Raw genomic sequence first — 132,223 nt, 5'->3', positions numbered from 1 at the left:
ACATTTTCTAAATCTTCACATTTTGCCTCCTCGGTTCGTCCGTCAATAGGCAACATCGGAGTTTTTTTTTGTTATAAGCCCCTTTCAGTAGAGGCCGGCAACTTAATCTCAGGCCAATGCAATATGGTAGCCACCATGCATTGCCTAGCCGTGGACTGACTTCTAAGGATCTCTTTAACCTAGCCCTCAGACGGGTATTTCACCTTTTGGTGCAGAGCAGAAGAGACAGCTCCCAGGGTCTGGCTACAATAGCCGTGTAGGGGGAATAAACGTCCACCACCTCTGAACCAGTCTGCACAGGTAGTCTAATCTGACCCCTTGGAATGACGACCTTCCCATCAAAACTTACCAGAGGAGAATCGTAGGTGGTTAAGTCTCCGGGTCTTAAGTTCAGCCCCTTGTTGTTGGTCTTCCTCCACTCTCTTAAACTTATCAATTCGGTTCATAAGTTGCCGCACATTGGTGACGGGTTTGTCGGTCAGAGATTTTCTTAAACCATGCTCGGTTGGGAGGCCAACCTTGAAAGTACTGATGGCCACATCATCAAAGTCACCATCTATTTCGTTGAACATCTCCCAATATCTGTCTGAGTATGTCTTCAGGGTCTCTCCTTCTCACATGGATAAGGACAGTAAGGAATCCAAGGGCTGAGGAACCCTGCTGCATATAATAAAACGAGAGCCAAACGCCCGGGTGAACCCATTGAAGGAATCTATAGAATCTGCCCTTAAGCAGTCGAACCACCTCATTGCCACAGGTCCCAGATTGGATGAGAACATCTTACACATCAAGGCTTCATCCTTGGAATGGACAACCATTCTTTGATTAAAGTGGCTCACATGTTCCACGGGATCCGTTCGACCATTGTAGATGGTGAACGTTGGCTGATGGAAACGCCGAGGAAGTATTGCCACTTCAATCTTGCGCATGAAGGGTGACCTAGAAATCTAGTTCAAAGCTTTGCTCATAGCGTCATTTCCCAAACCTGTGCGCAACGGGCTCTTATATCTATGCCTGTGATGGTGTTCTTCATCGTAGGAAAATGACTCGCTGGATGGAGTTCTTGACCTTCGCCTGTAACTTGCATTCGCTTTACCCTTAGAAGAAACATCAGAGTTGGAGGGGGTTCGTTCTCGCCATGCGTAGCGCAACTTCCTCTTTAACCGGTCAATCTCCAATTGCATGGCTCTATTATGTTGCTCTTGAGAGACGTGAATTCCAATTCAAGAGTGGCTTCTGCTTGTGTGCATAGTATGCACGCTGCCCTTTCAATCTCTCCCACATTCAAGATTAAGGAAATTGTCCTGTCGTTGGGACCCCACAGGCTCTGGCTGAAGAGGACCTGATCCTACCATGCTTCACCGTTGCACTCACTATTATACAAGTTCTCCCCACAAACGACGCCAATTGTAAGGACTAGATTTCAGACTCAGTCAAGGATGAATGGACTTAGGCCTAAAAAGCCCAAAACAATGAATTTGTAGATAGTGGATTAAAGAACTAGACCCTAATGAATTTGACAACGGCTAGTATGGATGTAAAAGATGATTAAGTAAGAACAAAGAACATAGAGCTGAATGAATTCACCGTCCGAGGAGGTAAGTTTTTATATAAATCAATTAAATAGAGTACAAGTGCAATTTAGATTGCTACAGTGCATTTTCTCTATTTCCCCCCTACTATTAATGGAGGACCTCTTACATTATATAGGTCTCTCAGGATGATCTCGATCCTACATCTGTTAATTATTTGAGCAACTACTCGAGTGTCTGTCCTATTAAATACCCCCTCTGGCCTTCTGTTAGTTGTGGTAGCCAAGATAATACTGTTCAGAGGTCTTCTCTACATAAATGAGGCCAGAAAGTTAGCTACAGGGCATTAAATGTGGTGGCAACAGCTTTCCTTTAGATATTTCCTAACTCCTATCCTACTTGTACGTTCATGAGGCATGTCCCTATCACTGGAGCTTCCTCGAAGGTCAGCTTGAATTTTTAGGAGACATATTTGAGTTGTGCTTAGTCTATCCAAGGAGACATTCCTCCTCGAACTACCCTCCCTTTCGTATTTCACTTATTAGATTCTAAACTTAACTCTGCTACCTCCATTTATTTGTTTTCGGATCACCATGCTCTCGGCTAGAGCCCAAGGCCCAATATGTGGGCTGGGCCCTTGACCCTACATGTATAATTTTTTAAAATCTTATTTCCTTTAAGGGAAATGTTTAGGAGCTATTTTTAGAAATATTTTATTGGAAAAATGATAAAATAATAAATGTTGTTAACTGTTTTTTATATTTTCCATGAAAGTGGTATTGAAAATTTCTTATTATGGTTTATTAACAATTGTTTTAAGAGTATTCGTTAACCTAACCTTTATTTAAATACAATTATACCTTGACCTACTTTTAACAGATGTTTTTTTTTTTTTTTTTTTTTTTTTTTTTTTTTTTTTTTTTATCAAAATTTAACAAATCTGTTATTCTAGGGAGATGTACGTGCGCCAATTGACTTGCTGCATATTAAAATAATAAAACATAATCTCGATTAAAACAATTCATCCATAGCATTCACATTCATTATTCTTTTTGGTTTCCAAAATAATTGCTGCCTTTTACTGTTCATTGTTCACGAAAGTTCCGATAATATGTACCTGGATCATGTATGAAGGGAGTGCTATAGTCCCGGATTGAGAATTGCTTATTTCAATTTCTAGTTTATTTGTATGTTACAAGACAAAAACCTAAAAACTAGCGTATTTTGAAAAAGATAAAAGTTAAAATATTTGAAATAATTATGTTTATTAATCATTTCAATCTATGGTGTTTATTTTTTATAATTGCTTTTTATTATCAGACTAAAACATAGTGACGGAGCCAGGAATTTAGGTCAGGAGGGGCAAAATTAAAAGACAAGATTGAAAGTAAAAAATTAATCAATATTAATAACAAAATAAATGAACTACTATATGATAATGTAATTGTCATACAGAATTTAACATAAAATGTAAACTTTAATTTATTTTTTTACACCTAGCTTATTTTACTCAATCGCCTTCGACGATTTTTCATATTTTGAAACCACTACATGATTTCTTCACACTCAATAGTCTTGAATATATCTTTCTCAACATATGTGACTAAATAATCATTCATCCACTGATCTCCTATTCAATTGCGTAATCGATTTTTAATTATGTTCATTGCCGAAAAAACTCTTTCAACAATAGCTATTGTAACTAGTAAGATCATTGTCAAAGTCACTAATGGATATGAAACATCTTATTTTTTTTTTTAATCACTACCAAGTGAGACCCCATGGTTTTATATTATAGTTATATGTTTTTTTTTTTTTTTTTTTTTTTTTTTTTTTTTAAGTCTATCAAGCTACTGTGTAATGTGTTTAGATTCCTATCCTATTCAATGTTGAGATTTTTTTTTTTAATCATTACTAAGTGGGACCCATTGGTTTTATTATATATTAGAATGGTAGTAGGAGGAGAAGTCTCTTGAGCAAAGGTACGGTGAATTGATAATTTTTTTTTTTTTTTTTGTCTTTTGTGTCAAGGGGGGCAAATAAGGCATTTTAGGTCCTTATAATATTATTAGTAAAAAAAATTCAAAGTTCAGAGGGGGGCAAATGCCCCCCCCCCCCCCTCGCCCCTGCTAAAACACCAATTGATTTTGGTGTAGATGAATATTAAACCTTAAATATCTTATTTGATGATAGGATATTTTACCAATTAAGCTGACAAGAACCTACAAAATTGATATAAAAAGTAATAAAGTACTCACAAATAGGGTCCTAATTAGCTTAATTGGTAAAATTTTTAATGGTTGAATAAGAGATCTATAATTTAATCTCCACCTATACCAAAAATCAATTGATATCTTGATTTGTTGATAATTAGTATCTTGATATGATAATAAATAGCACAATTATCAAAAACAGATTTCATAGATTAAAACTCTATAAAATAAAAAAATAAAAAAAGAACCCACAAATAATAGATAGTTTAAACAAAAAAAGCTAGCCAATTGATTGTCAGAGCACACTAAATTCAATGACATAGAAAAGAGAATGCATAAATAGAGCAAAATTGCGTAGTAGTCCTACTGATGACAAATTCAAGTTTTCAAATATAATTGACCCTTTGTCTTGTTTGGTTTATCACTTGTGACTTGTGAGAACAAAGAAGTAAGAGTACAAATACATTATATCTCTAGTTGCCCTATTTTGGACCCGTTATAAGTAACAAAATACAAGTTGCACACTTGCACATATTCAAATCTTTCTCTTTTCCCTAGGATGTTGAGGTTGAAGTCTCGCTCATTAAAAAACAAAATCTGGCCAATCACACTGTGGTAAGGGGCTGCGCTAAAGCAATTTCAGGGGGTTCATAATTCAGGGGGTTCAAATGAACCCCCTGAATTCAAAATAAAAATCTCTATATATAAAATATATTTTTTTAGCTTAATACTTTAATTTATTTTTAAAAATATTTTTTTTTGTAAGTGTAATTTTTTTTTAATAAATTCATATTATATGTGTGTGAGTATGTTTAATATTAATTGTGTACCTTACTTTTTGTTATAATGTTACGTATTTGTGTAAATTATGATATGTGTGGATGTTTGTTTGTACAGTATAAATATAATATAACTTTATATAATTTAATAATTAAGAAATAGAGATTTTTAAATTTTTTTTTATATGTGTTGTATTGTTATCATATTATAATAACTTTTTGTAATAAAGTAGTAAAATTCAAGAAAACAATTGTAAAGTTAATTATTGTTCAAGCATTACCACTGCACACCCTTGGTGCGATGGTCACTCCGTAACTATAAGTGTTTGTGAGGTGTAGGGGGTAAGGGCCGGGGTTCAAGTTTCTAGGAGAGAGTTTCGCACATAGTATAATTTATGTATAAATAAGTGTGATTGTGTGCATTAATAATTAATACGGAGCCAATGAGTTGAAATTAGTCATTTAGTCTAAAATATTTTTATGAAAACAAAGTCAAATAGATAATAACAACTGTATAAAGATAAAAATGTTAGACAAACTTAACAAAATAAAATGATCATAGACTCATAGCTACCCACATTAGCATTAGATATTCATAATGAACTATCATGTAATATTCAAAATTTGAAAACTTGTAGAATAAAATTGTAAAACTTTATGTATTATTATTATTTTTTTCGATAATTTAATACATTCAAGTTTTCTTTTTATTAAAATTTTGTAGTGACCCTCCTAAACAAAATTTTTGGAGCCGCCACTAATTGTGGTGGTTTTTTTGCACCAATCAGTTCGGGTTTAAGTGTTTAACATGTCAAAACTCAAAAACCTTATTAATTCCTTATCAACTCCTGGTTGGTGGTGTTTCATATCTTCGATTTAAAGATCACTATTATTTGGGATAAATATTATTCCTAATTTTATTGCTCCATACTGGTTTTATTGGAAAAAAATTTTAAGTACTTTCCAAACATGAATAAATGATATTTTCTCCATTTACAGTTATGATAAATTCATCATGAATTTAATAAATAGACCCCATTATAAATGTGAGAGAATTCAAAATAAAGCATCATTATCTATATTCTAAAAGTACTTACGAATTAATTCGAGACTAGAAGGGTTAATCAAGTTAAGCACAAATATAGTTTTGGTTCAGAATTTCTAATTTAAGGAAGCTGAGCTAATTACCAGCTTAGCCGATGGCCAGATCAGCTTAATTTGTGGACACCTCACAACTGACCAGCCTCCTTTTGTTGTGGTTACTCGTAGACTCGTTTCTGACGTTTTAGTACATCTATGTGGAAGCAAACAAATGTAGTTACTTTTGCTATTTTAGGAACTTCCAGTAGTAAACTTTTTTTGCGTGTATATTGGACTTACTCAACACACTATATTGAACTTCCATTTTAAGAAATCTTCTATAAAAATTTGAAAAAGTTGTAAAAAACAGTTAGTCTTTTTTATATATAAAAAGTTTCTTAATATTGGTAAAATTCTAAGGATACACATTAATCAAATCCTTCTAATATATAATTTATTATAATATTTTTTTATAATTATTATAAAATTATATATATTGAAAAAAAAAAAAAAACAAACAAACAAAAAAATCAGTCATAAAACTGGTTTAGGCCCTTTAGGGTTGGTGAGGAATATTTGGGATGCATCATCGTTCACGCCCTTCAAGTCGCGTGGCAGGAAATCGTTCCAACAACAACATAAATTTCAGCACTGGTACCGCATAGTATGACTAATCAAGTGTTAGTACTTTGTGGGACCCATATGGCATGGCATATGCTTTGGGTTGGTGAGAGGATTTTTAAAAAAAATAAAAATCATTTTCGATTGGACTAATAAAAGGAGATGAGTAATTGGATTCGTATACTATTTGTTCACTTTCAAATTATGAAGAAAATTTATTTTGACTATGAGAGCCGACATCTAATGATAATTAATTTTCTTTTTTTACGAATTAATGATAATTAATTAGTTTGGCTTTACCCATTTATTTTATTACATTATGGCCCTCAAAAAAAAAAAAAAAAAAGTAAATTACAAATTACATCCTTAAAATTTAAGATGATTAGATTTTACACCCTGAAATTTCAGAATTTATATTTTACCTTCTAGAATTTGGTAATGTTTGGATTTTGCACCTTAACATTTTAGAAATTGGATTTTACCTCATATATTTTAGAAGTGTTTGAATTTTACTCCCTGAAATTTTGGGGTGTTGAATTTTGCACCCTAAAGTTTCAGAATTTAAGGGCATAAAATCCAAACAACTCTAAATTTTAGGGGGTAAAATCCAAGTTCTGAAACGTTAAGGTGTAAAATCCAAACACCTCAAATTTCAGGAGGATAAAATCCAAATGTTGAAATTTTAAAGTGTAAAATTCAATCACCTCCAAACTTTAGGGGTGTAATTTGCAATTTACCAAAAAAAAATTACATTACTAGAAGTGTAGAATCTTTAGGGACAAAATTGTTATTTGATTAATTAATTATTTTTTGCACTAAAAAATATTAATTAATTAGTTGGGGTAATTACAGTAAACTATAAACCTACTTATGATTAGGTTTGAATTCATTTTACCTACTCGTGATTTGAAAAGTATCACTTTACCCACCTAAGATTTGCTCAATTTGTTTTTTATAACCCACCTCTATTAAAAAACAGAAATAAATAAATAAATAAATAAATATATATATATATATATATATATATTCCTCCTCTTTTATGTTTCTCTCCTCCCAAAACAAAACAAAAAACATACAAAACCAAGAGAAAATAAGATATAAAAAAATAAGGGTTTTGCAAAAATCAAAAACATCCAACCAATTCTAACCCAATAAAAACTCTTCAAACAAAGAAACCCAACATCAAAACCCACTGTCTGAAATCCACTATCAAAGAAACTCACCATCAAAACAGGGAAACCTACCATCAAAATCCAATAAAAAAGAAACTCATTGTCTGAAATAAAAAATCCACCATCAAAGAAACCAAAAAACAAGCTCCAATCTCCTCCCCCAATACTTTTCAAACCCATCAAACCCATTTACTCACAGGACATTAAAAGCTTAGAGCAACCAACCTATTGTGTGGTTGGTCCTCTCTTACATACAACCAATGTTTAATACAAGTGTTGCTACAATTTCGAACCTAATAAATGGTATTGTTTTTCTTCTAAAGTTTTGTACTGATCTTGGTTTCTAATTTATCGCCATAAGTATTTTGACCAACAGCTTTTTAGGAAGAGGGTTTAAATTGTTAATCTGAACTGTATTTGATAACTCATTTAAGATTGTGAATAGATGTCTCTTCTACTACAAAAAGGATGTTAATTAAACAGCTTGAAGCAAGTCATTTTCGTCTCCTTTGTCTTTTGTACAAAAGTCATTCCTACTCTATTTGATGTAGGAGCTCAAACATACAAAAACCAACACAACCACACACATCCAAAACCATGATCCATTTAGGAGCCATGCCCTAAACTCCATTTTTTCAAATCCTAACAACTAAAAGAAACCCAATCCCCAAATCAAACAAACAACGACTTAGACAGGGGGTCTGGGGTTTGGTTTTTGAGCGAAGAAAGAGAGCCACCAACAGTAACACCAATGACTCACCACAGCCACGACAACACTGCAACCAAGATGTGACCATCCCAACAACCCAAAATCTCAGATCGACCACAACAACCCCTATGTCACACTTCTCCTTCAAATCCAGACCCAAGGCAACTATGCTCCTCCTCTACAAATCAAAACCCAAACCCATACAGCCACTCTTGTGCTCCTCCATTGTCCCCACTGTGACCCAAAGCTACCACCAATATGAACCAAAGTTAGATATGAGAGAGACAAAGACAAAACAAAGAGATAAAGAGACAAAGAGAAGGAGAGAAGAAACAGAGAGAGCCTGAGAAATAAATAAAATCAAGTAAGAAGAAACGATGGATAGAGTTAAGATTTAGTATTTTTTTTCCTTTTGTGCTGTTTTCTTCTTAGTGTTGCAATGACATTTTGTGATGTATTAGAGTTCTTGAGTCAAGTTTCTATTTTTTTTTGTTGGAAGAAGAGAGACATAAAAGGAGTGCAAAAATACATATTCACCCTTATTTTTAACGGAGGTGGGCTACGGAAAACAAACGGAGTAAATCCTAAGTGGGTAAAGTGATACTTTTCAAACCACGGGTAGGCAAAGTGAATTTGAGTCTAAGCACAGGTGGGTTTACTGTAATTACCCCTGATTAGTTTGTTCCCAATCAGACCAACAACATTCATTTCAACCTTCAAAGACATTTTAGTAAGAAAACTTTACAAATCATTTTCTTTTTTTTCTTTTTTTTTTTTCTTTCTTTTTTAGAAGAAGAAAACATTACAAATCAATTATGTATTTTGGCCAAATAAACTAAAAAAAAAAAAAAAAAAAAAAAAAAAACTTTCTTTAGACTTATTATAAAATGCAAGGTAGAGTGAATAAAAAATAAAAGGGAGAGGATTTGTTGCAAATGCTGCATACGGGGTAAAGTGGCAGCTCAAGAGAAGTGACACTAAATCATGGTTTAAGCTAGTCATGTGCAATGCACATGACCCTTAGACACTAGTTACTTCTCTTAGGCTGCCACCTTACCTATATGCAACAATTTCTACATACAAGATTGCAGCAAATTCTCTCCCAAAATAAAATAAGTGAATCAATAATCCAACTAATAAGTCTAGCACATAACACATGGTCTATACTAAGATACTTGCTTCGGCCTTTTAGCATGCTTTGGCCAAATCTAGAGATCTAGACCCTAAATGATCAAATATTAGCCAAATTTTTTTAATTTGGTAAAACCGCTTTGAACAATCCAAAGTTGATAGAAATTAAAAATTGTTTGAATTGAATGGAAAAAATGTTTGCTAAATTTATTTGTGATTTAAGAATTATGCTTTTGCATGTGAATATGCTATTTATGAATCTATTTTGAAAATTGGTTTATTATAACTTAAAATACTTTGTACTTGAAGGATTACTAAATACAACCTTTTTTTTTTTTTAATGTCTGTCCATGATTTTATAATCTTCTATTTTATAAAAAAAAAAGTTGAAAAAATTCATTTGAAAGTTGTTTAAATTTCTTTAGATATTTTTTAGTCTATTTTGCTAATTTTTACAAATGAAATATTTAGTTAATTATTAAATAATTATAACATTATCACGATTTGATAGAGACCGACTTCAAAACCTTTAATCAACTATTTTTTAGTTCTTTTGGAAATACTAGGAGGTGTCTACTAATTAAGTTACAAGACTCTTGACACTTAGAAATAATATATAATATTTGTGTTTAATCTAATATTTATGCATTATTGTTCAGATTGTACTCACTGTACTCACTACTTGATTTAGTTAATGGATCAATCAAACTATCAAGAAGATTTTATTCTTCAAACTCAAAATTATACTTTATAATATATAATTTTATTAAATATTAAATAAATACTTTTTTAACATTTAAATACAAAAAAATGCTTCAATTTAGTTGTTCTCTTAGCCCTCAGAATGTGTAGAGTCGACCCTGCTCCTTTTATGAGATCTTCTATTATGGTAGTTGCTATACCAAAAAAAAAAAAAAAAAAAAAAGTTTTTTTTTTTTGTTTATGAGATAGAATTCTACTCTAGCTAAATTTAAGTGTATATGTATGTGAAGCTTTCTCTTAGAGCCTTGAACCCCAGCCTTTGTTCTCCACACTCCACAAATACTTATACTTGTGGAGTGACTATTGTGTCAAGGGTGCGCAATGGTAGAAAAGATTGTTACTTGTTCAAAGTTCTTTAAACATATTGGAGTTTGGTCCTGCAACAGGGACGGAGCTAGAACTTTGAGTTAAGGGGGGCGACTTTGACCTCTAGTTCGACAGCTTCTTAGCCGAAGATGTTTTTTTTTTTTTTTTTTTGAGTTTTTGATGTGTGTTTGCTAGGTAAAGAAAAAATTATTCTATTCAAAACTTTTTAAAGGTCTAGTTGTTTGTTTGAGTAAAATTGGCTAATTGGACTTAATTTTTTTAGCTTTACTATTGGTAATTTTTGTTGTTGCACAAATGTTTTTGGGCTAGTATATGTTATTTTAGATTTTAGATCTATAAATTATTTTAACGGTCTTTCAAATGAGGAAAGTGCCAGAGGTATATTGCTAATATAGTGAGTGATTATTGGTAAGTAAAAAAGTGATGTAAGTGATAGACCCAGATACGAACCAATAAAAATTTGTACCTCAACAATTTATAAAAATATTGTAGATAAGTTTGTAACTATAACGTTACTCTAAAAAGAATAAATAATATTATTAAGGGGACAAAATGTAATTTTATAGAACAAAATTGTTAAAATTAATGCATATATATATATATACACACACTAGTATATATACTTTTTTTAAATTGGCACCCCACCACCCCCCCCCCCCCCCCCCCCCCCTTACTTTTCGGTCAATTAATGCCTCCGTCCCTGTCCTGCGAGTTATTCTGTTATTGCATTCCATTGTTGTAGCTCTAGTCTAGGCTTTTCACTTAGATGGTCAGGGATTATTCCCCAACATACTTTTTTTTAATTCTTTGCCGTGCAACATTTTAGGATTTTCTGAATGGGTTTATGGAGATGTGCATTCTCTACTCAATGTACTGGATGATGCATATGCTGCAGTCTTTTACCTTGGTTTGGTATTAGTCTATTAGAGCAGGTCTTCCTTTCCCTTTCATGCGATTTGTACCAGTTTGTAAGGGAGTGTTCTTTGGTTTACTATGTTTTGGCCTTATAATATGAATCCTTTTCAGCTCCCAACAACCCATATAAATTAGCGATCCCAACTTATAGCCTTTTCAACCAATATGAATTGCCATATACAAGGACTACGATGTTATACTAGAAGACTTCTTTGGTGTGTGTGTGTTTCTAAAGTCCATAGAATGCTGGAAAATTTTCACTTCTTTCTGATGTAAACACCAAGGCCCATCAATCACTTTGTTTTTGGGCAAGTGCCCACCAAACCAAAATAAATGCTACATTGTTAGGCCCAATATACCCGCACAAAGCTCAAAAAATCCAAAATTCGACATATTTAGTACAATAATGATAACTTTTTTTAAGAATAAGTACCATAATGATACAAACACAATAAACTTCACAATTTGTTAAAATGGTAGATTGGGATCAATACAACATCACTTCTATTGTATGCCAATCACAATTTACCTCTCAATTGTTGTGAACAATATTGTGAAATTTTTAGAGAAGCAGATTATGCAAACAAAACAAGCCGATGGTCATGACACTTAAAAGCTCATCAAAGGCCAAACCAATTGCAAAACCTGAAAGGAGAGGAGAGGATGGATTCCCAATTGTTTGAAGTCAAGGATGAGGAGAAAGAATTTGTGGTGGAGCAAAATTGGTGAGATATGCGTCAGCCAGCATGTGGCCCAACTTAACCTGGGCCTCTGTGGTAAGATGAAGATTATCTTCCTTGAGTGGAAGACCCTTGGCATCAATGCATACAACATTTGGGAGACTGATTTTGAACTGTGCTTCCCTAACTTTCTCCATGTACTTTCCATCCCCTGATGCAATTGCAACCTGTATAACATATTCCATTCCATTGCAATCAGTGCAAAATATGATGAACCAAATTTACTATCCCCTAATAATGAAATTTTAGGTGCGACCTAAACAGGTCCATAATGATCCCAGGCTAGCAACCGTGGGTGCCACAAAAGCTAACTTATTCCATCCTTTTTTTTTTCCTTGTCTTAGTCTGTAAGTATATACACTTCTGGAACATTGGACTGCTTTTAAAATTTGGGAAATTTTGAATCTTGGTTTTCCAAGTATGGAGGAGCAATCAATGTCACTTAGTTACAAGTCTCATAAAAAGTTACAAGCCTCTAAAGAAGAGAAGTTAATGATGTTGGTATATATTTCCACGAAAAATTCTTAGTTTACATTATACTAACAATGTAAATTAATATTATAGACACACAAAATATGTACAATGTTATACACATTTGCAATAAGTGTATAATATTTTTATCATGCATCAATCAAAACTTGACACATTAGTTAAGTAAGTGTGAAATTGTCTGTGTCAATTTATTGTTTTTCATATTAAACTTTGAGTGTGAAATGAATTTATTATTTTCACATTGAACTAACCAAATGCCAATACGCTGCTAATCCTTCTACTCGAATCCCTCCTTCCTAAACTCCATAACACTTGGTGTCAATTGAGTTAAAAGTCTATGGGAACATTAACATGTCAATAAAGAAAAGAGTCAATTAGCTTTGAATTGAGGTCAAAGTAAATCTTAAAACATGTAAGGCTAACCTGGATAATTGGAAGAGAAGGCAAACCAAGATCCTCACGTACATTGCTGATGAGCTTCTCCATGTTCCCCTGATACGCCTCAGCATCATGCTGATGCGACGTGTCACTCTCTCCTTGGTACCAAAGCAAACCCATGATTTCTCCACCACCTTTCACGCTCTCTTTACCTCTCATCACCATGCTCTCGTACAAGTGCTTCCCACGCGCCCACTCCTTTATGGCGGTCCCACCCACAGCGCAAGGGACCAGCCCCACGACCCCCACGCGCTCCCTCACAGCGTTGGCGAACGACATCCCGGGCCCCACCCCGCAGACCTTCTTGGTGTCGATGTCGGAGTGGAGCGGCTCACGCGCCGGCTCCCAGTGGCGCGTGGCGCTGAATCGGAGGATTGTGGTGGGGTTGGGTTGGCACTCTTGTGGAACGACGCCGTCCCATTTGTGGTGTTTGGTTACGCCGCCGCGGCCGGCCATGTTGCTCTGACCTGACAGGATGAAGATCTGTTTGGTTTGTGATGATTCCATTTCTGGGTTTTGTTTTGAACTGGGAATTGGAGTTTCCATTTCCATGGATTCACAATTCAGTATTATCACAATTTGGGTCTGGCAGACAGGCAGTCAAGTTTGTTTCAAAGAGCTTCAACTTCAAGCAACGTTAAAACTAAAAAAGGAATGAATACAAGGTAGGTAGCCTTTTTAGTTCATAAAAAGGGGCACATGTACATGGGCGTGTCATGAGAGTCATGAGTCTTGACTATTGAATCAGAGTGGTCCTAAGCTTTTGCTTCTTAAACTTTGGTGTTTGGGCTAAGCACTCTAGAGTCTAGACTAGAGGCCTGTTTGTACCAATGGAGATTATGGGAAAGATTTAGGCCTGGTGAGAATTGGGTTTCTGATGAAAAACTTAAGATCCATTGGGCTACAACATTATAAAGTTTTTTTCCTTTTGTCTTTTTAAGCTTGTTGTATTAAGAGTTCAGAGCCGGTGAATTGATATCAATTGGTTCCCTCTAAAATAGAGTGAGTATCTTGTTGGAAGCAAAAAGTTTGACATATGTGATTTAATGATTTTTGGTACACCAATGAAGGAATAATGTTGCAGAACATAATAGATAATACACAAATGTGTGCTCTTGAAAGTATACATAGGCTAGCAAGTGTTATATCTTCAGCATTTCCACTGTTCACAAAAAATATCCCTACATTTGGTTAGACATTTTGCAAAATTTTTACAACTTTGCTATAATATTTATGTGAATATACATAAAGCACTGTACTGTTATGTAAAACTTATTTTTGAGTATTTTATTCTTCTTCTCTTGTTTCTCTTGCCATTCTCTCTCCTCTATGCTCTTTCACTTTTGATTATAATAAAATGAAGAATGAGATTTAGGATGTATTGTTAAGTAATAATGTAAAGTAGAAAATAACTTTTTGGTGATGCAAAATAAATGAATTTTGTATAATTAGATGAGAATTTTCTAATAATTAAGCAATTAATTCTTGCAATCTTGACATTTCAAGAAAACAAAAATTACAATCTTTGAATTTCTTTTAACTTGAATCCAAACATAAGCCATGAATCTCAATTTTGTCAATGTTAGTGGATTCCAATTAGTTCAATTAGATTTGGAATTCAAACTTCACTTACACCAAAAATTAATCAGTATATTGACCTAATAGTAAATAGTAGTTTTGCTCTCTCTCTCTCTCTCTCTCCCTTCTTTTTTTTTTTTTTCCTCTAGCCATTTTATCTTTCTACTTCACCTTTCTTCTTTCTTCTTCAACGAATCCAGCCCTTCTCTTCTCCCCTTCATTTTTTATTTCTTTCTTCCTCCAATTCCTCACCACACATTAGCCTCTGCTCGCCAAGCCACCGCCGACCCAAGCTTGGTGGTGGTGGTTTTTTTTTTTTTTTTTTTTTTTTTTTTTTTTTTTTTTTTTTTTTTTTTTTTTAATCAGAGTGTGGGTGGTGGTTGTTGAGGTGGGTTTGTGGTGGTGGTGGTGGGTTGTTGATTGGGTTGTGTTCGTGGGTCTGTGTTTGTGGTCGAGGTTAGGATTGGGATGATGTTGAGGTGTGTTTGTGTTCGTGGTTGTGTTTGTGTTCATGGGTCTGTGTTTTGTGATTGGGTTGTGAGGCTGATGATTTTTTAAATCTTTCTCTTTCAATTGTCTCACTGGGTTTTTTTGTTGGAGGATTTGTGGGTTTGTTGAATTTTGTTTGTTTTTATGTGTGATTTTGGTTGGTTTTGAGATGATTTTGTTGCAAATTTGGTGGATATGGGCAGTAGAGGTAGCTGTGGGTTGTGGGTGGCAGTGTGGTAATGATGGCTTATGGGCAGTGGAGGTGGCTGTGGGTTGTGGGTGGCAATGGAGGTGGCTGGGTTTTTGGGTTTGCTAGTTCTTAAAAATCTTCAGATGTGAGAGAGTGAGAGACAAATAAAGTGAGTTGTAAAAGAAATAATAAAAAATTAATAAAGAAATAATATTTAAATGAAGAGGCAAAAAATAAAAAATAAAACCACTGATGTTGGATGTTTTGTAAAGTGAAAAAGTAAAATAGTTAAAACAGTTTTTTGTGGTGCTAAATAGCTAAAAAAAATAGCTCCACCAATATGAATGCTCTTATAGAGCGGACAATAGTAGAGCATTCTCATCTAGTTATAAAATAAAAAACAATTTTCATTTTGCATCACCAAAAGCTGCTTTATTTATTATACTTACAATATATGCTGCATCTCATTTTTTATTTTGCATTCTATCATATTAATTATATTTTCCACCCATAATCCTACACCACAAAGAGAGAGAAGGGTAAAAAGATAAGAGGGAAAATAAAATTAAAAACAATAAATTGGGTAAAGAATGATGCTACAGAATTATGCAAACATACATAATACTATAGCAAGCATACAAATTCAGATGCAAAATGCATCATCTATTGGAGCTGGTTTTTTTATGCATTTTGCATTCTCAAGTCACCCAATGTGAATGATCATAAAATTCTATATGACTTGTAAAAAAAAGCTGTCAATGTTGAAGCACATAATTCTATATGACTAGTTATGTCTTTTTCGAACATACTTGTCCAACTCACATTCTAAGAATAATATATATTTTTCTTCTAAAAACAAAAATGTCTATTGAAATTTGAAAGAGAACTCCAATAAAGGTGTTTCATAAGTCAGGAGGGGTATCATTGTGCTGGAAACAGACCCAAGAAGAATTTGTTATGTTTAATAATAATATTAAACAAAGTAGTATTGGGAAATTAAATATATAAAAGGCTCATTGGTAACGTTAAGCACGGTTTCAGAGTAGGTCGGATAGATTTATTGAATAATAAAAAAGGTCTAAAGAAATGTTTTTCCCTTAATTAAAATAAGCATAAACAAAATAAATAAAAACGTTATTTTATTTTATTTTGTTAATTAAAATCATAATAAATTTATGAAATTGTTTCAATATTTTGAATCCATTGTTCATCTCCATTATTCATTTTTCAACATTCAGGATAGTCATGAAATAAAGAAAATGAGAAACCATTAATAAAAATTTGTGTTTGGCTACCCAAGTAACCAATTTTGAGCTTCCTCTCTCTATTCACTTTATTATGCCAAATTTTTTTATAAGTAAATTATAAATAAAACATAAAAGTTCAATCAATAATTTTTGGCTTTTCTTTGTTCTGTTATTGTTTAGAATAATAGAAATGTACAATCATTTCAAATTGAAATGATTTTTTTATGAGTCTTGTTGCTCAACTAGAGTCTAACATTTTTAGAATTCTACCTAACATTTTATAAATATGATCAGCAGATTGGAAGGTCTTTTTTTTTTTTTTTTTTTTTTTTTTTTTTTTTTTTTAATAAAGATAAAATTTGGCTATAAAATTGGTTGCAACCTAAGGTTACAACCCTACTCAATATCATTAACATTACTACAAATTTTGAAAATCTAACCATTGGATTGCATGTTTTTTACACTCTTAACACATATGTCAAATTTTGTGTCAATCGGATACTATTTTCTATATAATTTATAAGATTATATTTTATACATAATTTTAAACTACAAAAACTTGCAATTTAAATAATTATTGATAATATAGCTATTGATATTTTATTTTCTAAAAATTTTATAAGTATGGAGGATATAAAAAAAAAAAAATTTAATCCAATGGTGGATTTGTCAAAATTCACTTCCAATAAAAAGATATTGAGTAAGGTTATAATCTAAGATTACAATCAATTTTTTAGTATTTTTAATAATTTTAAGTCAATTAAATTATCATTTAATAATTGATCTCCTACTCCACTTTATTTATGGTTACCCGTTGGAGCAGGTCAATATTAATAAAGAACCAACTAATCCATTATGATCCAACAAGACACCAAACTCATCAATGATCACACTGTAAATTAAAGAACCTGCAGGGTGCTTAATTAATTAGGGCCATGCATGATAACATCAAAGGCAGAGATGCAGATTACACATGACATACCCAACCCCACAATTAAAACAGGTTCTCTAGCTAGCCAATACTCACTCTTTTTTATAGAACCTCTTTTTCTTGCAAATTGTCATCAACTACAATCACCACCAAAAGTATCTTATACATACTAAAAATTTGATTAATCAGTCAAACATACTTCACTTTTCTTTTTATCACGTCGGTTATTCACATTCCTAATGCACTTTATGCAACATTAAAGTCAAAAAAAGATGAAAAAGAACACAAAGTGGGACCCAAACACATCATTGGCACAAGGAATTTGAGATCTTCTCTAGGGCTTGAAGGACTTCTTTCATGGACGGTCTCTTTTGTGGTAAAAAAGAAGCACAACTTAGTCCTACTTTAAAGCAAGCCAGCAATGCATCCTCTTTGCCTTCCACTTCAGCTTTGATTGACACATCAACCAACCTCAAAACCCGGTTCTTTTCCTCGGCCGCTGAACCCCCGGTCCATTGGCTCAATTCCCTGTCTGAAAACACTTTCCCAGTTAAAAGTTCAAGTAAAACTATCCCATAAGAGTACACATCATACTTGGGGTTGGTCTTGATGTTCTTTAAGGACTCAGGTGCTTGATATGGTGATGATGCATTTCCCATCGAGGAGCCAACTTGTGCATAAGAATTGGGACCAGGATTAGACAATTCTTCACGAGTGGTTGTGGATCTTTGAATTCCCAAGAACCGGGCTGAAGTGTTTGTTTTTTGGCTAGTATTGCCTAAGACAAGCCGGTCCAGACCAAAATCACTGATTATGGGTTCCATATCAGAGTTTAAGAGAATGTTGCTTGGTTTAATGCTGCCATGCACGTGTTTCTTGTCATGGATGTAAGCTAGTCCACGAGCTACTCCTTTTGCTATCTTGACCCGGACCTCAAGAGGAAGATGACTTGGTAATGAGCCTGCTTTTTCTGGATTCAACAAAAACATTGATAATCATAAATTAAAGGTTCATATAAATAGGGTCTTAGTGAGTTGGGGCAATTGTTAATTAACCATATTAGAAAAATTTTGATATAATTTTTATGAGAAATATAAAAAACTGTCAACAATATTAATTGTTTTATCATTTTGCTATATTTCTCAAAAAGAGAGATGCTACGTCTACAACATTTTTACAACATTTTTACAACAAATCATGGGTGGTTAGTTGTTATTGGTTCAAATTTAAAACTAACACTAAGATTACTTTTTTGCCCCAACAAAAACAACCAGTAACAATTTGCCACTTAGGATTTGTTGTAAAAATGTTGTAGAAATGTTGTAGACATAGCATTTCTCAAAAACATTTTTAAAAATAATTCATAAACCAACGCTTTTAAGGCATTCATTAACATTTTGCTAAATTAAATAGTTCGTTTGTTAAAGAAACTATATAGATATAGATAAAAAGTGAGTGTATAATTAATATAACAACAAAAGTTTGATAAGGGTCTCAACTGTCAAATTTGTGTGGGGCCTTTGTAAACCCAAATTTTTATTTCGAACAAACCATGAATTTCAGTAAATTACACAATGTAATTTTTATTTTGGAAGGCACTATGTAGTTGAATATATTAGTTACTACGGTTGGCATTTAAACCTATTATTAAATGCTATCTAAAAAAAAACCTATTATTAAATGGATTCCACATGCCTTGAGCAAAGTATATAAAAATATTAGCTCCAGACCATATATGTTTTGAAATTCGTGTAGCAATTAGCAAAGTACTATGTTTTGCTAAACTATTTATATCCTATAATACATCCACATTAAAAAAAATTAAAAAATTAAAAACAATTGGAAAGTTGTTTACGCAAAAGTTATTAACTGGAACCCATCATAATTTCGAAGGGGGAATACAAATTTGAAAAGTAACAATAGCCTAGAACAGTTAGCTCTATTCATCTAATGTCTAAATCATAATGTACCGAACCAAAAGGAAAATGGTAAAATTATTTATTAATTTTATTATAAAAAGTTTTAATTGTCATGATTGATGTTTGATAACAATTAACAACCATGGTATATAAAATAAATACATAAATAAAAAAGAGATAACAGCTATATATGATTAGTAAACCATCAATAACATCGGGTCCAGATAGTGGGGTATTTACATTACATTCTGGGTCTTCACTGTTTTTCTCTCACCAAAGCCACACAAGGATCGAGGAGGGAATCATAATATTCCTAAGTTTTCAATCATTAACTTACACAAACAATAAAAAATGCACAAACAAACACATTAATGCGTGGTCTCTCACTGTTCAGTGACTCAATGTCACCACTAGCACCAGTTAGATTTGCCTAAAATTACAAAGAATGAAAGAAAGAGATTGAGACAGTTCACAGTTAGCTATCGTCTTTTTTCGAAAATGACACATGCATTGGCATGGGTTAGGTTAACAAGTCAGGATAAAAGTAGAGGATCCTCTTCCATTATTTGTAGACTATTCTCTATAATTCATGTCAATCAAATCCTATTTATGTTGGAGGTAATATATTAGGTGAGATTATTAACTATGTCTACACCATTTTCTGTAATTTTACAATGTGGAACAACTCTAAATATCAGGATCTTCATGTACAACAAGATTATTCAAATCGAATACCAAACACACACAATGCTATGTTAATGCATGTAATTCACTTTATGCAATGAGGTGAGCCTATGGCTATGTGTCAGTTTCATGCATGGTATACATATTTTTGGGACTGACTGAGCTGAACCTGTGTGTCGGTGTCCATGGATATTTCTTCCATCTCAAATCTCAAAGATATATAGATTTACTCATGGTGGATAAATGCACATATTAGTGAAAAAGTTAAAAAAAATATTGCTAACATGCGCAAGAGGGAGGACCCATTTTAGTTTAAAACTAACAATACTACCAACCCACCTAATTTTACCTCAAATTTTACATAATGCTAATGTGATTAATTGCGAGTAGTCACCCAAAAGTGTCATACGTGTAAACATGAGTTGGCAAAGAGTGTTGTTGTGAGTGGTCCATCAAAAATAGTAAGTGCATGTAAATAGAAGTTGGCAAAAAGTGTCACAACTCCTAATCAAAGCCACCAATAATGTGTGAAATGAAGTGTAAAATTGGATGGGTAAAAAAGAATAATACAAGGGATTTTGCTAAAATGCGCTAGAGAAATGAAGAGAGAGCTTACTGTGAGTGGTGCTAGCAAGGCTGCCATTGCTGACAAAGTCATAGATAACAAGCTTCTCATCCTCTCCCCAGTAAAACCCACGAACCCGAACCAAATTGGGGTGGCGGAGCTTTGCCATAACCCTGACCTGGTTCTCAAAATCCCTCATCCTCTCAACTCCACTCTCTCCTATCCTCCTCACTGCCAATGCTGTCCCATCATCAAGCACTGCTCTGTACAAAATGCTAGGTCCACTTGCTTCCAATATATAAGCTGAAGCTTTCAGCAATGTTTCTAGCTCTAGCTCTGTCTCTCCGTCCACAGTCACAAGCTTACCTTTCTGATCAAGTTGATCCTCATTTGGGTTCACTTCATCTGCAACTTCGATTTTATTATCGTCTTGGTCACCATCAGAACTTGTTGCTTCTGAAATCTCTTCCCCTAAGCAAGACCACGCCATTGGCTTTTTAGCAACAGCTGGGTCTTGTTTCACACTCACTTCTGGTTTCTTTTCCGAAGTATTTGCTGCATTGGTTTGATTGAGAGTATTCTTTCTCTTTCTCAAGTGGTAGAGATACACAATGACCATGACAAGGAGGCTTAGACCAGCCAAGTCTCCCACAGCTATTGCAGCTATTGTACCAGGTTTTAGACCACCTTGTGCTTGGTCCTGAGTCCCATTAGAACTTGTTACTGGGGTTGAGTCAATGGTTTTGGGAATAGCTGCAATTGCTGGAGAAGATTCGGTTGTGTCATTAGGTGGAGTAGACATAGTGGAAGGAATCGAACAAAGATTTGTCAAAGGTTTGCCACATAGGTCCGCATTTCCAGCAAAGAGTTCTTTTTTTTGGTTGAGCAAAGCTAGAGACTCAGGAATAGGTCCACTAAGGCTGTTGAATGAGAGATCAATAGTAGCATTTTGAGGTATTTGCTTTGCAAACTCTGGTGGTATATCTCCTGAAATCTTATTGTAAGATAGGTTCATGTAACGCAAACTATCTCCACCAAAATCCAAAGGCAAAGACCCATTAAACAGATTCGAAGACAGATCTAATACTTCAACAGAATCAAACCCACTTGGAACAAAACCAGAAAAATAATTACCCCTCAAAGAAACAACAGTAAGATTCTGTAAAGCAGTGAGATTTTCTGGTACTTTCCCAGCCAATGCATTATCAGAAAGATTGAGTAACTGTAAGCTAACTAACTTACCTATAAACTCAGGTAGCTCACCAGAGATGACATTGTTTGAAAGTGAAAAAACCTGAAGCTCCGAGGCATTGAAGATTGAAATAGGCAAAGACCCATTGAAGAAGTTGTTGGAGAGATCAAGATGGCGAAGGTGTGTGATCATTCCAAGGTCGGAAGTGATTGAACCCAGAAGCTGACTGTTGGGGAGGACTAAGCTGGTGACTCTGAACATGTCTGGTGTGCCAGGGTTTCCCATTTCTGTGCAAGTGACTCCGGTCCATGAGCATGGTGTTTGGTCGTTGTAGTTCCAGTTGTTTAGGACTGAAAGTGGGTCGCTCAGGATTAAGTACTTGAAGTTAAGCAAAGAGACCCCATCTGAGTTGAGAGAAAGTGAAGGAAGTAGAAGCAGAACAAAGGAAGTGATTCTGCACCAGAAATGGAGGCTCTTGGTGTTGGATTTGGCCATCATGGTTTCTTGAACTGGTTGTGCATGTTTGCTACAAGTTCATTGTGAAGAAATAAGAGCAATAGTAGTAGTCTAGGAATGAGAGGGTGAACAACTACAGGTATGGTTGTTTTGGTGACCAAATCTATAAACTTTGGTGTGAGATGCAACAAGTAAGTGACTGTGGAGAGCAGTGAGCAAAATGAGAGGTAATAAAAGATTGATATTAAGAAAATGGAAGACAAGTTGGTGTGAGTTTACAGAGAGAAGCAGTGAAAGTAGAAGAGAAAGCAGAGGGATGGTCTAACTCTCTGCAGTTGAGTAGTAGTAAATGGTACTTTAGCTGAACATGGAAAAAATGAAAATGGGCTCCCTCTTGTACTGCCTCTGCCAATTCCAGCTCTTTCTGAATTACTCTTTAGTAAACTTGGGCGTCTAGGGAAAGCAGAGAGGAATCTCTTTTATGCTATAGGACACCCAAGTCAGTTGGAGCCCATATCATGTTGCAGAGGAACCAAGTCCAACCTGCAATTGAGTGACTGACTCAAAATTTTATTTTTTGATTTTGTTAAAATGGTTTCCAATTTTTACTGAGTGAAAGTTTAGACAACACAAAATGATCTTAACGAACCTACTTTTTGGATGTCTTCATTAGCAAAAATTTATTTTTAAAGAAAAAGATTAGGGGTTATATTGAGCTTTTTAGTGCTTCCTACTTTTGTTGACCCCCTTGCTTAGTTAGATCATCTTATGGTTATTAATATAAACACTTGGTTTGAATCATGGTTATCAGTTTAATTCATATAACAATTAGTTGTTTTTACTACTTTCTTACCCGTATTATTAAAATGAACTTTAAGATTTTCAATTGCCATGAGTTTTAACTCAAGATAAAAGAATATAAATGATGCATGTATAAGACATAGAACTACAATTCTTAAAAAGAAATTGTTAAGTTCTTTTATATAATACCTTCTATATTTAAGTCACATTTGGTTAAATATAGTGACAAATGAACGGCCACCGTCCCATTGTAATGCCTGCAAGTCAAATTAGTCAGTAAAGCCTATGCTTGTTAACTACACCCAACTTGCAAGGGGGTCTCTCAACCACCATTTTATTACTGATTTTAGGTAGCAAAGCTGTAGACCCCACTAATTCCACTTCTAACTAATGTTTTATGGGTTAAAAAAAAATTAATGTTTTAGGGGTTTGGTTAATATATGTACTTAGGGCATACATTAATCAACCATTTTAAGAAATTTTTCATGAAAATTGAATAACAGGGGATGTAGAAGCACTAATTCTGATCTTTGTAATGACAAGATTAACTGAGACAGTTTTGATGGATTTTCAATTTTTCAGCAGATGAAGCATGTGGTGGATTACAAGTGGCTAAACGCAATTTGGCTGAACCATTGGCTTTAGCAAACATTTCTTCCGTAATTTTTTTTTTTTTTTTGAAAGACACATTGCTTTCAAACTTTATATGAACATCATATGGAAAAGCAGAGATATCAGCATTTCTTTTAGCATCTAGCTCTTCCTTGGTCCTGTTTTTTTTTTTTTTGGTAAATTCCTTGGTCCTGTTTTGTGTATTTATGTTTTGTACCACATTTTGTTTTTGTATTTATTTAACTCAAATGAACTGTCAAACAATAGTGGGGGCAATTTTGCAAGGACATGTATGTTAATATGTACCCCACATCAGAAGAGTCAAGTTAAAAAGAAGAGGAAAGTGGGGCAAAAGAGATTAAACTGTCTCACACAGTGACATGAAAATAGTCAAGAATTAAAAGGACTCCACCCAACTTCACTATTGGAAATGGGCCATCACCTACTAATCTATTATAGTAACTACTCTACCTTTTATCAAGCCACAGCAAGCAGCAACCACCCTTGGACACACCTGAAAATTTTAACATCCCAAGCTAATCCTCTTCTCTTTCTCTACCTTCCTCTTTTTATAATACTGGCAGCTGATCATATCCTATGATTGTAATTATATATATTCATACTTGAGATAGCAAGTCATGGGTAATCCTAATATTAAACAGCATTATACCATTTTGTGATGCTTTTATTGATTGGTGGGCCATTTACTTTTCATCCATGCGTATTTGAAATTAAGAAAAAAGTCACACAACTCCATCAACAAGGATATAAAAAAATCCAGCGCCATTGATACTTTTGGTCATGGTCATGAGTTCATATTTTTGGATATTAAAAAAATGCATACGTAATGTCCAAACTTTTTATATATGCTTAAATATTTTAGAAAAGAGACAAAACTTAATAGAATGGAGCTTTTGAAGAAACGCAACTTCGGTAGGATGAAAGATGAGGTTATTGGGGTCTTTTTAATCACCATCAAATTTTGATTGGCTTTGTAATGACCCGAGTGAAGCACTAGTCGCATATGCACTTATATTTTAAAAAAGCCAAAATGACTAGTCAAGTTAGAATGTGGGGCTTAGCGCACGTTTGCTCAACTCATGCTCATGCATCTAATTCAATTAAATCCACACAATGTGAGGTATCACAATTTTTACCACTTAAATTTTTTCAAATTTTTAAAAATGACACTTATTGTCTTATGTTTTTCTTCTAATCTTATCTTTTTTTTAAAAAAAAAAATTGTATCATAAAACCAAATCTTCTTAGCAATCACTGTTTTGAGATTAATCTGGATAAGAATTTTATTTAAGAAATATGTAATTTGACTTAATTTGTAATGGAAATTAATATTAAGCGGTTATTTGTCTTTTTAAAAATAAGAAGGGTATCTAATATTTTCCCAAAGCTTAAGAGAGAATATTGTAATTTCTCTTATAAAAAAATTATGGACTAACTCTATTCAAATTATACTAGGACAAGGTTACTTGTCATGCAAGTACAGCCATGAGCCTTACACTAACCTTGGGCTCTAATAATCTAACAAAATAAATAACTAATAGTAAATTTAGTAAGGATATATTTTTGTTTCAAAAAAAAAAAAAAGTAAGGATATATTTTCCCCTTTATAAACTAAAGCTTGGGCTCTAATAAATATAACCAAAAAAAAAAAAAACTATAGTAAGTTTATGTACTTTAGACTTATTTTGGTATAATATAAATTAGGACTTGGGACTTGGGACTTGGGCACTAGAATCTAGATCATCTTCTTAAATTTATTTGAGTTCTAGCGTACACCGGACATATGTTGTGGTAGTGTCACAATGATCCAAAGCGAAAATTCAACAAATGGGAGTTATTAAAATGAGATGTTTAACAACTGTACCGAGTTGTTATAAACATTTCATTTTCAATTTTTAAACAATATTACACATATTTTCATACACATTTTCATATACTTTTTTATTCACAAGTATTTCAAAAAACTATAAACAACATTACTCAAACTTCTCTACCAAACGGGCAAGTTTGGAAGTTATTACTTTGGTAAATGGAGTCGACCCTGTGATGCTGTGGACAATACTATATATTTTGTTTTTGTTTTTTTTTTTTTTTGTTTTTGTTTTTGTTTTTTTTTGTGTTTTGAGAAAGGACAATACTCTATATTAGTTCTCAAAAAGCACATATAATTAAGACAAAACAATATACTTTTTTAAATTATGTATTTCTATATGATTACCTCTTTGTCTTATAGTTGTTACTATTAGTAAACAAAAAAATTTAGTACCACCAAAAAAATGTGCAATTTTTTGCCACAATTCTTCGTGTGACTAAGGTTGCATTTGGAATTTGAGAAAAAAGTTAACTTATTTTTGTTCTTAAAGTGAAAAAAGTATTTTGTATCAAATGATACCACATCATCTGTATAAAAATCAAATAAACGAGAGATATATATGCAAAAGTAACTACTCACTAACAAATGTATTTCAATTGTTAGTGGGTTAGTTATTTTTTTGCTAACATGTCTTAAACTTATTGGATTTTAATATTGCTGATATAATATTATTTGATATCAAATACCTTCTCCCTAAAGTGGGTCCTATTACTCCAAAAGTTCAACTTTTAGTTTTTTTTCTACACATTTTCATCAAAAAATTTTAATTTTAACAAAATAAACCATTTTCAAATGAACCCTAATTGTGATTTGAAATGTGGCATGTTTCTATAAAAGTCATAAAAAACTTATCAGAGTCTATCATGAGCGTAAGAGACCAAGTAAGACCAGTTTGTTTGATAATGATTTATGCCAGTTCAAATTATGACAATGATTTGTAATAATATTCTTTTCAAAATTGCTTCAAGTTAGGTTGTTTTGGCACGGCGGTTTGTACATATTTTTCTTTTCTTGATTGGCAAACAGAGTCATCAATTTGAGTTTGAACTGAATTTTGGTACTACAAGCTGTAGTAATCAGTAAACAAGACAAGACCCGTGAAAGAGGGCCAATAATTTTCAACTTCTTTTCATCCTTACACTTAACTTTTTTGAGTGTCACGGACGTAACAAGCGGGTCGATAGCCATCCTTGTAAGTTTACTTTTCAGATATTGGGCCAGCAATTTTATTTTATTTTAATTTTTTTTTTTTTTTTGGATTTTAGTATATGTTTCTCAATTTATTTTTACTATTATTGATGAGTCTCATTATATTTTTTGATACTATTTATGGGTCCTATTGTGTTATTTCAATTAACTTTTATTTTTATTTATAGTACTTTCAGCAAAAAATTTTCAATTTCAATAAGATAAGCAGATCCTAAACGAATCCTTCCTAGCACAAATTATTTGATGTAACATTTTTCGAGTGAAAAATATTATGTAGATTGAGATGTGGAAAGAATTTGGTGGGTTTGTGTTTTTTGTTATCACATGTAGAAAGTTTACAGAGCTTTGAGTAGGTGTATAAAGTAATGCAAAAGAAACAAATAAAATAATTGAGAGAATGCATGAATAATCTTTGACAACAGTCAGAATTTGATTTCATAAGAATAAAATTTGTACACGATACGCACATAAATAAATCAAAACCATTAACATGAATACATTTTTTTTTAATGCAAGAAAATCTTTTTTTTTTTAAATAGCATTAATTATATTGTGTTAAATTTCTTTTTCTTTTTTACACATAAATAGGTTATTATGTGGTTTTTATTTATTTCAAAATTTCATTTACAATTTACATGAAAATAATTTTAGTAGTTAAACAAGCATCTAGTACAACTAGTGAATTTCAATATTCTAGTTAATATAAACTCATGTATGATGAAAATGTAACATTTTTAAAACTATACTCATGCACCTAAAATTTTAGAGTTTATTAGCTAAACTAGACATCCTTATATTTTATGATTCGTATACAAATTTTTATGAACAAGAATAAATTATTATATAAATAAATCATTAGATTAATAATTTGAGTTCTTTTAAAAAAAAAAAATTATCACTTTTAGAAGATAAAAATAATGTTCTTCTTTTCTCTTTTCAATCAAAACTCTTACCTCATTTCCTTTTTCTTCAATCTTTGTTTCACTTTTATAGGCTTTGATTTTAATTCTATTTTTATTTTTTGAAAGGATAGGTTTTGAAATTTCAACTTATAATAGGAAATATTTTCCTTTTAAATAAAATTTGACATTAATTAAAAATAAATACATTAAGAAATCCCAAAAAAAAAAAATCATTTTTGAAGATGGATAGATGGGATGGGAAAAAAAACACACGCGCTGCGAAATTTTTAGTGGGACTGGAGGCAATTGCCTCCCTTACCCCATATAGAAGAAGTGATTAGTACACTCTTAGCATAGTTATGGGTGGAAAAAAAAAATTCATAGAAGAAACAAAATTGCAATAAGAACTTCAGGTTCAAATAGTGATAAATCCTTATAATCTGTTAAGAAAGAGAAACCTTAGTTTGGCCCTAGTCAACCTAAAGGTTAGCCAAGAAGGCTCTATGGTTAACTTAGTAGACTTATGGGAGAAGAAGAAAAATCAAAATGGTTGAGTCTCAACAAGTGTGGTTCTATACCTAATTTAGCAAAAAGGAGGCGTATCTATAGAGCATGGGAATGCCGTATTTGGTGAGAGATTGTTTTAAAATTAGGAGTAGATTGTTAATTAGTCGTTCACTCAGGTCAGTTGAGGGGACGTGTGTAAAGGTAGTAGTCCAATATATAAGGAGATTGGATAAATTCTACAACTTTTGAATGTTAGTAGGCACTATTTTTGTGGGTTACTATTGTGGCCGATTGAGCATGAAGAATGGATGGATCCATAGGTGGTGACCATGACCATCTACATAGCTTGATCTTCTTAGACAATATGGACTTCAGTATAGGGTGAGTTTGTTTTTTGACTGACCCGCATTTGATGTATTATCCCATTACAGTTTTCGACCACTTTACCTTTTATTTTTTCTTGGGAGAATTATTTGAAAAAAAAAAAAAACTTGTATGAAGTTTGAAGCGAGTGTGCACGAGAGAAACAGAATGAAGGCATTGCAATTGTAGTTTCTTGAACGACCTCACCCACTATACTAATAGTAATATTTTATGATCTCCACAGGCTATAAATATCATTTCTCATCCAGTAAAAGGAAATCCCTTCATGACCATATAGTAATGCACACTTCAACCTCTCCTTTAAAACTCATCTTATTCAAGGTTTTCCTGCCTATGACACAACCTCGCATGCATTATCGTACCCAACTATAATGTTTAAAAGGACACATATAATTTAAAGTCCATAATGCAAATCACTTTAATCTCCAGAGTTGAGAAGTTTCCATAACCGTGTTCTTTTCATTCATTGCATAGGTGAAAACAATTATGTTAATTTAGATGCCAACTGCTGTTTAATAAAATTGATGGCTAACTGTTGCAATTATATCACACTGACACATAATGATTCAGGATTAAAGTTTTACCTGTCAATGCAATTTTACATATTGTACTGTATCTATAGGTGAGTTATAAATTTAAAGGTTTTACTAATATGTGTCCTAATAATGGCATATATTAATAAACAATTTTAAGAAACATTTTATGAAAAAATAAAAAAGTAGTTAACTGTTTTGATAACTTTTTCAACTTCCCATAAACAATTTTCTAAATTCGATGATTAATATATACTCTCAATTTATAATATTATTTCTTAGAGATATGTTATTCTTTGCTAAGAGTCATCTCAATACAATTTCAGGCTAAAGGCATAAATCTAAGTGTGATTTCTTAGTATTTAAATATCACTTAAATACTATTTATTTAACTTTTTATACTATGAATTTCTTTTTTCCCTTGATGAAACAGTCAGAGTTTCAATTTGATTAAATTAAGTTTTAATTGGATTAAATTAAGTGCCTTCTCGGAGTTAGAGGTGGGGAAAGCATGCAAAATGCACCTATATTTTTTCTTTTTAAAAAATTAATAATTATTCTACAATTTTTTTTGGATATTTTTGCACAATTTTAATGACATTTTGTTTATGCAATAGAGGGCCTAGAGACCTTTTTAAAATTTTTGGAGAGGGGGACCCTTTTCTAAAGTGAAAGATTCAATAAGTCTACTTATGGTGTAACACAAATTTTTTTCCCAATAATGCTCAAGTTGTTATGTTATAAGTTATAACTGGTATACAATAAAAATAGAATGTCCTATATGAAATGAATGATAATACACTAATCACAACTTTGCCACCTCAATGGGAACCATGCCTCAACTAATTTTCCAAAAAGAAATTATATTTAAAGGTTAGAGTTATGTTTGGTAGTTAAGCCCTGGCGCATTGACAATCAGTAAACAGCTCCCTATGTGTATCCACTGGGCCTCCTGGCCCAGTAGAAAGTACTTAAAAGTAGAGACTGATTCATCTTCCATTAGTGCATTGTCACTTTCACATAAACTCACTACTTTTTTTTTTTTTTTTTTTTTTTTTTCACTGTCAGTCTCATCGTATGGTTGTGAAAATTGGTGTAGAATTGGTTGTGATTCTAAAATTTTTCGTCTACAAAATCTCAATTCATCATACCTTTAACCTGTAGATAGGGTAATGACTAATGAGAGCAGCCTATGAGCTTAACTCACGAGCTCTAACCTTCATCACTTCTAACTTTAGGTTAATTACAGTAATCCTATATTTATAATGTGCACAATAAACAACAAAATTCTAAATTAAATACCCTAATTTAAGGTTAATACCACACTGATCAAAGTAGCATCTAGATTAAAATATTAATGGCAAATTAATATCAAATTAAAGAGTTGACAGTAAAATAAATTGTAGTTTGTGGGTACACATTCATACAAATACCGTTCTTTAAAAACCTAGACTGGACAAAGAACCAAAAAAGATGGTCCTCGATTGTTGTGGTCTAACCAATGGTCGAAATGGTGGGGTTCTAAATAATATAATTAGTAGTTTTTTAATAATACAAATAAATAGAATAAATTTATAATATCTAAGATTTTTTTTTTTTTGAACTAATCCCATAAAAAAATAGAAAACAATAAAGCATAAACAGGCAAATAAAGATTATTGGGTGAGGGAGGCCTCACATTCAAACATTATCAAGGCTCTCAGGCATACAGGATAAAGCCATCCACCCTCAACTTTAGCCATTATCTCTGCAACTTAATGCAACCTCATACCTCCCTCATTTGGAAGCATTAACTTCTTCCTCAGGGTTTCAAGTACAAGTATTGATATATTACATTAGGAAACATCGGCTGCAAGATTTTGGAAAAAGGAATGCACACAACTTCAAGTTCTCACACAGAAAAATGAATTTTCTTGTCATGAGTAACCAGGGCTCCAAGAACATGATCTCACCTTAGAAATACATTATGTCAACTACCCAAAGGAAGAGTTTATGCAACCCTAGGAACAGGAATACTTTCTGAAGGTGGTAATGTCACTGATCGCAACAACTCTAATGAGAAAACAAGCCCCAGGAAATGAGAAAGGATGGTGTTTGCTGATGCCTGCAAAAAGAAATAAATGGATGACAATGGTATTATTTTAATAGGGAAGAACTAAACTACACGTGTTAATTTAAATTAACGATTAGCTTAAAACTTGATCTTCAATTAACTCTTTTGGAACCCACCAGCTCAGAAAGTCGTATCTAGTGCAAAACACTCTTGCTTCTGCAGGATTTAGGAAGTGGTTGGTAGCTAGTTTTATCCCCAACTCAGTTGATTAAAAAATAAAAATCCACTAATTTTACTGATCCAAAGCTTTTGGGACATATCCAATGAAAGTTTGTCTTGGCATAGTTGAATATTAAACTTGACTTGAGAAGAAAAATGCACTTCCAGGATTCAAAACTCTTTCAACTCATTACAAAGCAAAAATGTAACCAATTTAGGTATATCTATATTCTTTTTTGTTCTTTTGTTTTCCTTCAGGGTTCATCTCGATTCTTTTCTTTTTCTAAGGCAAAGCAAGTTTTTATGGTTTTTAGCTCACACAATATGATGCTTATAAAGGGCTCCAGGTCCCTTGGAGCTCCTTTAATTTGACTTCAACTTCAAATGATTCACCTTCTCTATGCTCTACAGTGTTAAAAAGTCTGTTTCTAATTCTTTCTGAAATTTGGGAAGAACAGTGACAAGACGAGCCAGCAATAGCAGAAAGAACAATTATGGCTGGCAAAAAATGACATGAATAGAAACCAAGCCACTGAAAGCTAGTAATTTCTAGAATGGGCCCTGAAACAATCACTCACTTTGAAATTTAAGAAACTTTTATACATGTATGGTTTTGCTGATAATAGAAAATATTAGACACTCACAAGGGCCAGGTTGAAAATTTGTCATGCTATAAGACTGCTTAGTATTCTGATGTGTTCCAATTCAAAACTTCGTTAATTTTTCAATTGGAAAGTTATACTATGTCAAATGAGTACCTGCACCAAGAATACATCCAAAGCGAGAACAGGACTGTATCCAGGAGCGATTCCCTGGTAGTAAGGATTCGCAGAGGAAGTAAGAGCCTTGGCAACCAACAATCCCACTGTAGCTTGCATGCCAAGAATGGCAGCACCCAGTCCAAGTAGGTTTACTACTATGCCATTTTTTAAGCTTTTCACAACATCAGCACGGGGAGGAGCCTGAACACCACAAGCAAGTAATAGAACACAGAAACTTAGTAGGTTTTATGAATATAATACTAAAATACACATTCTGCCCACTCCAAGGGTACATTCACTTATGAAACGACATTATCAAACACATACATATCTAGTCAATTTATTACAATGTAAAGTGGCATTCAACTAAAAACAGTACTATCACCAATCAGACAAAGTTCAAGAAGGCTTATACAATTCAGTTGGAATATGCAGTCATTTTCACATTTGATTTCATATACATTCACTAACTTCAATTATCATAGTAAAACACAATATGTAGGTCAATTAGACCATACTAAAACTAAAATATTAAGCCTTTTTTAGCAATGCCAATACCTTTGAAGGATCATTGGCAGTTCGTCGAAGCTTATCTGAAAGCCGAATATACCCAAATGACCAAAACACCGAAATGAACGCTGCTGCAATACCACCAGCAGTAGCATAAAAAGTAGCAGGCGATGAGACCTTCCCAGTAATAACAACTGAAAACGAAAGAATCACGGCAGCCACAACAGTGCATACAAGCTGTCCCCAAAACCCCATGGTACCATACCTCTTGAAACTCCTCGAAGTGTTCTCTAATCTTTTCGCCACCTACACCATCCAAATCGCTTACCTCATTTAGTATTAATCAACTTCAAATTGTAGACACAGTTTAAATATGATGAGGAAAACCCTAATGCAGAATTTAAAGCAACTTATGCGTGTGTGTGTGTATGTGTGCCTGTGTGTTTTGTTTTTTTTGGGGGGGGGGGGGGGGTGTTCAAGTTAAAAATAGTGTAATTCTTTGCAATGTTACAAAATTCAATAACTTTTATTTGATGAATATCTTACACAAATGCACAATTAGATCGTATTTTCTCTTCATGCTCACAACATATCGAGATAATCAGATATTAATAACTATCTTATCTATAAAATGTGAAAATCTTAGGTTTTTATGCAAAAAGCACATGATTTTACCAAAATTTTAGCAAATGAAATGCCATTAATATAAATTTTGCAATGTGTGTTAATTCAAAACAAACGTGTACATATATAATTACACTCAGTGTAACTCTTTGTTAATGTTAAACCGATGTAACTCTCAATTCATTAACTTATAATTCAATTTTATAAGCTTTGATAATTACATCATCAAATTTCTTATCAATTCAATGCAACACACCATCTAGTCTATAGATATTGTACATTTTTCTTTAAGATAAAAGTAAAGTAAAAGTTGAATACTTTATAGATTTTAATCTCTAATCACCTTGAGGGTTGTCAAAAAAAAAAAAAATTCAATTATATAAAATTCTTGATAAATAAAAGTCATTACCTATGATTTTACAAACATTTCCAAAACCCAAAAATTACTCAAACTCAGCATTGTATTTGTTGCTCTAATTACAACTACACATTATCCAAAGACTAAAAATAAAGAAAGCAAAACAACCCAATTGACATAAATTGAATTTTGAGTAAAACCAGCGTCTTTCAGAGCAACCAAATTGAAGTTTGAAGATGAGAAAGAGAAGCAACCTGGGTGAGCTTTGCCTTCTCAGTGTCATCGTTGGGTGTGGAAATTTGAGAAGCCCTAACAGTGAAGGAGAGCTTGGGTCCTCTGTGGGCGGGAGCAGCATAAGAGGGCCAAGGAAAACTAAGGGATCGGAGGGTTTTAGAGTTACTAGTATGAGGAAGGGAGAGAGTGAAATTGGAGACGTGGCGGGCTGGGATTGGTCGACGAGAGGGGAAGTGAGAAGTAGAGGATGAGGGTCCCGCTGCCACCGCCGTCGATGGCAACAGAAGCGTTTGCATTGTTTCTTCAAGGAGGTGAAGTGATCTGCTTTGCTGTCGACTCACCTGTGATGGCTTTGTCTTTGCTCGCTGAGTACTGCCTACTGAGAGAGAGAGAGAGAGAGTTGCGAGTATATTTTTGATTTGAGGAAGCTATCAAATACTTTGGTGTGGGCTTGGTTGGTGCACCATTTTTTGGTATTGTTTGTGAACCTATGCATATATGGGTTCACAACCTTGTGGGGCTAATAATGGATGTCCATTTATTTGGGGGTTTGTTTTTGGATTTTATTCGCACTACTTTGTTTAAAGGCCTGTGGCTAATTGTTGGAGTGGTTTGTTCAAACTTTGGCCCAAAAAGAATGAGAGAGAGGCGAGGGAGAACCATTAAAAATGCTAGGACCATAAAAACTTACACAATTTTTGTTACAACTCATTACATTGCAAGTTGTGAGGGGTGAGTGGTGGAGTTGTGCACCCACATAGACCCACCACTTTTTTACTACTCTCAACTCGTCACATGGCAAGTTGTGGCAACAATTGTGTAAGTTTTTGTGGTTCTAGCATTACTCCTCTAAAATACTTGTTACATATTTTGATGGGTCATAAGTTGATAACCTGGTAGGTTTGATTTCCTAAAGCCTTCTTATGTGTCAATCCATAGATTAGATAGTAGTCTAGAACTTCTAATTTATATTGTTATTTGTTAGGAAGGTGAACTAACTAATGTTTCTTTCATGCTTCCTACAACCATATTTCATCAAACTCCCAATAATTCTTCCTAGAGCTCAAAATCCATCAACAATAGAACTCTATAAATACCATCGGCTACATGTTGTGTTCAATTAAGAGTCTAAGACCACTTGCCAAGACTACAAGCAAACCGCTTTGGAGAGAACTTGCTGCTTCTATCACTTGAAACCATGGCTTTTTCCAAGTATTGTTTCCTTCTCTCTATGATCATCATGCTGTCACTCGACGTGTGCATAGCAGCTCGCTATCTTTTGGACACACCAGCTGCTCCACCTCCAGCATTGGGATTGCCTACAATCCCATCTTTGCCCAAGGCTACATTGCCTCCTCTACCATCAGTGCCAACACTACCAACTACCACATTGCCACCATTGCCAACACTGCCAACTCAACCAACTCTTCCAAAGTCCACATTGCCGCCATTGCCAAGCACCCAAGTTCCGACGCTGCCAACCATGCCCACAGTTCCCAAGGTTACGCTGCCTCCTCTGCCAGCTACTCCATTGCCCACCATTCCAACCACAATCCCTTCAATTCCCAACATTCCAACCACAATTCCAACAATTCCTTTCTTCTCCCCACCCCCATCAAATTGAAGCACTAGTCCTTGAGATGCTGCATTTCCATTCTTCCATCTAGCTTGGCTTGGATGATTCTTTGCATTACTACTTGTATTGTTTTTCGAACATATTGGAATCTATCTTGGTTCTCTATTTGAGTGCTTTACATTCTAGTTATTTCAGCATCATTTGTTTCTAGTATTATTGTACTTATGATTGTGAATAAGATTTCTTACTTTGTTGGTTGCGAGCTCCTCTTTGTGGTGATTACATAAACAGCTTAAATACAAAAAGAAACCATCTACAGGGTGCCTTCACAAAAAAAAAAAAAAAAAAAAAAAAAAGGCATCTATAGTGTGCAAAACCTTCCGTATCCACCGCAATACCAATCCATGTAATTATTCTAATGCAAAATACAAGATTAACAGCACAACCATGACAATAGGCCACAGCTATATAATTTAGATTGTTAAATTCGATAAATTTGGAGAAAATACAGGGAGAAAGGCACATGATAGGCTTGAGCATCCTAGGAAATGCAACTTTATGTGCTTGTTATAAAATCACAAGAATATTACTAACATTCCTAAAATGTTGCAGGAGAAAAGGTTTAACTTGATTTAGCTTGCGTCTACGCTCTATGAGGCCATCAAATGCCAAACTGTAATCAATCTGGAGTAGAATAGCACCTTCTGTGTCTCAGTCTCTCAAACACACATTTATCCTTGCTCCGCTATTCAATATTTTGAAATAAACAGTATCACACTATATTATAAGATCATTGATGAACTATACACTTACTACCATGATCATTGGTGAGTCCCTCTCACTGTCTCACAGACAACTACATGGAGCATCATTCTGAAAGAGTCAAGAGGGATGATCCATGTAACTACATGAAATTATATTTATTAAAGGACCACGCAATGTCATCTGTCTTACTTATGGTTGATAACCACTAAAAGATGCTAGTAATTCCCAAAAATGCCATATTTTGGTTTTAAAACTTTTTAAGTACCCTAATCTATAAAATTCTGCCTGGCAAACATTCCCCTCCCTTACAAGTTTACTGACAACTGATAACCATTACCTTTTTCATTTCACTGATGAATAATGACCATAGCTCTAGAGAGAGCTCTTATGCTGTCATCTTCTTGACAAAGTCACATAGATTCATCAATCACATTTGCAATGTGCAGACTCTCAACTTTTCTCATAACAATTTCTTATAATTCAAATTAGAAACACCCAATAGGTCTAATGCCCAATCATCTTCTTGACAAAGTCACATAGATTCATCAAACACATTTGCAATGTGCAGACTCTCAACTTTTCTCATAACAATTTCTTATAATTCAAATCAGACACACCCAATAGGTCTAACGCCCAAGACCCTACCCTTCATTCCATAACTATACGAAGAGGATCATTTGAGTTAGAGGTCATAGGCGCAACTAGTCACTGAAACATCATTTGAAAAATAAACGACATTTGAAAAACTATGGGAAAAAGGCATAAGGCACATTAGGGAATCTAAAAATTCAACATTTCATTGCCAAGCACAAGTTTCCCCCTCACCATAGGGAAATAATTTCATCCAGAGGAGATGAACACAAAGGGCAGAACCAAATTTTCAAACAATCATAAGGACAAACAACCATACACCAAAAATTTTAAGAATACGAATCCCCAGGAAAAAACCCAAATTAAAAATATATATATATATATGGAAGAAAGAAAGAAAATTTTTGAACATTCTCCCCAATGTGGTATCTATTAGTGTCAGACGTACTCCTGATTGATTATCGTGCTAACTGAGAGGTTGTTTTTCCCCTTGATCCATGCTAAGTGGCAGTTAAGATGAACTGACAGCATCCCAGCAAACAGAAAGTCTAAAAAACTTCATACATTGAAAACCCATCTCTAATCTCCTAATCAAAGTTTGCTGCGCTACTTGATACCCTGCACCAAATGTACACATTCTTTAGTATTTCTTTAATAGAGCAGAAAATATAACCAAACACATTAACCCAAGTTACATAAAATTTGTATTAAATACAAAAGATGAAGCTTGAAGTACCAATTTGAAACAACTGGTAACTTGCAATTGGGTCAAAGAATAGAGATATCTAGATATGTTCATTTATTTTCAGTCAAACAGAGACATAAATAAATGCAAAACAAGAAAGACACCGAGACATGGCAGTATCGCAGTAAGCTTGTCATTATACTGCATAAAACATTTCACTTACTTTACTTTCAGTGCTAGGCAGTCAACTCAGATTCTCAGAAGAACAATAATTATGTACAACAATCAAGTCAATAAAATATCCTACCAGTGTCCCTGAGAATAAATCCATTTCCCCCACTCCCCTTCTTTTTCCCCCTTATGCAAAATTAGAATCAAAGAACACTTAATTATGCGCCAAAGAAAGGCCTTCTAATGCAGAGTTTTAATCAAAGAAGGGAACACTCAAAACTGATGGGCATTTTGCTAATTACTATGCAATATTCCTTAGTAAAAATAAGAATCATAAACATCGTGTGCAGCACAATTTGCTATCACTGATGTACTTTTTCATTTACAAAGCAATGAGAGAGAGAGAGAATTTGTTGGTTGCCTGTAGGCTGTAGCCAGGGCGTAGCTCAAACCCAAAGATTGACAAGAAGACCACCATTGTAAATCTTTCTTTTAAGTTAACAGATGTATGTAACAAATGAATGAATGATTTAATCCCCTCCCAACCACATGGGCCCCATCCATGTGAGGTGTGGCATACTTAAGATTGGGACCTAGATAGAACACAAAGTGCCATCCCCAGGTTCCAAAACAGTCACCGGTAGATCTACCAGCAGCCTGTGACTTTCTCAAGGCAGTGACTATATAAGGAAGAAAAGCAAGATCACACACCACTAGATACGTTTGCAAAATGCTCCCACTAGAAGAAACACTAACAGAAAGAGGGGGGAGGGGGGAAATGCTTTTGACTAGGTTTGGAGAATTCACACATGTAAAGGGTGAGGATTGAGTCTACTTTTAATTGGAGTTTCAATTACAAAATTCAAGTAGAAAGAAAATTCACTACTCAATTTGAAAGCCACAATTGTTGTTGTCTTTATGAAGGTTTCCCTTCTTTGCTTCTCTTGATTGATATAGGACGAAACAAGGTATAATTTGGACGAAAAGAAACTGCCAGAGTGGTATTCAAAAATCTATCTTTAGTGGCCTTATTTAAGTTTCTTAAATGCATCAAATCATAATTGAGACAGAATAAAGTTGTTAACAGTTTTGTTTCGCTTCAAAATCTTCTGCGACAAGCTCATGGCCATTGGCTTCCAACAGCAGTTATTTCCATCAAGATTCTAAGGAATGCTTTATTCAAGTATGGCTTTATATATATATATATATATATATATAAACTGCTAGTTATAAGTAACATTACAAGAAAATAACTAGTGCATTATAAGAAACCAAAGTTGTACTGTTATAGACAGGATAAAAAAAATTGCATGCCCATTCTGAAGCTGTTGATCAACTCTTACAACACAGAGTTACCTACCATGTCCAATGCTCTAAAATAATATTAAACTTGAATTAGTCATTAGATAATCTGTAATCTTATAATAGTTTGGGATATTGAGTGCATTGAAGACTCCAACAGCATGACAGTTCACATGAAGTGCAATAATCAAACCCAAGTCTAGAAACACATTCAGTTAGCGGATATTAAAAAAGAGTGTTGAATATTTCTTCTTAATACATTACATAAAAACTACACTACTAGGTTCTAGGAAGACGATAGAATGAATATGCATAATGGAACCCAATTGATGTCTTGATCTTAGTGATAGGCTGTTCAAAACCAATAATAATATTTTGATTGAGTATCACCATCCCCTTACAGGCTATTTTATACCTAGTAAGATCTTAGCAACTATTGTATGGCTTGAAAGAGACAGCATAAAACATTTCAAGGTATTTCAATCCACACTACTGAAACTCTATGTTAGCAGCAACTTTCTAAAATTAGTATGACCAAATTAATGAAGTGCACAAATAGATTAAAATTAGGTTTGTCAGGAAACCATGAAGTAACTGCTCAGATTATGGTTATGCAGATTATAGTGCAGAATGCGATGTTTACACAAGTCTAACCATGTCTCACACACATACACACACACAGATTTTACTTACCTACTGTATCTTCTTTTGCTTGTTTGAAGGAAAAGGAATCTTTTTTAGAATGTTATCATCAATTTTCCTGTACTGTGCCTGTAAAATTCTATGAATTACGCACAGCTTCTCATCAATGTGGTCCTGGAATTTGTCATACACTACAGGAACTGAAAGACTAAGAATAACCCCTGCAGAAGTCAAATCAACAGTTTAGAAAATCTTTTAAGATTTATGCATTTATAAAGAAATAATGGGTAGCAAAGCAACTAACCAATATAGACCAGAGTGAGGAAGTTGATGAGGCTACCAATATAAGATATAACCCACAAACCAACAGCAACCTGAAACCCCAAACCCAGTTTTAAAAAATGCAAAACCATTTTATCCAATAAAAGTAAATAGTTCTAATTTCTTGAGGGGAAAAAAAGATATCACGGAATCACAGCAATAGCACCAAACCTTAAGGAAAAGTTTCAAATTTCGCCCAAGTGCAATGTCATGCGCAATTGACAATGCTGAGTTGATCCATATTTGCATTGCATCAGCAGCCTTCACAACAGACTCATCAGAAATTTCCAGATCAGGAATGGGAGGCAGAGGCCTGAATCACATAGCATAAAAAAAAAAAAAATTAAAAAAAAAATTCACTAATCATAACAAAAACACATGTGACCCTTAAATTTTAATTCTCAGAAACACAAAGCCCAGGACAGCACACATCACAATCAAATCCTTAATGGTCTATTTGAATTGAGGGGGAGAGAGGAGGAGTAGAGTAGAGTTGACCCAAAATTAGCCTATTTTCAGCTAACTCTATTCTACTCCCCCTTCCTCTCCCTTCAATCCAAATGGGCCCTAACTGAAAACCTAAATTCCATTTTCTCTCCAATGCTCCATATTGTCTTCTTAGTGGTTAATTTCCACAAGTTATCCCTCAGCATAATTCCTAATAAACAAGATACTAATATCTTCATGGCAAAATGTGTTTCACAAAGGGTTTGTTTGGTTAGGCGTTTTGGAAGCCTAAAAGCTCGTTTTTAAAACCCAAAACTCTATTTCACAATAGCAACTCCTCATAGCTTTTTTACAAACGTTCATTTTAAACCCAAAACACTGTTTTGCAACAACTTATCCAATTGCACCAATATTAAATACCCATTTCCTCATGATCAAGATTTGTCAATTTCTTAAGGAAAATTATCCCACTAACACCATCTTCCATTATAGCAAAACAGAATCACAAAATATTACCAAGAAAACAGAAATTACCAAAAACAACAAGAGAATGAATCAGATACAAATAAAGAAGATGAGAAAATTACCTATTGAGAAGAGAAGCAGATTTGGCCCAGAAAAAGAGAATGACAACAAGAAGGAAAAGAACATTAGCCACAAAGGAGACAAGGTTATAGCCAGCTCGTTCGAAGAGGAACCACAAGGTCGACGTTGACATTAACACCACAACCCCACCGTACCATTTCTTCCATAGTATCACATCGGCAACTACCATTATCAAATCAAAGAAAACAAAGATTTTATACTACATACAATTAATCAATCAATCAATCAATCAACAAGAAGACCAAAAAGATTATGGGAAATTAGAAAAGAGAAATCAATTATGGCCATCGATGACAAAGCAAGAATCGGATTCATGGATGAGCATGTAATATACGCAAATTCATACATAGCTGTGTATATATGCATGATGAATAATGAATATGAATATGAATATGTATGCATAGATTTGGAGAGAGAGAGAGAGAGAGAGGACCTGAGCCACCGCCGAGAGCTTGATGAACGTTTAAGCGACGAGGAGGATTGGATTCTACCATGGTGCTAAGCTTCTGTGATTAGGGTTTCAGAGAGAGAGAGATTGGGAGGGAGAGAGTGACAGTGAATACAAAAAACTGAAACCGCAGCAACTAGAAATATGGGAATTTTCTCAATCATAAAAAAAATAGAACAAAGAAAAATAGAAAAAGTAAAATATTTTGGCAAAATGTGAAAATGACAAAAGGCAAAATGTCTTTCAATACAAGGCTTGAGGATTGATGACAAATTGACAATACTGTGTGTTTCACTTTCCCATTTCCATCCCAAGACAAAATCACAAATCAAACAATTTTATTATTTTAGTCCTTTATTACACAAGTTTGGGCCTTTTTTTATATAAATAAAAAAAATTAAAATTATTTGATAAAGTAAAATAACATTATTTTAAACTTAATTTGCTAAATAACTTCTCTTAAACTCAACTTTGGGAGAGATAATTTTGATTCTCGTCTTTCGTTCCACCGTGTTATGTTGATCTTTTATATTTGAAGTGAAACTAATCTTTTCTAAAGGCAATTACATTTGAGATTCATATCTAATTAACATGTTGACTCAACATGATCCATAGAGAACTCATATTTTGGAAGATGAGTTTAATGTTTGAATTCATCTATTAGAGAGACAAATTTAAAAACGATTATCTTACAAAATGATTTACAACATTACTGTGGGGGTTTTTTCCCCGCACACTCAGCTCATTGTCCTCTTTGGGGAGCTAAGCCCGCAAGGATTTGTCCTCGTCCCCGAGTGTGGTCTTTGGGATTTTCACCTCTTTGAGGCTTGACACCCTTAGTCCCACATCGGTTAGAGAAGCGCCCCACGCATGCCTTATAAGCCCTTGGAGCAAGGCATGGTCAAGCCTCAAAGAGGTGAAAATCCCAAAGACCACACTAGAGGACGAGGACAAATCCTTGCGGGCTTGGCTCCCCAAAGAGGACAATGAGCTGAGTGTGCGGGGAAAAAACCCCCACAATTACTATTTTAGTAAATAATTTTTAAAATGTATTATTCAACAAAAATGGCCTACATATTTGGATGGCATTCAAATAGCTCAATGTGTTGCCACTAGAATGATCCCTAAATAACATTAAAATACGTGACATATAACTTTATTTAGACTATTTTATTGTTTTATTTAGACAGATACGGTAGTATTTCAAACTTATGATATTCACTATATAATAAATGTTTTTTTTATCAATAGACTAAGTGTGGTTTGGAAAGTAATGAAAATTATAAATTATTTCACTATTCAATTTATTTTTGCCACTATTCATGAGCCTCATTGCACTTTTATGTATTATTCATGAGTTCCACTGTACAATTTCAACTAATTTTTACTTTTATCTACAGTACTTTCAGCAATAAGTTTTTAATTTCAACAAAATAAACGGTATCCAAATAGATCCTAGCACACCAATAAGTTTGTTGTGCACGCATAGATTGAATCCCAAATAAAATCTTCAACAATAAAAAAAAGATTCATACCAATAATATATAACTTTGTTAATAAGTTGAAGTTACTTTAAAATCACTCAATTGCTTAAAAGATATTAAAATTAGTTAGTTGGAAATAAGCCAATGAGCCAATTTGCCTTTTGGACACTCATGTAGTCATTTGCATTGTGCAGGTTCAAATCAGGTAATAGTACATTACGTCCTTTTCATGAAGCGGGCTTCTCACAAACCAATAATAATTAGTCCATATGACAAGTTTATAAGATATTTACTAAGACAGTATAATAATAATAAAAAAATTCCCTTGAGCTAAATTGGACCTACAAACCAGGCTCAATTCTTAAGCCCATGAGTATTCCAAATCCAAGTCCTTTGCTAAGAAGTCAGGTGAGAATCACATGTTCAAATAACAAATGTCTTATTTTTAAGGAGTGCATTTGGAGGAAATTTCTCCAATTTAGGTGAGAGAAAAACTGTCCATACTGCAACACAATTTGTAACCCATATAGAAATTGAATGTGATTTCAAGTTTCAACCATCGGAATCAACATAGTGATGAGCCATTATGTAAAACTTCTTTCTTTTATGGCAATAAAAAAGAGAGACTACCAGACAGTATATAGTCTAGATCATCTCCATTTTAGTGCGATTGGTGAGAATGATTATACATATGGTTGGTCATATCAACCTCCAAGTTGACCATCCACCGCTCATATTATAAAGCATATTTTTGTTGTTAGGTAACTTCTTACCTAGCACCTTCTTACCAAATTATATTTGGTAAAAAGAAGAAAAAATAAACATTTTTATTTTATAATTCCTCTTGCCTAAAATAATACGAAAAAAACAGTTCAATGACAATTGTAATCTACACATACCAAATTATATTTGGTAAAAATAAGAAAAAATAACCATTTTTATTTTATAATTCCTCTTGCTTAAAATAATAAGAAAAAGACAGTTCAATGACAATTGTAATCTACACATACCAAATTATATTTGGAAAAAATAAGAAAAAACAACCATTTTTATTTTATAATTCCTCTTGCTTAAAATAATAAGAAAAAGACAGTTCAAGGACAATTGTAATCTACACATACCAAATTATATTTGGAAAAAATAAGAAAAAACAACCATTTTTATTTTATAATTCCTCATGCTTAAAATAATAAGAAAAAACAGTTCAATGACAATAGTAATTTACACATGAAAAGTGACTCAGTCAAGTCTTTTGATTGAATCCCAACTCATACTCATGTAGAAAGGGGGAATATTAGACAAGGAAAAGAAGTATGTCCTCATGTATTTAATCCTATTGCAGAGAGAGAGAGAGAGAGAGAGAGAGAGAGAGAAGGATTTAAGTTATACTAGTCTAACTTTAATAATGTTGAACTATTTAATAATTTTGACAAATCCACTATTTGCTTGAAATGAAATTGGATAAGCGTGTTAGAAAACATAGTGTATCAGAGTACCCTAAGTTGGCATCCTAAAAGTCATTTTGCAGGTACATAAAAGCACATTCAAGAATAATTCATTTATTATTTTCTTTTTCTTGTTTGCAAACCATTTTATTATTTTCTGAAGTCCAGAATATTCTGCAAAGAAAGCTTCCCCCTTGAGCTAATATGTGCATGTTGGACTTGTTACGATGCCAAGTTTAGGGTACCTAAAAAAAACACAATTATCCTCTACAACTGCTATTGAATAGAAGAGAAAGCAGTCCATCGGCAAAGACGGATAGCAATTGTTCAATTAAATCAACTATTTTCACTTTATCTAATCCGCAGGTACATACAGGGGACTTCAGCTTCCACAAATGACAAACGGTAGAATACAAGAACTGAAATCCATGAAGTGGCATAACCCATTGTCCTTTTACTTGAAGATGCTTATGTAAAATCTTGAACAAGAGTTGAAAATCAGACTTCAGTAAAAGCTTTAATCATTCATTTTACTACCTCTTCACCAATATCAGAGTCTCCTCATTCATTCTTCCACCTCCCCGATATCAGAGTCCCCTTCATCATCTGAAGACTCTTCTTTCTGAGGCTCTTCTGCTCCTGAATTTACTTTTATTTTCTTCTCCTTTTTCCTTTGCCTTTTCTTTTGACGTTTTGCACGCTTCTTTGCGGTACGTTCCTCAGCAGCTCTCAGTCTTTCCTCCCTTCTCATATTGAATTCAGCCACTTCTTTCTTTATCTGGTAGTCAGCATCCATCCTAGAAAGCCGATCTTGCTCTTTTCGTCTCATCTGGCGATACTGTAGTAAGAGCCAAAAAAGGAATAAGTACAAATTTATCAGCAAGCTTCTCCATCTATTCATAACCTCTCTCACATCACATCATGCAAAAAGTATACATATGAGATACTTTTTTTTGGGTAAGATTATTTACATAACAAGTGAAATTAGAATCCACAATCTGCCTCCACTCTTATGAGGGAGGAGGTGTTATTTGAGTGAGGGCTCATTGGCAGTATGAGACATGATATCAACATGTTTAAAATTAGTTTATCACTGAACTAAAATTATAATACAAGAATACGGTTTGAACAGATTTGAAGCATCACTAATACAATAACAGACAGGGTTCAACCTTTTGTTTTTACAACAAACAAAGCCTTACTCCCAAAATTTTGGGGTCGGCTATGGATCCTCAACATATTACTTAGGGTTGATCATGTGTATTATTTATCTCCATTCTACTCTATCAAAAGTCATATTCTATGTTACTCCCATAATTGATATGCTCTTTTTTATTACTTCTACTGATGTGATTTTTTGTCTTCCTCTACTTATTTTTTGTTCCCTCAACTTAGATAAACTTGCTCTTTTCTGCAATAGGAGCTACTCCTATCTTTAGGCAAATTTCCTCATTTCGAATCCTATCTACTTCCACTTTTCCATCTTAGCATTCTCATTTCAGCTATACTCATTTATGAATATGTTGCTTCTTAACAACCTACATTCGGTGCCATAAAGCATAGCTGGTCATATAGCAGTCTTATAAAATTTTTCTTTTAAATTAATGGGAATTCTATGATCGCACAACACTCATAATGCACTGCTCCACTTCATTTAAAAAAGTATATAAAATAAAATAAAAGTGGCAACACTTCTTAACAGGTTAGGGATTAAGAATCCTACTAAACATCACATCTCCATCAAACGCTTAACACCTGATGGTTTTTCCAACTTTCCCCTGACTTACAACTGCATACACATGCACTTGCATGTATATAAATTTACATATGTATTTAGTTTTGGAAGGAAAAAAATACATAAACTTAACTGTTCATTTGCCTACCAGAGCCGCTGAAACTGGCTGAAACCACACCGAGCCAACCAGCTTAGGTGGTTGATGACCACTTCCGGTTCAGCAGTCAATTGGTTTTTCCCAAAACCAACATCAGCAGTTTGGCTATCAGCCTTGTGTTTTGAAACCAGCCAATAACTGACCGTATATAAATATTATATATTATTTAACTCTTATATTATATATATAATGCAATCTATAAAAACGATGTTTTTTAGTGATTAAATAATATATACGTGTGTGTGATCAAATAATATTTGTGTGTGTGTGTGTATTAAAGCATACGACATCATTTTTTAGCACCATTTTCATCTTGTTTCTTCCCTTCATGCCACCCCTATCTCCCTCAGCCTCTCTCTCTCCTCATCTCGGCATTCATCACTGTTCCCATCATTTTGTTGCATCCCACTTCCTTGCCAAGTCATCCCTCGAGTAAATGTCATTGTTCCCGTCGATTGGCCTACAGCAACCAAGCCATGCCACACCGCACTGAACATAATAAAATCAACCCCAGTGCAGCTGGCCAACCACCCTTCCATGGTGCAGCACAGTGGGGTTTTTTTTTAGAAACTGACCCTTGCAGTGCAGTGCAAAATAGTCTGTTACACCAACCGCACCATGAACACCTCTAATAGTGTTAGAGTGCGCCAGACATACCCGAATTTATGACCTATTGACTAGCATGGAGCTGGATCCAATGTTAGCTATAAATCAAATAACTCAAATGACCTAAGCAATTGAGTACCAATCTACAGTCAAATCAGTTTCTGGCTCATACATTTGAGAATTGAACAAATAAAATTAATCTAAAGATTAAATTTCCTCCCTTGCAGCCCAGAAGCATTTTATTATAATATTTGCATGTCAGTATGGATACTGGGTATCTATCTTTCTTGCTACTAAACATTCAGTATCTAGAAATTACTTTTCTTTTCTAATTTTTTTTTTTGATAAGTACTTTTCTTTTCTAAATTTTACTTACAAAAAGCTAAAAAGATTTTTTATGCCTTTTGCTGCAAAATTCTACCTCTTGAAAACAGCAAAAGTACAAAGTCTATATATATATATATTTGCTGTGTTTGTGCTCCCTAGTTCTCCATTAAACTTCAGAATACCCATAATCTACATATTTTTTTGATCTACACACACCAGTCAATTTTGAACCCATCATCTCACCCTCAACCTTGCTCTTATAAAGGGAGGAAACAACATTTGAGCTAGAGCTCGTTGACACCCAAAATCCGCAAATCAAATAAGTTGTAACGCCAAACCTTTTTTCTTTTTTTAAGTAAGACATAAATCTTATATGTAGCACAAAATAAACTAGGTCATGACCAATAACTCTTCCATCTTTACACATGAAGCACCTGCAAAATAGTCCACATGGACAACTGATAGCTAGTTACCTCTACCCAGTAGTCCATATGATATACACAAACAAACTAATACAAGGAAAACACAAAGCCCAAACCTTCTTCATCCTTGCTCCCGGTGCCACTCGAAAAAGCCTATTCCATATTTTCACCAACTGATTTGCTCAAAACATCCTCTACTCTTCAACACCGAACATAAACTTTTCTTTGATGGATAAAAAACAACCCACATACCCATATTCAAATTGAGCTCATGAAGTAACCCTCATTCCTTTATTATGAGCAGAGGAGGCACTTTCTCCTCATGGAGTTACCCTTCATTCCTTCATTATGAGCAGAAGCACTTTCTCCTCCAAACAAATTGGCACCAATTACAGCCCTTAATGGTTGATTCTTATCAATCATGGCTACTTAGTCGCTGGTCTACTTTGTGAAGCATGAATAGTTAGAACTTAAGCATTACAATAACAAGGCCTTAGTCCCAAATTTTTGGGTCAGTTATGGATCCTTAACAGATTAATTAGAACTTAAATATTGATAATTAAAATTTTCAAAATTAAATTTCTTTAGATTAATGCATTAAAATACAATACACTTATAAATCTATATTTCAGCATCATATTCTAATTTAATAAACGATATCTTCCTCAATCACACCTCACACTAAGCCCAAACAGACAACCTAAAGGTGCTCCATGTTTCCACCAGTGGAATCCCATTCATTCATCACTATCGGCCTCATTGATTTGTGCCCATACAAAGAAAGACCTAGTCACATGGAATAATCATGATAATCAATACATAAATGAATCTCTTATACTAGATACAGCACACATAGTACTCAACCAAATTCATTGAGGGCATTAATATAAATTAGCGAAACTTGATGGACGCCCCTACTTTTGCTCCAGCACTGCACCTGCATACAAAACTTGGCTAGGTTTACACAAGGGAATTTAATGTTTTCCACTTTTTTCTTTATATGAATTTCAATTTATTGCCCCTATTGTCTGACCTAATAATCAGCTTAAGGCACCAAGGAGTGACAAACCAACTCCTCGTCTTCTGCTGCTTTCATCATCCATAGGTCAAATTAGATATGTAATTATTGGAGATTTATCTCCTTAAAACAACCAAGCATTTGCATCGGGCATCCAACGGATGAACCCAGTTTTTTTTTTGATAACAAAGGGAACCTTTCTAAAGAAGACCCCTTTGGACTTCTCTCTAGATAGTAAAACCTATGAGCAGCTTATGTCGCCAGTCAGAACCAGTTTCCAGGTAATCTAGGGGCATTCGCCCTTGACAAGCTAAGCGGTTTATGCTCATGCCCAAGAGCCAAATATCTTTTCACATCAATATCTTTATAATACCACTTTCTTTAATACTAACTACAGGTACAAATCGTCTAATCATTTTAATCTCTTTCCTATTCTATTCTCTAACAAAAATGAAGCACCCCAAAATGCCTTTACTACCACATCAACAAAACTTTTGGTTACACCTCTACCAGTCTACCTTACCAATTCACTATGTATTAGGTGCTTACATAACCAAAACCAGCACATGACACCCAAATTCAGTACCCTCCTCGTAATTCTATAGCCCATAATGCATACACACAATCTCCATATATGTAATCTAACAAATTCAATGACAAAGCAACTAAATGCAGCAAATCCCCAAATCAATAACTCAAAAAGAAAAGAAAATTTAGCTATTTAGCACACGAATTTTCAGCCTAATAAATTGAAAGTTATCGAAAATATACCTGGTGGAAGTCACCGGAGCCTGAGCCAGCGGAGCTACCGGAAGTGTTACTGACACGGACAGGAACGTTGTCAATGATCCGCCGGAGCTTGATTTCGAGGTCCTCCTCTTCCTCCTTATAAACAGGCGGCGTGTACTCCACAATCGCGTTCGACTCCGCCGCATGCTTCGGCTTCTCCGCCGCCACCACTTGAAGGTTGCCGCCGTCCTTGGGTCTGTTCATCATGTTCGCCGTCGTCAAAAACCAAACCCTAATTTGCAATTCGTAGTTCGGAATTTGGTAATTTTGAGAAAGAGATTGGATTTAGGGTTTAATGGGTTTTGGTGGAAAGGGTTTGAAAGTGCGTGTGAATTTAGCGCCAGTTGGGATTCGAAATAGGTGTCTATTGTACTTGTATTGTAGAGTTGTGGAAGGCAACAACCAGTTTTATTACCGCGGTTAAATTATACGTAGAATAGAAGATTATCCAAGTAAAATGTTTTCTTTTTTTTTGATGCGAAGTAAAATGTTTTCGATTATAAATAAATTTAATATCCTAAGAGTGGTACACAAAATATCCTAATATCCTAATATGTGTACCACTCGTCACAAATGTTTTCGATTATAAATAAATCGAATCCATTTTACTAATCTCTCTCTCTCTCTTTAAGAGTTAAATGGATGCGAAGTAAAATGTGTAATACGTTAATCCATTATAATAGTTCCAAATAATATCCTAATACCTATCTATAAGAGTTTTCTTTTTTAATGATGCCATAAAGGATGGAGTTTAATAGAAGTCATTTAAAATTCAACGTATCCAATAATTTTTTTAAAAAAATTCAAAAGTATTTTAATTGTAAATTTTTTAAATCATAAAATAGACTCTATCTAAACTCTAAAGGAAAGCATTCAGAATGATCACATCATTGATACCATATCATGATGATTGCAAATAGCAATATTATTATTCATGATTAATAGATGAACAATAAAACTGTGAATTAAAAATTTAATAATTCAAACACCAAGTTTAAATTACAACAACACATATACAAAAGACTTCCAATATTGGAACATATTTTTTCTGTCATTTTCATTATTCAATCAAAACCAAAGTTTTAAAAATAATTCAATCAAAACCAAAGTTTTAAAAATAATTCTAATTCAATTAAACCCAATACATACATACACATGAACGTAAAGAATTTCAAAAATAAAAACAACAATCTCCAAAAGCCTTTGCCTAATACAGTTACTATTTTTTATTTTTTTTAGATTGTGCATTCTTTAATTCTTTTTACTTTTATGTTTCATCAAACATTTTCTAATTGACCAAAATATCTCTCATATATGTTAACATTAAACTTGATAAAAAAACTTTACATACCTTTTGTTTTGAAGGCGCTCCAAGAACTAAAATCAATGTAAGAGATTGTACAACAGAGTGGTGTTGGAAGTGTAGAAGTAGTTTTCTTAAATAGGAGAGAGTACGGACTATGGGAGAGTGTTATTGTAATTAACTAGAAGTCTTTTTTTTTTTTTTTTTTTTTGAGAGAGTTTCAACCTATGGCGTCCGCTCCTGATGATAGCTCTTTTATCATCAGACCAAGACACCAATCGGTTTTTTGATGTAAGCGGGGATTGAACCCCAGATCTCTTATTCAACCATCAGAGATTTTACCAGTTGAGCTAACTGGAACCCACTAATTAACTAGAAGTATAACTTGCGTTAGGTTTTATTTTATTTTATTTTTTAAATAGAGAGAGTATGAGGAGCCTAGGGACGGTATTGTAGAAAGAAGTGTTTGTTTTATGTTTTGTAACTACTACTCAAGAGACAAAATAGTATCTCTAAATTAATAGAGAAAACTGAACAACAATCATATCAAAGAAATTCAAAACGTTTACTTAGATGGCCAAAACGAACAAACACATTTTTCTATGTTTTTAAATATAAAGGTGCCACAAATTTATATAGTCACGTGGCGCAATAAGGAGTGGTCAACAAAGTCAAATGTTTCAACTATTAGATATTATATAGATATAGATATAGATGTGAAAAGCTTTGGAGAGGTTAACAAAAAGTCAAAGGTTTTGGTTTTATATAAATTTTTAAAATATATTTTTTGATAATATAATCAAATCTAATAACAAATAAAATAGTAAAAATATTTTTAAAAATTAAGTATATATAGAAAATGTATATTATTTAAATTTTTTTTTTTTGCAAAAAAAGATATTATAAAATATTTTTAAAAAGTATGGCAAGTTTTTAATTTCTAAAAGCTCTTAGTAGTAAAATTGTAATTTTATTTTATTTATGTGTGTGTGTGTGTGTGTGTGTGGGGTGGGGGGGGGGGGGGGTCACTTAAAAATCTTTCAATTATACTTGCTAACATGTATAGTAGTAGAAGTGCTAAACAAATTCCATAAATTATAAATATGTAAGTATTTAGACTGCAATTTAAATGTTTACTTATAAATTACCAATCATGGCCATTTTAATGTTGCCATAAGTGAGGAAATAATTTGCATAATCTATTCAGAACCCCAAATTAAAAAATAATATCAATAATCAAGATGAATTGTGTAAGGACCCAATTTGATCCACAACCCAAAAGATTTGGATAGTGGCCCAATAAGCCAAAAACAATAGATTTGTTAGAGAGTGGATTTGTTACTAAACGTTAAGATGCAGATCACGATAGGCTAGTTGGTGTTGGAATGACTAAAGCAAACAAGCTGAAAAGAAAAACACTCATCGATCAAGTCTGAGGATAGTATGTTCTTATATATATATATATATATATATATTTCTCTTAGACTGATATAAATATTCAAGTTCTTGGTTACAGAATAGTTTTTCTTTCTTGTTTCTCATGATCCCTTATATAATGGAATCTTTCCCCTTTTATACTCCCTTCCCTTCTTTCATCTTAGCCTTCCATGTGTAAATTAGATTGCTAATCTCCTTGATACTTGTCCTATTAGCACCTTCCTCAAGTTTTTGTGAGTAGCTGTAAGGCTAGAAGTCACTGTTCAGGTATTACTTCCATATTAATGCGGCTAGTTGGTTAGGTATCACCCATCACGATGTTAACTGGATGTATAACTGTAAGCTCCTTAAGAGTCAGGGGTACTACCTTAAAACTAGGGTCCTTGAAGTTAGACTCATCTCATGTCTTCCCGAAACTAACAAGGGCATGGACCAAGATTTTCTAATTGTCTCGGGTGAGTGGCATGATGGACTTCATTGCCCAACACGAGAGGGGAAACCAGGTGGGGTACTTAGGTTTAGATTCCCTGTTTTAACAATGCACACTTTACACTAATAGTTTCTTGTTCTTCTTCTTATAGTTCATAAATTAACTTTTCTTTATTTAACAAATTCCCATTCTAATGACACTTTTATTTTTGGGATTCTTGAAGATAAGCAATTTACAGCCCCCAATTTTAGCTTTGTCAATGAGCCCGACCTCACCAGGATACTTTAGTCCAAAATTTTCCTGCATACGGACGAACAACTGCAGGCCACCCACGTCATCCTTGGGTACAAGCCGATCTCTTCAAGTTTCCAATCCACCAAATACGTCATAAAGGCGAAAGATCCACGGCTACAACAAATCAACGTCGCAATACCTGGCTTTCTTGGCAGTCCTCCCCCTACAGGCATTCACCCAATTGAATTGCCAATTCAACGAGCTTTTAGGGAAGAAGTGACCTCCTCGTACCCAGCTCCTGAGGAAGAGGTGGCTAAAGTAATTGAGGTCACAGATTAAAAATAGGATTTTGTGGTTTTTGATCAGTCATCCCCCATTAAGTCTCCAAACGTTTCCTTTTCTCATCTACCATCAGCTCAAGTAAGCAGTAACCAAGAACCATCCAACATTCCCAAAGCCATGGTGCTTCAAAGAAAGAAGAGCATCAACCTTCTTGAACTATTGGAGTCACACGCTAGAGGGTCTACTCTTGAGGTGGCTATCCAAACCCGTCCTCCCACTCCCATCCCTAGCCATGCCTTCCCTTCCTAACCAGCAGACAAAAAGAGAAAAAGGGATAAGCAAGGGAAGGATGTGACAGAGGAAGGTGAGGTTCTGCCCTCTAAAGAACTTGAGCCCCAAAAAGAAGCAAAGATCACAAAAGGGCGCAAAGAAAGACCTCGGCTGAGGGTACGAGTGTAGAGGTGGTAGTCGAGCATCGCCTTAGGGTTCCGACCTGGAACCCATCACTTGAGCTGGATGGAGCCCCACTCCCACTGGACTCTTCCATCAAGGACTTCCAAAAAGGCAAAGCTGACTACATTGCCAATGCCTTGGAATAGCCCCGCTCCTGCCTCAATACATGGCTGACCTCAGGACCCTAAAAAAGCATGAGGTGTTCCTAACCCTGAAGAGGGACTTGGCTATGATAGGCACTTTAATCTATTTCTTATATTGCGTATACATTTTCTTTATTTATTGTTGTTATATATTTATGTTGTTATCTTTCAAAATATTCACTTTGCTACTTTGTTCCAGGCAATCTAGACAACCAACATTACTAAAGAATGGGTGGATGATGCCCATGCTTAGCTGAAGAACGAGGAGGCACACCGTGTAGCTGCTGTCAAGACTCTGGTTGTGGCCGAGAAAAAGATTAAGGATCTTGGCACTAAGTTGACTGAAACAGATAGAGAGAAAAAAAGTGTTGAAGCGGCATTTGCCAGTTTTGAGAAGCAGGTCGAGGATTAATGCCTGCAGCTTCGCAAGGCTGAGGAGCAATTGGCCTTTGCCCATGATCAGATCGAGGCTCAGAGGAAAGAGTTGGAGAAGAGCAAAGAGGCTATCGCCTAAGCTGAACAGTCTGGTTATGACATTGGGGTGAAGGAAACAGAGGAGACTCTTAGGGCCCAGGTCGCAGGAGTCTACCGGGGTTAGTGCCTGTAAATGTGGATCGAGGCATTAAACCTGGCCGAAGTAAGAGCTTCCTCGGATCTGAGGAAGATAGAGAATATTTTTTATCCTCCAGTGCTACAAATAGCATCCCTTCCAACCTCACAAACAGCCACCACCCCCAAGATTTCCATGACTGTTCAGTTTGTTGGCAACGTTTCCACCACTGCTTCAACCATTGCCAAAACTTCTATAGCTACTCAGCCTGCGGGCATGGGTGCCACAAAAGCCACTTTTGCACCCACTCAGGCATTAAAAGAGAAAAAGGTTTCCCAAAGAAAAGAGATTGCCACAAAGACCACCTTTGAACCTTCTAAGGCACAAAATGAAAAAGAAGTCTCCAAGGGAAAAGAAGCCGAGCATTCAGAGCCACCACCAACAAACAAGGCTAATCCTCTACCATCCACAGGCATCTAGGACCTTTTTTTTTTAGAAAGAAAGATGACAAAAAGTGTAACATACTTCCCTTGTTTTTCCAAGGGAAAATTTTGAGATTAAATTGTCATGCAATGAAAAGCCTTAATTCCTACTTAATGAAAAAATTCAATTCCTTCAAGGTATATGCTACTGTTCTATATTATTATTATTTTAAAAAGTATAAGATATATTGTTGTCAACCTTATCTCAATCATGGTTACATTGTTATGTTTGAATGTATAAAAATAACTTGTAAGTCCCCAAAGATTGTCAATTGGCACCAAAAAAATTATTCCAATATGTTCACAAATACTTAGGTGGCAAAGTAAAAGAATAATTTAATGTAGCACTCATGTACCTGAGATTGAATTAAACGAACGGTGTTTAGTGCCCTCGAGGTATGTAATCCGAGGAGCAATGCGTAATGACATTATGCTTAACACCAAAGAATATTTCATGGATATACTTTCAAATGCTTTAAATGATGCTCGTGGAGATTTCTTCAATTATGGTACTACCCTAAGGATCTCTATTCTCCATTACTGGTAAATTGGATGTTAACTTACCCCAGGTAGGTGATTCGAGAAACTAAATTTGGGTAAGGTTCTATTTAACACTTAGAAAAATAAGAAGCACCAATTTACCCAAGGTATGTGATCTGATGAATCAGGCATGACTAAGGTTCTATCTAATACTTAGTTGAATAAGAAGTATTAATTTACCCAAGGTATGAGGTCCGAGAAATCAGGCATGGCCAATGTTTTTTTTAACATTTAGTTGAAGAAGAAGTATTAATTTACCCAAGATATGTGGTCTGAGGAACCATGCATGACCAAGGTTCTGTTTAACACTTAGTTGAAAAAAAATATTAATTTACCCAAGGTATGTAGTCCAAAGAACCAGGCATAACCAATGTTCTGTTCAACACTTAGTTGAAGAAGAAGTATTAATTTACTCAAAGTATGTGGTTCGAGGAATCAGGCATGACCAAGGTTTTGTTTAACATTTACTTGAATAAGAAGTATTAATTTACCCAAGGTATGTGGTCCGATGAACCAAACGTAACTGAGGTTCTGTTTAATACTTAGAAAAATAAGATTAAAACACATAATAGTTGAAACAAAAGATGGCGAGACCGCCTTTCATTAATAATAATACCTTCGGAGATTGTTTACATTCCACGGACGTGGTACAACATTTTTATCTAAATCTTCTAGAAAATAAGCTCCTATACCAGCTACCGAGGTGATGTGATATTGCTCCACCCAATTGGGTCCCAGTTTTCCCCAAGATGGGTTCTTTGCAGTCCCCACTACTTTTCTCAACACCAAGTTACCTGGTGCTAATGGTCTCGCCCTCACATCGATATCATACTATTGTTTAAACTTTTGCTGATAATACGTCAGTTGAACCATGGCTGCTTCTCTTCATTCATCAACCAAATCTAAACTTTTCTCCAATAGCTAATCATTATTATCTAGGGTGAACAAGCTTGTCCTCAGTGTTTGAAACCCAGCCTCTAGAGATCACGGCCTCGAACCCATTGGTCATTTAAAAGGGTATTTCTATAGTTGACCAACGAGGAGTAGTCCAATATGTCCAAAGAACATGTGGTAGCTCTTCCACCCATCTACCCTTTGCTTCATCTAATCTCTTATTAAGCCCATTTACTTTGACTTTGTTGACTGCTTCAGCTTGCCCATTTTCTTGCAAATAGGCTGGAATTGAATATCTATTCCTAATGCCCAGTTCACAACAGTGTCTCCTGAACTTTACTGTCAAATTGGAGCCCATTGTCCGAGATGAAGGTGTGAGGAATCCCAAATCGAGTAACAAAGTTCTTCCAAACAAACTTTTTTGCATCTATGTCCCTAATATTGGATAATGACTCAGTCTCCACCCACTTTGTGAAGTAATCAGTTCTGACAAGAAGCATCTTTGGTTTCCCATAGCCTTGGAAAATGGTCCTGCAATATCCAGGCCCCATTGAGTAAACAGCTGACTAGACAGAGGATTGAGTACACCCTCAGGCTGATAAATGTTCGGAGTAAATCTCTGGCATTGATCACACTTTTTAACATACTCTTGCGTCTCTTTTTGCATACTAGGTCACCAAGACCCTTGGGTAAGAGCTTTATGTGATAACGATCTGCTCCCCGTATGACTTTCATATATCCCCTTGTGCAACTCTTCCAAAAGTGGCTCCACTGCCTCAAGATGAACACAAAACAAGTATGGTCTAGAAAAGGAGCGTTTGTACAACTTTTGCTCCTTGGACAACCAAAAACAAGGAGCTTTCCTTCGTATTTTTTCTACCTCCCCTTTCTCACGAGGCAAAACACCTTCTTTGAGAAATAGAACTAAGGGATCCATCCAACTAGGTCCGACCCTGATCTGGTGAACTTGGACTTTCTCCTTCTTCTCTTCGGTAGGCCTATGCAGATTCTCAACAAATATGACCTGAGGTAGATCTTGTTTAGAAGAGGTTGCTAGAGTTGCCAAAGAATCAGCATGTACATTCCTGCTTCTTAGGATTTGTTGTATGGTGAAAAACTCAAAACCTGACTGCAAACACTGAGCTTAACTCAAATACCCCTGCATTCTCAAATCCCTAGCTTCCAACTCTCACTTTACTTGTCCTACGATTAACTTTGAGTCAGAGAACACTTCAACAGCTTTTCCCCTCATCTTCTGAACCATAGCTATCCCTATTAGTAGAGCCTCATATTCAATTTCGTTATTCGTGGTTGAGAAGCCTAACCTCAAGGATTTCTCAATGGTGATTTTGTTTGGGGATACTACTACCAACCCCACCCTGGATCCCCTTTGATTTGTTGCCTCACCAACATATAACTTCCAAGTTGAGGGCCCTTGTAGAGAAATTGCCGGAATTTACTTTCCCTTTAATCTGTGTTCCTCGACCTCTACCTCTATTAGAGACTTGATAAACTCTGCCACTAAATCCGCAAGAACTTACCCTTTAATTGAGGTATGAGGCATGTTCTTTATGTCAAATGCCCCCAAGATTGTCCCCTCCACTTGGCAATTCTTCTCATATAATTAGCTTTTCGTAGCAACGACTACAGAGGGAGTTGAGTTAAAATCACAATAGTATGGACTTGGAAGTAGTGGGGGAGCTTTATTGTAGCATGCACTATAGTCAAAATTGCTTTCTCTAAGGGTAAGTAACGAACTTCAGCTTCGTGTAGCGACTTACTCACATAATAGACTAGTCGCTGTACTCCATTTTCTACCTTCACCAATACCAGACTAACTGCATGAGAGGCCACGGCAATGTAGGCAAAAAGGACTTCTTCCTCTTCGGGTCTGGACATAATGGGTGCCCGAGAAAGGTAATCCTTCAGCTACTGAAAAGCGAGGGCACATTCTTCATTCCATTCAAACCCTTTCCACTTGTGCAAGAGTTGGAAAAATGGCCTACATCTATCTGCGGATTGAGAGATAAATCTGTTCAAGGCTGTGGTCATTCCAATCAACTTTTGCACTTCTTTGAGATTCCAAGGAGGTTGTAAATCATTGATTTCTTTAATCTGATCAGGGAACTTCAATCCCATGGTGTATGACCATATAGCCTAAAAACTTGCCTGAGCCAATGCCAAAGGAACATTTAGAAGCATTAAGGCGTAATTTATGCTTTCTCAACACCTCAAAGACACTTCTGAGGTTACCCATATGCTCGGCCACTACCTTGCTTTTCACCATGTCATCAATGTATACCTCAATATTCTTGCCAAGCTGGGGTTCAAACATTCTAGTCATCATTCTCTAATAAGTAAACCCTACATTTTTCAATCCAAAAGGCATCACCTTATAATGATAATTCCCAATGGGTGTTACAAAAGCAGTCTTCTCCTGGTCAGCCAGAACTAATGGTATCTGATGGTACCCCTAAAAGGCATCCAAAAACTCATTCGAGGGTGACCGACCGTCGCGTCACCTAATTGGTCTATTCGAGGTATCGAGAAGGGGTCCTTAGGGCAAGCTTTATTAAATCCGTGAAATCTATACACATTCGTCACTTCCCATTCTTCTTTTTCACCACCACCATGTTGGCCAACCATTTTGGGTAAAAGACTTCTTTTATTGCACCTGCATGCTTAAGCTTTAACACCTCTTCTTTAACAGTCTCGGAATGTTCTTTAGAAAAGCACCGAGGTGGTTGTTTCTTAGGGGTAACAGATGGATTGACATTCAAATGATGACAAATGAAATTCAAATCCACCCCGGGAGCTTCATAAGTACTCCAAGCAAACACTTCAACATTATTTCTAAGGAAAACCACCAGCTCCTCCTTCTCCCGAGAAGGCAACTAAATTCCCACTTGAAAATATCTGTCGACATTAGTATCGATAGTAACCTTCTCCAACTTCTCGCTTCTCACTCCTTCAGCCACAGCGTCTGAGGATGTTTCTGTTTCCTTTGATTGCTATAAAGCCCTTTCTGTGATGGTTGAAGATTCACCCTCAAACTGGTGCCTAATAGTCGCAACTAGGCATTGCCTGGCTATAGCTTGACTTCTAATCAATTCCTCGACCTGGTCCCTTGAGGGATACTTCACTTTCAAATGCAGAGTTGAAGAGACAGCCCTCATGGCATGAAGCTAAGTTCTTGCCATGATAGCAGTATAGGGGGAATACACGTTGACCACAATGAAATCTACTTCAACAACCTTTGACCCTACTTGAATAGACAGTCTGATTTGGCCCTTTGGGATAACTGTCTTCCCATCAAACCCCACCAAAGGGGAATCATAGCTGACCAAATCCTTGGGTTTTAACTTAAGTCCCTTGTACAGGTAAGGATACATAACCTCTACCCCACTGCCTTGATCCACCAAGACTCTTCTCACATCATATCCCCCTATTTGAAGGGTGACCACTAAGGCATTGTCATGTGGTTGATAAGTTCCAATTTTATTCTCATCAGAAAAGCTGAAAGCTGGTCGGACTTCCATTCTTCCTTGCTTAGACTCAGGGATCGAATCCTCAGCGTGTGGCTTTACTATGTACATAACCCCTGGTGGATATGCACCAGTATGACTTGGGGTGGTAAGAATAACACTTATTGTTCCCAGGGGCAGTCTTGATGAAGTGTCCCTCTAGTGTGCCGACCCAGCCTGACTCCCTTGTCCAGAGGGTTGGTACAGGAACTGCTTCAGCTTCCCAATTTTGACTAACTGTTCCAGGTAGTCACGTAAAGTTCTACAATCTTTTGTAGTGTGTCCCCAGTCCTAATGGTATTGGCAATGAAGATTTTGATTACACTTCATGGGGTCTCCTCACATCTTATTCAGCCATTTGAAAATATGGTTCATTCTTTATCTTCTTGAGGATTTGGTGTATAGGCTCCCTGTACACTGTGTTAACTACTTGGGCAGTAGTGTGCCCAGTATGTCCAACAAAATCTCTTTTGGACCAATTGCTATTATATCTCTCTAACCTAAAGTCTCTTCGATCAGGGGGGATTACCTTCGCCTTTCCCTTCCTTTGCTGCTGATCCTCCTCAACTTGCTTATACTCATCAATTTGATCCATTAACTGATGCATGCTTTGAGCAGGCTTCATAGTTAAGGATTTTCTCAAATCGTGCTAAATGGGAAGGCCGACCTTAAAGGTCCTTATTGCCACGTCCTCAAAATCTCCATCTATCTCATTAAACATCTCACAGTATCTATCCGAGTAGATTTTCAGAGTCTCACCCTCTCGCATAACCATAGATAGCAAAGAGTCCAAGGGACGAGGAACCTTGCTACAAGTGGCGAATCGGGCCCTAAAGGGGACGAGGAATCCTTCCTCCAACCCATCAAACCACCTCATCGCAACTGACCCCAAATTAGATGGGAATACCTTACACATCAAGGTCTCGTTCCTCGAGTGAACAACCATTCTGTGATTAAAATGACTGATATGCTCCACCGGATCCGTCCTACCATTATACATGGTAAACGTTGGCTGCGTGAACCACTGAGGAAGCTTTGCCCTCTCAATCCTCCGTGTTAACGATGACTTTGAGATTTGGCGCAAAACCTTGCTCATAGCATCATTCCCTAAGCCCCTATAGGCCGGGTTGCTACTCTTTTGCCTATGATGGCATTCTTCATTATAAGAGAAAGACTCGCTGGGAGGGGTCCTTGATCTAGGTCTATAATTGTCATCATCATCAGATTGAGACCCTGAGCTCAATGGAATCCCTCTCCTTTGCTTACGGCGTAACTTCCTACGTAAATGATCTACCTCCAATTGCAAGATTCTGGTATCCTCTCCATGAGACACATGGCTTCCACTTCTAAAATGACTTCTACTAGTATAAGTTGTGTGCACATTAACTTCTCGATCTCTCATTCGTTCAAGATTAAGAAAATGATCTTGACGTTGCGATCCCATAGATTCTTCTCAGTTTGGCCCTGAACCCACCATGGTTGAACAAGCTTAAGAGTGTTCAATTTCCCATAGACAGCACCAATTGTAAGGACCCTATTTGATCCACAGCCCAAAATATTTGGATAGTGGCCCAATAAGCCCAAAACAATCAATTTGTTAGAGAGTAGATTTGTTACTGAACGTTCAATGAGCTAAGATGCAAATCACGATAGGCTAGTTGGTGTTGGAATGACTAAAGCAAATAAGCTGAAAAGAAAAACACTCCTCGGTCAAGTTCGAGGATGGTATGTTCTTATATGTATTTCTCTTAGACTTATACAAATATTCAAGTTCTTGGTTACAGAATAGTTTTTCTTTCTTGTTTCTCATGATCCCTTCTATAATGGAATCCTTTTCCTTTTATACTCTCTTCCCTTCTTTCATTTTAGCCTTCCACGTGTAGATCAGATTGCTAATCTCCTTAATACTTATCCCATCAGCACCTTCCTGAAATCTTTGTGGATAGCTGTAAGACTAAAAGTTACTGTTCAGGTATCACTTCCACATTAATGCGGCCAGTTGGTTAGGTGCAGAGCATTTAATGCGATGGTAGCAGTTTTCTTCCTAGATATTTCTCAATTCTTTGTTGATTCACCTCTCTCTGAAGCTTATCCTCCCAAGCACGATTGCCCACTGCCTAGTACTTGATGGGTGGTCGGACTTTAGGCTTCCACTTTGTTGGCCGAGGAAGGGTGGCTCTTTGGACAACGTCACCTATTTATTATGACCAAATCTCTTCCTCGGCCCAACAATCTGCTTGTCTTCACTAATACTTGTCTGTCCTCAGGCTCTTTGACGTACTCAGGTGCGGCCCACGGCCCAATATCCTTATCCGGACCTTTCATCCCTACAAATTACATTATTTTTTTTTTAAATCATATAATTTAAGCAATAATTGAACTACATTAATAGAAAAATAGATACTAAAAAAAATGAGGATAGCTCTTCTCGCATAAATCTCCTAATTTCATATGGTAGATGAGTTGTATTCCAAATAGATTTAGTGATAAAATTTTGACCGAAATAAAAATTCCATAAATTTATATATATAAAACTATCTAAACCTTCTAGGTTACCACAATGAAAATAATTTCAAAAATAGATAAATTAATAAAAGTACATAAAGAGAAAAAAAAAATTGTATTGAGATGTAAATGTAAAAGTTTACATATAAAAAAAATGCCATTTTGATATTGACATTCATGTCTATCCATTTTGATATTGACATAAGTGAGGAAAAATAATATACCAAATCAAAAAATACATCAATAATTAAGATGAATTGCATTATGTAAAATATTTTAAAAAATCATAGAATTTAAGTAATAATTGAACTATGTTAATAGAAAAATAGATACGCGAAAAAATAAAAAATAAAAAGAAGATAGCTATTAATTCTCACTGAAAAAACCAAATCCTTCCTTAAGGCCCAAGGAAGCAACTATATAATCTGTTGCTAATTTTCCATTAAAAAACCTTCCTGACGAAACATGGCCTGGCAAGTCTTGGCCATAGGGCTGGTGGTCACCACGGAAGATTGCTGTTGTATGTGGTTGTTGTTGCCCGAGTCAATGGTTAAGTCACCAAAGGCGAAGACGGCAGTAATATTTGGAGTTGCTGTGATATGAATAATTGGCAGAGAAACTAAGGAAGAAATGAAGAAGATGGCTTTCCTAGACTCCATAGTCTTTGTTTTTGTTAACAGGAAAATAAAAATTAGATTGGTTTCTAAGAAGAACGAAAGAGAATTTATAATAGGGTTTTGGATTTTTAGAGTTTGGTATAAATTATTAGAATTGGATGCTTTTTATGATTCCATCTAATGTGGTTGAGTTCGTATGATGCCCATTACTTGTATGTACTTGTTTTTCCAAATTTACCTACGGATTAATTAATTTTTTTGCATGAAAAATTCCAGATTTATATATATCACATTAATTATTATCACCTTATAAATAAAAGACACAAAACGCAATTGAATTCTTGGTTAATCAAAATTCCTAGTTGGTGCTATAGGGTTTTAGATTAGGATAATACATGCCAAGAGTTGGTGTTTAATTAATTTTGGGTTTTTAGTGATTGATTTTAGCATTCTTAAATAGTAAAGTAGAGTGGACTTAGTAGAGTTTTTGTTCAACTCAATTTCTCTTTGATTCAAACTTAATTTTTGGAGGTGTGAAAAATAATCACGTTGCTTTTTTTTTTTTTTTTTTTTATCTTAAAAAATAATAATGATATGGCAAGTTCTGGAGAGGTCAACAAAAAATCAAAAGTTTCGGTTATATATATATATATATATATATAATGGGTTGGACTAAAAATTGTAATTGTAACCAGACTTTATATTCAGAACTAAAGTGAAAGTTGTTTCTCAAAAAAAAAAAAAAAAAAACCACCAAAGTGAAAGCTCCCCATTTACGTCACTTAAAAAAATGACTTATCATTGCTCAATTAAACATGTAAGCAAGAAAATAAGCGAAACTTAATAGAGGGACTAATGATACTCATTTTTTTAATTTCGGTGATTAAAAACACTTAGTTGGTAAGTTTTAAGGACCAATAATGTATTTCAGCCTTTTATTATCATGTACAATAATATAGTGGAGTCTATGTTGCTGCAAACTATCTAGGCTTAGCTCCAATCAAAATAAGAGACTAAAAATAAAATAAAAAAATAAAAAAACAAGGCATCCGTAAAACGGAAGTGCCATTCGGATAAGTGAAATGGAGATCACTGGGGTTTTCTGTGAAATGAGATTGTTTTTTTCGTGAAATGAGATTGCCCAAGGGTTCGCAAAAGGAAGATTTTCATTTGCTTAGTTGTAAAATGTTTTCAAACGTAAAATATTTTCAATTTTCAAACAAAGTTTCTTACTCTCTTTTTTCTTTCTTTCATTTTTTTTTTTCCAATTTTATATTCTTTTATTGTTTTATAATTTGAAACACGCCTACAAAAGAAAATAAAATAAAACATAAAATGCAAAAGCAAACAAAATACTACAAAAGATAATGCATTAATGCATACACTAAGACACAGTCTCTTAGAATAAATGATTCAGCATAAATTGCAACATAAAGAGTCAATTAACCTATATCCAACAAAAGATAGGAGCTATTAAGGCAGTGGACAAGAGTATTGACTCACAGCTTTGGAAATTCTTCCTCATCACTACAGCACAAGTCTTGGGCTCTGTAGGTGGGGGAGGTTTTGGATGTAATGTCAACAAAATTAATAGGAGAAAGAAATTGCATTTCTTAGGAGGTGAGTCAAATTCCGAACCTAGCTTCCTACAGCCAACAAGCTAATGGCTTTTAACACTCGCCCAGTTGTTTTTCTTAGCTTCTGACCTGAGGAAAATGATCTCTTGCCCTAGGCTGAGACACTCAATTCTTAGAGTTCAACTTGAAGCAATTTGGATTGGTATACCAACAAGCTACTTACTTATCTAATTGAGCTTGCTCAACCTTAATGTCCTTATTCTTAGATGAGAGAAACACATTTTTAGGATCAAAGGACTTAGAAGATGAAGCAATTGAAGATCCTACCTCAATGTACGTACCCTAAGCCAATTCTATCAAAATTCAGCTTATGTGAATTAAACATATGATCAAGCTAATGGTCTGTTTGGATTAAGGAGGAGTAGAGTCAAGAGTAAAATAGATTTGACCCAAAATTAGTTTATTTTCAACAAATTTTACTCTACTCTCCCTCCTTCTCCCATCAATCCAAACAGGACCTAAACGTTTGACAACCTCTTTAATTTAGTTATAAACTGAACTAGTTCACTCTCTAGTCCTTTCAACTTTTCCACAACTGAGGGATACTTTTTTTTTTTTTTTGGTTAAAATATAATCACAAGTGAGGCATAATTAGTCTTATAACTTTTTAACAGGTAATCTAGATACTCTCTTGCAGTTCAAACACTCCTTAAAAAAAATGTAGGTAGTTTGTAAGTTGTCATCCTCCCCAAGTTCTATTCAAAATCATTCTCATACTTTAAAATGTTTTTAAAAAGGTCTTTTCTATTATCTAATGGGGTGTAACAATCGAAATTGATGAAATTAAGGTCACTTTGAAATAAATTTAAAGGTTGAGAAGCAAGTACGTAGATAATTTAACTCAAAAATATTCCTATCATTTTGGACCATAACTTTAGTCGGATTCAGGAAAAGCACCATGTGCTGGGCATAGAAGTGGTCATAGAAGATTAAATTATTTCATTTAGCATCATCACAAAATATATTAATATTAATTAATAACCTCGACATGCAACACAGAATCTTATTAATCTCGTGATTCGTGTATTTCATATGCCTCAAATTGCTTGTAATTATTGTGATACCAAATGTGTGTCATACCGTCTATAGGTCCTATCGCCTTTGTTGATCAGAGAGGCATTACATATTTATTGCGTGTATAGATATGATGTAACTTTGTGCTCATAAATCATAATAATGTGTGGTTTCTTAAGTATGACCATGAATTAAGAACGAGGAAAATATAAAACGATTTTTTTTCATATATAATTATATAAACGAGTATATAATTAAGTATTTTAAGGACGTCCCAAAATCAAGTGCAATCTAAGATTATCCTCTACATCATTGTTTTTTTTTTTTTTTTTTTTTTTGGCGCTAATTCCTCTACATTATTGTTTATTTACTATAATCAGATCATGTGTATTTCATAATCACACATGCATTTTTAATCACATCAACATTAATTTGCTTAGATCCACCTTATAAATTTAATTATTTATTGGTGAGTGAACCCTCTTTTCTGTTTGCAAAAGTATAAAAAAATAAAAAGTAATGCTTTTATCTCTTTAGTTTTAGTATTTTTTTTACCATTAAGAAATGTAAACGAGAAGAACTTTTAAATCTCTTTCATTTCTATATATTTTTGTGATCAATTTTTAATATATCAAAAGCTCAATATATCTTCTGAGATCTTGATCAAGCAATCATCAAACTTTTACCTGCGCGCCTACCTTGATGACATTAATATATACAATAATTGGAGTTATTTAACTAATTAATAGCTCTCAAGCTTTAGGCATTATATACACAATTTTGGATGTAATGAAGGCAGCAACATGTGCATTGCCTAGGGAAAGCAAAGTCTAATTTTATTATCCAACTAGTAGTTGATGCTCTACATATGATCAATATTGAACTCACAAACGAAACATCCTCGATCTTTCTCAACCACGTGAAAATTATCTTTATAATACTATGTTTATTGCAAATCCATAATCCAAAATCACATTCTATATTTCTATATAACAATTTGACAATAACCTAAATGCACCAGCATGTTTTTGCTGAAAGATAGGATTGTTTCACTAAAATTTGTCCTCTATTTTAAGGACATTTGGTTCAGCAAGTTTCAACGTTCACTCATTTTTTTTCTCATCATAGCATTAAAATAGAATTAAAACCCCAACATTTGATTGAGTCCCACTTATTAATTCTCTGAGTTTTGTATGTATATATATTTATATAGTTTGATTCTTCCTCACCATGCGTAATGAAGGCTGCAACATGTGCTGTACCTAGGGAAAGCAATGTACATTATTAAATTGTGTGACAATAAATTGGCAAAGAGAAACATCCTTTCTCATTCTTTAATCTCTATACCACGTGTAAATTGTATATGTAGTTATTTGTTTATACATTATACCATCTTTCAATCTATTCCACTTTTGGAATGAGATAGAGCTAACATATACTAGTGTGGTTATTATCAAAATAGGGTTTTAATAAAATTAATAACTCATATGTGGAGGAGGATATATATCCTGTGTTATTGATAAGGAGAGAGTGAGCTTTTCTTTCTATTTTTATTTTTTCTCTAAAGATTGGAACACTAAAATGTGGAGTAAGGAGTAAAAGAGAAAAAAGTGGAGAAATTAAGAGAATATTTGACTAATAAAAATAGTTAATTAGTGCTAATATAGTGATATCTCTTTTTAGCTAAATGTAGTCAACCTTTTTATTTAATTTATTAATTTTGGAAGATTCACAAAACAAAATCTTAATCTTGTTGTACAATTTAATAGGCATAACAAAAAAAATTATGATACAGAATTCTTAATGAAAATAGTTATTACATTTGCTTTATTGCTACATGTTGTGACTTGTGACGAATGCACAATCTTCTTAACAACCTGCTTGTAATTTATGAAAATAAAAACACTTCATAATTTGTGTATATATCAGTAAGTGTTTTCTTTCTCTTTCCATAATAACAGTAATTAATATATAGCTAATCTATCAAAAATATGAAGCCAATCTAGGGCGTGCATATATCCATCCATTGATCCATATATAAGAGCTTCACCAATTGGATGATTCAATATATACATGTGCATGCTTCTTTAAAAACCATAATTCACCATCATTTTGAGCTCATAATAGTCAATCTATTGTCTAGCTGGATATTGGTGGTGTGAAATTCTATATTTGACTTAATTATATTCTTGTATCTTTTTCTTCAGTTAAAAGGAAGAGGTTTGAATTTTGAGTCATGATAATAAGTGCCAGATTGTGGAGATTTTTAGGAGTTAAATATTATTTATCATTTGAAAGGGAAAAAAAAATCAATGGTTATAAAAGTTCCCACTACAAAAAAATCGTCCTGTATGTTTTTATCTCATGCACACGTAAAAAAAATTGAAGGATGTTGAAATATAGACTTACAAAGAATTATTATTATTATTATTATTATTATTATTATGAGAATCGACTTACAAAGAATTATAATAAGGAGATTACAATTGCTAATTGGTCTTGATATTATCATATAATTGTTGACTCCATTCGTGCTATAACAAAAGATATATACGTACCTTAACATATCATTGTCATTTGATAATTAAAATAAAAAATAAATATATATAAAAAAATAAAAATAAAAACAGCAATAACGAAAACCATGGCCGGGCTTGTTTTAGTTTCTATTCTTAAATATGCAGAAGCAGAAAACAATGCAAAAATGCTCCATTGAATATCTTTAAAAATTGTTCGAGGAGAATTATATAGATTCTTGAAAATTAACCACCTGTTTTCAGAGATGATGTTTTCTAAAACTTTTATTATTATTATTTTATGTAGGAACAAAACAAAACAGATTCTTTGAAAGTTTATGAATTTTTGTTTGAAAAACTTTTTTAAAAGTTATGCTCAGAAAAATAATACTAAACCAGCTGCCCTATGCTATAATGTTGTAAAAAAGATATATATGGCACATATGATTTTTAGCCATCTACGTTCTAAATGTTATTTTATATTTGTTGAAATTCAATTGAGAAAAGAGAGTTGGCTAAGAGATAAGAGCCAAAAGGTACGAGGGATATAAGTATTTGTAAAACTGACCATTACATATATTATTGCCTCACTTGAGAACTCAATTGAGTTGAGTCTCGTTGCATAGGGTATTGTATGCTCAACCAGTCAGCTTATTTGTTATTGTAAGTTGTAACTTACTCCATTAGATTAGTAGTAAACAGTCCAAGTCTAGCGCATTAATAAAGCACAAACCCCTCAAAAGGGGGTTGGCAACTTCGCATTTATTGTGTCTTTCCAGATGTAAACACTTGATTTAGCTTGTGTTTTGCTTAACTTATTTGACTTTTGTGATTAGGTAGAGATTTTTAAAAGCTCACTCTTGTTCTCTCTAAATACAGCTGTACTTTTGACTCAGCTTATTCATTAAGCTAAATAATAAGTCAATAAACAGCCTATACCAAACTCAAACTTAATCAGCAAAGTCTAGAATATAATCTAGGGAAAACCAAATTCTTTATCAAAACAATGTTTAAGATACATGAATTAGATAAGGGAGAACACTAGTGCATCTTGCCCAAATGCAATATTTATAGAACCAACCTCTGATAATGAATTGTAAAATAAGATATATCAAACATATAAAGTTAAACTTGCTTTATATTCTAAGCCCAAAAAAAAAACCTTGTTTTATATAAACTTTGTGAGTATGCCTTACGTTAGTGGAAATTAATACAATTAGATAAAATCCAATAAAGTAAAGACAAAATTCATTTATGGCTAAGGATGAAAAAGATGTTTGCTATCAAATTTTATCTTTTGGATTGTGATGAACTTTTGTCATATACAAAACAATATTATTAGCCAAGAAGTTCAATACTTGAATTATTTTGAAGAGCTCTATATTCCACCATTAAGGGAAGAATTGTATGTTGAAGAAAATATTTTTCTTGAAGATTATGTAGAAGTCAAAAAAGACAATATAAAAGTTTGTGAGGAGGTTCATGAAGATCTCATTATTGAAGAAGATCCTAAAATGAAGATTGTGGAGGAGATTATTGAAGATCCTATTATAGAGAAAGATCTTGAAGTCGATATGGCAGAAACCATTAAAGAATAAATAGAAGAGGAAATTGTCAAGGACCTCGATGAACTCAAATTAGATGATTGTCAATCTCGTGATTCTAATATTTTAGTTGTAGGGCGATACACCATACTCTGTTAATTTTATTGGGGTAGATAGATTTGTTACGATCATTGACTCTTATTTGGTAAATAATATTGTCAATCGCATGAAAACCAAAAAAAAAAAAAAAAATTCAAGTTGATTTGTTTGCTCAATCAATGACTTTCAACATTGGCAAGGAGACAAATAAGACGAAGTTTTCAAAGTACTTGTTTGGCATGGAAGATTTCTTATCTTAACTATCAACTCGAGGACACGTTATTTTCACGTGGGGATATCTGATGTAGGATGAAATTTACAATTTAATTTGTGTAATTTGTTAATTTTGATATTTTTAATGTAAACTTCGTTATTTTAGGTTTAGAGCATTTATTTGCTTTTTTTAGGTGCTTCTAATACTTTTTAGGTCAAATTTGGTTCATATTATGGTTAGGCATTAATTAGAATTTATTATATGTAATATATTTTATTGTCTGATAAGTTTTAAGGAGCCTTTGAATAGGCCTTCAAGTCATATTCAACAATTATTCAGTCAATGGAATTCTTACTTTTGTTTCTCTATCTTCTAGTGGATTTCATATTATCTCTTATTGTGGATTCGATGTTATTTGAAGTAGATGTGTTTTGTTTCTTATCATTTTCGTACCCTTGCATCAACCTTGGCCAAATTTTGATAGAACACATTTTTTCCATTTAAGGAAATATTAGAAGTTATTTGAAATAGACATATTCTGTTTCTTGTTGCTTTCGCATTCCACATCAAACAACCTTCGTAAAATTTTGATAGAACACGTTTTTTTCCATTTAAGGAAACATCGAAGGTTATTTGAAATAGACCTATTTTGTTTATTGTTGCTTCCACATCCCACATTAGCAATCTTGGTCAAATTTTGATAAAACATGTTGATGATGCCATGCCGAAAAATCAATAGTAAGCTACACGGTTTGCACATGCTCGAAACAACACCTGCACAACACAAAAAGAGAAGACCTCACAGAGAACACCGGTATAGTGCCGGCCAAATACCCTCCGAAAGCCAAGTTAGAATTTCTTACAACTCTAGAGTGTCAGAGCGAGTTAATTATGCGTATCTTGATTAGTGAGAGTATTGAGATTTTTATAGTAGAAAAAGGTTGACCTCTCTTTCCTTGGCTTAGAACTCTTTTCCATATAGGAATCCTCATGAGCATATTTTTCGGAATTCTTTCCTTATAGGAGTCTTTTTTGTTCAACATTAGGCGTGGGGTACAAGAAATTTCCTTATACTTATGCGTGGAGACCAAATTTGGGTTATGTTAGAACCGTCAGTCTAGTTCCTCCCTTCATCATGGCGACGTGCTTTCAATCCCCGTCATAAGTTAATCCCATCAGCTTTGTAGACTTATAGTTTGTCATGTGTTGATAGACACAAGGATGACGGGTTGATTCGAGGCATCATTTTACACCTTGCCATGATTAAATCCCAATATTACAAAATTATCCTTATTACATGTTTTTTCATTTAAAGAAACATCAAAAGTTATTTAAAATAGACGTGTTCTGTTTATTGTTGCTCCCACATCCTACATCAACAGCCTTTGGTCAAATTCGGATAAAACACGTTTTTTCCATTTAAGGAAACGAAAGGGCTTTGAGTCAAACTCTGTTAACTTTTTTTAACCAATGAGAGCAGAGTATGGACACATCGACAACTGGGGCATTAGGTGGGTTGGTAAACCAATCCATAACCCGATACCACTACTTCCCATCAAAAAAAAAAAAAAAAAAACCCGATAACTTATCCAATCTAGTCAAGTCAGTTAATACAATCAACAAATAACTAACGTCTTAACGTCCAAATTCAAATTTAAAATCAAACTTCGAAATTAAGGAAAGTCGTGGTGGAGTTGCTTTTGTTATTACTGGTACGATCAACTTGCCTTTTTTTTTTTTTAGTTTCCCTCAAAAAAAAAAAAAATTGCCCTTTTTATTTTTTTATTAAGTTTTTTTTGGGTAAGAACTTGCTCTTTTTATTACCTCAGCGTTTTTGGCTTTCTCCTTTGTTTACCACTAGATTATTTTATTTATTTATTTAAATAAAATAAATAACAATTAAGAATTAAGACTAGATATTTTTAATATCAACAAGGAACTCAAATTTTAGGTAACCATTTGTACTTATATTAATACAAAAAATCTTATCATTTTTTTTTTCAAAATTATAGACATGAACTATTATAATTGGTATGTAATAACAATCATGTAAATCACAAGCACATATAAAAGTAAGAGAAATGATATGTCTATAATATTTTTACAACAGTTTTAAAACAAATCACATCTTTGTAACTTATCTGGCACCTTATGGTTCTCTTAAAAAAAAATAGCACATCATAGTATTTTCAACAAAGATGTATAGGATTCAACTCCCCTTGTCCCAACTATTGAATTTTTATTTTTAAAAAGTTTGGTATCTTTTATGAAGAAAATCTAATTTAAGATTTTCCTCCAATATTTGTTGTAACAATTGAATTACAAAAAAAAAAAAAAAAATTACTACATTGATAAGCTATAAACAAATTATGAAAAATAGTTAGGTAAAAGTAAAATTATATTTTTAAACTCTATTATTTATTATTTTTGGTTAAAAACTCTACAACTTAGATCTTAGAATTTTAATGGTAACAAATTAATTATTGGTGTTTTCAAAAAGTAATAAATTATATTCAATTTTCAAAAAAAAATATATATATATATATATATATATTCACTCATTTAAGTGGAATGTCATTGTTTTGTGTGAAGTTTGTTAAAGAATTTAATTTTTATAACTTTTTGTATCCTCAATGTTTAATTTATTACCATTTTTAAGAAAAAAATAAGTATTACTTACTAAACTATAAATTTTAATTTATTACTATCTAAAACTTCAAAAATAAATTTCTCATTTTTGAAATAATATGAGTTAATTTATTAACATTTAAAATAAAAACTGTCAGTTATAATTATTAAATTTAAAAAATTCAAATACTATGTATGTTTCAGCATGTACTGTGTTAGTAGTGTCACAGTTTTTGGTAGTTCAAAATTAGGGGATGTGTACCGGCTGGTGTCGGTGGACAAGGCCGTTGGAGTGGCCTCCGTGCGCCAGTATTACAGGCTGTACTGACAGCTTGTCAGTAATGATCCGCTCTCCAATTCCGCGACCGTTCTTGTCGTTTTCTCCACGTCATCACTTCCGTGCGCCCCAAAAAACCTCAAAAAGACAAAATATCCTCAAAAATTTAAAACAAAAAACAAAAACAAAAATCTCTTACTTATTAGTAATGCTCTCCAGCCTGGCTCAGTCAAACTTATCCTCAATGAAATTCCCTTCCTTTTTCAAAAACCCTTCTCCCCCAAATTTCTCGCGATATTTTAAACCTTTCCAGAACCTCCTTGGTCCTGTCCTTTGGCCTTGAACTTCAAGTAACTTCCATAACTGTCCGAGTCAAATTAGGAAACCCCCAACACGCTCTAGAGGAAATTCCCCAAAATATCGCCGATAATTTCGTTAGAGGATTCTCTCAAATCCACCTGCTTACGTGGCAAACGCCGCGTGGTGGTTTAAAACAGCTGTATACTCATCATTCAACCGGTTACGCATTAGTACCGGTTTCAATAACGCCTATTACCTGTCTCAGTTAACCGGCTCTATCAGTTACCTAACCCCCTCCCTTTATATACCTCTATTCCCCTCTCTCTCTTTTCAATAACAAATTAAATTCTCTCTCTCTCTAAAAATCAAAAAATTCTCAGTCTCTTCTCTCTGTCTCTCTCTCTCTCTCTCTCTCTCAGAGTCTCAAAATCAAAATTTATTTTTGTGAATTAGGGTTAGGGTTTTTTGTGATGGAAGCGACGCAGAGAGATTTGGATCGGGTCAAGGGGCCGTGGAGCCCCGAGGAGGATGAGATGTTGAGGAAATTGGTGCAGAAGCACGGTGCTCGTAACTGGTCGGTGATAAGCAAGGCCATTTCCGGTCGGTCCGGGAAGTCCTGCCGGCTGCGGTGGTGTAATCAGCTGTCGCCGGAGGTGGAGCACCGCGCTTTCTCGGCGGAGGAGGACAACCTCATCGTTCAGGCTCACGCTAAGTACGGTAACAAGTGGGCCACCATAGCTAGGCTCCTCAATGGCCGTACGGACAACGCGATCAAGAACCACTGGAACTCCACGCTAAAGCGGAAGTTCTCGTCGATGAGCGACGACACCACCACCACCACCACAACGACCACGGCCGACGAGTCACTGAATCGGCCGCGGAAGAAATCGAATCCGGGTTCGGGCTCGGGTCTGTGTTGTAGTCCTAGTAGTCCTTCCGGATCCGATGTGAGCGATTCGGGTCACCCGGCGATCTCTACCGAGCACGTGACTCGACCTGTAGCGAGAACTAGCGCGATCTTTATTATGCCTTCCCATCAGGACGAGTCACCACCACCACCACCACCACCGAGTCAGAACAATATCAACATCAACATCAACAAAAACAATGAGCCGTCTACTCTGTTAACTCTAGGTCTGCCAGGGACTAGTACTACTACAACTACTACTGAGTCGCAAACCGAGTTAACTAGTTGTGACTCGGCGCCGACTCTCCGAGTCTTTGATGATGATAATAATATTAATAATAAATCACCGCCTTTGAAGAAGAATAGTGATCTTGTTTCGGCAGAGTTGTTGGCAGTGATGCAAGACATGATCAAGATTGAAATCAAGAATTACATGGCGGCGTTGCTCGGGAGTTAATTAAAACGGAGCGTTTTTGGTTTTGACCTTTGAAAAAAGAAAATTGGACAAAACTGAAAGAAACAACTTTTGTTTCTTTCTTTTTTTTCTTTTAAATTTTATTTTGTCTTGTTATATTTTCTCGAAGGAAAATAATTTTGAGGCTTCTGTACAAAAAAAAAAAAATTAGAAGAGAAGGAAAAAAAATTTATTAGACAGTGATAGTGGAATTATATTTGAATTTTTGAATTGGAGAAGGAATTTCTTAAAATTAGTTGGTTAGTTTATTGATTTATTTTTTGCATTTGATTATAGTTGGTCGGTTTTTTTTTTTTTTTTTAAGCAGATGGTTTACTATTTAACAAATATGTATCTTTTAAATAATAGGTTTAGTTAATAGTTAGGGTACTTAAGGAGTCCTCGTACAGTACGGTTGTACTAAAATTATGTAAGTTTTTTTTTTTTTTTTTGACCTTGTTGACTTGAGAGCTTACAGTGCAAATGACTTTTTTTGTCCTTTTCCAGAGCATACACAAATTTTTTTTTTTTTTTGCCTTATTTTAAATTTTAAAATAAAGATATTTTTTTAAAAAAAAAAAAATCTCAGTTTTAAGAATATTATAATGTTTGTTTCATTATAAAATTTGGTCAAATTGAAAAAACCCATTGACCATAAAAATCGTTTTACCAACAAAAATTTTGTAAAACATTTTATAGAGTCACTGTGTGACTCCCCTCTCTCTCATTTTGGTAATTGTTCAACAAATATTAATCTAGTGATTGGTTGGCATCGATTTTGGTGTTTTTTTTTTTTTTTTTGTTTTTCAGTTGACAATTTTATGTTGCATCCACCAAACATAAAAAAATGTTTCATTGTAAAATGTTTTCGGCAAAACAATTAGATTGTTGTGGGAAGAGAAATTTGCATCTTGGTTCTCTCTTTATAAATGAAAACAAGCAATACTCTTGAATTATAAGTTTCTTGATAGTTTACGGCTTACAAATGCTATCTAGGCAATAAAAATTTTGCCTCACTATCCAATTAATTTATTTAGTAAGATTGTTGTATATGGTTTGTCCAGTTCAGTTAAGTTGAAATTCTTTATATTTTTATTTCACATAAGGAACAATTCTAAAAAAGATTCCTATGTGATATTCATTCTTATCGAGCTAAGCAATTTACGCTTATATCCAAAATCAAGATAGAATTGAAGAAAGATAAGTGCAAGAATGCTCCTTATCGGGCTAAGCCTTTTATGCTTATGTCCAAGAGCAAGATAGAATTGAAGAAAGATGAGTGCAAGAATTCTCCTTATCGGGCTAAGCAATTTATGCTTATATCCAAGATCAGGATAGAATTGAACAAAGATGAGTGCAAGAATCCTCCTTATCGGGCTAAGCAATTTACACTTATATCCAAGATTAAGATAGAATTGAAGAAAAATGAGTGCAAGAATGCCCCTTATCGGACTAAGCAATTTACACTTTTGTCCAAGAGCACGATAGAATTGAAGAAAAAGGAATGCCAAACTTTTTCATGTTTAGGATTTTAGTTGTTTGGGAGAGTTTGTTTTTATTGGTTTGTTGGGCCTAAGAAAATAAGTTACAAATACTTAGAGAAGTAAGATTGGATCAATTTTATGCGATCTTATAATTTTTCAAAATTTGAACTGAACTTATTAATCAACACGAATGCCAAAGGAAAACATGGAAGGGGTTTTTGACACAGTAAAAATGAGTCAACCTAAAATTCAACTCATTCAAAATAGTTAGTAAGAATTTGACCCATTGATCCAATGAGCTAACATGTCAAAACAACATGATACAAATGAAGAGTATTAAATCACCATGTTGATGTGGATCAGTGTATCATCCAATTCATAAACATGTAAATTTATGAGCTTAGGCCAAATCTTGTTTAGTCCAATAACTAAAAATATAGTTTTTTTTTTTAAATAAAATAAAATAGGCATATAATGTGCATACACATTATGAAAAAAAAAGCGTGTACACATTTTACGCCCCCTTTTTCTTTTTTTTTTTTTTTTTCTTTTTTTTTTTTTTTTTTTTATATATATATAATGGTATATTGTCTTAATTCTCTTCATATATATACATATATATATATATTATATTGTTTGATTATTTCCTTCACCATCTCTTCTTCTTCTTCTTCTTCTTATTTTGTATTTTTTAGGAGTCATGGACCCCAACAACACAACCAAAACATAACATTCAACTAATTTAATGATAGATATTATAAATATATTTCTGATTGACACATTTATTTAATATTTTTTTATATTATTTCATTAACATGTAAAAATAAACTATTAATTGAATATGTCCCAGGTTTGTATCATATATATATATATATATAGTGTTCATGTATCCTATGGTATATGATATGATACGAAACACTATACACCATTCTTTTATTTTTAAAAAAAAACCCTATTTAATTAATGACTCAACCATAAATGTTCTGATGCATATGTTAAAAGGAGAGATCATAAAAGATGTGAGATGATCTCACTCATCAATGTGTGATTATCCTGTTTGTAACCTAAAAGTTAGGTTCACTAGCCAAGCATGAGGTCAAATGCTCAAATTGGGTTAACATTGCTAATCACTTATGACTCCTCTGACTTGTTTTCTTTTATCTTTTTTAAATATTTTTCTTGAATTTTTTCCTTTCCTTTTTTTTATATGTTTTAATATATAGAAATCAACCATTATTTATGTATTTCAAATGACAAGTTTTAGGAATCTTAAAGTATTAACTTCAAGAAATTATTCAATATATTAGGATGATCACATCAAAAATGTTTAGTAGTCCTCCCTCACAATAATATATGTATATGTGTATATAAATACTATGTGTCTGCATGAAAGAGTATTTGATCCATAATCGAAACCCTAGTTTTTTATTCGATGAGATTTGAATTGTCCTGGGGAGCTTTTCTGGCAACCAATGTTCCAATCTAATAAGGTTCTCAGATAAATTTGTTTCCTACTAAGAAATGTTAGATCCTTTCACTTTTGTTCACCTCTAATGCAAAACTTGGTTCCACAAGAGGAAAATGCACTAAAATTTCGTATAAAAATTTGTTAACTTTTGTATTATATTTAATAGATTTTGCAATGCTTTTATACACTCCTCTATACGATTACTTTTAAGACCGTTGATTTCTTCATTGCCATGGCTGTCCACATCAAGTTCTTTGATTGTTACTTGTCAAATCTATTGTGAAAGGATTCATTGTAAGAGTTTTATAGTGTTTATTTCATTATAAAATTTGGTCACATCTATAAATAACCATTGACTATAAAAATCAGTAAAAAGTTTTACAACAAAACAAATCTATTGTGAAAGGATTCATTGTAAGAATTTTATAGTGTTTATTTCATTATAAAATTTGGTCACATCTATAAATAACCATTGACTATAAAAATCAGTAAAAAGTTTTACAACAAAACAAATCTATTGTGAAAGGATTCATTGTAAGAATTTTGTAGTGTTTATTTCATTATAAAATTTGGTCAAATCTATAAATAACCATTGACTATAAAAATCAGTAAAAAGTTTTACAACAAAACTTTGTAAAATATTTTACAGAGTCACAATGTCACATAGCGACTCTCCTCCCTCTCATTTGGTAATTGGGCCACCGATCTTGATGGTTTGACCGTCAATTTAGTGACTAGGAGGCACCGATTTTGGTGTTTTTTTTAGTTGAAAATTTTATGTTGCATGCACCAAACACCTAAAATTGTTACGTTGTAAAATGTTTTCAGCAAAACAATCAGGGTGTCGTGAGGAGGGAAATTTGCATCTTGATTCTTCTTATAAATGAGAACAAGCAATACCCTTTGTGGGGCCGAAGAGCTTACGATCCGGCCCACGCTCTATCCGGGCTCAGGGCCTGTGCCGAGGAGGTCGTGTGCCGAGGACGGAGGATCGAAGGCCGAGGTGTCAAGGAGAACAGCTGAGGACGACCCTATCCTTGGCACTCCAGGACTTCAATGGGAAGAGCAACGTCTCGATGAAGGCTATCCCCAAACAGCCCCCTGAAGGGGATGTGAGTGGAATGGGGCCCACGTGGAGGTACAGTGCAAAATTGGTTCAAGGAAAATACGTCCCTTCCGCATTAAATGCACCCGCCAGCGTCTTGACCATGTTAATGAGAAAAGACGCTTGGACGGTGTAACTTCGATCATCGCAACTAACAGAAAGTAAGAGGGGACAGCTGATGGGACGGGTACAGAAGTAAGCGCCTGCCTAACCAACAAGTGGAGGGCTAAGATCAACCAAGAAGGACTATATAATGTAAAAGTTAGTGCACCAAAAGGCTGGCTGGGAAAAATGGCCAAAAACCAGAACCTCCCAGCCCGCCTCTAGGAGAAAGACTCCTAGGGCGAACACGATTTAAGCCATGTATGAACGCCGCGAAATACCCGTCGTCTGGTGACTAAGGCCTAACCTTTCAAACCCACGCTCTACAAATGATATTGTTTGTGCCTTTTTACGTGCGAACCCAACACTATTAGGGGTCGTTCCAAATCGTGTCCTTACAATTGGCGCCGTCTGTGGGGAGGGCTTGTGTGTTGGCATAGGCGGTAGGTCGAGACAGTTCCCTTGTCATTTTTAACAACTGGTTGTAGTGTTCTAGCGTAAAGTTCCACTAGGGGCTATGTTTCTTTACTAGGGGCTACGTTTCGTAGCGTCAGCCGCACGGATGGTTCTAGGGGCTTGGCCGATGAGCTAATTCCCCTAAAAACAAGGTCTCGTGCCATAGCCGAGGGGTTAATTCCCCCAACTACTTAGATGAGAAAACTGAGTTTTGGATAGAACCAAGGTATTGCATGGTCCACAGACTCAAACCTATGGGGAAACCAATTACTTAGATGAGAAAACTGAGTTTTGGACAGAACCAAGGTATTGCATGGTCCTCGGACTCAAACCTATGGGGAAACCAACTACTTAGATGCGAAAACTGAGTTTTGGACAGAACCAAGGTATTGCATGGTCCTCGGACTCAAACCTATGAGGAAACCAACTACTTGAAAAAAAAAAAAAAAAAACTGAGTTTTGAACAGAACCAAGGTATTGCATGGTCCTCGGACTCAAACCTATGGGGAAACCAACTACTTGGAAGAAAAACTGAGTTTTGGACAGAACTAAGGTATTGCATGGTCCTCGGACTCAAACCTATGGGGAAACCAACTACTTGGATGAAAAATCAAGTTTTGGACAGAACCAGGGTATTGCATGGTCCTTGGACTCAAACCTATGGGGAAACCAACTACTTCTCAAAATCAAGTTTTGGACAGAACCAAGGTATTGCATGGTCCTCGGACTCAAACCTATGGGGAAACCAACTACTTATCAAAATCAAGTTTTGAACAGAACCAGGGTATTGCATGGTCCTCGAACTCAAACTTATGGGGAAACCAACTACTTATCAAAATCAAGTTTTGGACAGAACCAGGGTATTGCATGGTCCTCGGACTCAAACCTATGGGGAAACCAACTACTTATCAAAATCAAGTGTTGGACAGAACCAAGATATTGCATGGTCCTCGGACTCAAACCTATGGGGAAACCAACTACTTTAAAGAAACTTGGGTACTAAGCAGGACTTAGCAACTACACGTGACATCTAGAATGATGCCTATATCTTCGTTGAATGAGGGTCAGAAATGAGTTCAAGGCTCTGCAGGTGCAGGTAAGCTAAGGTTATGAAACATGATGTTAAATGTATCACATGTACAACTATTCATACGTGTTAAGATAAATTAGTTCAAAATTCATAAACAATAGTAAGTATTGACAAGGACAATTAACAAGTAACCAGAAGGAAAAAGGAAGAAAAGGATTTCATATATACATGTTTAACAGGTTCAAACTACTAATAGATTACAAAGTTTTCAAAAGAAAAAAGAAACAAGTTAATCGTCAAACTAAAAACAAATACGAAGCCTATCTAGGGTTTCTACTTCTTTAGTTTTGCATCGGCCACGTCCTGGGAATGCGGAACGGGATCAGCTTCGACGCCCTGGGGGATAGTCCCTTCTGGGGAAGGTTGAACAGGGTCAGTATCGGTACTCATAGGGACCACAGTAAGGGGAATTGCCTGTGGGGGCTGGGCAAGTATGGCTCGCTCCTCGGCATTAGGTATCTGAGTGCCAACCACGGGCTCAGTAACCTCTTTGGGTACCTCAGGATCCGTATGCTGAGATATTTCTATCACATCCTGAAGTTCTCCCTCTTTGAGCGTCTTGCCAGGAGAGCCGCCGACCTGTAAGTTTTCCGACTGAGTGACCCCTTCCTCGGGTTGGTCGCTCATAGCCACGGAACTGGAGGAGGTGGCCTCACGGATGGCTGTAGGGTAGAATATGTTCTCCGCTTTCCACAAATCGGATGAAGCATTCACCCCAGCTCACTTCAATGCCTCTTCCCAAACCTGGGAGCAGTAAAGCCTGCATACTCCAGGAATCTGGGCTTTAAGGATGGCTTGGGTTTCAGTTACCCCCGCGTTATAACCATCATCCTCGGTCGTTTCCTTGGCAACCTCAGCCTCATTTCTGGCAAACTCGGCCTCCTGCTTGGCCCTTATGGCTTCGTCACGGGCATACTCCGCCACACCTTTGTCATGCTCTGCCGCGGCCAGTTTTTTACTTAAATCCTTGACCAGCTCTTTAGCTATTTGCAACTAATCCTCGGCTTCTAGTAGACGTTTTGTTTGGTCCTCGGCCTGTTTTTGGGCGCTAGCTAAGCCCGCCGAGGTGCTATCCCTTTCTCGGATAGCGACTGTTAGGTTAACCTTGGCCTTGGCGAGGTCCTCCTCAAAAGCTTGGAGAGTCTTCGCGGCCATTAAGCGCTTGGTGCGTTCATTCTTAGCCGCCTTACTCTTATTATTCACCTCTTCCTCCATCCTATAGGTGGCCTGAAGAGCCTGGCAAGGGAGATAAATGCATAGTTAATGACAAACCAGGAGCGAGAGTTAATAAAGTTTTAGGTTTCAAGAAACCTTACCATGCCCAAGTACCTCTTAGTACTGAGGAAGACCTCCTGCATCCTCATTTTCCTCAGTCCATCCACGTCAGTGGGAAGCAGCATGGTTCTCCCTAGTGCGTCCGCCACGTAGCCACTCTCGCCATCTCCGAGGTCCCTCATGGATGCAGTTTCCAGCAGTGGACCCCCGTGAAGCATTGGGGCAGGAAGCCAGGCGCTTGGCGAGGACTGGGCCTCGATCCCCTTTCCCTTGCCTTGAGAGGATTGGACTTCAGTCTCTTTACCCTTGCTTTGGTGCCCAATCTTCAGTTGTTTTGTACGCGGAACCTCCTCCTTCTCCTTAGAAGGTTGGGATTTTCCCCCGTCCATGGTTTCCTTGCCCTTGGGGCTCCTCTTTCTCTTTGAATCAGGGCCTTCCGGCCGAGGAGGCAGAGATGGTTGGGAGGAAGCAGGAAGTTTGGGGCGGGGGGATTGTGGCTGTGACTTGGTGGAGGATGACCTAGTCTGGACAATCTGGGGCTGAGGTGGTGGGGAAGGAGCATTGGGTTGTGGCGTTCCTTGCGTATCCTTCCCAGGTTGACCCTCAAGGAGTTCAAGCAGGGGGGTCGGGGGCTTTCTCTTGAGTCCCATCTCGGCTTGAGAAGAGGTGCCTACTGATGATAATTCCGCCTCGGACAATGCTGGGTCACCTATACCACCAGAAGGATCCTCGGATTGGTTGGCTAGGTCAAATACCCCAAAACCTTCCTCGGGCTGGTCTAGCTCGCCTTCGTCCTCTGCTACTTGATGAGACGAGGAGGGGCCCATCGGTGGGATGTTCTCGGGGACAGATGGTTCCTGGGAGATTAAAAATCCTGTCTCGACCACGGTAATTTTTGGAAGTCAAGGACGGTTAGCGCTGATCACGTGCCTTGCGTCCGCAAATGACTTCTGAACAGGAGGGTACCCTAGTATTTTGTGAGCGGCTCGGACTTGACCATCTCCGTCATTTACGAAAACTGCCGCTTGTAGAACAGTCTCCAAGTCCGCCCGGTTGACTAAGTGAAAATGTCGTTGATAGGCGTGTGGATCTACAAAAAGAAAAACACGTATACATGGTTAGTTACCGAACAACATTAGATTAGAATGGCGTAAAAGGTCATCGCCCTTCCATTCCCAGTACCCTACCTGGTTCTCCTTCTACTATGGGGCACAGATCGCCATCGTGCCATTCACCAGAGACGATAAGGAAATCCTTGTTTAATCCCTTGTTGGAATCAGGGAGGCACTGGATTAGTCGAACCCTCTTGTCTCTTGTCTTCATGTAGTAGGATTTCCCTTCAAATTTTAGAGATTATAGCACCAATTCACGTCATGGTGGGTCAGTCTTAGCCCCATCTTTTCGTTTAAAGCATCCACGCAACCCAGAATCCTAAACACGTTGCCGACGCACTAGGTGGAGGCTAATCGAAAGTGCCTGAGGTAACCCCTAGTTACCGGCCCCATAGGGATTCTCATACCCCCCTCTACAAAGGCAAGGACAGGAATTACTACCGCGCCCGTTTCCCTCTTATAGTGCCACTCCCCCATCTTACAATGCCTCAGACTTACGTTGGGAGGAATCCTGTAATCGACGATGAACTTATTCATCGCCTTTTCAGTATCGACTAACTTCCTTAGTCTCAATTTAGCCATCTCTATGATTTACTAAACAAACCCAACCTGCGACGGGAGAAGAAAGGGAACCAAAGAAAAATAAACCCAGAAAAGAAAAAGCACGAGTCAATGGAGGTAGGGAACTTACATAAAAGAAGAAAGACGCTTCGGACAGGCTTTTTGTGCTGGAGATAGACTTGAGTTTGGGCGAAAGTTCAGATGAACCCAGAATATACGCACTAGAACTCTTAAGTGCAAAACTGAAGAGACAGATCCGTTCCAAAAAATCTTTTATATTTTCTAGGGTAATTGCACACATTTTCCCGCCCATAAAGACCAAGGGATCACCACCGTTCGATCTTCATCATGCCGTAGGACGTGGGAAATACAAAGCCGCCCGTATTTAATGAGGCCACGTAACGTGTCTCGGGCAGATGAAAAGTCTCGGGAACCGATAGGTGATAAGGATTGACAGACATTGGTAGATGTCTGATGTCATCAAAACCCTCCTATCCGTCCAAGGAGTCGGATAGCAGGATTTTGAGGGGCTATTGTGGGGCTGGAGAGCTTACGATCCGGCCCACGCTCTATCCGGGCTCAGGGCCTATGCCGAGGAGGTCGTGTGTCGAGGACGGAGGATCGAAGGCCGAGGTGTCAAGGGGATCTGCTAAGGACGACCCTATCCTCGGCACTCCAGGACTTCAATGGGAAGAGCAACGTCTCGATGAAGGCTATCCCCAAACAGCCCCCTGAAGGGGATGTGAGTGGAATGGAGCCCACGTGGAGGTACGGTGCAAAATTGGTTCAAGGAAAATACGTCCCCTTCGCATTAAATCCACCCGCCAACGTCTTGACCATGTTAATGAGAAAAGACGCTTGGGCGGTGTAACTTCGATCATCGCAACTAACAGAAAGTAAGAGGGGACAGCTGATGGGACGGGTACAGAAGTAAGCGCTTGCCTAACCAACAAGTGGAGGGCTAAGATCAACCAAGGACTATATAATGTAAAAGTTAGTGCACCAAAAGGCTGGCCAGGAAAAATGGCCAAAAACCAGAACCTCCCAGCTCGCCTCCAGGAGAAAGACTCCTAGGGCGAACACGATTTAAGCCATGTATGAACGCTGCAAAAAACCCGCCGTCTGGTGACTAAGCCCTAGTCTTTCAAACCCACGCTCTACAAATGATATTGTTTGGGCCTTTTTACGTGCGAACCCAACACTATTAGGGGTCGTTCCAAATCGTGTCCTTACACCCTTGAAATATAAGTTTCTTAATAGTTTACAACTAACAAATGATATCTAGCAATAAAATTTTTACCACACTATCCAATTAATTTATTTAGTAAGATTGTTGTATATGGTCATCCAGTTTGGTTAAGTTGGAATTTTTTATTTTTTATTTCACATAAGGAACAATTTTAAAAAATATTTATCTGGGAGCATTCATCCTTATCGGGCTAAGCAATTTACACTTATGTCCAAGAACAAGATTAGAATTGAAGAAAAAGGAATGCAAAACTTATTAATGTTTAGGATTTTGGTTGTTTGGGAGAGTTTGTTTGTATTAGTTTATTGGACTTACAAAAATAAGTTACAAATACTTAGAGAAGTAAGATTGGATCAATTTTATGTGATCTTATAATTTTTCAAAATTTGAATTGAACTTATTAATCTACACACGTGGGAGGGATTTTCTATCCAAGAAAAATGAGTAAACCTAAAATTCAACTCAGGCAAAATAGTTTGTAAGAGTTTGACCAGTTGTTCCAATGAGCTAACATGTCGAAACAACATGATACATATGAAGAATATCAAATCACCATGTCGATGTGGATCATCTAATTCATAAACATGTAAATTTATGAGCTTAAGCTATATCTTGTTTAGTCCAATAACTAAAAATATAGTTTTTTATTTTTTATTTTTATAATATATAAATAATATAGGCATATAATGTGCATACACATAATAATAAAAAAGGTGTATACACATTCTATGCCTTTTTTTTTTTATAATGGTGTTTTGTCTTAATTCTCTTCATCTTTTTATTTTATTTTATTTTTTTCATATTGTTTGATCATTTTCATCATCATCATCTTCTTTTTCTTTTTAGGAGTCTTGGACCTTAACAACACAACCAAAACATAACGTTTTAGCGTAACTAATTTAATGATATATATTATAAATATATTTATGATTGACATATTTATTTAAAAATTTTGAAAATTATTGCATAAATATGTAAAAATAAATTATTAATTGAATATGTCTCAGGTTTGTATCATATGGTACATGATATGATATGATACACCATTCACAATTTTTTAATAAAAAAAAACTTTTTAATTAATGACTTAACCATAAATGCTCTGATACATATGTTAAAAGGAGAGATCATAAAAGATGTGGGATGATCCCACTCATCAATATGTGATTATCCCGTTTGTAGTGTAAAAGCTAGGTTCACCAACCGAACATGAGGTCAAATGCTCAAATTGGGTTAACATTGTTAATCACTTATGGCCCCTCTGATTTTTTTTTTTTTTTTTTTTAATAATAAATATTTTGCTTGAATTCTTTCCTTTCCTTTTTATTTATGTTTTAATATATAGAACCCAACTATTCTTTATATCTTTCAAATGACAAGTTTTAGGAATCTTAGAGTATTAGCTTCAAGAAATTATTCAACATATCAGGATGATCACATCAACAATGTTTAGTGGTCCTCCCACACAATAATATATGTGTTATGTATATATAAATACTGTGTGTTTGCATGAATGAGTAATTGATCCACAATTGGAACCCTAGATTTTTTCTCTGATGAGATTTGAAATGTTCTAGGGCTTTTCTAGCAACTCATGTTTGAATCTCTGATAAGGTTCTCTTGATAAATTTGTTTCCTACCAAGAAATGTTACATCCTTTCGCTTTTGTTCACCTCTAATGCAAAACTTGGTTCCACAAGAGGAAAATGCACTAAAATTTCATATAAAAATTTTGTTAAATTTTGTATTATATTTAATAGATTTTTCAATGCTTTTGTACACTCCTCTACACGGTTGCTTTTATGGCCGTTGATGTCTTCATTGCCATGGCTTTTCACATCAAGTTCTTCGACTGTTGCTCCCTTGTCAAATATGTTGTGAAAGGATTCATTTGTATAAAGTAGTTAGATCTCCCTCACCACCGGTCCAGTCCTCCCTCACTTTCAATTGGTTTGCTAATGGTGGCAATAATCTCTACATACCCTAATTATTGGTTGTATTGATTTAAAAAAAAATGGATTTTTCCCCTAATAAGTCAGTAGGATGTGAATTCGCACCTTTTAAGAAGGCAATCTCTATATACTTTGAGCTATATGCAGCCATGGGAATTCTTATAAATCTAAACAAAAAAACCCTCAAGATTATAAGTTATTACCTTGAACCAAACACTACCTTAAGATGCTAACAAATTTTGTAACTGATAGATCGTCTTGGTGTGCAAATTTTGTAACTGATAGATCGTCTTGGTGTGCATTTGGAAGCAACTTCTTATCATGCTGGAAGTCGTTAAAGTATAATTGCATTTAGAAAAAAAAAGAAGAAGAGGTTTTTTTAAAAAGAAAAACTTTGATGTTGTCGATTGTGAGTATTAGAAAAAAAAAAAGTAATGGGCCTTTGTGAAAGCGATTGTTCACCACCTCGATAAGTAGTGGCTAAACTTATGACAAATAGTGTGGATTGTATGGTTTCGTAGTTTCTAAGATCTCATGATATTCATGAGATCCTGAATTCAAAACCTCTTGCTAGCATCTTGGGACCACCATATAGGATTTCTCCTTGTAATAAACTAGTTCATATAGGACGGAAGACTGCATACACTTGAGGAAATAGTTAGATACTCGAAGAGGTTTAAATATTTTCGTTTGTCAAAAGAACTTTATTCATTTATTTTTTTTTTAAGGTAATTACGCAAATAATCAACCAAAACTTGGGCCCTAGCCGAAGTCCAATTCCAACCGAAAATCCATCTATATGATTAAAAAAATTGAGGCCCAAACTTTACTTGCTCATAGGTCGTCATCGTTTTTACGTTTCCTTCCTCATCATCCGAACTCAACACACAGAAAGAGAGAGAAATCTGTGGAAATTTCACAGATCTTCTTCGATCAAAGAAGAAGAAGAAGAAGCAGACGAAAAAGAATCAAAAGGAGATGTTGCCCACAGTCTCGAAAGGGCGCTCGCAGTCCTCTTCATCTCGAGCTAACCCCATGTTCCCTCAGTACCTCCGTCGAATTGTCAAGGTCTCTCTCTCTCACTCTTAAATTTTCATTCTCTTTTCGGATCTGATTTCCACGCCAATCGAATTTTCAATTATCACAGAATTGATTGAAATATCCACGTTCGTGAACTCGATCCACGAATACTACACACACTCTCTAACTACCATTGGCGTTTGATCTAATTCTTTGTGAATGTGCTTTTGATTTTTTGACTGCTTATCACAACGCTGTGTTTCTATCTATGAGCTTTGAATTTTGTTCTTTAATTCGGTTCAAGGTTTCGAATACTAAAGCTCAAGCTGAACTATCTTTTTGCATATGATTACTTACAGTCATTAGTACATTTAATTGTGTCAGTTATTTGTATTATCAACATAGAAACATGATGTGAATGACATGATTCATGTGATTCAATAATTGTCTTGCTATCGCAATTTCCTTTTTGTCATGTTAGTAAGTGCAAACATCATGATTCATGTGATTCAATAACTCGTGAACTGTTTTATTTCTTTATGTTTATACACTGGATAAGTTCAATTTGTATGTAATGTTTACCCTAGTCTGTTTTGGGTAGCGGAAAATGCGTGCACTGATAGTGCAAATCTACAGTCTGAGAAAATGAAAAATGCAGATTCTTGATGCTTTTGTAGATCTTAGGGTTTTTTTGGCGTGCTGCCAATCAGAGCGCCAGGACAAGACCCTAGGAAACAACACACAATTAGAGTGATGCCATTTTTAGAAGAGCAATGCTAGTACCACGGCATTTTACACAACTTTTGCCACAACTGATTGCTCTTTTTAGAAGGATGCATGATTAACATAGAAGTAAATCTGAAATGGTTAAATATAGAAGAAGTTCAAATCCAGGTTTTAGTGATGGAAATGTTAACTATTTACCTCTAGGATACAGTGAATTGCTTTATTCTATTGTGAATATTGTGACATTGTTTGCTTGGTTGCTTTGAGGGAACCAAAAGTGGACTACTTTGAGGGAGTCCATAGTCCTTCAAGTTAGATTAGCTAACAATTTGTAATCTATAAAATCATGACTTCCAATTAGATAAAAGATGAATACTAGCTTCCTATAATCTATCAATAAAACTAATCATAGTTCATCCTATTCCAAACTAATCTAATTGATCCTAATCCAATCTAATTTATTTGAATCAATAAAACACATCTCTATCATTATTTATCCAATAGTAATTAAAATATATTAGGCTCATAATGGACACAATATGGATGCTCTTTTAATAATACCCAACAAAAAGCATAAGATAAGAGAATTCCCACATTTTTAACTCTATAATAATGATTATACATGTATACCAACACATATAAGATGCTCCCAGTCCTGAGACACTTTTGTGTCCATTTGTTGTCAGGTTTCCTTGCTAGACTTGTTTCATTTTCAACTTGATTCTTTGAGAACATTGCTGGACTGTTGGTTATGAAAACATTTCTTCTTCTTCTTCAGGGCAAAGGCATTGTGTTTGAACTCATTTGATACTTGCACTTGATCACTCATATATTTAATTAAACTTGTTTGATTTTCTCATCAATTTATTTTTGCTTTTGGTTGCTTGATTTAGTGGCAACAAATGGATATTGAATATACCTTTTGGCAAATGCTTCACCTATGCACCTCACCAAAAGTTGTGTAAGTATCTGCGCTTAGGCTCTGCAGTATTTTTCAGCTTTTCTATCAATACTATTCTTACTATTAATAGCAGTTACCCTTTTCATGCAAGAGGATTTTTTTTTGAATTTTTTAAATGCTGTGGATTAGATGTTTTGTGTTTATTAATGAACAACTTTTTATTAACTGTGTATTTTGCATGTTGAACTTTACAATGGATGTAGCTATCAGCACACCAAGTATCACAAGCGTAAGTCCACTCTCCATGGAATATTCATTTACTAGCTGTCATCTGGTTTGTGTTGATGAATCTTTCAGTGCTGTAGAGTTAGATTGTGGTATCTGGCTACTATAATCATCTAACTGACTATACTTGTGTTTATCTGGATTGGTTGTTTTCTAATTAACAGAATGTTCAAATGCACTAACAGTTTGCAATTGTCAACAATATATTTCAATGATTTGAAAGTGAGGAAAAACAGATACCTGGTTTAATAATAAAGAATTTTGAAGTTCAAACTAAACCTTTTTTTTTATTTACTTCTCTTTTTGGTTTTTAGTTGCTTCAAGTCAGTTGTGTCTCTTAAGCGGTTAGGGCTTTTATATTATCTTAAAATATATAATGGAGAAGATCATTTAGTTATCAAATATATAGGAGAGAGTAAATGCATTTGTAAAATTGTGTACTGGTTGGCATTTTTGTACTTTCTTAATTACAGTGACTGTAAACTCTGGGCATGTGGTAGTATGCTTTATTTCTTATAATTTTGATACAACTGAGAAGTTTACCCCTGCTTTTGATCCCAGAAACTAAGAATCAATGGGCACGTGATGATCCTGCTTTTGTTGTGATCTGCAGCTTTCTGTTGACAGTTGCAACATTGGCTTATTGTGCTGCGTAAGTTTCCAGCTACTTGCTTTCTCTGGCTAGTATTTTTGTGCAACTAAGTAGTGACAGAAATATCACTTTTGGAAACTGAGTTACTCATTTGTTTAGCTGATTGAGATCTATAAACGTAGGAAAGATGTTCATATTACAATCTGATGCAAGAATGTGTAGATTTCAGCATTTTATTTGGATTTAATGGTTGTGGTTTGAATTAAAATGGTCAAGTATTTGGTAGCAATGGGTTTTGAACGAAACCAAGGCTTTTTAGTAAGCTTGATGTAGTGTGAACAGCTTTGGTTAACTGCAAAAGCACATTTCAGATCTTGCTTTCCTGATTTTAGGAAGAATAAGGAAAACAACTCTTGGCCCTTGTAGCCAAGTAATATTTTTACACTTTTTTATAAGCATGCCTAGGGTCAATCTGTTATGAGTTGGAGATTATGGGGGTAATAGTTTGTCTATAATTTGTCAAGTGAAAGAGAAAAATAAAAAAAGGGGGGGGGGGGGGGGGGGAGGGGGTGGGGGTGGGGGGATAAGGTGTAAACACTCACACTTTAAGAAAGAGGGCAGTACACCCACAAAGGACCTCCAAAGCTGCTGCAAATTTCTCTTTGTTGTTCTTTGAAAAAATTGATAGATTAAGTTGCTTTACATTTAGCAGTGGGCACTCCTTATTTAATAGGACTAGGAATTTTTTTTAATAGAAAATACAGAAGACCAAATGTAAAGATTTGACACACAACTAGTCTCAATAAACGGGCCATTGATACAGTGCAGACAATTAAACTGGAGAATTACCACCTAAGTATCCCCCCAACCCAAAAAAACAAGAACAAAAGCCACACACACACACACACAAAATGTATGAAAATTTGTGACCCTATAATATTCATATGCGCAAAGAGTCAATATGGCACTTTCAATGTAGTTTTTTTTTAACCCAAGTCTCAAGATGAATTATCAAAATAAATAAATAAAGTCTCAAGATTTATTTTTTTGGATAATTAATAAAATTTTATTAATAGAAAGGTTACTTCATGCTCAGGATGATGAGCACCCCATAACCTAAAAGAATTACAAAAAAATTATGCACAAAACTTAAGTGATTCTGTGAAATATAGAATGGTTTTTGTATTTGTAAGACCCCATACATGAGACCAAGCAATGATGCCAATTGATTCTTTGATCTGTTATCCTCAGGAGTATGGTTATCTTATTTCACTCCTACAATATCAACATCAACATAAAGGGACAAAGTTCCAGATGTATGATGAGTGTGTCCCAAACTGATTCATCCTCCCAAACGAAGGGCCAGCCATCCTCATTGGTAACCCTTGTTGGACCCCAAAAGTTCTAAATACCAGGCTTCATAAGTCATAGGCTATATCACAATGAATCAACAAATGGTTTATTGTCTCTCCATTGCACTAGCACATGCAACACCATTCAACTAAGGTAAATCCTCGCTTGATAAGATTATCACAAGTCCCCTAGTCTGCTGTCCAAACAAAGAGTGAGACCTTCTTAGGGGCCTTTACACACAAAACACTCTTCTAGGGAAAAGAATTAGCTGGTGCACCTTGGATAGCCTCATGATTAGAGCCAACTTTAAAACCACCAGTCCCTTTCAATATCCATATTGGCTCATCACACCCTTCCACATAGGCATATTGGAGTGTAGAAGATCCATGAAAGAATTGACTGACTCTCAACTCCCTAACATGAAATCCTCTTTGAAATCTCACTCTCCAAACACAACCTTCCCCTCCTATTGGGCTATCAATGACTGAATGGACTGAGGCATTCCAATCAAGTGAGCAAGCATATGGGCCAGGGTACAACTCTTTTAGAGAATGACTCCCATTCCATGCATCATGCCAAAACTTTACACGAATGCCGTCCCCCACCTCAAACAATATGTATTGTTGCAAAGTGCCCCATCTTGCCTCAAAACTTCTCCAAGGATACACCCAAGGGCCAAGAGGTCCCCTACCTAAACTCAAAGTCCAACCACAATATTCCTTTCTATATTTCGTAGCAATAAACCTGTTTCCATAAATGTCTTACTGATGCAAATCACGTTATGAATAAACAAAGAGTTTTTATTGTTTTCCTTTTCCTAGTTGAATTAGGATTTATTTACTCCAGTACTTTGAATTAAAATCCTTTTCGTAGTTGAATTGGGATTTTAATTGTTTTTTTCTTTTTCTAGTTAAATTGTTTTTCCTTTCTCAAGTAGAAGTAGGTTTATTATTTCTTTTCCTAAAAGGAGTAGGAGAAATTCTATTCCTATAAATACTCTTTATAGAGAGGTTATTTATGTTATGTGTGTTTTTGAATAAAAGTTTGCTAGAGAGGTTTTCTCTATTACTTTGCCTATTAGCCTAGTGTTCTTATAGAACTTAGGTTTAGTGGAAGAGTTGTAGTATTTGTGTGTTATAGATTCTGCTTCTACACACCTACACTGCATCAATTGGTATCAGAGCACGGTTAGGTTTCTACCATGGCACGAGGATCATGTGGGGGAAGGCACGCTGCTGTAGATGGTGAGTATGAACGCGATGAGATTGCACGCAATACACAACTAGAGGCACGCTTTCAGCGGATGGAAGAGCAGTTTGAAGCGCTGACAAAGCAGCTTGCTGCCTTAGCCGTTGTTAGCCAGCCTCGAAACTGTAGTCCAACTCTACGTTTTGTGGAGGAAGATGAGGTAGACTATAATGTTGAGGATGAGATAGAAAATCCGTTTGCTGGACATAGAAGGAGGAGGGAGAAACCCTTGGTTTCATACAATTCAAACAGATGGGAATCTGGGTTCAAATTAGATATTCCAGAGTTCAAAGGTTGTTTACAACCTGAAGAATTCCTAGATTGGGTTGCTGCGGTTGAAGAAATTTTGGAGTTTAAGGAGGTGCCGCAAGACAAAAGAGTTTCTTTGGTGGTGACCAAATTCAGAGGACGTGCTGCTGCAAGGTGGCAACAATTAAAGCAAAGCCGTATTTGCCAAGGTAAATCTAAAATCAATACTTGGGAAATTTTTTTGAAACATATGCGTGCTGCATTCTTACCCCATAATTATATGCGTACATTATATCAACAACTACACAATCTTAGGCAAGGTACACAATCTATAGATGAGTATACTCGAGAGTTTTATCAACTTGTAGCTAGAGTTGACCTTGCAGATTCGGAAGGTCAATTAGTTTCACGTTATATTGGGGGCATGAGGCAACAATTTCAAGATATTTTGAATTTATTTGACCCAATTTTTGTATCCGAAGCCCATCAGAGAGCTTTGCATTTAGAGAATACGATGAATAGAAGGACTAACATGGTTTCAAATAGTAGTGGCAACCGACTACCACCAGTAGCTCCTCCTTATGGTGCAACTACACAATCTACACAAGGAAAAACCCAAGTTAATCAAGCTAATCCACAACCCAACCGCACTGCAGCTAGTAGTTCTGGCCCTCGATGTTTCAAGTGTGGTGAGGCAGGGCATAGAATGGCTGATTGCAAGAAGGGTGGCCGGTATGGTAAGGGTTTATTTATTGAGAGTGAAGAATGTACTGATGATCATTTAAATACTTTTGAGCAAGAAGCTGTCTATGATGCTGAAGAGGAAGAGTATGTGCAAGGGGATGATGGCCCTTTGTTAGTTACAAGAAGGGCATGTTTCACACGCAAATCTGAAGGTGAGGATTGGCTCCGAAGCAATATCTTTCAAACTACATGTACTATGGGGGGCAAGGTATGTAGACTTGTTATTGATTCTGGAAGTTGTGAGAATGTGGTATTAGAAGAGGCTGTTCAAAAATTGGGATTGGAAACAGAGAAGCACCCTAATCCTTACAAACTATCTTGGCTCAAAAAGGGTAATGAGGTAACTGTATCTAAACGTTGCTTGGTTTTTTTTTTCTATTGGGTTGAAATATAAGGATAATGCATGGTAGGGGTGTCAATTCGGGTTAGCGTATCAGGTTCGTGTCATGTCGAGGTAGGGGTATTCTACTAAATGACTCAACCTTAACCCGATCCATTTAATAATCGTGTCATGATCCTTCAACTCTAACCTGACCTGTTAATAAGGCGGGTTGACCTGACCCAACCCATTTGACACGTTTAATAAACGAGTCGTGTTGGGTTGACACGAATGTAACACAACCTATTTCAACTTGTATAATATTAAATATAACATCCATCTAGAAATAATTTTTTTTACATCCCAAAAAGCAGTGCATACACTTCAAGTCTTCAACCTACATTCAAAATAATATAGTTCAACAAAAAATATAACATTCATCTAGAAATAAGTTCTTTACACTCCAAAAGAAGTGTATACACTTCAACCCAAATTCAAAATAACAAATTTTAACAAAAATAAAATAACATAGTTCAACAAAAATATGATATCCTTGGAACTTGTCAAATGCTAAGTATCAATATTGAAAAAATTTCAACAAACAGTAAACTAATTGTGAATATGACCACGATTATCATCCATAAATTCTTTGTTGATGTCCAAATTCATAACATCTTCCACAAGCTCATCCAATTTCATTTGTGCAAGTTCTATGCCAAAAAAAAAAAAAAAAAAAGGTATTACTAGTTCTAGGGTTTGTAAAGTTTCAATTACCAATTATATCTCTTGTAAATTTTTGTAATTACTCACTTTCCTTTTTAAATTTAAAATATATGTTGGATATAAAAGGTATTTGACAAATTTAAAATAAAATAAAATAAAAATTTATTTGTTATACGAGTTTGACAGGTTGTGTTAAGTAGGTCATTTCGGGTTGACACAAATAAATTGGCATGTCAAACGTGTCTATTGCAGGTTATATGGGTCAGGGGCGGAGCCAGAGGGGGGCGAGAGGGGGCACCTGCCCCCCCCCCCCCCGACACCACCTAAAATGTCCATTATACATGCTTATGTAAAGTTAATTTAGCTCCTAATAGAATAGAAAAACAAAGAAACAGTTTTCCTAAACCAACAGTACATGATATGAAATAAATAATAAAATAACAAATCTTCCAATTGAGAAAGTTTAGAGATACAATAAAATCTCACAATATTTTCATAATACTCTTATTTTTAGTTGAAATGAATTTCAGAATAATTTATTTTATTTTGACCAATGATGTACTAACACCTTAATTTATTGTAAAAATATTATGAAATTTTGTAATGTTACTAAAACAATTCCTCCCACTTTAAACAATCTGACACAAAATAAATGCCACCAAACAAAACTTGTTAAAGCTGTTTACACTTTTGACCAATTATAACTCTTTTTGTCTATTATTTTTTTCACTTATCTAATAATAATGTCTTGTGTGGTACTAAAGCATTAAAATGTCCATTACTTTTTTATCCTTTATCTCTTCCATTTTCATAGTTTCAAAATTTGAGTCTCTACCATAAATCCAAAATTTAAAATAATTAAAAGAATAGAGAAAAGTTGAAATTTATTTTCTCAATTTATTTTGAGTAATGAAATTAGATTTCTAAACTTTATGTATATAGATTAATCTCTTACTTTGATGATTGATTGTCAATTAATAACTATGAATTAGATGTTTTACAATTGTTTATTTATTATACAATTGTCAATTAATAATTTTAGGTTTATTTTTTATTTTTTATTATTGTCTTTTGATCTTGCCCCCCCTAAACTAAAATCCTGGCTCCGCCACTGATATGGGTTGACCCGCTTATGACACGTTTCTTATCGTGTCACTTTCGGGTCGATCCTTTTATGATCCAAACCCATTAAGGCCCAACCCTAACCCGAAAAAACCCGTGTCAGGTTCGTGTCATGTTCGCGGGTTGAGTCGAACATTGACACCCCTAATGCATGGTGTGATGTGGTAGTTATGGATGCATGTCATCTTCTCCTTGGTAGACCATGGCAATATGATAGAGAGGTTCAACATGATGGTAGGAAGAATACATACAGTTTCATGTTTGGTAGCACAAAAATTGTGTTGTTGCCTTGTAAGGAGATTGAACCTAAGCCAACTTCAAGAGGGGGTCTAAAAGGGTATTTGTTGAAGAGATGTTTGATTCAGGGTTGGTGTTTGTATTGTTGGGAAAGGAGAGCTCAAAGGGTAGTGTAGTACTAGAGGCTGTGAAATCTTTATTAGATGAATTTGCAAATGTATTTCCTAATGATCTACCTGAGGGGTTACCGCCACTTCGAGATATACAGCACCAAATTGATCTTGTACCAGGTTCTAATCTACCTAATCGCCCACACTACCGTATGAGCCCAAAAAAGCATGAAGAACTTAGAAGACAAGTAGAGGGTTTGTTGTTAAAAGGGCACATTAGAGAGAGTCTTAGTCCCTGTGCCGTGCCAGCCTTACTAACACCCAAAAAGGATGGATCATGGCGTATGTGCGTCGACAGTCGTGCCATCAACAAAATTACAGTCCGATATAGATTCCCTATTCCTCGATTGGATGATTTGCTGGATCAGTTGAGTGGTGTTACCGTGTTTTCTAAGTTGGATCTAAAAAGTGGGTACCATCAAATTCGAGTACGTCCTGGTGATGAATGGAAGACAGCATTCAAGACACGTGAGGGGTTGTATGAGTGGCTAGTAATTCCTTTCGGACTTTCTAATGCTCCTAGCACCTTCATGCGTGTTATGAACCAGATTTTTCGCCCCTTCATCGGCAAGTTTGTTGTAGTTTATTTTGATGATATCCTGATATATAGTGTCAATATTAATTTACATCTCCAACATCTTCGAGAGGTACTCATAGTTCTAAGTAGGGAGAAATTTTATGCTGCCATAATCAAATGTTCTTTTATGATAGATAGTGTTTTATTTCTTGGTTATGTGGTGTCCAAGGATGGACTATTAGTTGATGAATCAAAGGTTACTGCTGTTAAACAATGGCCAATACCAACCACAGTCCACAAGGTCCGCAGTTTCCATGGGTTGGTGTCATTCTACCGGCGGTTTATCCCTGACTTGAAGCATGTCAATGTGAAAGCTGAGGATCTAATCGCACAAATTCAAGAAATTCATACGGCTATTGCTAAGCGTTTACAGGAGACTTCCGCTAAGTACAAACAAGCCGCTGACAAGAAACGTTGAGTAGTAGAATTTGAGATTGGTGATTTTGTTTGGGCAATTTTGACCAAAGATCGCTTTCTCGTGGGAGAGTACAATTAACTAGCTGCTAGAAAGATTGGTCCTTTGGAGATTCTTGAGAAAATTAATCCTAATGCCTATCGGTTGAAACTTCCAAGTCATATGCGTACATCTGACATCTTCAATGTTAAGCATCTTGTTCCATATCAAGGAGAAAATTCCAATCCAAACTCCAAACTCGAGGACGAGTTTCTTCCAACCCAGGGAGGATGATGCAAATCACGTTATGAATAAACAAAGAGTTTTTATTGTTTTCCTTTTCCTATTTGAATTAGGATTTATTTACTCTAGTACTTTGAATTAAAATCCTTTTCGTAGTTGAATTGGGATTTTAATTGTTTTTTTCTTTTCCTAGTTAAATTGTTTTTCCTTTCTCAAGTAGAAGTAAGTTTATTATTTCTTTTCCTAAAAGGAGTAGGAGAAATTCTATTTCTATAAATACTCTTTATAGAGGTTATTTATGTTATGTGTGTTTTTGAATAAAAGTTTGCTAGAGAGGTTTTCTCTATTACTTTGCCTATTAGCCTAGTGTTCTTGTAGAACTTAGGTTTAGTGGAAGAGTTGTAGTATTTGTGTGTTATAGATTCTGCTTCTACACACCTACGTTGCATCACTTACCTCATTCCCTTACTGTCATAACCACTTTCCCAATAGGGCTTGATTAAAACTCCCTGTCCTCTGAATCCCCAAACCACATGTAGCAACAGGAGAACACAATATGTCTCATGCCACCCAAGAGAACTTAAACCTCTCATTTGAGGCACCCTAAAAATATTCGCTGCAACCTCTCCAACCTTTTAACCACACTAGTAGGAATAGTAACTAAAGAGAGATAATAAAATGGTAAACTCGAAAGCTTACTCTTTAATGGCCACCCTTTAGTCTACAATAGATTCCACTTTCTCGAAAATAGAATTGCACACCAATTTTGCCTTAAAAGAAGCTCCTAAAGGCATCCCAAGATAAGTCCTTGGTAATCTCCCAATTTTACAACCAAGAATATCAGCTAATTCCGCCAATTATCCACATTGCCTATCGGGACCACCTCGTTCTTACCCAAATTAATATTCAGACCTGTTGCAGTTTCAAAACAAGTCAACACCATTCTGATATAATATAATTACTCAGTATTAGCATCACAAAATAAGAGATTTGATCTTATTTATATGTGTAAGATATTACTCCTAGATTGCTCAATCAATTTCTGCATCATAAGTTCTACAAACTGTGCTGATTCTAGTCTTGTTATCTTTCTTTATTTCAGGTATGACCATAGTGCTGCACATGCTGTTTATGTTGTTATCTCAGTATTGCTTTTCCATTTTTTAGTAACTGGAGTAGTTCTGGCTACATGTTGTTGGTAAGAGCACTTCCTACTAAATAATATTTGATTCTTGTCTTGTGTCGTATCTCTTAATTGTGAATTTGTGATGCCGATATTTATGGAGGTGCTTACTGTTCCTAGCCGTCATTAGCTTTATAAAGCATGATATATTGCAATGTTTTTATCTCGTTCTTCTAAATTTGCTGAGACTAGTCTGTTTGTGGTGATATTTTATCAACATTCATCTCTTTTTCTCTTAAAAATGATGAGAATTATTAGTGGTTTATATATAGCCAATTTTGAAATTTGAGTCCCTTACTAAAAAAAAAAATAATTGAATTTTGAAATTGCTTGGGCACCGATGGTGTGAATCACTCAGATTTGCTTTTACATTACTCGATATGTTGTCATGGAAGATGCGTAACTGGAGCTTACATTACTGATTGAGATCAAAGATCCACTCTACCCAGGCTCTGAGAGTTTTAGTACTTCCCAATTTTGATATTTGTTTCTTTTGATCTTATGCAGACTTTTGCTAATTCTAGCCAAATTGATTCATGTACATATTTTATTTAGATGGTCTATGCTGCCTAATTGTTACAAGGTTGGTATAACCATTGGGTTGATATTTTCCCCAATTGCACAGGATTGTATGGGATGTGGACTGTGCGCTGTTGGGCTCATTCAGGTCCCTTGAATGACATGCACTGACAGTCAGTCCTCTGCTTTAACTGCAGAGGCTATGGTTGCCTGGCTATTGATGTAAGCCAGGTTGAGTTGTCTGGTTATTTGAGAGTCTGAACAGCATCTGGTTCAGGCAATAACTATGGACTAATAGTTTGTTTGGGCAAGACAACAAGATAAATAGTTGTGCAGTAATGATTGTGATGAAATAGTTATGCATCAGAAGTAATGATTGTGACGAAATTGCTATGGTATGTTCTGAAATCTATGTTGAATCCAGGTCTTCGTAAATTAAATAATTGGCAGGAATAATTCTTTTTTCACCTATAATAATATAAGTACTCATTTAGAGAAATATGATTTTTTTGGGGGTAATATTTGATCTTTAAAATATTTTAAAAAAATATTTAATCTTTAAAATAGTTTATCAAGTAATATTACAATTAGGTAGGAAAATGGGGCTGACATACATTTTAAAATGATTGCTTTTGGTACCTTACTCTAGTGCTTCTAGTGTCTTGAAGATAGAAATGATGTTGTGCAGTATTGTAATGACAAATGCATCTCAATGTCCATGCAGGTTCCTGACTAATTCTTACCTTCGCGAAGAGGCTCCCAACAGTCATGTGGTTGAGCAACGGGTTGAATGGCAAGTTGGGAAACTTTTGCTTTGTGATTCATTACAAGTTTAATTCTAATTTCGGTTCATCCAAGTTTATCCTGAAAATAAATCATCAGTTTTTTTTCTGAAAAATATACACTTGTTCATTGTTTTTATGTTTTGATAATATTGAATTAATTGTTTTTTCAATATTAAAGTTTCTCTATTTCAAAATTTTTTTTGGCACATAATTTTGCATTCACTTCTGCCTTCATTATGTACTTTAAAATCTAATTAATTGCTTTGTGCTGAATTTTTTGGTTGTAGGCTGTACGCTTTTGATGTTCATTGCAACTCTTTCTTCCCAATGTTTGTTTTGCTTTATGGTAATTGCTTCTTAAATATGTGTCTTGTTCTTTAGTTTCAAACTTGGTTAATGGCTCTTACTGATCTCTCAGTTTTGTGGCAGTGATACATTACTTTCTGTCACCTCTTTTGGTTGCCCATGGCTTCATTCCTATATTGCTATCAAACCTGCTTTACATGGTGGCTGGTTCCTACTACCATTATCTCAACTTTTTAGGTTATGATGGTAAGTTAAATCTTTTGTTCTTGCTCTTTCGCTTTCAATCCTTTTTCTCTGTTCTTTGTTTTTTTTTTCCTTCCATTTTCTTTTGGGGAGAAAGGGAACTAGGCCCCGTGCAGGGGTGGGGGAGTAAACAAGGAATATCTGGTTCCAGATGGTGCTTCATGTAATAGGTATCATCACTATGAACAGATCCCAGTGTTTGATCCATTGCTTATTTGAACATAGTGAAATTGTATTGGAATTGAGTACAAAAACAGTCTTGTGTCTTTACTAAGATGATCAAATTTGATCAATTTCCAAACAGTGCGATCAAAATTTGTCATTCGATGCATGAAAAATGTAGAGTAGCAGTTAGGCTAAAATTTGTTTTTTTCTATGGTAAAGATGGCAAGTGTTGCATCTTCCTTGAATATCGTTCCTGAGTCCACTTCATTTTCTATGGATATTTGGAATTTATGCTTTTGGAACGATTTTTAAACCAATGTGGTTCCATGGCATGTTTTAGTGGATTCTTTATTTCATTCTGTAAACAAAATTAATTAAAGGTTTGTTTGGATACCGCTTATTGCTGAAAACTGAAAATACTGTAGCAAAATAATTTTTAAATATGTGAATAGTGCTGTGGGACCTAGTTTTAAAGGTTTTTTTGCTGAATTCCATACTTGCAGGTCCCGTGAACAGTGCATGGGACCCACTATTTTTTAGCAAAACGCAAAAATGCACGTTCAACGTGCATTCCAAACACACTAATTTGAATTTCTTGTGGCTGAAACTTGTCTTAGAGCAATTACATCAGTTGATGTAAAATTGTGCAAAATGGAAAAAGGTGCTCATTTTACACAATATGAGCAAAAAAGCACCCACATCAGTGGGTGTAAACTTATGTATAAATGCAAGTTGCTACAGTACCCGTGCATATTTGCACGGGTACTGTAGCATGTGCATATAATTTTTTAACAATTTTTTCTCTCTCCTCTATGTACCTGACTCTCAGCTCCCTCTCTCTCTTAGGCGCACAACTCTCTCTTTCTCTCATCTCATCAATCTTTCTTCCTTTCATCAATCTTTCTTCCTCTAGCTTCCGTCGATCGCCACTGCCGCCAATCGCTCTTTCTTCCTTTGTTTCTCGTTGTTTTCGGGTTGAATGGGCTTGATCAGTGGGTTTTGGGTTAAATGGGGTTGAATGTCTCTCGCCATCGCCACCGCTTGCCTTTGGAGGCGTTGATCTTGTTTCTTGTTCTTGCCATCGCCACCGGAGGTGTCGATGTAAACCATCGATCTTGTTTCTCGTTCTCGCCATCGCCGCCGGAGGCGTCAATCTTGTTGCTCAAGGCGAGACATCGATCTTGATAAGTGGGTTTTGATCCATTTTGTTGGGTTTGTTTTTCTGATTTTCTGCCGGTGGGTTGTGTGGATTCCGGTGTGATAATGGTGTGGATTGTGGATGTGGGTCGGTGGCTGTGTGGGTAAAGAAATGAATATTTTATTTGAATAAATGTGTATAATAGACAAACTGATGTGGATGTTTTGTAAAAATAAGTGTGTAAAATAGAATAAGTATGTTTTAGATGTGTAAAATGGAAAAATTTATGCACAAGCTGATGTAATTGCTCTTATCAACTTGTTTGCCTGGACTTGGCTTTTTAGTTTTACACATGGAGACTAAATCACGTGTTTAAATTGAGGTGTGATAAATTTTCTTTTGCAGTATTGCCTTTTCTGGAGAGGACCACTTTCTTCCTATATCCCATTGGTGCTGTCATTGTCCTTTCCCCTATTTGTAAGTGTTGAATCTGATTCCTGATTGTGTTTTTGTTTTGGATTCTATTTCTATTGCATCTGAATTTAATTCTTTTTCTTTGCAGTGATTTTGAGCGGCTTCAATCCTTCAAGATATTTAATGAACATGTACTTTAGTCAACGATTATGATTCCAAAAGGCTAACGGTTCAGGTAGCATATATAATGGGGTTTGGGGGCTAGTTCAGGGACTGCATAAACATGAGGAGGCATTGATGACAGTTTTGATTGTTTCTCATGAATGTGAAAGGAAAAGCACAACGCCGCATGAAACAACTTTTGGTGCTTTCTTTTTGAGCATCTTACTACTACAGAATGGAAGTTGGATTAGGTCAAGTCAGGGCAGCAAAGTGTATATTTAGTGATTGGGAATATTGATCAAGGGGATCTGTTGAATGTATTGATTTTTTTGTTTAACCTTCTTGTCACATCTGTGTTTTCATTAATATGTATTTGGAAAACTCAAACTGCCAGCCCCATTTAAGTTTCTTCTTCTTCTTCAATCTACATATATATTAGGTAAATCATGTACTCAGCATGAATCGCAATGTGGGTTGTAGTATTTCACTTTTCTTAGAGACCTGCTGGTTATTGATCTTAAAAGCGAGAAAATGCCTTGCCACTGATTTTAGTTGTAATTTCGATGTTTTGGATAATTTGGTAAGTGTGATGGTTATGGCCAATCTGTTAGTTGTAACCTGATGATTTGGATGTTTTAGTTTTAAGCTTCTAAGTCTGGAGAAAATACACCCTGATACAGGTATATGCTTCCTCTCTCTCACAAGTTGGTAGGACCCATACACCCTCGTCTCTCTCACAAGTTGGTAGGATCCACACTCTCACAAGTTGGTAGGACCCCTGTGGGTCCTATTAACTTGTGAGATAGGGGTCCTACCAACTTGTGAGAGAGAGGAAGCATACACCCGTAACAGGATGTACTTCCTCCTAAGTCCGACCCAAGCCCTAAAATGCATAGATTTGTTTGTTATTCTCTAGTCAAAAAGATTAAAATTTAATTTATATTAAAAAAGCTATATATATATATATATATATTTAAGTCAGATAAAATAGATGGTTTGCTCAAACATTTCAACTCCAATGTGGCTGTTGGTAAAATTGCTGGAATGACACCAAAAGTCTAAAACTTTATATAATAAGATTTATAGTTGAAATTATAATATTTAGACTTTTACTATATATAGTTGAAATTATATTATTCAGACTTTTACTATTTATAGTTGAAATTATATTATTTAGACTTTTACATCCATCTGTAGACTTTATATAATAAGATTTATAGTTGAAATTATATTATTCAAGTTTATTAGATAAAATGAGTTTTGTTTATACAGTAATAAAAATTAGATTCATGAATCTTTGAAATTATATATAATTTTTACAACTACTTGGAGTTTTATATTATCATCACTTACAAATAATAGTTAAATATTTTATATAAACTTATTTACAAATTTACACAATATAATCTCAAATTTATATTAGTGTATTATATTTACACTCAAACCAAACCTGCCTTTTAATTAAAAAAAAAAAAAATTCATGACAGTAATGAACTTGTTTAGAAATATATTATTATGTATGAGGTTAATTCAATTAGTAGTTCAGGTAAAGGCAGGGGCGGCGCTACACTTTGTTTAGGGGGTTTAAATGAACCCCCTGACTTCAATTTTTTTTTAATATATAATATATTTTCTATTAGTTTAATACTTTAATTTATTCTTAAAAATATTATTTTTGCACACCCTGATTTAAATTTTATATACTCTTATTACAAATATTTCCAACTTTAAGAGTAAGAATAAGTGTTTGTGGATTGTAAGTGTCACTCTTTGTCATAAATTTATATTAGAGTAATGCTATAACCACAATAATCGCTTATTGTAAGAGTGGATTGTAGATTGTAAGAGAGTGTTTGTGGATTGTAAGTGGCCAACCTCTTATTAGTTTTCATCTAAGCTCACCATTAATATCACTTTTTTCATTTACTAATAATCACTAACCACATCAGCAATTTGTAAAATTTTTTGTAAAATAATTTGTATCTCTAACATTATTCTTTATATTATATGTGTGTGAGTATATCTAATATTGATTGTGAGCATTACTTTTTGTTATAATGTTATTTTTGTAAATAATGATGTATGTGGAAGTTTGTGTGTACAGTATAAATATAAGGGAAATGTTTTGACACCACTTTCATGGGAAATATAACAATTACCCTAAGAGTATCCGTTAAAATAACCCAAAATATAATATAACTTTATATAATTTAATAATTAGGAAATAGAGAGGGTTTGTTGCATGTATATGTATTGTTATCATGTTATAATAACTTTTTGTTATAAAATCAGAAAAATTCAAGAAAAAAAAAATTGTAAAGTTAGTGATTGTTCAAGTATATGATTGGTTAAGTAGACACATAGTGTATTATTTATGTATGAATAAGTGTGGTTGTGTGCGTCAATAATTAATACAAAACCAAATGAGTTGAGTTTACTCATTTAGTTTAAAATATTTTTATAAAAAACAAAGACAATTAGATAATAGCAACAACATAAAAATAAAAATGTTAGACAAACTTAACAAAATAAAATGGTCATTGTTACCCACAATGACAATAAATACTCATAATGAAGTATTATATAATAATTCAAAATTTAAAAACTTATAGAAGGAAATTGTAAAATTAAATTTTTTTTTTTGTGTGTCAATAACTCGATATATTCAAGTTCTCTTTTTATTAATTTTTTTTTTCATTTAAGTTTTTTAATGACCCTCCTAAACAAAATTCATGGAGTCGTCACTGGTTTAAAGTTTGAGCTTTGGCTGATTTTCTAAATGAATGAGTACACAATCAACATCTTTTTCACTTAAACCAAGCTGCTATTTATAAATAGTTCCATTTATTTACAACTCTGTTATGAATAAGTGTTTTACACGCAATACTATATATACAAAAAAACTTGACAACATTTTTGCAATCATTGAATTGACAAACTTGTATCGGTTCCCTTCTGAGCCCATTACTGACATTATTTATTTTACCTACGACTAATAATTTGTCATATCAACAAGTATCAAATTTTAGCCAACGAAGCCCAAATTCACCCACATCACGCCATGCAAAGTTACATGATTGCTACAACTTTAAAAAGTGAGTATATAAAATAGAAAAAAAACGGATTCTTATACTAAAATAAATAATAATTTTTGCGTCAAATGCTCTAACACAGGAATAGGCACACAACTCTATTAAAAGTTTTTAATTTTATTTTTAACACCCTATTAAGAACAGATTTTATTTATTTATTTATTTTATACAATTTTTTCACTGTAAGAATTACAAAATTGATCATTGTCCTCAAACCTTGAAAAATTGGACGAATTTCTTAATGACTTTGACTGCATTATTTTCCTCAAATGTGATTTTCTCAAATACATTTATGGTTTCAAACCTGCGGTTGTTGCGATAATCAGTCCGATAATCAGTCCTATCCTATATCAATTATCATATTCCAATTTTCATGGCCATGACGTGACTTCGCATTATGTAATGAACAGCTGATCATGATTGAATGATTCTTCACCTTTTTGACATTTTCGCTTAGTTCTAAAAAACTCTATGGTTGTTGAGATAAGTTTTGATGACCAACCATATTATCTGCGTTTAAGTTTTCAACGCTGCCATGAAGTCTATCCTCTTTACTGTTCATAAAAAAAAGAAGTCTATCCTCTTTACTAGAAGAATTTATATATTGAAGTAGAAGGCAAGAGATTCTCGAAACATAGCTATCAAAGACATTTCAGTAGGTAGAGAGTTTGGTGGTGAAGTGGAGCCAATGCTACTATTATAGAAGATGTCCAGAAAGGAAAAGTCATTGTACTATATATTAAATTACAAAGGAGTTTTTACGTAGAAGCAAAGGATTTTTTATTTTTTTAAATGTTATTTTCAAGTATAGGACAGGGACTCTTAAGTCTTACCCAAACTTGGTTTTAAATTGTTGACAATTTATAAAATATGCTACGTACAACCGTTAGGGGGTGGGGGATACTTGATCAAAACATTTAAGTACTTTATTATTGCTTGCCAAGCCAAAACTTCATAAATTGACTGGATATATAAATAGGTTGGTGATATTTTTTGAATGCGACAATAGTTTTCGTTTGAATACATAACAGTTGCTTACATTGTTTCCAAACCAAATTTATATCAAAAGATTGAATCACCTTTGTAGCATTATGGTTTTATTCTTCATTTTCAAGGTCATTGAGCTATTTTAAGCACAAAGTTTGGCCACAATTTTACTTAATATCTTTTAGGCTAAATTGCAAAGTACACCCCTAACGTTTGGGGGTGATTGGATTTTACACCCCAACGTTTCAGAACTATGATTTAACACCCTAACGTTTGGTTCCGTTAGCAAATCACACCCCCGGTTAGATTTTGCTGTCAACTGCCAACTCATCTTACTGATGTGTATTTTTTTTTTGCCAAATAAGCTCAAAATGACACAGTTGCAATGGAGATGATGTGAGGACTTGGCACCTGCTAAACGCACCGTATTGCCCAAAGAAAAAACAAACAGAAACTCTCTAAATCCTAAATCTAAACACACGAACCATCTCTGAGCTCTCTAACCCACGAACCATCCCTTAGCTCAGCAATCCATGAAACCCAACCCTCCCTTCCTAACCCTTATGAACCCAGACCACCAATTGGCTCTGACCGCATGAACCCAACCCTCCCTTCCTAACCCTTATGAACCCAGACCACCCATCGTGAACCCAGACCACCAACAATCCCTCTCTCTCCAGCTCGCTTTCTGGGTCTTCGTCCTCGACGACAATTATCTTCTTCTTCTGAGTTCCTTGCCACTGTGCGCCTTAACTCAATATCTTCCAAGCCCTCCACTTCGCAGAGCAGAAGAAATTTCTCTGTCTTCGCCATGGCCACTGAAGGTCTCTCTCTCTCTCTCTCTCTCTCTCTCTCGCTCTTAGTTTAGTAGTTGAAAGTTAATTTTTTGGTGTCATTTGCGTGTACCCTTTTATCCAAATGGTTAAATTTTAAGGCAATTATGTGAAATTGATGGGTAGTGGATTCTTTGATTACTTAGTTTGTATTCGGTTTCATTTGCTTCCTGCTTATGTGAATCAAAGTAAATTTTCTTTGTTCTACAAATTAGTTGTTTAATATCTTTATTTAGTTTATAGCTGCTTTCAAGTTCAATGAATGCTCACTGTCAATTGGTGGTCTGGGTTCATAAGGGTTAGGAGGGGAGGGTTGGGTTTCATGGATTGCTGAGCTAAGGGATGGTTCGTGGGTTAGAGAGCTCAGAGATGGTTCGTGTGTTTAGATTTAGGATTTAGAGAGTTTCTGTTTGTTTTTTCTTTGGGCAATACGGTGCGTTTAGCAGGTGCCAAGTCCTCACATCATCTCCATTACAACTGTGTCGTTTTGAGCTTATTTGGCAAAAAAAAAAAAATACACATCAGCAAGATGAGTTGGCAGTTGACAGCAAAATCTAACCGGGGGTGTGATTTGCTAACGGAACCAAACGTTAGGGTGTCAAATCAAAGTTCTGAAACGTTGGGGTGTAAAATCCAATCACCCCCAAACATTAGGGGTGTACTTTGCAATTTAGCCTATCTTTTATTAGATGTAAATTTTGACAAATTCATCATTGGATTACATTTTCTTTTTATATCCCCATGTTTACAAAATTCCCAAAAAATCAAAGACTACTAACTATGTCATTAATCAAATGTTTAAATTTAAATTTTTTGTATTATAAAATGGGAAATGTTAACCAATGCTCTAAGGGCATTAGTTTAGAAATTATTTTTAGAAATATTTTATTGGAAGAATGATGAAACAATAAATGTTGTTGATAACCTTTTATATTTCATTATTTCCCATGAAAGTGGTGTTAAAATTTTCCTATTATAGTTTATCTGCAATTGCCTTAAGGACATCCATCAATATGATCCTTTTAAAATTATGTATGAAAAATAAATTTATAGTGAATAATAAACAATATTCGATTGACACAAAATTTGACAAGCATATTAAAAACATGCAATTCAGCCATTATCTACAAACTAATTAATTTGTTGCAAAAAAATGTCCATATTTTAATAGGTTATGAACTTTGGGTTCAATATCATCCTAAAGGTGAGATTAATAATTAAAAGTTAAAAGTTAATTTTTAAAATGAACAATTAGATAAAAAAAGTTTTAAAAAATTTCTGAATGAAAGATTAAGATTAAAAATTATATTTCTAACTTTTAATCTTAACTCTTAAATACTAATGCATCCAACGCTATCTTAAATATTCCACTGAATCTCAATATATGCTAATTTATGAGGTAAAGGATGATGAAATTATTTTTAGGAAAATACTAGATTCATAAGGACACCTACAGATAGAAGCAGTTGTCAACATGCCTTCTCATAAATTTGTTCCCCTGGGTTATTGTCCATTTTTTTTTTTAATATAAAATGAATGGACATAGTTGAGAGAGAGAGAGAGAGAGAGAGAGAGAGAGAGAGAGAGAGAGAGAGAGTAGTAATGGGATTCGGATTTAGTGCAACACTCATGTAACAGTGAACTAATGACTGAGATTAAAAAGTTAAAAATTTTATTTTAATTTCAGCCTTTAAATCATATTTTTTTTTCTTGGATTTTGTTAATGTTGTGCTCTCAGGGCACATATTAATCATCCATTTTAAGAATTTTTTTTTTTTTAATATAAAAAATTGAATAAGTTGTCAAGATAGTTAGTCAATTTTTTTATCATCCCATAAAAAATTTCCTAAAATAGTTTTATTCCCATAAAAAGTAAAACCCTTCTTAAAAAAAAGAAAAAAAAAAACTTTTACATTTCTCATCATTATACTGTGAATCTAAATTTAAGTAATGGATGACATCTGTAAATTGTAATGTATAGCTCTGATAAGACAAGACAAGTTACATGAAAGGACATCTTTCTTAAATAAAACAAAGTTTCTCTCCAAACTAGTTTTGAGAGAAACCCTTCAAACTCATTATATATTTTAATATTGGGTGTGAATTTTGAAAATCTAACCGTTGGATTGCATTTTCTTATTATATCCTTCATGTTTGCAAAAAAAAGATAAAAAAATCAAATGCTATATCATCAAATAATTGTTAAAATTTTAAGTTTTTGTGATCTAAAATTATATATAAAAAATAAGCTTATTGATCGAATAGCAAATAACATTGAATTTAAACGAAATTTGATATGCATATTAAAAATATAAAGAACATAAAATTTAACGGTGAAATTTTTAAAATTCACACAAAAAAAAAAGAAAAAAAAAAAAAATATATATATATATATATATATAAATTTTGAAGAGTTTTTGTTAAACAAAGAAACTTTGTTCACTTAAATAAGAGAACAACAACTATTTGTTTGGTATACAATTTTGTTTTAACATATATGGAAAGATAATGCATTGGCCTAGTGGCTGGGGTCCGTGTTGGGTTTGAGTCACACTTCACACTTCCTACTACCGACGTGTTGGTACTTTATCACAATGAAGTCAAGCGATTAGGGGTATTATGTATCTATGATTACACTTGGACGGAGGGTGCCTCACACAGCAACGTTAGCTAGGCTATGACAATTCTTTTCCATCCAAGTTTGGTATCTATCGACTTCTCCAAAAAAGAAGAAGAAAGTTTGGTATCTATCGTTGTCATAATTTCTTTACTAACCCCAGGGCAAACGTTTAGGACCACATAGGCTTTTGGGTATTGGGTAAGATTACATTTCATTAAAATTTAAGAATTCACAACACCAAACATCAAATCAATATTTAAGATATACTGTCTTGACTTCTTATTATGGGAAAACACAGAATTCACACAAAAGAAGCACAAAAAAAAAAAAAAAAAAAAAAGGCTTTTAGTCACTCTCAAGTGTATTTTGTTTTCACTGATCAAGTTTGCTTCCAGCAACATCCACTACGAATCTGTATCTAACATCATTCTTCTCCAGCCTTTCAATGGCTTTGTTAACATAGTCCATCTTGATGATTTCAATCATGGAAGTCAGGCCCTTCTCTTTGCAGAAGTCAAGCATCTCCTCTATTTCCTTAATACTTCCAACAAAGCTTCCAGTGATTGTCTTCCTCCCTGAACAAATTGAACCAAACAAATCAGCTCACCCACAATTAGAAACAATAAAATGCAACAAATAGTTTCAGTTTTTGTAATAATCAGAGAAAAAGTCTTTTGACATTAAATTCTTAGAGAAAAAGTCTGTACGTAAGAGACAAACAGCCACCCCAAAAAAGCAAAAACATTAATTACAGCAAAAATATTCAATCTTTCCCCAAACCAAAATAGCATAATCCTCAGAAATTAGAAACCCAGATGAAAATTTCCAAAATTTGCCTAAATTTTCTAACTTTATTAGAGCATTAAAGGCAGTTGAAGTAGAGAGAGAGGCTTACCGAGCATAACCACTGGAGTGAGAAACTGCAGAGGAGTGTTAATAACACCCATCAAGATCAACTTCCCATCTAGCTTCAACAAAGAAAGGTAAGGCTCAAGAGGGTGAAACACAGGCACAGTATCAATGATGTAATCCAGTGTGTCAGTCTTTTCCTGCATTTTAGTGGCATCAGAGCTGACCAAGTACTCATCAGCGCCAAGATGGTCCAATGCCTCCTCTCTTTTCTTATCAGAAGAGCTTATCACAGTCACATGGTGGCCCATGGCCTTGGCTATCTTCACCCCCATGTGTCCCACTCCTCCAAGCCCCAATATCCCTCCTCTCAACCCACTCTGCTTCAACCCAAAGTGACTCAGTGGACTGTAAATTGTCACTCCTGCACACAATAGTGGTGCTGCCTGTTCTGGATCCATCCCTTCTGGTATCTTCACCACAAACCTATAAATCAAAAGAAATAGATTTTAGAGTTTTGCATATTCATATCTTTCTTTAATTGCAAGAAAGATCAATATTTTGATATGATGTGAAAGGGTTTTTGGTTTTGAGTATGAATTACTTTTGGTCTACAACCATGGAGCTAGCAAAGCCTCCTTGGGTGGGTTTACCATCGGTGTAAACATCGTTATAGGACCAAATTTTCTTGTTGCAGTATTGCTCTATGTCCCTTTTGCATGGATGGCAGTTTCTGCAGCATCCAACAATGGCTCCCACTCCCACTATGTCTCCTGCTCTGAACTTACTCACATCTGAACCCACCTCCACTACCTCACCTACCACTTCATGCCTGTTTCAGTTTTCAACAATAAAATAATAATAAAAGTTAATAAAGCAAGCACAAAATGGCGAAAAAAGAGACTGAGACAAAAAATAAGAAGCCAATAATGACTAGAATTAGAAGATGGCTATAAAGAAAGGGGGTTTATTAACGTGTGCTTTAGGCACTTATTAATAAATTATTTTAAGAAATTTTTTATAAAAAAAATAAATAAATAAACAATTATTTGGATAATTTTTTTTAATCCTCTATAAAAACTTTACCAAAATAAAACCGGAGTCATACAAAATAAATAAGGAAAAAGCAAGTGGGGGTGTGTTTTAGTTGCATGTACCCAGGAACCATGGGATAGTTGGACATGCCAAGATCATTCTTGATCTGATGAAGATCAGTGTGGCAAATTCCACAGCAGATTACCTTGACGTAAACATCTTCTGGACCGGTGTCTCTGCAAAAAAAAAAAAAAAGTTTGATTTTGGAGAAACCCAAATGAGATTAGTGGACCATATCCATATTTGTCAAAAATTAGAGAATGAGAGAATCAAATCATGGTTTTGAAATAGATACCTGAGACTGTAAGTGTAAGGTGCTAGAATTCCAGTAGGGTCAGTGGCTGCCCAGCCAGTTATTGTCCTTTGTGCCTCAATGCTACCCATATATTTCTTTCTTTCTCAAACACAAAAATGAGAGAGAGAAAGAGAGATAGAGAGAGAGAGAGAGAGTGGATGGGTGAGGCTATGGAGGAATCAGAAAAGCATATATATAACACACACTGACACACACACCATGGAAAATGAAAGCCAATGAGAAAAGTTGACGTTTCAGCACAACAGTGGGGTTTGCGGTGCGGTAGGTGAACCCTGGTTGGTGCCTTGGTGGGGTGATCCACTGCTTCCAGAATCACGCCACTACTTCATCCACATCCCCAAGACAAATTAAAATGGGTCCCTTTTTAACTTTTACAAGTCCATATATATATATATATATATATATATATATACTAGCTTCTGGGCAAGCGCATGCTCGAGGCTTTTCTATTTTTTAGGTAAAGGTTAATAATTTACATTTATTATAATTTGAGATTTTTACTTTTTCCAATCACAAAAAAAAAAAATATATATATATATATATATATACACGTGGGGTGAGTTTTGTAGATTTGAGGAGTTTTAAAACTAACAAAAGAGTGATTCTATTTTGTAAGGAGTTAGAGAGTAGAAGTAGGAATTTAAATTAACGTAAAAGTAGGAGTTTATTAAAAGCAAGAAGGTATTTCAACATAGAAGTAGGAATTTATTATTTTTATCGATTTACTTTTTTAACCCCATTTTTAAGTTTTACGTAGGATATTTTTGATAATAAAAAAAGTAATAACTAACTTTCTTTTGTCAATTTACAATTTTAAATCCATTTTTAAGTTGTTAGTTAATTAATTTAAGGGTATTTTTGATAAGAAAAAAAAACAATAACTAACTTTTTGAATCCTCTTAATATATACAGATATTTGCATTTATTATAATTTGGGATTTCTACTTTTTCCAATCACAAAAAAAAAAAAAAAAAGAATAAGTGGGGTGAGTTTGTAGATTTGAGGAGTTTTAAAACTAACAAAAGAGTGATTCTATTTTGTAGGGAGTTAGAGAGTAGAAGTAGGAATTTAAATTAACCTAAAAGTAGGAGTTTATTAGAAGTAAGAAGGTATTTCAACATAGAAGTAGGAATTTATTATTTTTGTCAATTTACTATTTTAACCCCATTTTTAAGTTTTACATAGGAGTATTTTTGACAATAAAAAAAGCAATAACTAATTTTCTTTTGCCAATTTACTATTTTAAATCCATTTTTTAGTTGTTAGTTAATTAATTTAGGGGTATTTTTGATAAGAAAAAAAACAATAACTAACTTTCTGAATCCTCTTAATATATATATATATATATATAAACATTTTTTTCTTAAAATAATGGAGTGGAATTGGACTTTAATGAGAATCGAATATTCTTTAACTAGATAAGTTTGTCCGGTACATATAATGTCTTGTTCACTAGCAGTAGTGTGTATATTATTAGTTAATTTTTATTTTTTACGATATAGTTATATTTTGGCTAAAATGCAAAACTGACACTCTAAATTTTACCTTTTGTCATTTCAGTCCTCTAAGTTTCAGTTTTGTCATTTCAGCGCCTAAGTTTCAAAGTTTGTCAATTTAGTCTTCCATTCCCATTCTGTCAAGTAATGCCGTTAACTAACCAAATCAACACTGTTTTGGATGATTTTTTTATTATTTAATTTCTTGATTTAATTTCACTGAAAAACGTTATTAGCCCAAACATTTTTACGTTGGACAACTTTTTGATTAGGAAGAATAGGATGGTGGATTTGAACAATTTGGGTTTGGAGAGTAGGGATAAGGTTCTCGAGTCGTGTAGAAAGCTTTTGAGATCGTCTGGGTTTCTGTTCAAGGATCAATGGGTGCGTGTAATTCTAGGTAAAACAAGTTTACTTCTTGACTGTATTGTTTCGCTTTGAAACCGAATTTGATTTTGTTATCATCATCGTATTTGACCTTCAAATTTCATGCTTAACCTTACTCTTCAACACTATTGTTCTCAAATGTAGATGGACAGCCAGGATTAGGCTGTGGATAGCAGGTTGAAGAGGTGACTTTGGGGTTCGGAAAGCAAGTTGTCTCTGCCGCCGACAACACTTTTCTCTTCTGCTATTATCGTTGACACTCTCAATGTAGTCAAGGTAGGGTACATGCCCATGTGTTTTTTTTTTTAGTTTCGGTTGGTGTGTGGAACTGTGGGGGAAAAGAAATGAAGAAAAAGATTGGATTTTGATTATGTAAATGAAAAGCTTTGCTCTGTTTTGTTTTTTTTTTTTTTTTTTTTTTTTTTTTTTTTTTTTTTTTTGATATAATGAGTTAATGACAATCTGGGTTTCTGAAAAGTTTTGGTCTTCTTGTTGTTCTAAATAGCAATTTTAAGATTTTTTTTTTTTTGTTGGTAATTAACGTTTTTCAATAAAAAAAATTAAAAAAAAAAAACCATTCAAAACGGCAATGCTTGACAGAAGGTAACAGAAGACTAAATTGACATACTTTGAAACTTAGAGGACTGAAATGACAAGCGGTAAAACTTAGAGGGTCAGTTTTACATTTTAGCCTTATATTTTTATGCAACTTATAAACAATTAATCACTTTTTATACATCATCAATTCATCATCTTCGTCTTCCTTTGATTAAAATTGGTGTTCTATAGAAACACATTAGTGAATTTTTATTCACAAGTGCAAACACTACAATTTGATTGTAAAAATCTAGTGTGGATGCATGTGATGTATGATTTGACATGATTAATGAATAAAATACAATAGTGTGAAATTTTAGTATCTGTCTGGGAATAATTTATCTAACTTTTTACTGAAATTTTTTTGACAAAAGCGTGTTAAAATATACTTGTACCTTGAAAAAAGCGAGAAAAGTGAGGTTTTAAAAAATTGTAAATAAAAATTAGGCTAAAATGTAAAACACATTCTCCAAGTTTTTTCAGAATTCATTTCAATCTTTTAACTAGTTTCATATTTATTTAATTAAGGCATTTTTGTCAACTTTTGTTAAAATTTTTTGAAAAAACAATTTGAAAAATATTTTTTAATCATTAATTGAATTTTTTAAATAAAAAAATTTGAAGAAAAATTTTAAAAATTGGAAAATTAATCACAACATATAACAAAAGTTGATAGAAAAGACTTAATTGAATAAACTTGAAAGTTAGAAGATTGAAATAAACAAAAATAAAGTTAGAGAGCTAAAATGAATTTTGGTGGAGCAGAAGTCATTTCAGTCCTTTAACTTTGTTTTCGTTCATTTCAGTTCTCTAAATTTCAAATTTATTCAATTAAGGCATTTTCGTCAACTTTTGTTAAAATTTTTTGAAAAAAAAATCTGAAAAATGTTTTTCAATCACTAATTGAATTTTTTAATTTAAAAATTTGAAGAAAAATTTTAAAAATTGGAAATTAATCACAACATATAACAAAAGTTGATGGAAAAGACTTAATTGAATAAACTTGAAAGTTAGAAGACTGAAATAAACAAAAACAAAGTTAGAGAACTGAAATGAATTTTTCTGAAGCATAAAGGATGTGTTTTGCATTTTAACCAAAAAATTAAACACTTTGTCCCCTCCCATTTTCATTCTCAAATTGTATTATATTGATAATTGTTAAGTAAATGCGTCCTTGATGGTTAATAGAGAGTAGAGTGGTTGTGATGTTAGATGGGATTCCTAGCACCCATTTGGAAGTAGAGAAAATGTTAAGAATGATTTTTTTTTTTTTTAAATTTTAATTTTTGCTTTTGGTTTTAGATTATTTTTCTAATTTGTTAATATCTTTTAGGTTACTAATTGATGTGGCATAATAATAATTAATTAAACTAACTAATACACATGGCAAACTTTCGATAGTATTTAACAGCAAGCTCATTAATTGGCGTAGGTAGAATAACATTTTTTTTCCCCCAAATACTAAATAATATTAGGGACACATTAAAATTTTAAAAATTTAGGGATCAAAACTAAAATTATTCCAAATTTTGAATACGTAAATTAAAATTTAGTCAAATTTAAGATTAGGAGGATCCGTTTGATTTTGATGATCCAAATGAATCTTTTTATACTTTCTATAATAATTAAAAAAAAAAGCAGACAAAATGATTAAATGAGGCGGCATGAAAGGGTCAAGGATGCAGAAGATCTTTGGTTTACTAGGATGCGTCATTTATATGTCAAAAATTGAAATTGTCCAAATATTATTGAAGTTCGTACTCATACATGTAAGGCTGGCACTGTTTCATTGGACAAGCAACAAAGGAGCAGGATTTGTACGAGACAGACGTGTCTCAGACTCTCAAAATACTATTTCTGTCTCTGTGGAGTATGGACTACGGTTGTGCAACGTTAGGTACACCAAAATTTTCTCCATTAAACAATAAATAAATAAAGATTTGGTAAGATAACTTTTTTTTTTTTGGTTATTTATTTATTTTTATTTTAGAACAAGATTTCTCCTTTATAATCTTCACAATTCACAATAGATGTGAGTACCAAAAATATAAAAATAAAAATCTTATAAAAGATAATTAATTAATTATTAAAAATAATGAAAATGTTGTGCCTCAAAAGAATAAACACTAAAAATAAATTGTGATACTGAGGAATCCTTAACCTCAACAAATTATTTTGCATAAATAAATTTTTGGATTTTATTCAAATAAACTATTATTCATTTTATACAAGATAATTCCTACATTTTAGGAACAACTTATCTTAATAAAACTCAAAGACTAGCTTTACTAGCCGTTGCAACCTAGTCAAATGATTAAATTCTCTTATTTTATTATTGAGAAATGATATGTCTACAACACTTTATTATTAGACTCTTCACATGCGCACTATTACTTTGTCCCTTTTTCAACTTGCCCGGTGTAGATTCGTCCCAAAAAGTTCAAAAAGACAAGAATACTATTTGGTCCACAAACCCTATTTGGTCCACAAAGTCCTCTTTTTTTAATGTCCAATGGTTTTTGCTATTTGGTAAGGATTTTCTCTTCCTCACCCATTTGTCCATCTAGATAACCATCCTTATGCAATCACGTGGAAGCCACCACTTAGAATGTGACACTTCATACTTGTGAAGTGGTGAAGGGCTGGTCTAATGTGTCACCAAGACAAATTGGGCAATATTATTAGGCACTATCTACTAAACCTCTCATAAAAGCCAACGATGAGGTTTTTTTTTTTTTGGTCTAGTGTCATAATTAAAAAAAAAAAAATTGGATAAGTTTGTTTTAAAGACATGAATTAGTAGGAGAGTGTCCTATTTTGTAAGCATTTTAAGTAGAGTTGAAGATATATTTTTACCGGGTTATCCTCAAGGTTTTTCCCTGTTAAACCTAAGGTTTATGGGTATTTTTGAATCACATAAAAGTCCAGTTCAAAGAAGGGAATCCTCTTATAAATAGTATAGAAAATAAAAATATATATGCAATTAATCCTAATATTCCATCCCCCAAAAAAAAAAAAATCCTAATATTATGCAACAAATTATTCTAATCCAAATTAATATTATGTAGCAAATAGAGTGTTAACATCCGCAACAAAAAAAAAATTTCCACTTCTTTTGCACGTAACACAATCTATCATTGTATTTATGTGTTATATAATTGAGAAATGTTATTGTTATGTCCACAACACATTCACAACAAATTTTAAGTAGGAGGTGGTTAATGATGGACAAAAAAGTAATTTCAGTGTGGGTTCAAATTAGAATTAGTAACAACTTGCACACTACAAACTCAACTCAAAAGAAGGAGAAGAAGAAGAAGAAGAAGAAGAAGAAAAAGAACAATGGTAATTTTAAGGATTAGGGTGACAAGTTATGCTGGACATAACATTCTTTCTTAAGGTATGTGAAAATAATCTAGTCTCTTTATATAAAAATTATTTTTATATAACATTTTTTTGAGAAGGTTTTTTATTTTATTTTTCTATATAACATGTTTTAACATCATTGTGATTATCTTCACTGTTATCTTTGTCTTATAAAATTTTATTATCTTCTAACCCTTAAATTTTCAATAAAACTAATTAGCCCTTAATTTTGTGGCCTTTTTTCTTATTGGGAAGAGGAGACCGGGGGGGGGGGGGGGGGGGGGGGTGGTGGGGGGTGGGCTCTTAAGAAAAGGCTTAAGCCTAAATTTGGTCATGTTGTCCAATTAAATTCAACCATGTGATTGCATTGATGCAACACACAGTTGAATATAATTGTGCTTATAAGTGTGATAATACTAATTGAGTTGCATTGATCAATGAAACACATTAGAAATTGTACCTAAATTCCCACCCAATTTTTGAAGATGTTAAGTACCACTTGGTTCTTTTTTTTTTTTTAATGTCACTATTTGGTTCAACTTTTAATTTTTAATTTTTTTTAATGTCGTATTTGCACAAGCTCTCTGATCTTAGAGGATACATTGTTCACAATTGTCTATAACATATTCGAATATCTATTTTACTACGTTTCTCATGCTCTTTTTCATGGATCTTCCATATTCCTACTAATCACACTTATTGCATGAGAAAAATTAGGCCTAGTACTCACCATAAAGTACATTAGACAACCTACTGTGTTTGTATACGACACTTTAAACATTACACTTTTGGTTTTACTCTTCATTTGAATTTGAGTATAACTTTAAACACATTTTAAAATGCCCAGTGGTAGTGTATTGAACCTTTCTAACACAAAAGGAACAATAAAAATTCAGCTAAAGCTAATCTAGAAAAGTTTGATTCCATGTGCTAGGTGCATTGTAGATTATGCACTATCTATTAATTTAAGCAACACCAACATTATCTATGGGCTAGTGGCGACATGAAAGGAGTCTCGGTTTGTCGCGAGGGTCCCATTTTATCTCATCTATTTTTTGCAGATGACAGCCTCATATTCTGTAAAGCATTCCTTGAAGAATGCAATGCACTTTAGAAGGTTTTGTGAGTGTACAAGGAAGCCTCGGGTCAACAACTAAATAGAGCAAAAACCTCCCTCTTTTTCAGCAGCAACACCTCTACCACTATCAAGGAAGAAATAAAAGGGAGATTCGAAGCACAAGTGATCAAACAGCATGAGAAATATTTAGGCTTACCTTCCTTGGTGGGCAGGAATAAATGGAACTCTTTCAACGACATAAAGGAAAAAGTGGGCAAGAAGCTAGCAGGCTAGAAGTAGAAGATTTATCCAAGGTGGGTAAGGAGGTCCTAATCAAGGCAGTGGCACAAGCAATCCCTACATACATGATGAGCTGTTTCAAAATTCCAGACTCTCTGTGTGACGACCTTACCAATATGATAAGGAATTTCTGGTGGGGCCAAAAAGAATAAGAGAAGAAGATTGTCTGGCTAAGCTGGGAGAAAATGTGCGAACCAAAATCAAGTGGAGGAATGAGCTTCAAGAAGTTGAAACAGTTCAACTTGGCCTTATTAGCCGAGCAAGGGTGGCGGCTACAAACAAATCACTCATCCTTGGTTTACAGGGTACTCAAGGCTAAATACTTTCCCAGATGTGAGTTCATTGAAGCGTCTATGGGAAACAACTCGTCATATACATGGTGAAGCATCATGGCTGCTCAACACATAGTTAGGGAGGGGATTAAATGGAGGGTTGGCAATGGTAATAGCATTCGAATATGGGGTGACAAGTGGCTGCCTTCAACCCCAACTCACAAAGTGGCTTCTCCCAGGTCATTTCTACACCCAGATACACTAGTGGGGGAGCTCATAGACCATGAAAATGTTCGGTGGAAAATAGAAGTCTTAGCTGCCTTATTCCTTCCATATGAGGTTGACATTATACAAAGCATACCACTGAGCTCCCGTTTTCTGAAGGATAAGCTCGTGTAGGTTGAAACATCAAATGGAAAGTTTAGTGTTCATAGTGCTTATACAGTAGCAACGAGACTTTCTTCAGACCCTAACAGTGGCACTAGCTTGGATATGGGTCCAAGTCGGCAATTTTGGAAAAGTTTATGGGCCCTTCCCCTCCCACACAAGACTAGACACTTCGCATGGCGAGCATGCCGCGACATACTTACCACCAAGGTAAACCTCCTAAAGCATAAGGCAGTGCAAGACGATCTCTGTGATGGTTGTAGGTTGGAGGTTGAAACAATAGGTCATACTTTCATCTCTCGTCCGAGGGCACGTGAGCTGTGGGCATGCTCAAAAATAGTGTTGCCAGGTGGAGCTTTTTCTCTGAATTCCTTTTATCATCTGATGTGGAGGATGGTTATGGTTGACCAAGTTGATGTGGACAAGGTGGCACGGGTGGTCCTTCTAGCATGGGCAGTGTGGTATCATAGTAATGAAGTAAGAATGGGAGCTCAGAGAAAGCCAGGTAATGCGTTGGTTAGTTGGGTAGCATCCTATATGGAGGAATATATTGCTGCTACAATAGCACAAACAAACATGGAGCCTATCATCTAGAGAGCCATGACATGGTCCCCACCACCAAGATTTTTGTTTAAAATAAATGTTGATGGTGCGGTAGATAAAGCTACTGGGAAGGCAGGTGTGGGTGTGATTGTCAGAGACGAATTGGGTAGGGTGGAGGTTGCGATGTGCAGAAACTTGGATGCGCCCTGGGTGCCATTGAAATCGAATCCAAGGCTATTGAGGCAGGGTTGTCGTTCGCACAAGATATTGGTATTCGGGACATTGTGGTGGAAAGTGATTGCTTGATCATGATCCAAGCTTTGAAAGGTACCTCTGCTCCTCTATCCGTGGTCTTAGTAGTTACATAAGGCATTTTGGATCTCAACATGGGCTTCAATAGGGTGGAATTTTCCCACGTTAAAAGACAAGGGAATAGGCTGGCTCATGTGTTAGCAAAACATGCTTTTGGCATTACTGATTTTATTGCATGGATTGAAGAGACACCTTGCCTTTAGAGCAAGCTCTTATCCACGATGTAACGTTTTAAGTGTTTTAATAATATTATTCTCAGTATTTCTATCAAAAAAAAAAAAAAAAAAAACATTATCTATGGAAAACAAATCAATAAATAATTGTTCTCTTTTTATGCATCTTCATCATCCTTTGATTTTAATGTAGAGTGAAATTTATTCTGAAGGAGTTGGATCAAAATTGGTGCTCTCTATGCTAATAAATTAATGATTTTTTATTCATAAATGCAAGCACTACAAGTGACCGTTAAAATCAAATATGGATGTCATGATTGACATGATTCAGCCCTACAATTTTATTTATTTATTTTTTTTGGGATAAGTTTTTGTTTTTGGTGATAGAGTTTCAACCTATGACATCCGCTACTAATAATTGTATTTTTTATTATTAGACCAAGACATCAATCAGTTTTTGGTGTAGGCGAGGATTGAATTTCAGATCTCTTATTTAACTATCAAAGATTTTACTAGTTGAGTTAATTGATAAAAGACATAATTAAGAATAATTATAATTAAATATGCATTCAATTTTCATAATTAAGTTTAATATTACTAGTGTTCATTTTATTTTATTTTCTTCAAAGCTTGAGAAAATTATGTGAAAATATCATTTATTATAGTGCATTATGCAAATTTTTTTTTATTTTTAATTTCTCCATTTTATTAAAAAATTAATATGGTTTGTTAAATTATTTATATACTTATTTTATTTATTTATTAATGTAATTTTGTTATTTTGATATAATGAATTTTTTTAATACTTATTAAATATATTTATTTCAAATAAATTATGAAAATTCAGTCATTAAGAAAATATATTGGAAACTTATACTCAAATTTAAAAATATGATATGATTTTATTTAATTTTATATTTAAGTTAATGATAGTTTTTTATAAGAAAATTTCAATTATTTTTTTAAAGAGTATGAATATTAAAAATTAGAGTAACACTTTTGGATTTGGAACCTAACTTGGCACACTTGACATATTAGAGTAGATTAGCTTAATCTTATTGTGGGGCCGGGGAATTTATGATCCGGCTCACGCTCTATTAGGGCCCGGGGCCCGTGTTGAGGAGGGTATTTGCCGAGGACGAATGGGGAAAGGCCGAAGTGTCGAGTGGAACAGCCGAGGATGATCCTGTCCTCGGCACTCCAGGACTTCAAGGGGAAGAGCAACGTCTCGATGATGGTTGCCCCCAAAAAGCCTCCTGAAGGAGATGCGAGTAGAATGGGACCCACGTGGGGGTACGGTGCGAAACTGGTTCAGGGTAAATACGTCCCCTCCGCATTAAATGCACCCGCTAGCGTCCTGACCATGTTAATGAGAAAAGACGCCTGGACAGGGTGACTTCGATCATCGCAACTAACAGAAAGCAAGGAGTGACAGCTGATGGGACGGGCACAGAAGTAGGCACCTGCCTGATCAACAAGTGGAGGGCTAAGATCAACCAAGAAGGGCTATATAATGTGAAGGATAATGCACCAAAAAAGGGGCTGGGAAAAATGGCCAAAAACCAGAGCCTCCCAGCCCGCCTCCAAGAGAAAGACTCCTCGAGCGTACACGATTTAATTCTGTATGAACACTGCGAAAAACCACTGTCTTGTGACCAAAGCTTAGCCTTTCAAACCCACGCTCTATAAATGATATTGTTTGGGTCTATTTACGTGCGAACCCAACATTATTATGGGTCGTTACAAATTGTATCCTTACAATTGGCGCCGTCTGTGGGAAAGGCTTGTGTCTTAGCACAGGTGGTGGGTTGAGACAATCACTCACATCATTTCCAACAGCCGGGTGTAGTGTTTTAGCATAAAGTTCCACTAGGGGCTACGTTTCTTCACTAGGGGCTGCGCTTCGTAGCGTCAGCAGCACAGATGGTTCTAAGGGTTTGGCCGAAAAGCTAATCCCCCTAAACCAAGGTCCCGCGCCATAGCCGAGAGGTTAATTCCCCCAACCACTTATAAAAATCAAGTTTTGGACAGAACCAAGGTATTGCATGGTCCTCGGACTCAAACCTATGGGGAAACCAACTACTTAAAAATCAAGTTTTGGACAGAACTAAGGTATTGCATGGTCCTCGGACTCAAACCTATGGGGAAACCAACTACTTAAATATCATGTTTTGGACAGAACCAAGGTATTGCATGGTCCTCGGACTCAAACATATGGGGAAACCAACTACTTAAATATCATGTTTTGGACAGAATCAAGGTATTGCATGGTCCTCGGACTCAAACCTATGGGGAAACCAACTACTTAAATATCATGTTTTGGACAGAACCAAGGTATTGCATGGTCCTCGGACTCAAACCTATGGGGAAACCAACTACTTAAATATCATGTTTTGGACAGAACCAAGGTATTGCATGGTCCTCGGACTCAAACCTATGGGGAAACCAACTACTTAAATATCATGTTTTGGACAGAACCAATGTATTGCATGGTCCTCGGACTCAAACCTATGGGGAAACCAACTATTTAAAAATCATGTTTTGGACAGAACCAAGGTATTGCATGGTCCTCGGACTCAAACCTATGGGGAAACCAACTACTTAAATATCAAGTTTTGGACAGAACCATGGTATTGCATGGTCCTCGGACTCAAACCTATGGGGGAAACCAACTACTTAAGAAATCAAGTTTTAGACAGAACCAAGGTATTGCACGGTCCTCGGACTCAAACCTATGGGGAAGCCAACTACTTTAAAGAAACCTGGATACTAAGCAGGACCTAACGCTACACTTGACATCTCGGATGATGCCTATATCTCCATTGAATGAGGGTCAGACATGAGTTCAAGACTCTACAGGTACGGGTAAGCTAACGTTCTGAAACATGATTCTAAATATATCGCATACACAACTATTCATACGTGTTAAGATAATTAGTTCAAAAATCATAAACAACAGTAAGTATCGACAAGGGCAATTAACAAGTAACCAAAAGGAAATAGGAAGAAAAGAATTTCATATACGCGTTCAACAGGTTCAAACTACCAGCAGATTACAAAGTTTTCGAAATAAAAAAAAACTAGTTAATCATTAAACTAAAAACAAATATGAAGGCTGGCCGGGGTTTCTACTTCTTTAATTCTTTGTTGACCACATCCTGGGAAGGCAGAGTCGGACTAGCTTCGATGCCCTGGAGGACAGTCCCTTCGGGGGAAGACTGAGTAGGGTCAGTGTTGGTGCTCTTGGGGACCACAGCAAGGGGAATTGCCTGTAGGGGCTGGGCAAGTATGGCTGGCTCTTCGGCATTAGGCATTTGAGCGCCGACCACAGGCTCAGCAATCTCTTTGGATACCTTGGGATCCGTGCGCTGAGATGCTTCTATCATATCCTGAAGCTCTCCCCCTTTAAGCGGCTCACCAGGAGAGGCGCCGACCCGTACAGTATCCGACTGAGTGACCCTTCCCTCATGTTGGTCGCTCACAACCTTGGAGCTGGTGGAGGTGTCCTCACGGATGGCTGTAGGGTAGAATATGTTCTCCGCTTTCCACAAATCGGACGAAGCATCCACCCCAGCTCGCTTCAAGGCCTCTTCCCAAACCTGGGAGCAGTAAAGCCTGCATACTCCGGGAATTTGGGCTTTAAGGATGGCTTGGGTTTCAGCTACCCCTGCGTTATAACCCTCATCCTCGGCCGTTTCCTTGGCAGCCTCAGCCTCGTTTCTGGCAAACTCAGCCTCCTGCTTGGCCCTCATGGCTTCGTCACGGGCATACTCCGCCACACCTTTGTCATTCTCTACCGTGATCAGTCTTTTATTTAAATCACTGATCAGCTCCTTGGCTATTCGCAACTGATCCTCGGCTTCTAGCAGACGTTTTGTTTGGTCCTCGGCCTGTTTTTGGGCACTAGCTAAACCCTCCGAGGCGCTATCCCTATCTCGGATAGCCTCTGTTAAGGCAGTCTTGGCCTTGGTGAGGTCGTCCTTGGAAGCTTTGAGAGTCTGCGTGGCCTCTAAGTGCTTGGAGCGTTCATTCTCAGCCGCCTTACTCTGCTTGTTCACCTCTTCCTCTATCCTATAGGTGGCCTGGAGAGCCTGTCAAGGGAGATAAATACATCGTGAATGATAGACCGGGAGTGAGAGTTAATAAAGTTTTAGGTTTCAAGAGCCTTACCATGCCCAAGTACCTCTTCGTACTGAGGAAGACCTCCTGCATCCTTATTTTCTTCAACCCATCCACGTCGGTGGGAAGTAGCATGGTTCTCCCTAGTGCGTCTGCCACGTAACCGCCCTCGCCATCTCCAAGGTCCCTCATGGACGCAATTTCCAGCAGTGGCCCCCCGTGAAGCATTGGCGCAGGAAGCCAGACACTTGGCAAGGATTGGGCCTCGATCCCTTTTCCCTTGCCTTGGGAAGATTGGGCTTCAGTCTCTTTACCCTTGCTTTGGTGCCCAATCTTCAATTGTTTCGCACACGGGGCTTCCTCCCTCTCCTTAGAAGGTTGGGATTTTCCCCCATCCATGGTTTCCTTACCCTTAGGGCTCCTCTTTCTCTTCAAATCAGTGCTTTCCAGCCGAGGAGGCAGAGTTGGTTGGGAAGGAGCAGGAAGTTTGGGGCGGGGGGATTGTGGCTGTGACTTTGTGGAGGATGACCTAGTCTGGATAGTCTGGGGCTGAGGTGGTGGGGACGGAGCATTGGATTGCGGCGTTCCCTGCGCACCCTTCCCCGGTTGACCCTCAAGGAGTTCGAATAAGCTGGTCGGGGGCTTTCTTTTGAGTCCTATCTCGGCTTGAGAAGATGTGCCTACTGATGACAATTCCGCCTCGGACAATGCCGGGTCACCTATATCACCAGAAGGATCCTCGGATTGGTTGGCTAGGTCAAATACCCCAAACCCTTCCTCGGGCTGATTTAACTCGCTTTCGTCCTCCGCTACTTAATGAGATGAGGAGAGGTCCACCAGTGGGATGCTTTCTGGGACAGATGATACTTCGGAAATTAAAAATCCTATCTCAACCACGGTAATTTTTGGAAGCCGAGGATGGCTGGCGCTGATCACGTGCCTAGGGTCGGCAAATGATTTCTGAACGGGAGCGTACCCTAATATTTTGTGAGCGGCTCGGACTTGACCATCTTCGTCATTTACGAAAACTGCCGCTTGTAGAACAGTCTCCAAGTCCACCCGGTTAACTAAGTGAAAATGCCGTTGATAAGCGTGTGGATCTACAAAAGAAAAACACATATGCATGATTAGTTACCGAACCACATCAGATTAGAATGGTGCAAAGTGTCAGCGCCCTTCCATTCCCTATACCCCACCTGGTTCTCCTTCTACTATGGGGCACGGATTGCCATCATGCCATTCACCGGAGACAATAAGGAAATCCTTGTTTAATCCATTGTTGGAATCAAGAAGGCATTGAATTAGTTGAACCCTTTCGTCTCTCGTTTTCATGTAGTAGGATTTTCCCTTCAAATTTTGGAGATTATAGCACCAATTCACGTCATGGTGGGTCAGCTTTAGCCCTATCTTTTCGTTTAAAGCATCCACGCAACCCAGAATCCTAAACATGTTGCCGGTGCACTAGGTGGGGGCTAATCGGAAGTGCTTGAGGTAACCCCTCGTTACTGGCCCCATAGGGATTCTCATACCCCCCTCTGCAAAGGCGAGGACGGGAATTACTACCTCGCCCGTTTCCCTCTTATAGTGCCACTCCCCCATCTTACAATGCCTCAGACTTACGTTGGGAGGAATCCTGTAATCGGCGATGAACTTTTTCATCGCCTCTTCAGTATCGACTAATTTCCTCAGTCTCGATTTAGCCATCTTTATGATTTACTAAACAAACTCAACCAGCGACGGGAGGAGAAAGGGAACCAGAGAAAAATAAACCCAGAAAAGAAAAAGCACGAGTTAATGGAGGCAGGGAACTTACATAAAAGAGGAAAGACATTTCGGACAGGCTTTTTGTGCTGGAAATAGACTTGAGTTTGGGCGAAAGTTCAGATGAACCCAGGGTATACGCGCTAGAACTCTTAAGTGCAAAACTGAAGAGACAGATCCGTTCCAAAAAATCATTTATACTTCCTAGGGTAACTGCACAAATTTTCCCGCCCATAAAGACCAAGGAATCACCACCATTTGATCTTCATCATGCCGTAGACCATGGGAAACACAGAGCCGCCCGTATTTAATGAGGCCACGTTTTACCTTCCAAGGGCTCCAGGAACGTGTCTCGGGCAGACGGAAAGTCTCGGGAACCGATAGGTGACAAGGATTGACAAGCATTGACAGGTATCTGATGTCATCAAAACCCTCCTATCCGTCCGAGGAGTCGGATAGCAGGATTTTGAGGGGCTATTGTGGGGCCGGGGAATTTATGATCTGGCCCACGCTCTATTAGGGCCCGGGGCCCGTGCTGAGGAGGGTATTTGTCGAGGACGAATGGGGAAAGGCCGAAGTGTCGAGTGGAACAGTCGAGGATGACCCTGTCCTCGGCACTCCAGGACTTCAAGGGGAAGAGCAACGTCTCGATGATGGTTGCCCCCAAAAAGCCCCCTGAAGGAGATGCGAGTAGAATGGGACCCACGTGGGGGTACGGTGCGAAACTGGTTCAGGGTAAATACGTCCCCTCCGCATTAAATGCACCCATCAGCGTCCTGACCATGTTAATGAGAAAAGACGCCTGGACATGGTGACTTCGATCATCGCAACTAACAGAAAGCAAGGAGTGATAGCTGATGGGACGGGCACAGAAGTAGGCACCTACCTGATCAACAAGTGGAGGGCTAAGATCAACCAAGAAGAGCTATATAATGTGAAGGATAATGCACCAAAAAATGGGCTGGAAAAAATGACCAAAAACCAGAGCCTCCCAGCTCGCCTCCAGGAGAAAGACTCCTCGAGCGTACACGATTTAATTCTGTATGAACACCACGAAAAACCACTGTCTTGTGACCAAGGCCTAGCCTTTCAAACCCACGCTCTATAAATGATATTGTTTAGGCCTTTTTACGTGCGAACCCAACATTATTATGGGTCGTTACAAATTGTGTCCTTACACTTATCATTGGGATTCCACTTGAATTATATAATAACAAAGATTATTGATTTAAATTAAATAGGTTATATGGCTAGGATAATTCCATTGTGCATGTGTGTTATTCTTTTGAACTGAATATGAGCAAATTGTGCATCATGATTGAAAAGTTTTATGCTGATATATTGAGTGGCATAGATGAAGGTTGCATAAAAGGACTACGATGAAGGAAGCAGAAGATATTTATTGCACTGTGATATGTCATGCATATGTCACCATATTATGCAGTCCCGATATCTAGAAGTTGTTGAAATGTCCGCTGGTTATATATACCTGGCATTATTTTATTGGACCAGCGCATAGGATAAGAGTAGCTTGTCGGTTTATGATTAAGCTATATGCCTATTTGGCAGGAGACAAACCTTGTATCAAAGAGAAAATTCTGGGTGAGACGGGCTTATAATGCTGTTGTCTCACTGACCCATGCACCGGCTCACCTAATGCCTTGTCCGCATCAAATTAGTTTGTTTGCATTTCAATCCACAAAAAAAAAAAAAAAAAAAAGTTTGTTTGCATTGGTGTTTGATAAAATGCTTCTACTTCAACGTAGTTAATAATTTTTGCAAAAATAGCTTAAAGTTGTGAGTGATAAAGTAAAAGTCTATTTAATTGGAGGAGTACAAAAATGGAATGATAGAAAATATAGAGGAGATATCAATGTAAGATGATAAAAAAAATTTAGTTTTTTCTCATATGTATTTAGTTGGGAAGGTAAAAAAGTGGAGGGATGAAATTTTTTTTTATTTGGTGAAATAAAAAATGAGAGAATAGAAAATAGAATTTGTATAAATTTATTATTATGCCCAAATTAGATAAAATAAAAAAATATATTATATTTGTAGGGATAAGGGGCACAAGAATACATGTTGGGCTTAGGGCATTGTCTGAGGACGCTTAGTAGTTCAATGACAGATAAACAATAATGAAAATGTAATACTCATAACTTCACGAGTAAGCTACGAATGAGAAATGTGGGGAAGGTAGGCCGAGGAGGAATATCTCCTTGGCTAAACGAAGCAAAGGTCAGAAGGTTTGTTCTGTCATCCAGAGTAACATTCTTGGAAATTCTATTGACAAAGATATGCATCATGAACGTACTGGACAAATGAGAGCTGTGACATATTTAAGAGAAAGTTACTACCACCACATTGAATGCTCTTTAGCTAATTCTTTGGCCGTATTAATGAGGAAGTGATATCTAAACAGTACTTTTCAGCCTTACAGCTACTCCCAAAGACTTCAGTAAGGTGCTGATGGGACAAGGATCAACACTAGCAATCTAATATACACGTGGATGATGGAGATGAAAGAAAGAAGAGAGTATAAAATAGGAAGAGGACCAGATGGAAGGAGATTAGAGAATTGAGAGAAAAATACTGTAGCAATAAGAACTGCGCATGTAATCAACTTCAAGAATTATATACAAGAACTAATCTCCTCAGACTATGTTGAGATCGATTTTCTTTAGATAAAATCAGTCTAATTTTACTTTATTATCATTTGGATCCACTATAATTGCTACCCAACTCATTAGAGCCTAGTTTTCCAACCCACTCTTTACAAATTCATTGTATTAGGCTCTTTGGATTTAGATCCTTTTAACTTTTGGGTTTAGGATTTAAATTGCATCCCTAGCGTCCCTATAATATTTTTATTAGCTACAATATTTTTATTAAAAAATTATGTTTGAATGATTACTTCTTTAAAAAAAATAAAATAAAAAGAGGATAAGAAGTTCAAGAATCCAAAACTTAAAAAAAAAAAAGGATAAGAAGAAAAAAACCAAAGAAAAGATAAGTACTAGCACACAACTTCCCATAAATAAATAATTTTTGGAAAAAAGGATAACGTATAGGATGTTAACTTTGAGGGGATAAATGTGTAATTCAAGAGGTAAGCCCATCTTTTCTCCTCTTTTCTTCTAGGGTGTGTTTGGTTCTCGTAAAATGTTTTCCGAAAAATACATATTTTTTGGAAATGCTAATTTCCGGAAAAGGAAAATATATTCAGGCTGTTTGGCTGTCTCGGAAATCGTTTTACGAAAAATCAATTCCGGTGTTTGATTCGTTCAAACATTTTTATAGAAAATGCTTTACATAGCCAAGTCACCTAATTTTCCATACACTTCCTCAGCTGTAAACATGCGGATAATGAATCAATTCCACACTTATTCACAAAAGAAACAAAACCCAGCAAAAAATTCATCAAATCTGGTCAAATTGAGATCGTGCGACGGAGGAGAAGATGAGATCGAGCGGTGGAGGCGAGATCGAGCGGCGCGGTGCTGCGATCGACGAGCGGCGCGATCAATGAGTAGGGCGGTGCTGCGATCGACGATCAGCGTGGTGCGATCGTCCGACTGGAGCTCGGTCTGTGGTTGCCGGCGAAGTCTCTTCTTCCTCTCTCTCTCCGATCTGGGCTCTCTCTTCTCTCTCTCTCTCTCTCTCTCTCTCTCTCTCTCTCTCTTTTTCCGGAAATGATTTGAAGTGAAAATGAGAGTGTAAAATCATTTCCGGGTCAAAGGAGTAAATTTTGGTCAACAGGAAATGATTTTCCGGAAAATTTCATTTTCTGTTGCTGCCAAACACGCGGGTTTGGGGGAAAATGATTTCCTGAAATCATTTTCCTCCAAAACAACGCACCCTAAGTTTCCCTCTCAAATTGGGAGAAAACAATTTGCAGGCTTGGGTGGATTTCCCCCCTTCTCCACCTCCCTTTGGTTTATATTTTTTGTGTGTTTTCTCTCTTGAACCAAAAAGGGAAACATCATTTTCTCCCCTATTCTCCTCTCTCCCTTTTCTAATTCTCCTATTTTTACTCCAACCAATTAGAGCCTAAAAGCAGTGGTAGTGCCACTTAGGGTTCGTTTGGATTGAATTTATTTTTACTGAAATTGAAAATACTGTAGCAAAATAATTTTAAATGTGTGAATAGTACGTGGGACCCATTTTTAATATTTTTAAATACATGAATAGTGCATGCACAGTGCGTGAACAGTGCATGCACAGTGCGTGAACAGTGCATGCACTGTTCGTGCACAGTAAATTTTGTCTCTGAAAGTCAACATAAGCGGCTTGAAAAAAAAAAAAAAGAAAAAAAAGAAAAAAAGAGAAGCAAAACGCTAGATGCCAAACGCAGATGTGCAATCCAAACCGCACCATAGTGTTCAAGGGGTTCAAAAGAAACCCCTGACTTTTGGATTTTTTTTTTACATATAATAATATTTTTAAAGTTTTGTTTTGACCACTCTAAATTGAAATTTTGAACTCCCCTTAAATAAACCCAATAACAAATCAATTCAACACCAACATGTATCTTGGCTTGTCTATTAAAAAAAAAAAAAAACCAACAACAAACCAATTTGATCTAAAATCTGATAAAAAAAAAAATAGCAAGCCTAACAACAAAAATTAGTAATTTGTTGATCTTAAATGAAAAAAAAGAAAATTACGTGGGTAGTAAAGTGTAAATAGTGGGAACTGGGAAGTGAAGATAATTTTTTTTTTTTTAATGATTGTATTATTGCGTTGAAATCTTGATAGATTATTGCAAAAGACACAAAAAAAAAAAAAAAAAAACTTAATAAATTATAAAGACTAATAAGTTGTCAAAGTTGAGTTGAATTTTTGAATAAAATTATTGAAAAGAGTTCAGAGAAAAACTAATAAATAATAAATTAAAATATTCTAAGTAATAATAATCAAAGTTCACTTAACAATAATAATTAATGACTTTGTTATAATAGTAAGAGACAATTGATGATTTCCAAGATTTAATTTTAGCAACACTAATCTTCAATATACTTAGGAACAATATGCTCAATGAACTTATAATCTATTCTTTATTCTCTTGCTGTATTATGGATAAATTTTTTATAAAGAAATCATTTATACCGCAAGATTCATCTCCCACCTAAGATTTATTATTTAAAAGAACTCATGTTGACTTGAAAAATATTCATTCGAATCATTGATTGCGAAAAATCTCATCATATCATCCCAATAATCAAGATGAAATAAGAAAATATTATTTACAAAGAGGTCATTGTCAACTTCATAAATTTGAATGACCCTCCTAAAAAATATTTTTGGGGCCATCACTGCCTAAAAGTAGTGGGTTTATATGAGTTCACAATTCTATCACTCATAACTCGCTAAGTAGGTAAATTGTGATAAAATTGTGAATTTTATTGTGATACTAACAATATTTATGTTTGATTGAGGTTGGCATCCTCAATAACTCATGATAAATGAATAATAAACGGTAATTGTCTTTTTACATGAAACATTAATGTGAGATTACGTAAAAATTATTGTCTATTTTAGAATAAGAACTATTATTATTTTTTAAAGTTCATATTTGATTATCTATTCTATACATTATTTCATTAAAATATCATTATTTCTTAATTCTTAATTTTTTTCTCTCTTTACACAATAATCAACGTCCACTTTTTTCCTTTACCCTCAAAAAGAATTAATAAAAAAT

The 132,223-nt window shown here is 35.1% G+C and overlaps 10 protein-coding genes and 1 long non-coding RNA gene across 12 annotated transcripts; 4 read left to right on the top strand and 7 right to left on the bottom strand.

The window, feature by feature from the left end:
- Positions 1-11,485: 11,485 nt before the first annotated feature.
- Positions 11,486-13,645, bottom strand: LOC126706464 (probable carbohydrate esterase At4g34215). The gene is made up of 2 exons (XM_050405949.1): positions 12,897-13,645; positions 11,486-12,148 (listed from the first exon to the last, which is right to left on the bottom strand). Exons 1-2 carry the CDS (start codon positions 13,461-13,463, stop codon positions 11,927-11,929), a joined length of 789 nt encoding a protein of 262 aa, XP_050261906.1. The 5' UTR covers positions 13,464-13,645; the 3' UTR covers positions 11,486-11,926.
- A 3,834-nt stretch (positions 13,646-17,479) lies between these two features.
- On the bottom strand, positions 17,480-22,741 carry LOC126705779 (receptor protein kinase-like protein At4g34220). Its single transcript, XM_050404975.1, has 2 exons — positions 20,566-22,741; positions 17,480-18,316 (listed from the first exon to the last, which is right to left on the bottom strand). Exons 1-2 carry the CDS (start codon positions 22,202-22,204, stop codon positions 17,652-17,654), a joined length of 2,304 nt encoding a protein of 767 aa, XP_050260932.1. The 5' UTR covers positions 22,205-22,741; the 3' UTR covers positions 17,480-17,651.
- Positions 22,742-30,634: 7,893 nt separating this feature from the next.
- On the bottom strand, positions 30,635-34,193 carry LOC126705827 (protein TIC 21, chloroplastic). Its single transcript, XM_050405045.1, has 4 exons — positions 33,784-34,193; positions 32,596-32,853; positions 32,035-32,238; positions 30,635-31,108 (listed from the first exon to the last, which is right to left on the bottom strand). The coding sequence occupies exons 1-4, from the start codon at positions 34,057-34,059 to the stop codon at positions 30,995-30,997; spliced, it is 852 nt and encodes a 283-aa protein (XP_050261002.1). The 5' UTR covers positions 34,060-34,193; the 3' UTR covers positions 30,635-30,994.
- A 768-nt stretch (positions 34,194-34,961) lies between these two features.
- LOC126704988 (protein PELPK2-like) lies at positions 34,962-35,387 on the top strand. The gene has a single exon (XM_050403962.1). The coding sequence runs from the start codon at positions 34,962-34,964 to the stop codon at positions 35,385-35,387; it is 426 nt and encodes a 141-aa protein (XP_050259919.1).
- A 1,493-nt stretch (positions 35,388-36,880) lies between these two features.
- On the bottom strand, positions 36,881-41,507 carry LOC126706159 (reticulon-like protein B11). Its single transcript, XM_050405469.1, has 6 exons — positions 41,303-41,507; positions 40,851-41,031; positions 39,988-40,129; positions 39,800-39,869; positions 39,547-39,716; positions 36,881-37,313 (listed from the first exon to the last, which is right to left on the bottom strand). Exons 1-5 carry the CDS (start codon positions 41,361-41,363, stop codon positions 39,547-39,549), a joined length of 624 nt encoding a protein of 207 aa, XP_050261426.1. The 5' UTR covers positions 41,364-41,507; the 3' UTR covers positions 36,881-37,313.
- Positions 41,508-44,506: 2,999 nt separating this feature from the next.
- On the bottom strand, positions 44,507-49,695 carry LOC126706318 (uncharacterized). Its single transcript, XM_050405731.1, has 2 exons — positions 49,283-49,695; positions 44,507-45,084 (listed from the first exon to the last, which is right to left on the bottom strand). Exons 1-2 carry the CDS (start codon positions 49,505-49,507, stop codon positions 44,812-44,814), a joined length of 498 nt encoding a protein of 165 aa, XP_050261688.1. The 5' UTR covers positions 49,508-49,695; the 3' UTR covers positions 44,507-44,811.
- A 9,538-nt stretch (positions 49,696-59,233) lies between these two features.
- Positions 59,234-60,197, bottom strand: LOC126704987 (uncharacterized). The gene is made up of 3 exons (XM_050403961.1): positions 60,102-60,197; positions 59,778-59,863; positions 59,234-59,672 (listed from the first exon to the last, which is right to left on the bottom strand). The coding sequence occupies exons 1-3, from the start codon at positions 60,195-60,197 to the stop codon at positions 59,234-59,236; spliced, it is 621 nt and encodes a 206-aa protein (XP_050259918.1).
- Positions 60,198-73,282: 13,085 nt separating this feature from the next.
- LOC126706439 (transcription factor MYB73-like) lies at positions 73,283-74,330 on the top strand. Its single transcript, XM_050405891.1, has one exon. It carries the CDS (start codon positions 73,394-73,396, stop codon positions 74,285-74,287), a length of 894 nt encoding a protein of 297 aa, XP_050261848.1. The 5' UTR covers positions 73,283-73,393; the 3' UTR covers positions 74,288-74,330.
- Positions 74,331-86,964: 12,634 nt separating this feature from the next.
- On the top strand, positions 86,965-102,355 carry LOC126705823 (uncharacterized). Of its 2 annotated transcripts, XM_050405038.1 has the most exons (10): positions 86,966-87,206; positions 88,778-88,845; positions 89,049-89,074; positions 89,632-89,722; positions 98,144-98,239; positions 99,468-99,536; positions 99,816-99,874; positions 99,958-100,080; positions 101,786-101,857; positions 101,943-102,355. In XM_050405038.1, exons 1-10 carry the CDS (start codon positions 87,117-87,119, stop codon positions 102,005-102,007), a joined length of 759 nt encoding a protein of 252 aa, XP_050260995.1. In that variant the 5' UTR covers positions 86,966-87,116; the 3' UTR covers positions 102,008-102,355. The 2 variants fall into 2 exon arrangements, with proteins under 2 accessions (XP_050260996.1, XP_050260995.1); XM_050405039.1 differs by lacking the exon at positions 99,468-99,536 and having other exon boundaries at positions 86,965-87,206.
- Positions 102,356-109,732: 7,377 nt separating this feature from the next.
- On the bottom strand, positions 109,733-111,907 carry LOC126705419 (probable cinnamyl alcohol dehydrogenase). Its single transcript, XM_050404420.1, has 5 exons — positions 111,728-111,907; positions 111,495-111,608; positions 110,942-111,169; positions 110,384-110,823; positions 109,733-110,063 (listed from the first exon to the last, which is right to left on the bottom strand). Exons 1-5 carry the CDS (start codon positions 111,814-111,816, stop codon positions 109,861-109,863), a joined length of 1,074 nt encoding a protein of 357 aa, XP_050260377.1. The 5' UTR covers positions 111,817-111,907; the 3' UTR covers positions 109,733-109,860.
- A 1,574-nt stretch (positions 111,908-113,481) lies between these two features.
- Positions 113,482-114,009, top strand: LOC126706870 (uncharacterized). The gene is made up of 2 exons (XR_007648731.1): positions 113,482-113,645; positions 113,777-114,009. It is a non-coding gene; the product is annotated as an uncharacterized LOC126706870 (long non-coding RNA).
- Positions 114,010-132,223: the final 18,214 nt, after the last annotated feature.

The sequence above is a fragment of the Quercus robur genome, chromosome 11, assembly GCF_932294415.1.
Source record: "Quercus robur chromosome 11, dhQueRobu3.1, whole genome shotgun sequence".
NCBI lineage: Eukaryota > Viridiplantae > Streptophyta > Magnoliopsida > Fagales > Fagaceae > Quercus > Quercus robur.
This window is presented reverse-complemented; position numbering and strand designations above follow the sequence as displayed.

What these genes read in the sequence shown, in the direction of transcription:
- LOC126706464 (XM_050405949.1), bottom strand. Translation starts at nt 13,463, where the DNA reads ATGGAAATGGAAACTCCAATTCCCAGTTCAAAACAAAACCCAGAAATG. An exon ending in CTTCTCTTCCAATTATCCAG is followed by an intron (nt 12,149 to 12,896) that starts GTTAGCCTTACA and finishes TATGTTATACAG; the next exon opens with GTTGCAATTGCATCAGGGGA.
- LOC126705779 (XM_050404975.1), bottom strand. Translation starts at nt 22,204, where the DNA reads ATGATGGCCAAATCCAACACCAAGAGCCTCCATTTCTGGTGCAGAATC. An exon ending in CCTTGCTAGCACCACTCACA is followed by an intron (nt 18,317 to 20,565) that starts GTAAGCTCTCTC and finishes TGTTGAATCCAG; the next exon opens with AAAAAGCAGGCTCATTACCA.
- LOC126705827 (XM_050405045.1), bottom strand. Translation starts at nt 34,059, where the DNA reads ATGCAAACGCTTCTGTTGCCATCGACGGCGGTGGCAGCGGGACCCTCA. An exon ending in CTGCCAATGATCCTTCAAAG is followed by an intron (nt 32,239 to 32,595) that starts GTATTGGCATTG and finishes TGTGGTGTTCAG; the next exon opens with GCTCCTCCCCGTGCTGATGT. An exon ending in TGGATGTATTCTTGGTGCAG is followed by an intron (nt 31,109 to 32,034) that starts GTACTCATTTGA and finishes TTCTTTTTGCAG; the next exon opens with GCATCAGCAAACACCATCCT.
- LOC126704988 (XM_050403962.1), top strand. Translation starts at nt 34,962, where the DNA reads ATGGCTTTTTCCAAGTATTGTTTCCTTCTCTCTATGATCATCATGCTG.
- LOC126706159 (XM_050405469.1), bottom strand. Translation starts at nt 41,363, where the DNA reads ATGGTAGAATCCAATCCTCCTCGTCGCTTAAACGTTCATCAAGCTCTC. An exon ending in TCTGCTTCTCTTCTCAATAG is followed by an intron (nt 40,130 to 40,850) that starts GTAATTTTCTCA and finishes TATGTGATTCAG; the next exon opens with GCCTCTGCCTCCCATTCCTG. An exon ending in ATTTGAAACTTTTCCTTAAG is followed by an intron (nt 39,870 to 39,987) that starts GTTTGGTGCTAT and finishes TTGGGGTTTCAG; the next exon opens with GTTGCTGTTGGTTTGTGGGT.
- LOC126706318 (XM_050405731.1), bottom strand. Translation starts at nt 49,507, where the DNA reads ATGATGAACAGACCCAAGGACGGCGGCAACCTTCAAGTGGTGGCGGCG. An exon ending in GCTCCGGTGACTTCCACCAG is followed by an intron (nt 45,085 to 49,282) that starts GTATATTTTCGA and finishes CTCTTACTACAG; the next exon opens with TATCGCCAGATGAGACGAAA.
- LOC126704987 (XM_050403961.1), bottom strand. Translation starts at nt 60,197, where the DNA reads ATGAAGCCTGCTCAAAGCATGCATCAGTTAATGGATCAAATTGATGAG. An exon ending in AAAGGAAGGGAAAGGCGAAG is followed by an intron (nt 59,864 to 60,101) that starts GTAATCCCCCCT and finishes CAATACCATTAG; the next exon opens with GACTGGGGACACACTACAAA. An exon ending in GGGAAGCTGAAGCAGTTCCT is followed by an intron (nt 59,673 to 59,777) that starts GTACCAACCCTC and finishes TACCACCCCAAG; the next exon opens with TCATACTGGTGCATATCCAC.
- LOC126706439 (XM_050405891.1), top strand. Translation starts at nt 73,394, where the DNA reads ATGGAAGCGACGCAGAGAGATTTGGATCGGGTCAAGGGGCCGTGGAGC.
- LOC126705823 (XM_050405038.1), top strand. Translation starts at nt 87,117, where the DNA reads ATGTTGCCCACAGTCTCGAAAGGGCGCTCGCAGTCCTCTTCATCTCGA. An exon ending in ACCTCCGTCGAATTGTCAAG is followed by an intron (nt 87,207 to 88,777) that starts GTCTCTCTCTCT and finishes TGCTTGATTTAG; the next exon opens with TGGCAACAAATGGATATTGA. An exon ending in ACATTGGCTTATTGTGCTGC is followed by an intron (nt 89,723 to 98,143) that starts GTAAGTTTCCAG and finishes TCTTTATTTCAG; the next exon opens with GTATGACCATAGTGCTGCAC.
- LOC126705419 (XM_050404420.1), bottom strand. Translation starts at nt 111,816, where the DNA reads ATGGGTAGCATTGAGGCACAAAGGACAATAACTGGCTGGGCAGCCACT. An exon ending in AACTATCCCATGGTTCCTGG is followed by an intron (nt 111,170 to 111,494) that starts GTACATGCAACT and finishes AAACTGAAACAG; the next exon opens with GCATGAAGTGGTAGGTGAGG. An exon ending in CACTCCAGTGGTTATGCTCG is followed by an intron (nt 110,064 to 110,383) that starts GTAAGCCTCTCT and finishes CAATTTGTTCAG; the next exon opens with GGAGGAAGACAATCACTGGA.